The sequence below is a fragment of the Cricetulus griseus genome, chromosome 7 (assembly GCF_003668045.3).
Source record: "Cricetulus griseus strain 17A/GY chromosome 7, alternate assembly CriGri-PICRH-1.0, whole genome shotgun sequence".
In the NCBI taxonomy this organism is placed as follows: Eukaryota; Metazoa; Chordata; class Mammalia; order Rodentia; family Cricetidae; genus Cricetulus; species Cricetulus griseus.
Genome location: NC_048600.1, coordinates 47706315 through 47828604, shown reverse-complemented (window position 1 = coordinate 47828604; position 122290 = coordinate 47706315). Strand labels below are relative to the sequence as shown.

Genomic DNA, 122290 nt, shown 5'->3' with positions numbered 1-122290 from the left:
TTAACCAAGCGTATCTGAACCAATGTGATATAAGCTGAGGTTACACATAGGGCTGTAATCATCTGGGAACACATTCAAAATGATTTCTCATCCTCTGGGGCCTCTCTTTTCCACTGGCTCCTTACCATTCAAGCCTCTGGAAGGTGTCTCAAAAAAAGGACAAGACTAATCAGCAAATGCTTATCAAGCTCTAATTGTCCCATTCACCAAATCAACTCATATATCCAGAGTGAATGTGGGAAGTTCTAGTAACAGCCAGCCAAAGACCTTGAAGGATCCAGCACCTATCTTACAGTGTAGCATGTAGGGGGTCATGTGAGTATGAACCTCCCACGTATATGTTTAGCCTACACCACCATCTTCGTTTTTTCTAAAATTGGCATGCTAGATCTGGGCCTGATGGTGCACAACCTTAATTCTAGCACTCAGGAGGCAGAGGCAGGAGGATCTGGTCTACAAAGTTGAGTTTCAAGACAACCAGGGATGTTACACAGTGAAACCCTGTCACAAAACAAAGCAAAACAAAAACAACTGAGTGGTGATGGCACACACCTTTAATCCTAGCACTTGTGAGGCAGAGGCAGGCAGATGACTGTGAGTTCAAGGCCAGCCTGGTTTACAGAACAAGTTCCAGGACAGCCTCCAAAGCTGCACAGAGAGACCCTGTCCGTTCCTCCCCCCACCCCCCTGCAAAAAAAAGGGGGCGGCATATCCCTAGCCTGAAGGACCCAAGTTCAACCCATGGCACTGCCAAAATCAGTTAAAAGTTTCACATTTTAGGGGGACTAGAGAGATGGACTTAATGACTAAGAGTGCTTTCTGCTCTTACAGAAGACCTGAGTTCAGCTCCCAGCACCCCACACTGAGTGGCTCACAACTGCCTGCAACTCCAGTTCTGGAAGAACTGACGCTCTCTTCTAGCCCCTGCAGCACCTGCACTCCTGTGCATATACCTCAACACACACCTAGTTTAAAAACAAGTCTTAAACACTTTTACATTTAAAATCTGTGTTTTAATTTTTCTTGAAAAATTAGAGTATCAAGCTTTTGGATCTATGACAACAGTATACAGTTGTTGTTTTTAAACTAAACTCAGTCTTAAGATTTTACCAATAAAGACTGGGGAATCAGCTAGGTTGTGGCACTCACCTTTTATCCCAGTACTGGGCAGGCAGAGGCAGGTGAATCTCTGTGAGTTTGAAGCCAGCCTGGTCTACAAAGCTACAGAGTTCCAGGACAGCCTCCAAAGCTATAGATAAACCCTATCTCGAATGCCCCCCCCAAAAAAGGCCAGGGGAATGAGGTGCTGGAATAAAAACCTGCTAGCTCAGAGAGGCCAAGGAGCAACCAGCTGACTTTCCTCTTTAGCCATAGTCTCAGATAGAGAGCTTATTTTCTGCTGTCCCAAATAAAAACAAAGTCCCTCCTCATTACTTCCTGTATGTTTCTCTATCCATCTTTCAGACTCCCTCTTACTCTATATGGCTACTTCCTGGCAACTAGTTGCTGACTCCACATCTTAACCCAAGGTTAATTTTATTTAATAACAAAATCTCGGGCCAGGCAGTGGTGCGCACGCCTTTAGTCCCAGCACTAGGGAGGCAGAGACAGGTGGGTCTCTGTGAGTTCGAGGCCAGCCTGGTCTACAGAGCGAGTTCCAGGACAGCCTCCAAAGCTAAAGAGAAACACTGTCTCGGGAAAAAAAAAAAAAAAACCTGGTCTGGGGGAGCCTCGGGGTTCATGGTATGATCAAATATCCCACAACATGCAGTGGTTCAGTATCCCCTACCTTTTAGAAAGTCTGCCTTTGTATAAATAATGTTCCACAGTCGCCATTATTCTTTGTGGCCTGTTATCTGTGTCACAGTCCATTTTTTGCTGCTGTATTAGAATGATTTATAAAGAAAAGAAATTGAAGTTGGGCAATGGTAGTTACACACCTTGTAGTCCCAGCACTTAGGAAGCAGAGGCAGTCGAATCTCTTGAGTTCAAGGCCAGCCTGTTCTACATAGTGAGTTCCAGGACAGACAAGACTACACAGAGAAACCCTGTCTTGAAAAAAATAAAAAGGAAAAAGGAAGAAAAGAAACTGATTTAGTTCATAGCCAGAGCATGATGCCAGGATCTGCTAGGCATAAGTGAGTCATGCCTTCTATTGGGCCATAGCGGGCAGTGGTCATAACATGACAAGATAGAGCAAGCTAACCAGAGAAAGCTCATTTCCATAGCCAAGTAACTCCTTTATTAGCCGACTAATCTATGAAGGGGTTAAATAATTTATGAGAGTAAAAGCCCTCATGACACAAACACCTCTTAACCCTCACAATGGGAATTCCATTGCTCCCAGAGCTTGGGTGGGACATTCACGTGATCCTAATCTGCATGTTTCTCATTTGAATGCTAATTCCCTATAGAGACCTGAGTTAGTAACCCCTGGCAGTAAATCTCAAAGTTTCAGTCCATTAATTAAAATCAAAGCCTCCTGAAAAAAAAAAAAAAAAAGAAAACTAGCATTGTTGGCTTGAATGCCAAAAGCTCAAAGGGATCAAAAATTCATATTTATGACACAAGGTTTAGGTAAGCTGAGCCCAAGGCTTACCTCCTTGCTCTGGCCTCTTAGACAAGAACCTGGGTACTCAGGTATGATTGTTGCTTCAGGCTTGATGCCACTTGGTGATCAGATCTGATCATAGAAAATGGCAGAAAGTGTTAAGACAGTTTCTCCCCAGAGCTTCAGACAGCTCTGAGCCAAGGTTCAAAAGGCATGCTGACAGTGAAGAGGTTGATGCAGATCTATGACCCTCTATGTGACACTGAGGCCCCAGTAAAGGACATATTACCACAGCAGAAGGTGCACACAGTGTAAGGTAATAGCCAAGGGATCTGGTGTCACATTCCATAGTCAAATGTGTTCATATGTCTGCAATATCCTGTACGTGTGCCTTTGGCAGTCAGCTCCAAACCCACCCTTCCTAGCCATACTTTGAGAGGCTGAAATATGTGAGACTGTGCTTTACTTTATCAGCAGAGAGCATGAGCAGAGCAGAAATAAGGAGTCCCTGGTCCTGCCGGCAGTGTACCTTCTTTCCTTATTGCTTTGGCCCAGCAACAAATGCCTACAGACGGTCTTTTTTTATTTCTTGTGTTCTATCCACATATGTACAGACAAGTACACACATAAAGATGGAGGAAAATATCAGATGTTTTCCTTTCTCCCTTTTTTGGGGGTAGGATGTTGTTGTTTTTGTTTTTCAAGATAGGGTTTCTCTGTATAACAGCCCTGGCTGTCTTGGAACTTACTTTTGTAAACCAGACTGGCCTCAAACTCACAGAGATCAACCTGCCTCTGCCTCCTGAGTGCTGGGATTAAAGGCGTGCACTACCACCACCACCACCACCACCAGCAGCCCCAACTAACGTCTTTTAAGACCATTAGCAAAGAGAGTATTAGTAAGATATATTAAAAGCAGTACACTCTTAATTATATGATAAGATTATGTAACTTTATCCCTCTATCTATAGAATCCAGAAGGTCGGTTGTAGAATTTACTGTGACATAATTGCAAACTAACCCTGTGCCTTAGTTAGAACTCAGTCAGAAGCTGGGTAGAGTGGTTCATGTTCATTACCCCAGCACCAGGGAGACAGAAAGAAGCAAGAGGGCTAGCAATTCAGAGCCATCCTTGACATTCTCAGCTACACTGTGACTTCAAGGCCAGCCAGAGCTACATAAGACTCTGCCTTAAAAAGAAAAAAACAATAGGGGTCATTAAGATGGCATCAGTGAAGAAGATAACAACAACAAAAAGATGGCCTTAGTGTACCCACTGGCCACCAGCCCTGACAACCTGATTTCAGTCTCCAGGACCCATATGGTAAAGGAGAAAACTGACTCCTGGAAATTCTCCTCCAACCTTCATATGTGCATCCTGGCACACATACCCACACATACAAACACAAATTATTTTATGTGTATGAGTATCTGCATGTGTGCATGAACACTCCCTTTATGCCTGGTTCCCAGTGGGCCAGGAGAGACATCAGATGCCCTACAACTGGAATTACATATGATTGTAAGCCACCACACAGGTGCTGAGAACTAAACCCAGGTTCTCTGCAAGAACAGCAAGTGTTCTTGTTTTGTTTTGTTTTTTGTTTTTCGAGACAGGGTTTCTCTGTGTAGCTTTGGAGCCTATCCTGGCACTCGCTCTGTAGACCAGGCTGGCCTCGAACTCACAGAGATCCGCCTGCCTCTGCCTCCCAAGTGCCAGGATTAAAGACGTGCACCACCAAACGCCTGGCAACAGCAAGTATTCATAACAAATAAGCCACCTCTTCTGCCCCAGTAACTTTTTGTTTATTTGTTTGTTTTGTTTTGTTTTGTTTTTGAGACAGGGTTTCCCTGGCTGATCTGAAACTAACTTAGAAATCTGGCTGCCTCTGCTTCCCAGGTGTGTGCCACTACTGCCTGGCCCCAATGACGTTTTAAGTGGAAAAGAAAAATGAAAGGAAAAAAAATCAGAAACAGCCAGAGTATGGTGTTATGATAAATCTTTCTGCCAAAAGCTGCCTGAGCCCCACCGCCACGTGTGAGCTTTACGCCAGCTGCCTGCCTGAGTTAGACCCAAATAAATACACAGAAACTTGTATTAGGTTTAAAGCTGCTTGGCCAATGACTAGGATTCTCATCTGTTAGCTCAGTCTCAATTATCATAAATCTATATATGTTATAAGACTTATCTTATCAGACGCCTTATTGGCATCCCTCCTTGCCGGTGGCTCATATCCTGCCACTGGAAGAGGCGAACGGGAAAAAAGGGACCCTTCCTGTTTCTCCTTTGCTTAAATATGAGTCTCCTTGCTATGTCACTTCCTGCCTGGATCAGCACTTCTCTACTACATTTCCCAGAATCCTCTTTGATTCCTAGTCCAGTCTACTTGCTGTCTCATTGGCCAAACAGTATTTTATTTAACAATCGATAAGATAAACATACACAGTACATTCACCATCAGTATGGTGAAGGACTTTTCCAACAAGGAACTGATTTTGTGTCATTGTCTGGTTTGACAAGTACTCTTAGTAAAGCTGTTGCTTCACAATATGTGCTGGTCTCCGGATGGGGCCATCAGGAAGGGGGATGGATGTGCAGTGGCACACTGTGTCATTGTGTCTTGCCTCTCTCTTTGTGGACACATGTTCTTTTTAGAGGATGAGCCTTTGTCAAAGAGTCAGATATACACTCAGGCCTGGGAATCAGAGAAGCAGAAGGAGGCTTAAAGGAAGGCTGTGGGGTTGCAGAGCCAGCCTCAGAAGATCATTGATACTGTGGTGCGTGGGCAACATGAGACCAGGTTTCCTCAGTGCTAACAGTAAAATAAAAATAATGCAAATTCTATCAGCAGCAGCAAGTGATATTCATGCACAGAAATGTTATATGATTTTAATGTATGATTATTTGACCAATTGTGTTAATAAATTGTAATCACACTTTAATCCAGAAGGTTCTCTTAGAGCCTGTAACCATACAAGGTAAAAATTATAACAACACTAGCAAAGAAGTATAATAGGGTGTTAAGAAGTCTTTCAAACAAAAGAAATATGTAATAGTTTTGTCTCGATGTGATTGATGTAAGGAAAAAGATGAAACTCTTTCCAGAAAAATATGGAGTTGGGGGCAGGGAGAATGATTTAGCCAGGTTAGCCAGGTGGTGATGGTGCCCGCCTTTAATCATAGTACTTAGGAAGCAGAGGCAGGTAGATCTCTCTGAGCACTAGGCCAGCCCTGTCTACATAACAAGTTCAAGGACAGCTTCTGCCCTTCCAGAAGGGGTGTTGATTTGGAAGTGGAGGTATGGAAGTTTAGATGTAAAATCAGATTGGAGAAAAACTCAAGAGATGGCCGGGCATTGGTGGCACACACCTTTAATCCCAGAACAGCGCTTGGGAGGCAGAGACAGGCAGATCTCTGAGTCCAAGGACACTTGGTCTACACAGCCAGGGCTACTCAGAGAAACCCTCTCCTTTTAATGTTTAATTTTCAATCCTCTCATCTCTTTTTAAAATCTTTATCCATTTTTCTCCATTCATTTTCTAAGCTTTTTTTTAAAGATTTATTTTTATTTTATGTGTTTCCCTGCATGTGTGTTGGGTGTGTAGGGTGCCCACAGAGGCAAGAAGAGGCTGCCAGATCCTCAGGAACTGGCACTACATAGGGTTTGTGAGCAGCTATGTGAGTGCTGGAAACTAAGCCAGGTCCTTGGCAAGAGCATCCAAGGTTCCCCACAGCTTAGCTGACCTTCCAGCCCCCCTGCCCCACACCCCTATTCTTCCACTCACATGATTCAATAATCTCTAATTGGATTTTTCTCTTCCATTTTGTTCTTCCATTTTTTGTATTATTTTATGGTGTTTTTCTATGTTTTATTCTTTGTTAACTAGTTGTGTGTGTGTAACACACCTTCCACTCTTTGTATCATTTTCTGACCTATGACCATTTGTTAGCTTTTTTTTTTTTTTTTTTTTGGTTTTGGTTTTCCGAGACAGGGTTTCTCTGTGGCTTTGGAGGCTGTCCTGGAACTAGCTCTTGTAAACCAGGCTGGTCTCGAACTCACAGAGATGCTCCTGCCTCTGCCTCCCGAGTGCTGGGATTAAAGGCATGTGCCTCCAACACCCAGCTCATTTGTTGGCTTTAATTGACTACAATTGTGCTTTTCTATACCTGGTTGATTTGGGCGTTATTTCTGTTAGAGCAATTTGTTTTCCCTTTTCTGAGTGCTACTGGAGATTGAGCCCCCAAGAGGCTATTCACTGAGGTCACCAGATAAAACTGAGGGAGGTTCCCAAAACACAAAAGCACAGAATACAACACAGAAACACTAGGAAAGAGGCAACGTAGTGGCTCCAAGAGATGGTAACTGTTCAATCACCAACACCAGGAACACTGAAATGATCAAAGTCTCAACAAAGATTCATAAACATACCTCTAAAAATCATCAGTGGCTTAAAATCAAATTATCAATCCGGGGCTGATAAGATGACTCAGTGTGTAAAGGCACTTGTCACCAAGATGGATGACTTGAGTTCAATATCTGTAATCCATACAGTGCAAGAAGAGACCCGACTCCTGCAAATTGTCCTCTGACCTCTACATCTGCGCGCACACACAGAGTCACCCAGGGAAAGGGAACCTCCATGGAAGAATTGCCTCCATCAGATTAGACAAGTCTGTGGGGTCATTTTCTTGATTAATAATTGATGTGGGAGGGTGTAGCTCACTGTGGGCAGTGCCATCTCTGGGTAGGTGGTCCTGGACAGTTTAAGAAAGTGGGCTAAACAAACCATGGAGAGCAAGCCCGTAAGGAGTGTTCTTCCATGGTTTCTTCCTCAGTTCCTGCCTCCAGGTTCCTGCTTTGAGTTCCTGCCTTGGCTTTCTTTGATGGTGTACTGTAATCTGTAAGTGAAACAAACACTTTCCTCCACAAGTTGTTTTGGGTCCAAATGTTTTATCACAACAGAGACACACCATAACACACACACACACACACACACACACACACACACACACACACACACACACACAAATGTAATTTTGAAATTCATATACATATGGAAGACAAAAGCAAGCAGGCCTTAGGTTGTCTCTGATAACGTAGTCTCCAAGCCAAAATTAGAAGAAATACAGGAGGGAGTATCTCACAGAGGGAAAGAAGATGCAGACATGGTGTGCTAGACTTTACTGCAGGTAACCCAGAGAGAAATAGCTTTCAGAAAAGGTAAATACCGATGAGAATCTGCTCTTAAACAGCAAAATACAAAACAACAGGAACGACTCCAGTCTGCCCTGGAGAGACTAGAATTTCTGGGAGCTCCCCTTTCCCAGCGATTGGGCCCATAGCTTAAGAGAACTTCAGAAAATTGGCACTCTGTACTTGGTGACATATTTTTAAGAGAGAGAGAGGGAAAGGTGGGAGAGGGGAGAAAACTTTCCCAGCAGTGATGGAGTGGGGCTGGTTGGGGAGATGCTGGGAAACCCCTTTCTGTTCAGCTCATTTTTAAAAGACCCTTCAAGACCTAGGCAGATGCTTCAGCTGGCAAAGTGTTTGCTGAAAAAGAAAGAAGACATGAGTTTGGATCCATAACACTCATGTAAGAAGCCAGGTGCAGTGGGACACTCCTGAATCCCCCATGTTAGGTGGAGACAGGAGGAACCCTGGGAATGGTTGCCCAGCTGTTTTTTCCAGTAAGCCTCCCATTCAGCAAATGACCTATCACCAGGACATGGCTGATTGGGTAAAAATGCCTGCTGCCAAGCCTGCTTCTCCAAGTTTGATCCCCACAACCCACATGGTAGAGGGAGAGGACCAGCTCTCTAAAGTTGTCCTCTGACCTCCACACATGTGCCATGGCACGAAGACAGACAGATACACACATACACAAATACACTACAGATACAAAACAAAAGAGAAGACCAGATCCTAGAAGATATCAGGTAACTCACAGACATAGTCTGCTAGAATATCCAGGCACTATGGGGCTGGAGAGATGGCTCAGCAGTTAAAAACACTGGCTGTTCTTCCAGAGGACCTGGCTTCAATTCTCAGCACCCACATGGCAGCTCATAACTGTCTGTAACTCCAGTTCCAGGGGGTCTGACACATTCCACATCAATGCATATAAAATAAATTTAAATAAATTATTTTTAAACATTCTAAAGAATATCCAGGGACTAAATTGGAAAAGGTGGGCAGCAGCTATGAGAAGAGCTGAATGACACCCAAGCATATCTAGCTTCGATGGCAAATTGACCTCTACAAAGCAGGAGGCAATGTCCAGTTCCATTTTGGGAGATTTGACTTTGGCTAGTGGAGCTCCCACCTTGAGCACCAGACATGGGAGCCATGGTTTAGTTTAAAACAGACAGGCTCCAAAAACCTGCATTGTGTTTTCAGGCATAGTGGTGCAAGCCTTTAATCCCAGCACTCCAGAGGCTCTCTGTGTCTAGATAGTGAGTGACCATAATCCAGGAACACAGATTCAGGGTACCCCAAAGAGCTGCTAGCTGACACATGCTCCAGCCCTGGCTGGTCCTCTAGCTGTGACCCTGCTCAGCAGGTTGTGCAAAAGGACTCCAGAGAAGAGGTAAGGTTTCTTCCTCCAGAGGATTTTGTGCTCTTCAGTCATCCTGTCTGCAATTTCCTCTTCCTCCACCTCTGTAACCCCGGGTCTGCTGTAGATTCCACACGTAAGAGAATATGCAGCATTCACCTTTGGGTGCCTCTCGGCAATCCCGCCTATGTTGAGAGAACCCCTCCTCTTTCAAGGCTGAAGAGTATTCCACTATGTATCTAGACTACCTTTTCTTCCCCAACCATCTGTTGATGGACACTTATGTTGGCTCCATTTCTTCACTATCATGAAAGTATTGTGATGAGCATTAATGTGGACATCTCAGCCGGGCAGTGGTGGCTCACACCATTAATCCCAGCACTCAAGGAGGCAGAGGTGCCAGATCTCTGTGAGTTCAAGGCCAACCTGTTCTACAAATTGAGTTCCAGGGCAGCCAGGACAGTTACAGAGAAACCCTGTCTCAATTAAAACAAACAACAACAAAACCAAAACAAAGCTCTTTGTGTGTGTGTGTGTGTGTGTGTGTGTGTGTGTGTGTGTGTGTGTGTGTGTGTGTATGTCCACACCACAGTGCACATCTGAAGGTCAGAGGAAAGTATGGGCTGGGATACAACAGGATACTGTCCTAGGCATCTCTTTGACAAACTGAGGTGAACTCTTTTGGGAAAACACCAAGGTGGGATTATTAGACTGATGATAGTCTTTTTGAAGCTGCTGAGGAGACCTTCTGGCTTCCACATTTTGCCCTAAATTGGTGACTGTCTGACCTGAGCTTGTTTTTTCTCTTCCACAAAATAAAATCAATACTATCCATCAGCAACGAATTAACTCTGTAATGTCCTTTAAATCACCGCTTCCTGTCACAAGCCAGAGTGTCTCCTTCCAGCCACAGCCAGCTCTAATTTCCCATAAGACATTTCAGTATCCTTGCTACAGCACTTAGGTGTGATGACACTCACTTACCCTGGGTGACAGAGTCCTGCTGCCTCCTGTCCAGCGTGCTCCAATTCCAAAATCTCACTCACCGAGTCTGTTTCTTAGACATACCAGCCCCACTTGTCTTAAGTAGTCCTAGGAGAGCAGGCTGTGAACGGAGACGCTGTGTGCAGACGGTGTGTTAAGGAAACACTCCCAGGAGAGACTGGAAACTGAACAGGAGAAGCCAGAGAGGGAGGGGAAGGCAGAGCAAGGGGATCGAAGCTGCAGCCTGATCCCACTGGGAGCTTTGGGTTGTCAACCACACCTTGAGGTTTGTCCTGACTTGTTGCTGCAAGGGAGCTGGCCTTTCATACTCCCACTCCACTGGGTACCTGGCTAAGACTCATCTCAGGATGGGTAGGTGTTAGTTCCCAGGCACTTTTACCTCTTGGTGCCTGTGGGCAAAGGGGCCTTGGTAACCCCAAAGCAGAGCTTTGAAGGTAATCTGGTGTGGACTGCTGAGACAAAAGCCACAAAAATGGGTTGGGCAAACCACAAAAGGGGGAATCCAGGCTGCAGTGGAGGGAGTTGGGCCTCATGACAGGGCTTGTGCATAAGGTCTGGGATTCAGTCTCCTGCACCAGGAGTCGGGGAGCCTGGAGGAGCACCCACAGCATCCGCCAGCCACATGCTCCTTTCTTCCTTTCCCTCCCTAGCTGGCTCTGTCATTTCTGGTGGCAGGGAAACCAGATACAGCCTAGTGAGCAGGTGGGGGGTGGGCAAGATAGGACAAGGAGAACTAAGAGGACAGACATGGACTGTTATTCTGATCTTCTGGGTCTGCGTGGTAGCCAGCAGCCTGGAGTCCTCCACAGCTTGAAGCCCATCCCTTGATCAGGCCTTGTGTCCTGTGCTCTCAGGGGTGATGCTCTCTGAGGTCAGAAAGAACTGACCTTGTTGGAAGAGCTACTGTCTCATTCTTTGTTGTCTTGGAACACAGCCTCTTCTGAAGTTGCTTACTGGAAAAGGGGGAATCATATGTTTGCTTTGCTGTGTGATTCCACGCAGGTGGGACGGTCACATGCCATTGGGCAGACTGACAACTTGATCTTCCCAGTGATGAGAGGGGGACCCAAGTGGTATGTTCAGTTGAATGTTGACCAGCCATGCTTGCTTGCTTGCTTTTTCTCTCTCTCTTTCTCCCCCCCCTTTTTTTTTAAAGATTTATTTATTATGTGTACAGTGTTCTGCCTGCATGTTGCCTGCAGGCCAGAGGAGGGCACCAGAGATCTCATTACAGATGCTTGTGAGCCACCATGTGGTTGCTGGGAATTGAACTCAGGACCTTTAGAAGAACAAGCAGTGCTCTTAACCTCTGAGCCATCTCTCCAACCCTGTCTTTGTTTTTTTTTTTTTTTTCCGAGACAGGGTTTCTATGTGTATCCCTGGGTGTCCTGGAACTTGCTTTGTAGACCAGACTGGCCTTGAACTCACAGAGATCTGCTTGCTTCTGCCTCTCAAGTGCTGGGACTAAAGGTGTGCACCCTAGTGCTGGGTTTTAAGGCGTGCACTAGGGGTTGGTGACTACCCTAGCACTCGGGAGGCAGAGGCAGGCAAATCTCCATGAGTTCAAGGCCAGCCTGGTCTACAGAGTGAGTTCCAGGACAGGCTCCAAAGCTACACAGAGAAACCCTGTCTCGAAAAACAAAAACAAACAAACAAACAAACAAACAAAAATCAATGCAGGGATTGAACTTAGGGCCTCACACATGCTAGGACAGCATCCTATTGTTGAGCTATGTCCCTAGCCCATGCTTTCCTTTCTCACTACAAGCTTCTAAGTATAGTACAAGCTTGAACTGAGTGAGAAAAGTTTCAACTACAAAGGTAAACTCTGGCAACTGGATTTACTATCATCACCATCACAGTTCATGACACTTGGCTCTTTTAAAATCTTTTGGTTTCAGCTGTCTGCTGAAAATTTCAAATCATCTTGTGTTTCCTCGAGCTTAGTGAGTTTGTGGGAGCCAGGCTACTCCAGTATTGAGGGCCCCTATTGGTCTGTTTCTTTCCCCTCCTCTCCTATCACTTCCCTTTATTTCTCCCCATCTCCTCTCCCTTCCCCCTGTTCTCTTTTTTCCCCGGCCCTAACCAGTTTGGATTTCTCTGAGGTCTGAGTTCAAGGGAAATGGCTTCACCAGACCCCTTCCACTGTGCACTTGGCAGGCCCTGGACTCCTTGCCTTGCACTTGTAGCCCTGGAGACCTGTCAAAAGCTCAGCTCTGGTTTCTGTTGTTCCTTCTAGGCTTGGGAACCCATGTAGGGTGAACCACCCAACTCCTTCCTGCGGCTCCCATCCCCGCTTGAATCCTGGCCAGGAAGCCCTTCACTATTATGTGGGCTCACATGCCTTCAAGTAGAGTTGCTTATTTTACTCAGCTTTCCTTTCTTCTTTTTCAAGGTTAATTTTACCATTTGTGTATGCACACGGGTGAGAGTGCCCACAGAGGCCAGAAGAGGGTGTTGGATCCCTGGAGCCGGAGTTAAAGGCAGTTGTGAGCTACTTGATGTGGGTGCTGGGAACCAAACTCAGATCCTCTGAAAGAGCAGCGAGTGCTGTTAGCCACCGAGCCCCTTGCCCAGACTCTCTAATTGTCCTCAGTGCTGGTCCAGGTGACCTGATCTGTTCTGTTTCGATGGCTACTAGATATCTTGTTAACCACATCGTGGGTACCACCACAGAGCTGTAGTGTGGTCCCTCTGCAGGCAGCATTCGAGGCTCTGCTAAAAAGCTAATTGCTTCAAAACCCTGCAATCTTCCTTTTCCTTCGAAAATGTCAAAGTGCCTCAGTCCTGTTCTTTCCCAACCTTCTTGTGCTTCTTGGACAAAAGCCGTCTTAGCCTGGCATTCTTGTTTGGCCTAAACTCTCGTCATTTAACTTCATGCTTTTAAGCCATTCTGGAATATACCGGTTTATCCTCTGAGACAGTGTGGCTCTTTTAGGGGGTGTCCCCTGAATCTTCTGGGCAGTGTCAGCCTTAACCAACGTTCTGCTTTTCCAGTCCTGTCTCCATGAGGGAGAGTATGTTGAAGACAGTGGTCATTACTCATGCCTGTATCTCCAGCACTGGGTTCATTAAGAGGGGTCAATTAACATAGGACATTCTCATTTCCCCAGTCCTCCACATTCCTTAATGCACTTTGGGGTTTTGCCAGTCTCCTGGATTCTCTTTTGGTTTTTGTTTGTTTGGTTTTGGTTTTTCGAGACAGGTTTTCTCTATGGCTTTGGAGGATGTCCTGGAATTAGCGCTTGTAGACCAGGCTGGTCTTGAACTCACAGAGATCCACCTGCCTCTGCCTCCCGAGTGCTGGGATTAAAGGCGTGTTGCACCACCGCCCAGCTAGTCTCCTGAATTCTTGGAACCTCCCTTTTCTAGACTTTATGGCAACGGTACCAGGTGCCCAGCTTATTTGCATCCCCCAGACAGAAGCAATCCATGATGTGTTCACACCACCAGCAGGAGTCCAGAGGTAACAGCAGCTCAGGGCTAAGAAGTGGACTCTTCGTCCTTTTGTACTGTGTGAAGTTCACTGGTATTCTACAACAAATACGAGGTCCTTCTCAAAGTGATATTTTAAAATGTGCAACAATGAGGTATGTCGATTATAAATGAAACTGATACTGAAAGACAGGTATCAACAATTTGGGAAAACAGTAGTTACACAGTTTACAAATGACTGGAGTAACATGACATATGCATATACATAGTAAATGGGATCTAGCCATACAGGCCTTGTCAACTACAATTTAAAAATGAGAAAAATGGTGCAATGTGGAATGTCCATGGTTTTCACCTTTAATCCCGGCACTAGGGAGGCAGAGGCAGGCAGACCTCTGAGTTTGAGGCCAGCCTGGTCTACAGAGAGAATTCCAGGACATCCAGCTACCCAGTGAAACTCCATCTTGAAAATAAAACAAAGCAAAACAAACTACAACAACAACCAAAATTAATAAATAAATAAATGATATTGAGTGATCAGAGAGACTATGGCTTCTTTCCTCTCTTAAAACAGAAATCGTAAGGCCGGGCATTGGTGGTGCATGCCTTTAATCCCAAGACTCGGGAGGCAGAGGCAGGCGGATCTCTGTGAGTTCGAGGCTAGCCTGATCTCCAGAGTGAGTGCCAGGATAGGCTCCAAAGCTACACAGAGAAACTCTGTCTCAAAAAACCAAAAAAAAAAAAAAAAAAAAAAAAAAAAAAAAAAAAAAAAAAAAAACAGAAACTGTAAAGTGTGACCTGCCTGATGGAGGAGGTTCGTACATACTCAGAGGATAAACATGGGAAGCTAAGCAAACATGGGAAGCATGCCTGCTTTCCCACTCCAACCAGAAAAACAACAGTGCATGCAAATTACCTTGTTATTTTATTAGAAGCATATTTACATTTTTTGTTTGCAGAGACCAGTTTACAAAAAATTTACATGATGGTTGGAAATGACATACACATTACATCTATCCTTCATGAAGGGAAATATAAGTTAGTTATATTTACTCAGCTGAAAACATTTCTGCCTGTCCCTATACAGAAAACATTAGCACAGGGTACGAGGAATACTGCGTGGGCCTTGTCGGCAGCAGGCATTGCACATATACTAAATGATGAGGCTGGGAGACTAGGCTAGACCCCACTCAAAAAGGCACAGTAGAGCTACCAGGGCTCAGGTGGCACTAAGTGTGGAAGCAACAATTACACAAAGCACCAGGACAGTATGAATGACAAGTCAGAGAATAATCAGAGACTACCTGAATCACAAAACTGGCATTTTGTCTAACAGCCACTGTCAAATCCCCCAATGCAAAAAAGCAGATTGTAAACAATGGCAGAAGCAGACCTGCCCACTTGGCATCTCTGGGTCCTGCAAGTATGCTTTGCTAGTTTTCCTATTTCTCAGCCACCGTGCACCAGAGAGAACAAAGTCAACTGTTCCTCAGGACCCCTCAGTGAGAGACCTGAAGGCAGGCTGAAGCTCACTACCCTGAGAACTATCACCCTCCTGGGCTCTGTGAGCTTCCTTACTGCACACACGATCTGGGAGCCCTAAGACCTGTTGTTTTCCTAGCTCACTTCTCCTAAGCACCCAGTTATCATCTGGGGAAACTTCCCAGGGAATCACCTCAGCATCGGGCAGCTGATGGAGAAATTCTGCTGAGGTCTCAGTGGTTCCCAGCAGCAGCTTTGGGAAGTGGCTTTGAAAAAAGGAAGTATCTTTCGAAGGCAGCCAGCCATTTACACCTACTGTAATGGAGCACTTAGGCATCAGAGTCGAGAAAGGTTTGTTTTTATCAGTGAACACAGGCTGGGTAGCACAGCTGTTTTTCTGGGTTGTGACACATGGTTGTTGTCTGTGGGGCTCAGCACCTCAGGAGGCCACCTGAGTAACCAAAGGCCCATGGAGGTTCAGTGTCTCTGCTTCTGCATGTTCCTGAGGGCAGGAAGCATTTCTTCAGGAGGAAGGAAGTCCAAGGGACCGCCAGGCTTGAAATGTACAGTGGGACTCCAGGACAGGACTAGGGCAAAGGACAACAGCCTTCCCAGGGAACCTGTAGACAAGTGGGCAAGGGTGCGATTGGCATGTGCTAGGCAGCAGAAGTTGGCTGTGGAGGGGAGTTTACCCCTGAACACAGGATCCTGTGTGCGGCCAAATGAGTTGCAGGCTGGCAGTACAGCCTGTGCCTTCTCTGGGCCCTGGTGCCAGCGCTCAGCATGTTCCCACCTGCTGCTCCACATGACATACTCAGTGGCCCAGGATAAGGCTCAGGAGGCAGCAGGCAGGTTCCATAGGAGGCCAGAGCATAGGCAGCCAGGCAGTGTCAAGAGGCCAAGGAGTGAGTGTGTGTGTGTGTGTGTGTGTGTGTGTGTGTGTGTGTGTGTGTGTGTGTGTTGTGTGTGTGTGTGTGTGTGTGTGTGTGTGTGTGTGCAGGGAGAGAGAAATGAGATGGGATATGATGCCAGAAACCAGCAGGATGAACATTTCTGACCTTCCTTTCCCCACCGCCTAGCCCCACCATACACAGCGCCTGTCATCAAGTACAAAGTAAGCCGGGTGAATCAGGGAATGAGGACACCCCTGAGAGCTGGCTGCTGGAACTGAAATGGCTGTTAGGGATGTTTTCCGACACTGTGGGGTACTGCTGGGGAAAACACACACACACACACACACACACACACACACACACACACACACACACACACGGATTACAATAAGGATGAATTCACGGTGATGTCATTGGTAGCACTTGTGCCCACAGACAGTAGAGCTGGTGTTTTGGCAAACAGGAAGGGAACACCCATCACGCCTGCCCCCTGACCCCAACAGCTCTAATCACTTCCAGGTGATGGGAATGTCTTGACGAAGTCATCCATCAGAAGCACCAGGGTGGCATTGTGGACAACTGGGGCATTTCAGGGTGAGGGGCTGGTTCGAGCTGGCACAGAAGCAAGAGAAAGAGGTCCTGAGTCACTTGTTCTCAGAGGCTTGGAGGCGCCAGTGACCATGCTGCCACATTACCCACCACAGCCTGGGGATGGGAGTGTTAGGAAGCATCCCCAGAGCTGTAGGGGAAGAACTTGCTGGCTCTGTTGGGTGTGGTGGGTCTGGGCTCCGCCTCTTCGCTTAGTTTGAAGAACATTTCCTGTTCCCGTTTCTTCTGGTTCAAATCCTCCTCTAGGGCCTGGGGAAGAGAGGGCAGATGGTACTCAGTGAGATGCCAATCATTCCAGTCAGAACAGCATGGTCTTTCTGGACAGCTCCCACCCAGGCTCCAGGGAATGGGTGGGAGGTCTCTCCTTCCTCTCCCTGAGGTGAACACCCCAGTCCCCCCACCTCCGCCTCTTGCCAGGCACCTTGTGAACTGCTCATAGGCCCAGTGTAAATCCTGAGGAAAGAAGGGCTCCAGCACACACAAGACTCTCCTGGGCGAAGAGATAAATAAAAACCAGGGGAGAGGATCCAATGACAACAAAGTCAGAGATGGCAAAGTGACTCCACACTCTTTATCAGGACAGTGCCTTCTAGGAAGACAGAAGGAAGACCTCTGCCCCTCTGAGGGTCGGATCCCAGAGATATGTGGAGCGCTAAGCTCCTCAGGCAATGGGAGGCCCCGTTCCAGCTGGCAGGGCACACAGGAGCTTCCTTTGGGCACATGCTCATTTATCCAGATACACCAGATCCCACCAGAAAAGACTCCCAGAAAGGAAGCGAAGAGGCGGTGGAGAGCATGGACCACGAGATAACTTGTGGGAGGAGAAACTGGATTTATACAAAACCTTCACTTAAAGGCTGGCAATTAAAAAAAAAAAAAGCTGAAAAATCACTACCTTGGCCCAATGTAATATAATGCATTTGTAAACCACATAGCTCAAGGGTCCAATGTGTGACCCCCCCAGTTCTACTGCTGTGTAGGCACAGAATGGTTTAGTACATCACCCAATTTTAAAGCCAGGAATAGCTGAATATCCCTACCCCAAAAGTCCAAGATGTTCCAAAATCTGAAAACTTTGAAGTGCTAGTTTGATGCCACAGTGGAAAAAAAAAATCCACTTCTGACCTCATAGGACCGGTGGTGATCAAAAGGTAAGTACGCCAAAAATACCTGCTGGCTGTGTGCAAGGAAGGACCTGGGAGACAGGGCTGAGTTTATCTGGGCTGGGGTCTTGCTATGGTTTGAGTGTAAAATGTCAGCAGAGGCTCATGTGCCTGAACACTCAGCCCCCAAGCTGGGGGGGGGGTGGGAGGAATGACTAGTGAAGTGAGGGTCATGAAGGGGGGTGTTGAGGGGGTACAGTTCAACCCTGATTCCCACCATCTGCCTCTGATGTGACCAGCACCTCAGACTCCAGTGTGGCCAAAATAAACCTTCTGTCTGGTGCTCTACCACAAGCCAAGAGAAGAAACTAACCTGGTCTTGTCCCCAGACATCTCATTAGACATATGCAAATATCCCAAACTTGAAGAAGGATCTGAAACCCCAAACCATGCTTCTGCTGAAGGGCTGCTCAACTTGTAGTGCTGAGCACCACAGCCTGCAACTCAAGCTCTGCCTTCTACCCACCACAGCATTCCTCGGCAAAGCTGGCGGAGGCCACAGGCAGCAGCCTGTCTCCTGCTGTGTGCCAGATGGTAAACATTTAAACAATCTGAGAATGTCATACATGAGTACTGTATTTACCTCATTTCTTCCATCTCCCCCATGTGTCCCCCTCCACTTCCTCTCGAATCCACGACCCCCTCTTCTTTGGTTACTGTTGTTACATGTATGCAGATGTATGTATGAGTACAGCCTGCTGAGTCCACTTTCTGTTGCCTATCTGTATACGTGTTAGAGATGATTTGCTTAGGGTTAGCTAACTTCTCACAGGGCTCGTTACTGGAGAAGACTGATTCTTCTCTCGGTAGCCATTTAATTACCTATAACTCTTCATCTAGAGTGAGGCCATTCCAGATTTCAACCAGGCCTTGTTTAAGTGATATTGTTCAGATTTCATGGGGGCAGTTTCCCTGTCCTATATGGGAGACACTATGCTTCGCAGACCAGTGTTTCCGATGTAATGCAAAAACCAGCCATGCAGAAGGCAAATGAATGAGTTGCTTTCTAGTCAAACTCATTTACAAATGGGTAGTCAGGCAGACCTAGCCCACAGGCAGCAGTGGGTCTATAGACACATTTTAAAATGCAGATAATATGTCTGCATTTTACAGTCTAAAAAGGCAAGTTGAGGAGGGAGAGCTGACTGCTTTGAAGCCCCACCCTATCCTCTCAGTGACCCCAGCAAATCAGGAAGTCTGCACTCACTTAAAAGGAAGTCATCTGTATTCTTCTAAAAATACTCCACAGCACAGGGAATGATATAAGAGGAGGACAGTGTCCAAGGCTGCCGAACAAAGTGCAAGGGCATAAAGGACCATTACCTCCAGGCCACCATGCCAGCAGCCACTCAGCAATCTGTGACAGAATCCTGCCCTGAGGCAGTCCCACAGGCAGAGTGCAGGGCCAGTTCACCAAGTACACACCTGCAATGCTCCTAGGAGCCCACGAGACCATCTGAGGTCAGAGGCAGCTGCTGGGAGAGACGCCTGCTCGTTTTCAGGATGTGCCCCAGAAACAGAAGCCCAGAGCTGGGCAGGAAGATGCATGCTCACTCCCTGACGCATAGCCAGTGGGAACACTGGGTACCTGTGGGTTTAGTGTCACAAGTCCCAGCAGTCCACAGCCTGCCTCCTGCTTAGGTACACAGTAGCTAAAAAACCCTGAGGACATCGGGCCAATGTGGCACAAGGTCACGGGTAACAAGGGCAGCTCTCTCCTCAGAGTTTAAGAATGCCTATGCCTTTGATATATGCTGTGGGTTAATGACTGTAAATGGCCCTACAATCTCTACTGTGACCACACTGAGGCCTGTGACGAAGACTAACTGTGTTACTTACATTTATACCTGACAAAAGCAATTAAAGGAAGAAAGGGTCTGTTTTGGCAAGATAGCAGGAGCATGAGGCACCTGGTCACATTGCATGTGAGGTGAGGATTCTGTCAAAACTTCAATGACCCAGCCCAGCCTGACTCCAGTCTCGTGAGACCCTGGAGATGCTCTGGAGAGACCCCCAGCTTTTGAACCCTATTACTATAGATTTTGATAAAGAGTGTGCTTACGCTGCTAAATACATGGCTGTTTGCTTTGATGCGGGGGATGGAACGCAGAATATCACATGTGTCATGCAGGTGCTCTCCCCCCAAGCTGCATACTAGCCCAAGCACACTGATTTATACATTAGGAAACCAATTCAGAAAGTAAACTAGCTGATGCTGGCCTTTGACCTCACAGAGCGACTTCCTGGGAGAAGCTCCCCACAAACTGGGCTGCCAGCATGATTGACAGGGTCCTCTGCCTTAGATGCATATGGACCAGGGCAGGTGGAGGCTGCTATCCCAGGGTGCGTAGGGCTTCCAGTGTTCAACACATCAGGTAGATGAGTCCTGTCTCTCAGGGACAGACCTATTTTAGGGATGCCATGAAGCAAGGGTCCAGAAATAGGAAGGCTTCAGATATCTTAGGCAGGCAGGTATCTGTGGAATGGCACCCACCAGCCCAATGCAGTACCTTCTTGCGCGGCCGCAGCTTGTCCCGCCACTCCTTCAGGCTTTGGTTATGGTTCTCATCTAGTGCCTTCAGTTTCTGGGTTTCATGTTCTACCAACAAGTGACACTTTTCATTCTGGAATAGGCAGAAAAGGGGTGAAAGTGAGGAGGCAGAAGCCTGGAGAACCAGACCCCCTGCACCCTTGAGGGCACTGAACCCTGGAGGGCACTGTAGTTAGCATGGACTTATTATTATGCCTTTGCCATTATCCACAACTCTGTATATGGTAACATACTTGCACCAAGCAATGCCTAGAAAACTATTCCAGAACAATAATAGTAATAGTTCTAAATGGGTAAATTACAGCAATTTTGCAGGGCATTGGTGGCACATGCCTATAATCCCTGCACTCAGGAGGCAGAGGCAGGAGGATCTCTGTGAGTTAGAGACCAGCCTGCTCTACAAGAGCTAGTTCCAGAATAGCCTCCAAAACCACAGGGAAACCCTGTCTCTAAAAAACAAAATAAACAAAACAAAACAAAAAAAAAAACAACAAAAAACAAACAAAAAAATAACAGCAATTTTGCAGCTTTCTACTGTGTGTAGTTTTTAAGATTGTGTGTGTGTGTGTGTGTGTGTGTGTGTGTGTGTGTGTGTGTTGCATGTGTGAGCATGCATGCCATGGTGTACATGTGGAGCCAAAGGACAACTGTGTGGAGTCCTCACTTTTCTTTGCATGGCTTCTGAGGATCAAACTTGCCTGTGCAGCAAGCACTTTAGTCACTGAGCCATCCTGCCTACCCTTCTGTGGACTCCTGACCTTGTGTAAGTTGTCTGGGTTTTTTAAAAAATGTTTTGAGCTAGTGAGATGGTTCAGTGGGCAAAGTACCATAAGTACCATAAGTCTGACAACCTGGATTAGATCCTCAAAACCCACTCTAGAAGGACGACAGAACTGGCTCCCAAAAGTTGTTCTCCGAACTGCCCATGTGTGTCAGGGCATGCATTTGCCCAAACTTACATGTATATATAACATATAATAAGTAAATAAATAAACTACAACCTGCAACTCCTGGTCCGAAGTATCCTCCTGTTGACACCTTTCAAGTGGCAGGACTAGGAGTGTGTACCACTGCATCTAGCTAAGTCTAAATCTGTACAGTGTACAATTATTTACCTACAGAAATTATATGTATAATTGTGCATTGTGTCTAGCTACATATCATATGACATATGTAACTAATATGTAATACCTCTTGCCTGTGTCATTTCCTCAGGAGAGATCTCCTATCCTAGCCTGAAGGGCCCTTGTGTTGGAATAAAGGCGTTGTCCTTCCTGAGATGGTCCTGGAACAGGACTGAGTTCCTGCCTGGCAGCCTCTGATGCTGGCCATTCTCAGGAATCTCCTGCCTCTCCACATATTTCCACATGGGCCCAATAGCCTGAGCAACTTCCTGAAATTCACAAGAGGCTGGAGTGGGGGCCTCATCTGTCAAGTACAACAATGCCTCACTCTGCCACAAGGGGGCCCCAAGTACCAGCTCGTGGCCTGGGCTTTTGGTATTTTGCTGCTGAAGTCTAGACAGCGGTGCTAGCTCTGTCATGTTCTGAGGGACAAACACCTCCTGCTTGTTGATATCCCTAACGCATGGGACCAAACTGGGAGCAGGGACACCCAAAGTCAGGATCCCCCACACAAGCAAAGGAACCGTGCCGCACGGTAGCTCAGGCCCTGGAATGCAAGGCACATTCAGCTCCATCACCCACTTCACAAAGCCACACACCAATCCCGCTAAATAGGAGTCATCCCCTCCACACTACAGCTATTTTAGAGGAAGTATGTCTAAGAGGGTCGTACAATTTATCCACGTGTAACATAGCCTGAGAGAAGCACAGCAGGCTGGAGTCAGCTCACCTGGGCCTGCCTGACTAGGATGCCACCCTGCTGTGGAGCCCTTGGCCTCTGAGCACTGATTGCCTTGGGGAAGCCGAGGCAAGGGGCCAAGTACCTGCAGCTGCTGCAGCTCGCTCATGTTGCTCTCGCACTGGGCCACCATGTCTCGCATCTGATTCTCATGTTTCTGCTGCTGCTGCAGCCTCTCCGCCTTCTGCCTCTTCTCCTCCTGCTGCGAGAACTGCAGAGAGAGGATGCCATTGTGGGGGCTCGCCTGCCTCAGGCTGAGCCACTGAGGCACATCCCAGGAACGGAGGAGCAATCCTCAGAGCCCAGCCCACTTCGTCTTGAGTGGAGACCCAGCCTCTGTCCCTATACCAGTAGGGACCTGACAAGGTGAAGTGACATGAAAGGAGGGTCTTGGATGGTGAGAACGTAGAACGCCATGTACGTAAAACCGGGACCATGAAAGGGACCAGTGCATGGCAAACCGTCAAACAAGGATCTGTCCACCAGGGAGGGTTCTCCTGGGCTATCAAAGCTTCCAGGTCATGACTGACTGACTCCGCACACCACCATCACCAGGACCTTATGCCATATCTAGTATTTGACATTCTCCCACGCTATAGGAGGTCCAGGCCTTACCAAGTTCCTCTGTGACCACTCCCCACAGCCTACCAGGCGTGGTCCCCACCTGCTTGATCTTCTCGCGCTGCTCGGAGGCACTGCCTGCGCCATTGATGTGCAGGCTCTTCTTGTACATGGCCATGCGTGTCTTGCCATCACTCCTCTGGATCTTGGGTAGCCGCGCCTTCTCCTGCTGCTGTCTGATCTTCAGCTGCTCCATCATACGCTGGTTGTAGCGCTGCATCTGTTCCCGTTCCTGGAGGGACAACCGGGCAGAGGTCAGGGGAACTCTAGGCATGGGGAGGTGGGGGGGGGAAGGGGTGCTTAGGAGCCAAAGACCTCATCAACCCAGGAGGCCAGGGTGTCAATACAGCACAGTTGTCTTCTTCTTCTTCTTCTTCTTCTTCTTCTTCTTCTTCTTCTTCTTCTTCTTCTTCTTCTTCTTCTTCTTCTTCTTCTTCTTCTTCATTTTATTTATTATGTATACAGTCTTCTGCCTGCATGCCAGCAGAGGGCACCAGATCTCATTCAAGGTGGTTGTGAGCCACCATGTGGTTGCTGGGAATTGAACTCAGGACCTCTGTAAGAACAGTCAGTGCTCTTAACCACTGAGCCATCTCTCCAGCCCCAAGTTCACTTCTACAGCTCAACATTATCTGTTCTTTAAAATTCTTTCGTTTTACATTTACTTGTTTTATTGGGAGGGAGAGGGTTAAGCATGAGCATGACACTCAGAAGACAGGTTTCTTTTTTCTATTATGAGGGTTCTGGGAATTGAACTCAGGTCATCAGGCTTGGTGGCAAGCTCCCTTATCCACAGAGTCATTTCACTGGCCTTGCGTTTTCTTTGCACATTACAGTGTCTCCAACTTCTGATCGTTTGACTCACAGCTTTCTGACTTTGCAGTGGTGTGAAAACAATGTGACTCAGCTGAGCCCGTAATTCGAATTTGAAACAAAATTCCTGGGTGAACAAAATCTAGTCCAATATTCTGGATATTGGACAATGGCAGTGAGCTACAGCTCTGGTTGGCCACATGCTCCTGAGGGGAAATACCCTATACTGGGCTGCCTCAGAGCTGTGCAACTAAGTAGGAGGCCCGGAGGGCAGGCAGCTGAGGGGCATTTGTACTGTTATTTTCAATTTCAAGATGGGTGTTGGGGGATCAAAACCCCCAAAGAGTCAAGAAGCATCACCCCCTTTCTCTTTTCCTTTTCTCTTGGAGCGGCGGGGGTGGGGGGCAGTTTCAAGTAGCCCAGGACTGAACAGAAAGCCAAGCACTGAGGTGCTGGGGTGAGCAAAGGAGCTGCCGGCACCATCGGCGCCCCTCACAGGTTCCTTGATTCCTGTCCCTCAAGCAGGGTGCCCAGGAGAAGGTCTCGGGCTGCAGCAGCCCCTCCTGGGTGCTGCATCAGCATCCTGCCAGGCCTCACCTTCTCATGCTTGCGCAGCAGTTCGTGCCGCTGCAGGAAATACTGGTCCTTAAGTTGTTGCTTCACCAGCTGGTGCCGCTCCTGCAACTGATGTTCCTCCATCTCCCACAGGGCTGCCTCACGGTCTGTGGAGGACATGCCATCCGCATGGTGAGGAGTGGACAAGGCCAGAGACACAACGGTCTCCCACTCCTCCCCTCCACCAGGCCTCCTGCAGGGACTGATAACCAACCCAAGTTGGGCTCAGAGGAATGGGAACCTGGGCTTCCTCATGAGACCATGTTGGCTGATCTGAGCGGAGCCCTAGAAACTAAGAGACAACAAGCCCCAGCAACCTGGAAGCATAGGAGGCAAGGCGCTGCAGTAGGCAGGGAGTGAGCTGTAGCTGGGATGGGGCCAGAGGCCCCAGTTTCCTCCTCCAGCAAATGGCACAAGCACACCCCAAAGAGGGAATGTTCTTCGAAAACACTATTAAGAAAAATCTACACTAACACCCCTTCTTTTCTGTTGGGCAAATGAGAATGGAGAACCTGTGGACATGCTAAGGGTGAGAAATCCCAGGAGGAAGCAGGTCCTCAGCCTAGTGGATCCTTGGCCTTTGGCCTCATTGCCTTTCTGTTGCTTCTTAGCCGTTTGGACTGTAGAATCCACTTAGAGTAGTGTCAACAGACCAAGAAACAGTAACTCTCCCCAGTGCGGTTTCCTCACTATACATTAGGGTTGTAGTAGGAGCTACCTTATAGGTGAGGACAGCATGGGGCCAGGTGTGAAAACTGACTAGCACACAGCAGGGCAAGCGGTGGTCACACAAGCTGCTGTTGTGGCAACGGGTATCCTGCCTCATTCCTGACTTCCCAGGGCGGGGGGTGGGGGTGGGGGGGGGGGTGGGGGGGGGGTGGAGGGGTGGGAGGGGTTGCCTCTACTTCCACCATTCTGGGTGACTCTAGGTCCCACCTCTGAGGAGCTCCTGTTTCTTGCTGAGGCACTCTCGCTCCTTGTCACAGATCTCACGCCTGTTTTCTGTGGTGAGCTTCTTCATGGCCAGCTCCAGGTCCTCCTTCTGCTTGGCTACAAAGTCTCGGTCCTGCAGGGAGAGAAGATGAGGTTTTACACTGAGATGGCTTGGGTGACTTAGTGTTTCTCTCTCTCTCTCTCTCTCTCTCTCTCTCTCTCTCTCTCTCTCTCTCTCTCTCTCTCTACCCTCTCTCCAGATGAGGGCCTGGCCGCCTCTCTCATCAGCCTTGGTTGGTTGGTTTGTTTAGTTGTTTATTTTATATGTGTGAGTGGTGCTGGCTGGCATGTATGTGTATGTATTCGTGCCTGCCTGCAGAGTCCAGAAGAGGGCACTATATCACCTGGAATTGGAGTTACAGGGTAGCTGTGAGCTACACAGCATGTGTACTGGGAACCAAACCCAGATCTCCTGCAAGAGCAGAAAATGCTCAAAACCGCTGAGCCATCTCTCCAGCCTGTGTTTTAAAAGTTATCTACTCATAACTGCATGGGTGCATGGGTTCAGTGTGCCGTTCCAGTGCATGTGTGTGTGTGTAATGGAGACTTTGGGGGAATTCCTATGTCCTCAGATATTGGCCATTTCTTTGTGTAAAACATTTAAGACAGACCCTCTTCTTGCTGTGTTGAACATGTACATTATTATCATTGGGCCTGGCCACCCTTCTGTGCTACTGAACACAAAAACCTGTTTCTCTTACTAATAACCAACCTCACTTGGTTAAAAAGAGACAGGTACACAGAAAAGACAGGGACGTCTGGAGTCAGGCCAAGTACCAGGCCTTGCTCTACTGCTCTCAACTCTGCAATGTCACCATTCTGAGCTTTGATTTCTTCTGCAAATGGAAAACCAAAGAGCTCCTACCCCAAGGTACCATAAATGCTTGACCAAATTGTATGTCAAGCATCTGTAAATATAGGCTACAACTGCCTGCATCTAGGGCTGAGGAGGCAGACTGTGCAAAGGACTCCCCCCACACCCCCTACAGTGGAGAAAAGAGGCGCATTCCAGCAAAGGATGAGAGGCTGCGTGGAAGGGTGGGGCTGGGAGGGCCTGGCAGCAGCAGGCACAGTGAGGAGGACCTCAGCTCATGGGCAAAGGGAGAGTGCTGAAGGGTTTAAAGGCCCAGAGCTGGAGGAAGAAAGGGTCACAGGGCCAGATTTGGATTTCATATTGACAGTAACTGCTGGTCTGAGAGAAAGTGCAGGAAAGCAAGAGGAAGCAGGAAGAGTAGCTGGGAAGCTGGGAGAGCTTCCCAGCTACTGGCAGATTCATGGGTCCAAAGAGTGGTGAAATATGGATGGATGGACAGACGGATGGATGGATGGATGGAAGGAAGTGTGTGTGTGTGTGTGTATCTGCAGTGTGTTTAGTAATGTATGCATATATGCTGTATGTTATGTATTGCATGTGTGTGTTGTGTGTTTATATAGTGTGTTATATGTGGGGAGAGCATGTATTGTGTGTGTGTGTGTGTGTGTGTGTGTGTGTGTGTGTGTACACTAAGCATCAGGAAGTGATGGTGAAGAGGGGGGAAAGGATGGGTCAGGACAGATGACTGATTTTGGTTGACAGGAGATGTGACATATAAACAATTTGCAGTAAGGTAGGCAGGTCTAAGGTGCAGGCTGCAGTGGCCAAAAACAGCAGGGCTGACTCTTGGGTTTCGAGGGCAATCAGGGAAGATAACCACAGAGGTCAATGGATGGTGGGCTAGATTTAGGCATTCAAAACAATAAGCGAAGGCTGGGGACTCACAAGCAGCTGTTTCTTCTGTGAGTGTTCTTCCATCTTCTGCTTCATGCTCTCTTTCCGCTGCTGCCGGGGCAGTTTCTCAACCTCATTCTTCACCTGCAGCAGACATGGCAGAGGACACCTTACACCAGGGCCTTCCTATTCTGGATGCACTACAAGTTTTGGTCATGTCTGACCCATGAAGTATCTATCACACAGATAGACTATCCATATCTAAGGTCTGTTTCCCCTTCTGTGGGAGTCCTGTCCCTCTGCGAGACACTATAGTCCCTATAGTGCAGGTGGTGGACTCCATCCAGCCTCATGGGGGACTCCAGGCTGGCACTGTCAATCTGAACAGCACCGTCTATCTGACACAACACTGTCACTCTGATGTTTACACAACACTCCACCCAGCACACAGAATGACAACCTTTTCAAGTATGCATGGAACATTTACTAACAGTTCTAAATCATAAAAAGAATCTTAAACTTTAAAAAACTTCATAGCAAAATTGTAAGTAGTCCATGGGTCAAAGAGGAAGTTGCAGTATATTAGAAAAGAATTTGAGTCAGGCCACGGTGGCACACGCCTTTCATCCCAGCACTCAGGAGGCAAAGGCAGGTGGATTTCTGTGAGTTTGAGGCCAGCATCATCTACAGAATGAGTTCCGGGACATCCAGGGCTATATAAAGAAATCCTGTCTCAAAAAAACCAAAAAGAATTTGAACTGAATAAAAATAAAAATACAGCCCATCCAAGTTGCTGAGATAAATCAGTGCATAGAGGGGGAATTTTGAGCATTAATCCTCAGAAAGAGAAGAAAGTCTCCAATCAATTACCTGAGTTTCCACAGTAAGTAATTTTATAAGAATAAAAGCAGCTGGGTGATGGTGCTGCACACCTTTAATCCCAGCACTCAAGAGGGAGAGGCAGTTGGATCTCTGTGAGTTCTAGGCCAGCCTGGTCTACAGAGTAGTTCCAGGACAGGCTCCAAAGCTACACAAAGAAACCCTATCTCAAAAAAAAACCAAAAACCAAAACCAAACAAACAAAAAGGACAATAAAAGCAATTTTAAAGGTATCTTATGAATAAAAGTAATCCCCAAATGACATAAGTATAATTCTAACAAAACATATGATGGACTTGTATACTAAAAATGAAAAATCCCTAACAAAATTTACCAGAAGACCCCAAAAAATGCATGTGTATAAAATGCCTGTGGATAGAAGGCTCAGAGTTGTCCAGATGGACATGCCACCCAAACTGAGCCAATCAAAGTCTTGCCAGGCTTCTTCACGTGATCAGCAAGGTGATGCTGCAATGTGTATAAAAAGGCAAAGGGACGGAACTGCCAGCTACAGGACTCACACCACTTGAAGTCAGGTTTACTATGAGTCTGGGTTCCCAGACACTGGAGTACTGGTGAGTGACAGACGGATGAAACAGTATGATATGCAAACCCAATATGCACCACACCAGATCCACTTATATATTGACTCCTTTTCCACAAAGACAACTTAGCAGAGAAAGGTGGGCATTTTTTTCCCAATATACAATGCCGGGGCAGATATCCCTAGCCAAACCTATTCACACCTCATCCAGGCATCCCTAACCAAACCTGTTCACTCCTCATCCTTTACAGAAACTCAACTCAAAATGTTCTCATGTGAAAATAGAAAACTCAACATGACAAACTGCTAAAAGACTACATCCCATAGGGCTGGGGAAGTATTCCTTGGTTTCTTAGATAAGCTGCTAAAAGAATTACCCCTGAAAGAACACAAGACACTATTATGAGGACTATAAGACAAGCCATGGGTGGAGAATAAATACATGCAAAACAATATCTCACAAAGTACTGGCAGTCCAAATATAAAGAGAGCTGTCAGACTTCAGGAAAAAGGAACCAATCTCCCAGCTAAATAAAGGAGCAAAAGATTTTTTAACAGACATGTCATCAAAAGTGACATATGGTGACAAAGAAGCAAGTGAAGAGACTCATATCACTAGTCATTAGTGAAATGCAAACTCAAAGTCACAATGAGATGCCACTTCACACCCATCAGGGTGGCTAAAATAAAACAGTAAAGCTGACAAGACCAAGTGTTGGGAAAAAGGAGCAACTGGACTACTCCTGCGTTGCTGTGGAGACAGAATGGATTCAGAGCATCTGGAGGAGTGTGACATGCTTACCATCTGAATCCTGAAGCCCACCAGCTTAGCCTGTTTCACCCTCTTTTCTAATTCCTATGTTTTTATAAAATGGTCTTGGGTTTTGCAGGCTGGGTCTGGTCTCATGTTTTCTGGCCTTTGCTTTAGATGGATTTCCCATCTGCAGTGTGACTGACTCTGGGGACTTGAGAAACAGGAGGCTGTCCTATGCATTTACAGGTCATCAGCAGTGTCCCTGGCTGCTCCATTCCATCCTCAAACTGTGACACATCCCAAATGTTTGTAGACACAGTCAATGTCTCAGAGAGAAGGGGACAGAAGACTCCTGGCTGGTAAGCACAGGTTTACCTAAAATTCCTAAAGGACAGTTCATCCGTGAATCTCAGCCTCTATATCAGGTGTGGCATCCTGTCCCAGCTCAGTGACCATGAGCGCTATCACACAACTTAAGGGCTACAGACTTAGAACCGTGTTTTTATAAGATGATTGTTGTGGTCTGGGGGACAGAAGATTAAAGGCAGCCATAGAGATAGAGCCCAGGTTCTGAGTTTTCTGTTAAAGGCATGGAAGACACAGGCATCACTCTGATGATAGAGGAGGCAGAGGCAGACCCAAGGACACACGGGACCCTTTACATGCCAGCACTGCTCTCTGGCAGAGCTGTGCAATGGCAGGCATGGCAGGGCAGGACCGAGTTCCACCAGATGGCAGATAAGCTGCATTCTAGGGCAGTGACGTCTTTGAATTACTGAAGGTATTGGAGTTTCCATTTTCCCAACCAGAAAAACAATCTAGTTTTTTTTTTTAACTAAGAAGACCTCAAGGTTCTTTCCAGGGATATGGTGTACAGCGCTAGGGAACCCTGAACCATTTAACAAACTTAGCTTCACGCCAGGGACACACTTTGAGAAAGAAGTCATTACACAATTTCATCAACAGGCACACTGAGTAAAGACCTTAGGAAAACCTAATGAGCCGACTTTCCCCTCGCCATGGCTCCTAGTTCAGTACAGCAATCATTTGCATAGCAGTTACACTGCACTGGGAATTATGAATGACCTAGAGGTGTGTGCGGGTTATATGCAGACTGCACCACTGTGTGGATGCAGCAGCCTTGTACCTGTGGGTGCCCCTAGTGAGTGAGTCCCTGAGAGGGTCCTGAGGAACAACTACGAGGCTCACTGAACTCAGAGTTGGAACCCTAGTGAGCTCTGGGAAGAGAGAGTAAATATGAATCTACATCGAGCCGCTGAAAAGAGAGTCATCCACAGACCACAGCCATCAAGCTTGCTGCCTGGAAGAATAGAAGAGCCATCCTCTGACCACAGCCATCAAGCTTGCTGCCTGCAAGAATAGTACCAGGGACACAAGATACTAAATGGCAGTGTTCTCCTGAGAAGACGAAAGGGCACAGCCTCTTCTCCCCATGAAAACTTTCAAATAAAATAACAAAGAAGCCGGGCCTTGGTGGCGCACGCCTTTAATCCCAGCACTCGGGAGGCAGAGGCAGGCGGATCTCTGTGAGTTCGAGGCCAGCCTGGTCTCCAGAGTGAGTGCCAGGATAGGCTCCAAAGCTACACAGAGAAACCCTGCCTCGAAAAAACAAAAACAAAAACAAAAACAAATGTCAAACTAAACCAGGAACTTGGATGTACTCAGTGGGAGAGAACCTGTACAGCATGCACAAGGGGCCTTGTCCAGGGGAGGGAGGGAGACGACTCAACCTGGCTGTGCATAGGGCATCTGGATCTCAGAGCGGCCCATACCTCCCAATGGTGGAGAACTAAGGGCTGGGACATCCTTAGACTCCTAGGAGGGAGGAGAGGAATAAGCAGATGGCAGCACCGGGTGTCTACAGAAGAGCACGGCCTGCCAGGCTAAGAGTCTGGGAACCCCGGTCCTGTTGTCTCAGGGCCATGCATCTCCTCACCTCCCTCCCCCTTTCAACTGAGGGAAATAAGACAACCAAAAGAGGGCAGAGCACAGGGGCAGAATGTCCTGGGCCTCCCCTGCACTGCCTCCTGTGTGAGAAGAGCACCTCCAATTTTAGAGGTCACCATCTCTTCCATCTCTTTCCTCTAAGAGGATGTAAAAGACACTAACAGAAGCCACTTAGCAAGGACCCAGCTTGGGGGAGAGCCAACACAGGAAAGAGGCATCCAAAAGACAGAGAAAGGGCTAAAGTATCATGGCTTTGTGGCTGGGGCACTAAGGCCCCAGTGTGGCTGCCCCCAAAGTTCTGGGTTAACTGGCTCCATGCAGCCCCTCTATTAGAAAGGGAGGCTGTGCTGGCTATTTTTATGACTCAAGCTAGAGTCATTTGAGAAGCAGAAACTTCAGTTGAGAAAATGCCCCCACGAGATTGGCCTGTGGGCAAGCATGTGGTGCATTTTTCTGATTGATGATTTATGGGGGAGGGCCCAGCCCATTGTGGGTGGGGCCATCCATGGGCAGTGATCCTAGGTTCTATAAGAAAGCAGGCTGAGCAAGCCATGGGGAGCAAGCCAGTAATCACCACTCCTCCATGGCTTCTGTATCAACCCCTGCCTCCATGTTCCCACCCTACCTTTCCCCCAGTGATGGACTGTGCAGTGGAAGCTGAAATAAACCCTCTCCTGACCAACTCCTGCGGCCATTGTGTTTTATCACAGCAATAGAAACCCTAACTTAGAGCAGAGAGGCCCTGACCCCCCCCCCCACACACACACACACTCCACTACCTCCTTCTTCATCTGCTTGAGCTGCTCCTGGAATTTGGCATAGTCTCGATCCTGTTCCAAGCGGATCCTCTTGGCCTCCTCCCTGCGGCGCACACTGTGGTCCTGCTCCATCTTCTCCACCTGCTGCTTCTGCTGCCGCTCCAGGTTCTCTAGCTCCACATCATAGAACTTCTTCTTGGCCTGGAAGGTGCACAGACTCAGAGGCATCCAGCAGAGCCACATCATACCTCAGGGTCTGAACTAGACCCAGACTTGAGCCCCAGCCCCAACACCCTTTGCTGTGTGACCCAGGGCTAGTTATTTAACCTTTCTGAGTTGTTTCCTTGTCTGACCTGACAGGACACTGGCACTGTACTCCACCTCTAGAGGTGTTCCTGTGTGACTCAGGGTCACTGTGACCTAACTACCCTCTTCTGCAACACCTCCACCTGAAGAAAACATGGAGGCCAGAAGCTCCTGTCTCCTCTCACTCACGTTGATTTCTTGTTCAAAACGTTTGTGCATTTGCTCTAGCTGCAGCTCATGCTTGCTGCTCAGCTGGGTCTGGTTCCGATGTTCTTCTTTCTGCAGAAGCCGAAGTTCTCGGAGTTCCTGGCGCCTGAAGATTAACAGACACAAACATTTCCAAGTGAGAAGGGGGCCTCTGAGACCACAGTATTCACAGCCCAGGGCATGGAAGGATGGGCTGTAGAATAGAATCCCACTGACTTAAGCAGAGACATGATCAGGATTCAGGCTTCTTTTGATATTCTGACAGATAAAAAGACAAGTATCCTCCATATATAAAGAACATTTACAGATCAGTTAGGAGGAAGAACCACCAATCCCCAACACAAAAAGACAAGCAAACATGTGCAAAAATAAGAAGAAAAAGTAAAATCATCTATATGATATGAAATACAAATATAAAAGAAAAAATACATTTCATTAAACAGACAAGCATATAGGGGAGTTCGGACTCCATGTGTTACTGATATAAACTAGTAGAACATTTGAAAGATACCAGCAATACCTTTACACATTTGACACCCTAGTTTCACTTCTGGATTGGATGAAGATGTTTGTAACAATGTCATTTAAAATTAAACCTCACCCCACTGGTCCAAGATGGAAGAAATGCCCCTAGAACACTCTAAACTATTTCTATTCTAGAATGCAAGAAGCTCCCTTCAAAGCAATGGTGACATTTGCAAAGCCCTGGCTTTGGGTGCTCTGAGCCTCCTCAGTGCCCAGCCACCTACTCTTCACCAACGGTCCCAAGAAGCCACAGTGCACAGTGAAAACTGGAAGAATTAATTCTCAGGTGGAATTGCCACTCTGCTCCTTGTCAACTAGAGACCCAGCACTTGCAGCTTATCTGCCAAGAAACATGGTTTCCTTGCATGCACATGAGGAATAGGGTCCCCGGGGAAGGGCTGCTGGAGACAACTGGAGTGTGTCAGGCTGCTACAGTCAAGTGGCTTTGCCTTACCTTCCTTCTCTGTCCTCTCCCTCTCTCGTTCTCACTGACTCCTATGCTTTTTCCCTCCTGGCCACCGCCCCAGCCTAAGCCGGAGTCTGATGGTCCTGAACATTCTTGCCACCTCCCAAGTCAGTTTTACCCTCCATAGCCTGGCTCCAACCCCCACACAGACCACAGTCCTACCCTCCTCTGTCCCAGCATTCCATACTGAAGTTCTGTTCTCTAAGATCCTGTTACAAATCAAGAGGTCACCTGCCAGGGCCTCAGCAACTTCAGATTCCCTCAGCACTCCTCTAGCTCTGGGACTCACCTCATCTTTCAAGCTCAACTCAGGGTGGTGATGGCGAGGTCCCTACGAGCGATCTCTGCTCAGCCCAGGCACTCACTGTTGTATCACCCATTCCTTCCTTCCCAGTGTGCAGCACAATCAAGAATTAGCTTGTGTATTGTGTTTGGTATAGGTATAAATTCAACAGGGGGGATAGCTTTATGTATCTGGATTTCCATTCTGATTCACTTGGTAGATAATGCATGAGTCAATAATTGGGTGGATGTATGGATAGATAAATGTTAAGTGAATAGGTGGTGGGTGGGTGGATGGATTAAATGGGCGAAGAGACATGAGTAGGTGAGACATCTACAGACAAGGGTAGATGAACAGATGGATAACTGGGTGGACAGGTGGGTGACACAGGAGTAGATGGATTGATGGATGGATGGATGGATGGATGGATGGATGGATGGACAAATAGATAAGGAAAAACAGATGAACAGTTGGGTTGTCTGTAGATGGGTGGGTAGGCAGACAGCTGGGTGGGAAGGCAGACAGCTGGGTGGGTAGGCAGATAGCTGGATGAATGAGTGGATAGAAGAGTAGGCAGATGGGTAGGGATTAGGTAACCAAACAGAGGAGCAGAGACATGCATATGTAGAAGAGACAGATGAGTCATTGGGCATGTGGATGAATGAGTAGACAGATGGACAGAAGAGATGGGTGGCAGACAGGCAGCTGCCCCACCTAAAGGTTCAATGCCTAGCACTCTTAGGGCACCCCAACAAGTTCCCCATACTGGTGCCTCCCCGGACTTGCCTGAGAAATCTCATCTCCTCGTCTTTCTTCTCATCTTCGCTAATGATCTTGGAGGTGGTGATGCTCACCTCTACACCATCCACCACAAACCTTCGAGTCCGCTTCAGGGTCTTGTTGTGCAGTTTTGATCCCTGGCAAGGAGAACACGCCCAAGCTCAGCTAGAAATCCACAGTGGAGACAGGGTGAGGTCCACAGCCTGGGCCCAGGGAGGGTGCGGCCATCCACTGTCCTGCTCCCTCAAGCTTCCCAAACAGGGGAAGCGTCTGGCCTTCGTACCCCCTTCCTTCTGCTGGTCTCGGCTTCAGACACCTACACAAGGCTCTTACCTCACTGAAGCATTCTTGCGAAACACAGTCTCAACATCAAAAAGGACTGTGTTCATCCTCACTGGCTACTGGCGGCTTCCTGACTCTGGAAAAGACCCTTGTCTTGCCTGAATTTCAGCTTTGACCATGGAGTATCAAAACAGAACTTGCCTCCCTGGGTGGCCATGAAGGTTTGATGAGAAGCACATGGGGCACATATGGCATGGAATTTACCTCTGCCAGTCATGATCACAGAAAGCAATTCCTGTTAGATTTGGTGGCCTCAGCTAGCTAGCTAAAGCTCATAGACAACTGTTCTTGTCCGGGGTCTCGTGGGACCATTCCTCTCAATTATCTCCTTCTGTAATGAACCACACACTCCACAAAGGCCACTTACAGAGGACCTGGCCCTGGGAGGTGTCATGGTGGAAGTGCTCCATTCTGACTCAGATGACAGCTTAGGGGCCTCAAGTGGTTACCTGATGGCCTCTGTCCTGCCCACTGCCTCAGAATTTCTGCCGACCCCAAAAGCCTTTCCTCCTAGAATGTAGCCCTGCCTCTGCAACCTGGCCCATGGGCCTTCTAGCCCCTTGAAGAGGAGTGGGCATACTAGGGTGGCTAAGAGTTGGCTCCTGGCTCTGTGGACTGCTGCCCAGCACACCTCACCTGAGCTCTGGACACTCAGTGCCTGTATTTTTTAATGGTGCTGGGGATTGAACCCAGGGCCACGTGCACATGCAGCTAGCACTCTACCCTACATCTCCAGCCCCACCTGGTGCCCTATTAGGAGGAAGAAGTACATAAAAGTCACTGGCGAGCCAGGCGGTGGTGGCGCACGCCTTTAATCCCAACACTAGGGAGGCAGAGGCAGGCGGATATCTGTGAGTTCGAGACCAGCCTGGTCTACAAGAGCCAGTTCCAGGCCAGCCTCCATAGCCACAAAGAAACCCTATCTCAAAACAAACAAACAAACAAAAAAGTCACTGGCGACAGCTGGGCAACTACAGCTGATGACAATCTGTGTCTGTTCTGAGGAAATAAAAAGAAAAGCTACTGTGGACATGTCTGCTTGATGAAGCCTCTTTCTGCTCCAGAGGCTACTGCGGGGCAGTGGTGCCTTCATTTCCTTGCACTTAACAGATGTATGAATCTCTACTGTGTGTTTTATACTAAGTCTTAGAAGGCAATACATAAATACACAGCATCACCCCATCCCTCTGACCTCCCAAGTCAGTCTTGTTTGGGGGTTCAGGTGACCAACAGTAAGTTTAATAGTATCACAGAACTGCTGGGGACAGACAAGGAAGGGGGGTCACCCCTCCTAGTTACCGGAAGGAGAGGGCTAAAGGCACACAAGGCCAGGAGCCCAGCCCCAGGTCTGACCACCTCCCTGCTTCCACCCACACAGCCTTGTGCCAGCTGCCAACTTCTTTAGTCTCTACTGCCCACCTGGAAACTGTGGGAGGAAGCAGTCCTTTAGTTCTGCTTAAAGTACTTTGCACAGAATGGCTACAGTCACTTAGCGTCACTCATTGCCAGACAGGAGGCCAGAGAGGAGAATGAGCCTAGATCCCTTCACTGAATCTACCTCTTAGCCACTGGCCACACAGCTGACCCTCAAGCAAGAGAACTTCCACTTCTGGAATGGTCTTTCCCCAATTTTAGGCTCTTTTTTTGTTTGTTTGTTTTGTTTTGTTTTGTTTTTCGAGACAGGGTTTCTCTGTCTTTGGAGGCTTTGGAGCCTATCCTGGCACTCGCTCTGGAGATCAGGCTAGCGGGGAACTCACAGAGATCCACCTGCCTCTGCCTCCCGAGTGCTGGGATTAAAGGCATGTGCCACCAACACCTGGCTCAATTTTAGGCTCTTTAACCAAACTTTAAAATTTAAACATGTACCATCACCATCTTATACTGACATGTGGGTATTAAGCCATGAGGTGAGTGAAAATCTTTAAGAAAGAACCACACTCATGAGCCATCTAAAATAAGAAGTAAGAGTCTGAGGATGTGTGTGTGTGTGTGTGTGTGTGTGTGTTACTTAGCACACACCAAGCTTTGGGTTCACCCTAGCACCTTGTATGGATACACAAACCAAATACAATGTAAGTAGCTGCTGCAGGCTTTTGAGAAGGGAACTGAGCATGGCACACTGGCCAGCATGCTTGCTCTGGCTCCCAGGGTGACAGGTGAAATTACCTTGAGAGACAGTGAGCCCGTTTCTTTGTTCAGTGACAGGTCGGCAGACAGGGAGGAGCCGTAGTCCATGCTCTCCGAGGTAGACAGGCTGCTGCAGTCTGAAGCCCTCTTAGCATGGCCTGGAACTACAGAGCTTGGGAGCCCCAGGCCACCATTGGCCAGCTTCTCTCCACCCAAGGTCTCCAGGGCGACACTGTTAGGGCGGCTCTGGTTTGCCTTTTGGGACTTGCTGGCCACAGGACTGGAGTCCTCAGCCTGGCCAGTGACTTCTTTCTCTTCGGCTACCTGAATTCTGGCATCCATGGACAATGGTCGGGACTTCCGGAGGGAAACAGGTACCTTTGAGTCACTGTCATTCTTGGGGACCTCATCTGCAGGGCTGGTGGTTTGGAGGGGTCCATCCCCTGAGGGTTGGCTACAGGGTTTGTTCACAGGCTCCTGAGGCTGGCTGGGAGGCAGGGTGACACAAGAATCCTGGGGAGGGTTGTCAGAGTTGAGGCTTGTCTCAGTTGCAACAGCAGAGTCCTGAGTATGGTTGACCAGGGGCTAGAAAAGAGTCACAGGTTGAGCTGTCAGGAGTCCAAGGCAGTAATCAGGCCCACAGGTGACAGGCCAGCAGAGCAGAGCCGGGACCCTGAGCCGTCTCCATCACTTCCCACAGCCTCTCCTCAACAGGCTACTACGGGGTGAGGACTCACCTCCTCTCTCTAATTGCTACTTCACCTAATCACTGCTTTGGTCCTATGAGAAAAACAGGCTGTGGCTGTCTGTAGAGAGGCCCAGCCAATTGTCACATCATGGGGAATACCCCTGTCTCACCTGAGGCCAGGCCTTCCAATTTCTCAACACACATTGGCAATCCGAATTTTCTGGGGTTTTTGTTTGTTTGGTGATAGGGCCTCAAATAGCTCAGACTTGCTGTGTAGACAAAGAAGACTATGATCCTTCTGATCCTCCTGTCTCCATCCCCCCAGTATTAGGATTACAGATATGCACCACATGCCAGTTTTATGTGGTGCTGAGAATGATTCCAGGGTTTTAGGCATATTAGGCCAGCATTCTACCAACTGAGCCAAGTGCCAATCTCAGCCATATAAATTTTCACGTGACTATCTGTTGGTTTTAGGTGGCAACTAATTCACAATGTAAAATTATATAAAGTGTCAATCAATCCTACCCAGGGACTGGATTCAGTCCACCCACCCCTTGTATGTAGGGAGAAACCCTAATTATAGATATCGCTGACCATGCCCAGTTATGTAACAAGGGTTTAAGAAGGAGGGAGGCGAGCATGAGGCTCTCTCTCGCTTGGCTGAGCTGACTGGGAAGCATTTCTGGGTCTGTCCTGCTCAGGTGCAAACCTAGTCACTGGTTCCCTTGAGTGAGTATTTTCCCCTAATAAACTACCCGTTATTAACCTATCTATGACTCCATTTTGTAATCATCAATACTTTAGTATTTTAGTTTTTGTGGGGTGGAAAGTACTGGGAACATTGTCATGACGAAACCAGATACTCATTTCTGTGAATAGGAAATAAGTGTCTACATGTTGGCATGAAGATGGAAAGGAGGCCATGGGGGTTACAACTGGGAGTGGGCCAGCAACCTCTTCTATCTGAAGGAGAACCAAAAACAGATTTTTGTTTAAACTTTTTTTTTTTTTTTTTTTTACAGAGAAGCCTAATTCTATATAAAATTTTAAAACTTCAAAATAAAAAGAGCCAGGAACAATGGTGCATACCTTTAATCTCAGCACTCAGGAGACAGAGTCTGTGTGAGTTCAAGGCTAGCCTAGTCTACATAGTGAGTTCCAGAAAGTCAGAGCTACACAGTAAGACCCTGTCTGAAAAAAATCTAAAACTAAATAATAAAAAGACATTAAATGTGAAGGATCTGCAGGTTCAGTTCCATGATAACTCACCCTGACTTACTGTGGACCTGGTAAGATGAGCAGTTCCCCAGGAGAAGCTCCTGGATTGAACTGTGAGACCAGGGACCTAGGACAGCTCTAGGTCCTACATGCTCGAGAACCTGGATCTGGCCAACAACTGCTCAGTGTCACCCTGGCCATGGGTGTTTGGGGCTCCCAGCCAGTTGGCCTCAAGAGGCAGAAAGGAATCATTCCCCAGCCTCCTTCCCAGAGGTGCTGGGGCCCACTCTCCTCCTCCCCCAGACTTACCGAGGTGGCATCCATAGCCTCCTCCTCTTCTCCGTCATCCCTGACATCATCTCTGGCATCCTCGATTTCCTCCATCACCTCAGCCTTTGCCTCAGCCACCAGCTCCCGAAGAGCCTTGTTACTGGTGACACTGCTGACAAAGGGATGCTGAGGAGAAGACACACCTGTGTTAGAGCCATTTGGGGACTGTTGTGGGGTAGGAGTAGATGAGGGATTTGATCCTTGAGCAAAGAGGGCCAGCTGTGGTGCCAAGGCAATGCATGAACTTTGAAGTTGGTAAGAGGAACTCAAAAACCCTGCAGCAGATCAGAAAGCCATGCATGTAAAGGGACCCTAAACATGGCACTCCATCTGAACCACAGTCTCTTCATTTCCAAAGGACAGACGGCCATGCTGAAATCACAGAGAGTCATAAAGATGAAATGAGACAATTTGCTTAAAAGTGGTGCCTTACGGGCTGGAGAGATGGCTCAGAGGTTAAGAGAACTGACTGCTCTTCCAGAGGTCCTGAGTTCAATTCCCAGCAACCACATGGTTGCTCACAACCATCTATAATGAGATCCTGTGCCCTCTTCAGGCGTGCAGGGATACATGCAGACAGAATGTTGTATACATAATAAATAAATCTTTAAAAATAAAAAAGTGGTGCCTTATAAAACCGAGTTCAGTTTATCGTTTTTTGTTTTTTGTTTTGTTTTGAGCCATGCTTCCACTCTGCTGCCCTCACCCATTCAGCTGCTTCATTCCATCCTGTTCTGTTCCTTTAGAGAATCCTGACTAATACAGGCTAAATACAGTTTGCATTCTGATATGGCCATGAGCCTTTGGGGGCTAGGGAGTAGAATGTGGCAGTTTGAGAATGGCCCCCATAGGCTCAAATGTTTGAATACTTGGCCCCCAGTTGGTGGAACTGCTTGGGAAGGATTAGGAGGTGTGGTCTTGCTGGAGGAGGTATGTGACTGGGGCTTTGGAGTTTAAATAATTTGTGCCATTCCCAGTGTTATTTTTCTCTGCTTCGTGCTTGAGGATCAAGATATGAACTCTCAGCTACTGCTCCAGCATCATGCCCACCAGTCCAGTGCCATGCTCCCCCAGCTGATGGTCATGAGTTCTACCCCCTGAAACTGAATGCCCCAACAAACTCATTCTTCTGTAAGTTGCCTTGGTCATGATGTCTTATTACAGCTATAAAAAAACAACTAAGATATCCTCCCACACCCAACTATACCAAGTACCTACAAAGCCTCTTCAAGGAGAGAATTCTGTAAATAAGGAGTATGCCGGTACATCTTGGGCCTGAACTAGTTGCTAATTTAAGTTGCTTCATATTGTATGTGCCACTGTCATAAAGTCTCAGACGTGTGTCTCTCAAGTCACGTGACTCCATCTAAGCAGATATTATCTTCCTGCTTAACCAATAAAGTTTTTTTTTTTTTTTTTTTTTTGGTTTTTTTTGAGACAGGGTTTCTCTATGTAGCTTTGGAGCCTATCCTGGCACTCACTCTGGAGATCAGGCTGGCCTCGAACTCACAGAGATCTGCCTGCCTCTGCCTCCCAAGTGCTTGGATTAAAGGCGTGCGCCACCAACGCCCGGCAACCAATAAGTTTGCTAGCTTTGTTTCACTCTGATTTGACTTAATTTTTTTATTTCAAAATAGATTTTTATGTAGCCCAGGCTGGTCTCCAACTCCTTATGTACCCAAACATGACCTTGAATATCTGATCCTTCTACCTCCACCTCCCTAGTTCCAGAATCACAGGCATGCACCAATATACCCAGCTTATGCAATGCCAGGACTGAATCCAGGGTTTTGTGCACACTAGGCTAGTATCCTACCAACTGACCTATACCGCCAGTCCCCAATATTCTATTCTGTGGCAGATGTGAGGATTCATCCACTGCCCCAGGTCCGGAGGTTCAGCTCACTGCCAGGTCACACACTTCGGTGCTGGATGCTAAGCAGTGCTTTCCACCACTGAGTTCCACTCTATGCTACTTTTTGTTTCCAGTGCACTGTCCCACTGGAGGAACATGTCACTGTCTGTTAACCATCCTGCCGCTGTTGGGCACATGGAGGTGTTTCCTGCTCTGGGTGATGATGAAATAAGTAACTAGGGACAGTCTTGCATCTGTTGTCTTTGGGCAGAAATATATATATATATTTGGTTTCAGAAGGGCACTCAGAGACTCCTGACAGTGGGCTGTACGCTATTCTAGGCTTTTCCACAAATGGTACTTCTCAGGAGTGAGTGCTCTTTTATAGACCTTATAAAATCCCAAGCAAAAGATCTGGGGAGGTTTGGTCAGCCTGAAGAACCCTGGAAAAGCACCGTGGAGACACCATCTGCAGATATCTCCTCTCTGGTACAGGGAGCAACCAGGGTGGGATTCCTTAGTCCCTTCGTCACAGTGGGCAGAGGGAAAAGAATGCCAGGGGTGTAGGGCATCATTGGGTTGGAATTTCTCATCTGAGGTGTGTGGGAAGGCTCTATTGAAACCCACTGCTATTATCAGAAATCTTATTTGTGGAGGAATGGTGTCAACAAAATTGTTGGAGAAGTCTTTTATTGACTAAAAAGACTACATTTCTTACACCATAAAAATATATTCAGGGACTGGGTGGTGGTGGCGCATTCCTTTAATCCCAGCACTTGGGAGGCAGAGGCAGGCAGATCTCTGTGAGTTTGAGACCAGCCTGGTCTACAAGAGCTAGTTCCAGGACAGCCTCCAAAGCCACAGAGAAACACTGTCTTTAAAAAAAAAAACAATAATAATAATAAAATACATTCAGGGTACTGGAGAGGCTCAGCAGTTAAAAGCACTGGCTGCTCTTCCAGAGAATCCAGGTTCAATTCCCAAGAACCCACATGGTAGCTCACAACTATTTCTAACTCCGGTTCCTGGGGATCTGACGCCTTCTTCTGGCCTCCATGAGTACTGCACACATGTGAAACATACATGCAGGCAAAAGACCCATGCACATAAATAGAAATAAATAAAACGTTTGAAAAAAAACATATTTAGAACGGGCAAATCCATGATAAGCCATCCCTATCTGTTTGGACATTTAAAATGTTCCTGGGTCTGGTGAGATGGCTAGCTCAGTAGGTAAAGGCACTACAGGCAAGCCTGATGACCTGAGTTTGATCCCCACGTCCCAGACGATGGGAGGAAGAAACTGATCACACAAGCTGTCTTCTCACCTCCACACTACACCATGGGAAAGCATGCCTGGCCTCATACACACATGAAATCGGAATGGATAATAGTGTCCTTTGGGTCTAGGTATACAGCAGGAACAGAGTGCTTGTCTCACATGTGTGAGGCCCTGAGATCGAACCCCGGCACCATAAAAATCAGTCAGCAAGGCAGATCACTGGTGGACAGCCAGCAGGCCGCTCCCTACTCAACTTGTCCTGAGAGCTACAAATGTCACTGCTTTAATGAGCTGTGTCTGCCACATTTTCTTAGGCCAATCTGACCTCGGTTCATCTAATCTAGTGGAGCTGTGAATTTTCCCATTCATCCCCTGCTTCTCCGCACAGCTAGCAGCTACTGCAAGGATGTGAGCTCATGTGCCAGGGTCTGGTCGGGTTTTTCATCAAAGGAGTCAGAAGGCCCATGACAGAACAATGGTCAGGAGCCTGGTGGAATTTCCTATGTCTTTGGGGGGGGGTCTTTCTGAGAAGGGAGGTGTCACACTCAAACTGGGACCTTGGGAGACTTGTGGGAGAAAGTTAGGGAAAACTCCTAGTAAGAGTGTTGGGCAAAGGTATGGCCTTTGAAGATCCCGAGGTAGGCTTGGGCTTAGAGGGTGGAGGAAGCGCAGGAGGGCCTCCAGCTGTGCCTGGGAGACAGGCACAGGATGCTGAGAGGGAGCCTGGGCAGTGAGAGCAGCATAGACAGCCTGGGGCAGTGAGAGCCATCCTCTGTTTAACTTCTCAGAAGCTCTGCTACCCAGTAGTATGTTACTTTGGCTGCTGCATGCTTCCAGAGGTCCTGAATGGCTATTCATAGAACTAACCAACAAGTCACCAGGATGGACAGGGTTAAGTGTGCTGACTAGGTGACAGAGCCAAGCCACTTGGGTAAAATCCAGCTCCCACTGTCAACACAGGTCAGGAGATCCTCTTTGTGCCTTAGTTTTGCTCATCTGTAGAGTGGGGATAACTGTATGGCTGTTCTGTGCACTATAGTAAGTGTTCAAAACAGCATAGATCTTGTCATCTCCAGTACTACCACCACCACAACCATCACCATTATCACCATCACTACCATTGTTACCGTTACTACAACCATCACCATCACTATAACTCCATCATCATAATCACTATTACCGCCATCCCCCCCATCATCACTACCCTCATTGCCATCACCACCAACAACACCACTACCACCATCACCACCAACGCCATCATCACCACCACCATCACTGCCACAGCCATCACAACCACCATAGCCACCAGCAGCACAGCATGAGCAGGGGAGCAGTCCATTCATGAAGTCTCTCCACTCTCCTAGTCATTCCTCTACTAGAGCGCAATTCTCTGGGAATGAGGAGAACCTCCAAGGTCCCCGAAGCTTCTGAGCTCTGTAACACACCACCTGAGCAGGCACTGGACCACAGCAGCTAAAGCAGTCGTGGCAGAAACCAGCTCAGGTCCAGACTTCTGAGGGTACAAGGCTTTCAACAGGGCACCCCACATATTGACCAAATTAGCAGCTCTTGAGAAGAACCATCTGTTCTGCCTGCCCAGAGCTCCAGGTCCCTAGGAGGAGGAGGGCCAGTTAAACAGGGCAGCTCCCTGCAGGGGGCCGGGGGCAGGCGGCTGGTGTGTGGCAGCCCTGCCAAGGCTAACCAGATCTTGATGTGTGTCAAAGCTCTGAGACACAAGTAACAGGCAATATGGCCTGCGCTGCATCAGTCCACCACCTCTAGACATGGGTATAGACAGACATTTCTGTCTAACTCAAATGCTGAGGCCCTCAGAGAGCTGGACCCGAGACCTCCCCAGGGTGGGCAAAAACTCCATGTGCTGCACCAAGCAGGTTGGTCCAGGCATTCAGTCCCCCCCCCCCCCCCGCCACCAGAAGGGCAGATCAGAGCTGGCCTCATTGTCTACCCCTCCAGGAAGAGGGGTGGCTGCTCAGAGCCAGCTCTGCTGAGGGCTTCAAGCTGCCAGCATGGAGGTAGCAGCATACAGCTTGCCAACTGGCACCTCTCTTTGGCCAGGATCTCTGCTGCCACTGAAACAGATGCCCTTTCTAAGTGAGTCTATTTTCTTTCTATGCACTTAGAAACCACTAGTGTGTGTGTGTGTGTGTGTGTGTGTGTGAGAGAGAGAGAGAGAGAGAGAGAGAGAGAGAGAGAGAGAGAGAGAGAGAGAGACAGAGAGAGAGAGAGAGACAGAGACAGAGACAGACAGAGACAGAGAGAGACAGAGAGTGAGAGAGACAGAGACAGAGAAAGAGATGAAAGTATGTCCCCCAAGCCTGCATCTTTTCTCTTTGTTTCTTTCTTAGCCTTTATTTTCATGTTATGTGTACAGGTTATCATTATCTGTGCATGTCTGTATACCATGTGCATGCAGTGACTGTGGAGACCAGAAAGGGGCGACAGGTCCAATGGAACTAGAGTTATAGACAGTTGTGAACTGCCATGTGGGTGCTGGGAATTAAACCTGGGTCCTATGGACGAGTGGATCACAGTCATCTCTTCAGCCCTTCTTTGGGCCTTTCTTCGTTCCTCTATTCATTAGAAGCAGAGTGGCAGAGAGCACAGACTTCAGAGTCAAGTGGCCAGAATGAGGACACTAGCTGTCACAGCTGCATGACCTTCTACAAGCTCCTTATCTGCCCAAAAGAGAGTGCTCAGCTCCTACTACACAAAGCTGTTGTGGACATTACCTTAGTTAACATCTGCTGCTAAGTGTCTGGAATAGCAGGTAGAGTGTTTGAGAATGTTAATCAAGTAAACTTTAAGTCGGTTTCCTTAGCAAATACTTGCCGAGGGTTCTCTGCATGTGAGGCACCGCTCTAGGGATATGTCTGTGAGCCAGGCTGTTGTCCTCAGAGATTCAACACTCTTGTCAGGGTTTGAATCTAGAAGGGTCCTCACAGGCTCATGTTCTGAATACTTGGTCCCCAGCTTGTGGTGATATTGTGAAAGCTGTGGGACCTTTAGGGGTGCAGCCTGGATGGCAGAAGATCACTATACGTACCCCTTGAAAGGTCACACCCACCCGTTCATAGTGGCACTCTCTCACTCCTACTGCTGTGCAAACAGCTCACCATGTGCTACCATGGCCAAGACCAGAGTCCCCTCCAGTTTCCAGGCCTTATCCACTCTGGAGGACTGAGATCCCCCCCACACACACACACACCAACCAGGAAGCAAAGTAAATCCTTCCTCTATGCTGCCTTTACCTGGTAAGTTGTCTTTGCAATGAGAAGGGCAAGTAGGAGCCATGCTAACCGTAGGGTTCTGTTTAGCGGGAAGGGCACGAATTTGGCTTACAAGGTCCCTGTGAGCACAGACTCAGAAATGGCACAGCAACCAGTAACGAAGCCATGGATTGAGTGAAGGGCAAGGCAGCTCTGACATGGCCTCATGGAGGTGGTAGGTTCTGGGCCTGTTCTGAAGACAGAGGGAAGAGTATCCATGATGGGAGAGACGTGGAGAATGAGAGAGAGAGCCAGGCTGGAGATGGGCAGCCACTGTGGAGTGTGCCTGAGGAGGGATCAAAGTGCTCTATATGGCTGTGGCAAGGCTGAAGTGACTCTGGGCATCCAAGGAGATACAGGGACAAAGGTCAGGGGTGAATTCACTAGAGGCTCAAAGCCAGGGGCCCCCACAGGCTGGCTCTGATCACAGCAAGTCAAGGGGGCAGAAAGTACCAGTGCTTACCATGTTCATCAGTTGTGCAAGGCGGGTAAGTAAAGGAGCAGATGGAATGAGGAGTGGGAGGGGAGGGGAGGGGAGGGGAGGGGAGGGGAGGGAGGGGAGGGGAGGGGAAGGCCAGGGAAGTCAGGATCCAGACAGGGTGGGAATGACAGGAGTGACAAGGCCTGAGCTCACTGCTACTTCTGAACCCATGGAAACTGCTGCCAAATGGCTGTGGGTGAGTGTTAGAACAAATGAACGAGGGAAATGCTTTTCCATGTTAAAAATGTGGCACACAAACTCTCACTGCCTAGCCTTCTGACAAAGGGAGAAACTGAGGCACAGACTGAAACCCTCACATACCATGTTAGAGGTGCCTAATTTCAGAGTTGGGCCACCAACAGCAGCAGGACACTGGCCCAGTGACATTTGTGCACATGAAGTGACTGAACCATCAGTCCCTTGGAGCAGGAGTGGCTTAGCCATGTGGGACACAATAGGACAAAGAGTGACAGCCCCACAGAAGCAACAGACACAGGGCTGAGGTGCCCACAGCCATGAATCAGGTGACCTCAGGCAGGGACTGCTTCTGTGAGCCCAATGTCCTTGGGTCTGGGAGATCAGAGTGTTCTTCCAAGCCTATACTGAAACAGGTGCTGGGTAAACTGAGGTAGAGCTCCTCCCTCTGCACTGTGCCTTCCTCCACTGCACACTGAGAATCTCCGGGCAGACACTGCTTCAGCTAGGAAGTGGAAATTCCTGGCTCCAGCTAAGGCTCCGGGCTGCCATGTGGGGTGGGACAGCTGGCCCCTGCTGTGACAATGTCAGGCCGGCCGGATGCTCCAGCACAGGAGGTGTGTGTACAGGAAGCAACTGGCCCCAAGTGGCTTGACTCTTTGCATCTGACAGTGACAGTGGCTCCATCCCACAAATAAACACAATTCATTGAATATGGGCCTGTCACATATTCATTTTGATTTTGAATCACAAGTGTGAAAGGAAAATCGGAATCCCCTCATCCCCCTATGGCCCACTTCTTTCTTTTCTTTTTCTTTGAGATGGTCTTGCTATGTAGCCCTGGCCGGTCTGGAAATTGCTATGTAGACCAGGCTGGCCTTGAACTTGCAGTCGTCTTCCTGTCTCTGCCTCCCAAGTGCTCCACTTAGAAGTGTGAGCCACCACTTCTCATCTCCTCTCACCTTTTAATAATACACTGAACACATGGAGCACTCTTTGAGCATCGTGCCTCAGCTGAGGTACGTACTTGAATGCATGTCACTTTGTCCTCACCACCACCCTTCAAGGGCTCACTGCTCTTAACCTCCACTCACCTCTAGCAGCTGCGCGGCACTGGGCCGGGTTTCTGGGTTCTTATCCAATGCTATCTTCAGAAAGTCTCGGAACTCCACGGACCTGGGAGGACAGGAGTAGGAGTGGGCTATAACTCAGTCACCATGTGCCCAGGATTGGGTGTCTTCCCAAAACAACACTCTGAGAACAAAGGGGCCTCCATTGCTTAAAAGCGGAGACAGGGTCTACGTGACACCCTTCTTATTGTGGACAACACTGTCCAGATCAGGTCAGAAGCCAAGTGGCTGCTGGGGCTGTTTAGGTTCTCCGTGTCCTGGGACAAAATGGGATCTCATACTGGCTAAGTGGCCTTACTCTCATGTCTCCTGCACCAAGTTCAGGCAGGTAGTTCAGGTGCTCTGCCCCCCACCCCAGCTCCGACATCCCCGACTTTGAAGTCTGCTGTACCAAGAGCCAGATACCGCAGGCACACACCCCAGTGTCACGTGCCTACCTCATGTCCCCTTGGAGTGACTTCAGACCTCTGTAAGTACCCAGCTGTCCTTTCCTTACCACTTGGAGGGCGTGAGCAGTGTGGGAGGGTCCGACTTGGCAATCTTGAGCAGGACCCGCATGGGGTTGAGCTCGTGGTGTGGGGGCTCGATCTGTGCCATCTCGATCAGCGTGATGCCCAAGGACCAGATGTCAGCCTTGTAGTCATAGGGGGCGTCCTTCATGGTCTCACAGAGCACCACCTCAGGGGCCATCCTGAGCCAATCAAGGAACAATAAGGGCTAAGAATTGGGCCCCTGTAAGTGCTGCTTGTAGCCTCAGGGTCTGGAACACCACCAGTTCCACACTGGAGGTTGGCAGCATTTGAAGGCATGATTTGAATTACTGGCATCCATTTGTCTTCCTCAAGGGTCTTCATGAGCCCCTTGCCACGGCCTGCTGCAGTTCCTGGAACCTACCACACGGTGGCAGCAGCATTCCAGAACAGAGTCCTGGGGAAGGGGCAGGTGGGTGAGGGCAGAGGGGGGGAGGTTCCAGCAAAAACAAAAACAAAAACAAAAACAAAAACAAGGTGGGACATTGGGGTGGACTGAATAGTACAGCACAGAGAGAGAGGGAAAGAAGAAAAAGGAATAATGGGTGGGGTGGGAGAGAAAGAGTTAAGAGTAATAAGCAGGCCAGGAAGGGGCTGAACACCATGGTGAGTTGTAAAAACAGGACACAAAGTAATCAGGTGTGAAATTGAGAAAGAGAGCTGTGGGCTTGGGGTGAGGACCACAAGCATGCACTGAGTGTGTGAGAGAATGGGTGCTCGGAGCTACATGTCTACAGACTGCGGCCAAAGCAAGACTTCAGGTATCTTCCTCTACCAGAGAACTTTCTTTTCACACATGTTTTTAAGTTATAGTTTTGAAAAAAGAAACACAACAGGCAAGAGAGGTCCAGGGAGATTTTTCATGAGGACAGAAATTACATTGTTCTTCCGTCCCCACCCATAGCCCAGCACCCGGAACTCAGTACATGTGTTAATCAAACCAAGAACTGAAGCCATTTTTAGGGACCCAGCTTAGTTTATATTAATAGGGTGCTTTCCACTGTAATCCTGTTTTATGGAAAAGGTACAGAGAAACTAAGCAACTGGTCCTAAGCAGAGAAGTGGAGGCTGGACCCACACTGGGAGGGTTGGGGGGGACCTGAACTGGCATCCTGCCACCCACATACAATCCACCCAGAGGCAACCAAGGGTTTAGGCTTGATATTTAGCCTGTCAACCAATTCCTCAGAGGCCTCACAACTCACCAGTAAGGTGTTCCTATGAAGGAATCTCGCTTTTGCAGAGTTTTCAGGTTCTTGGCAGACACACCAAAATCAGCTGCAAGACAAAAACCTCAGATGAAATAGCTGAGGGATTCTTCTCCACCCCAGTTTGAGGTGTGGATCTGGGGATGCTCGCACCAGACTCAGGGGTGCAGCCTGCAGGACATTTCCTATCCAGCAAACAAGAGTGTTAAAATTTAAGTGAGCCTGCTGCTGCTGAGATGGGCACTTTGCCCAAAAGCATGATTTCTCTCTCCCAGTTTTGAATAAGTTAAGAACAAGGCAGCAAGGTCACAGACTGTCCCTGATAGACAGGGACACTGCCCTGACCACACATCTGGAGCAAGAAAGCCAATAGGTTTACTGAGGGAACATTTTCACAATCACAGCTAAGGGAGCACAGTCATGGGGCTGAGAGATGGCTCAGTGGTTAAGAGCACTGGCTGCTCTTCCAGATGACCTGGGTTCAATTCCCAGCACCCACATGGCAGCTCACAACTGACTGTAACTCCAGTTCCACGGGAGCTGACATCTTTACACCAATGCACATAAGATAAGAGTTAAATATTGTTTTGTTTTGTTTTTAAAAAGGGAGCATAGTCATAGCTAGAGGAGCACAGTCACAGCTAGAGGAGCACAATCACAACCAAGGGAGCACAATCACAGCTAATGGGAGTAGTCACAGCTAAGGGAGTAGTCACAGCTAGAGGAGCACAGTCACAGCTAGAGGAGCACAATCACAGCTAAGGGAGTAGTTACAGCTAAGGGAGCACAGCCACAGCCAAGGGAGCAGTCATAGCTAGAGGAGCACAGTCACAGCTAGAGGAGCACAATCACAACCAAGGGAGCACAATCACAGCTAATGGGAGTAGTCACAGCTAAGGGAGTAGTCACAGCTAGAGGAGCACAGCCACAGCCAAGGGAGCACAGTCACAGCTAAGGGAGTAGTTACAGCTAAGGGAGCACAGCCACAGCCAAGGGAGCAGTCATAGCTAGAGGAGCACAGTCACAGCTAGAGGAGCACAATCACAACCAAGGGAGCACAATCACAGCTAATGGGAGTAGTCACAGCTAAGGGAGTAGTCACAGCTAGAGGAGCACAGCCACAGCCAAGGGAGCACAGTCACAGCTAAGGGAGTAGTTACAGCTAAGGGAGCACAGCCACAGCCAAGGGAGCAGTCATAGCTAGAGGAGCAAAGTCACAGGTAAGGGAGCAGTCATAGCTAGAGGAGCATAGTCACAGCTAAGGGAACACACAAACTTTTCTGGAAAGTCTGTGCTAACACAGCCACCTGCAGCCTCCCCGCTACCCCACCCCACAGCTTGGTTTTCCATGGTTTTGGTTACCTGCTGTCAATCTCAGTCTGGAACTATTACACGGGAAACTCTAGAAGTTAAGTAATAGGTTTTAAACAACATTCATCATGATACATTATTATAGTTCTATTTTACCACTAAATACTGTTATTAATCTCTTATGTGCCTGATTTACAAACTAAATTTCACCTCCGTGTATGGCTAGGAAAAAAATACTATGCAAAGGGTCCTGAACCCCCAGCTCTGTCAGGCACCCATTGTGGATCTTGGATTGTCTCCCCTGTGGATAAGCAAGGATACTGGATGTTCCACTTTTTTATTTTATTTTTTTTTGTGTGTATGAGTTTTTGTCTGCATGTATGTATCTGCATCCCTGCATGCCTGATGTCTCTGAAATGAGAGGAGGACCCCCTGGGACTGGAGTTACAGGTGCTTATGAGTGGCCATGTGGGTGCTAGGAACTGAACCCAGGTCCTCTGCAAGAGTACTAAGTATTCTTAACCACTGAGCCATCTCTCCTGCCCTAAATTCCTTATCAGATTTTATTATTTTTATCTTTATGTGAGGGTGTGAAGGGAAGGTAAGTGTCACAGTGTGCGTGTGGAGATCAGAGGACAAACTTTCAGGAGTCAGTTCTCTCCTTCCACCATGTAGGTCACCAGGCCAGGCAGCAGCCCTGTGCCAGCAAGCCTCCTTGGAGGCCCCACTGTATGTCTTTGGCAGCAATCCTGGTTCTGGCTACAGATGTCTACAGATTTAGAATTAAGACAGATATTTCCAGAAGCATCACTCAGAAGACTGACAAATGGAAGCACCTGAACTCACTGCCAGAGTTTGGAGGCAAGTGGTTAAGCTAAGCGGCTCCTCAGCTATGAAATAGCATGTAGCCCTAAAAAAGAGCAAGGCTGAGTGAGCCTGGATGCATCAGACCAGCAGCTTGCCTGTAACATTCTGAGACACACAGCACACACAACGTGATGCCGGCTGCATTTAAAGAACGTTTGTACACTACATGTACCAGCCTCCCCAAATTCAGCTGCACTCAAGCTCACAGTGGTCACCTCCCCGGATGTGGGGATTAGATGGGGACAGAGCACAGAGGCCCTTGATCTATTTATTCTTTTTCTTTACACAATTTAAAACATCTCTGATGGAGTGTGCTGTTTTCACGGTTCAGAAAACAGAAACACATCTAGCGATGCTATTGGGGGATTTTCTCTTATGTAAAACACAGGATGTGGTGAAGGAGGACTTTACACTCTGCTGGGGGGTGTACATGATGGGAGCAGGAGGGAAGGAGCTGAGGCACTGTAAGCTAAATGAGGCCTCACAGCCCAGCCACTCCCCACAGTAGGAGGCTCCAGGAGCCAGGAGCTGGCAAGCTCCTCCTGGAATGTCTGGCTGGCTGGAAACACAAGGTGACACATTTAATATCCAGCCCAGAGCTATCACAGGTAACCTGATTTGCATGTGTATGAAATGATGCCTGTGGTCAATACTTGAGGATATGGCGAAACAGGCAGATACTGTCTGGCTTTAAAAAGCAGGCAAGAACTTCCTGTCAGGAACATAAAGAAAAAAAGTCTTCATGGTCCCACTTATATGAGGCTCTCCCAGAAGTAGGGTGGGGTGGAGAGTCCCCAGAAGGAGAAGGGGTGAGTAGGGTGGATGGGTAGAGCTGGGAGGGAGGAGGGGTTGAGTGGCATGAGATGGGGGGGAGCTAGGAGGAAGGAGGGGGAAGGGTGGGCCTGAGGTGGATCCGCCAATGCTCTGATGCAGGGATTCAGGATGACAATAACTGACTGCCACAAAATCAGACCAATTTAAAACGTTTTTCTAAGAAACACTGAACAGCTGAGGTGATGACCATGGCAATCGCTGTCTATGTCACCCTGTACTCCACAAGTGTGTGTTTCAGCTAAAAAGAAAAATATATATTTAAAAAGACAGCCTAGGGCGAGGATACACTGAAAGTGCTTCCCTCTCTCTACCCAACATACTAAGCTCAGTACGCCCTGGGCTTGAGCTCCAGCACCATACACATAGAAAACTGAACAAAAACACACAGACATTAGTTTCTTCTGGATTCACACATGCTCATTTCTGACTTCTCACTACCAATGGGGTCATGATGAATACCTTGAGGCTCTGGAGCGCTCCCCTCTCCCTGGCTCTGCCCCTATCTCTTTCTATGAAGCCCAGGCTAGCTTCTAACACTGCCTGCCTCTACCTCCTGAGTGCTGGAATTAAAGGCAAGTTCCACTATCCCCAAACACTTGAAGTACTTTTTATACATGTATAAATATTATCTTCTCTTGAGGATAAAAACATGTTAAACACACACACACAAAACAAACAAACAAACAAACAAACAAACAAAAAACAAACACCAGCTGAAATGTTTGATGATACGTGAGAAACTCTGTTGCTTTGACCCCAGGTGACCAACACAGGCAGCACAACACAGAAACAGCTTCCCACCAGAAACCAGAAAGTATAGAGAGGATTAGGTGCCCGGTGTGGGTGGCGGTCGGAGCGGCACCAGGGCTCCCACACTGCATGGTTAAAAACTGTCCCATCCAAAACACCACATGACAGCAGCCAGGCCCCTTGTGGGGCCGACAGGAAAGCAAGCCTAGAGAAGCAAGGCTGTGACCTGCTGGACCAGGGGTGAGAAAAAGAGAGGGGAGGCTCCTGCCCTGCCCAGTGCTCCCAAAGGACACCTTCCTCTGGAGCCGGATAGGGTCACAGCAGCCAGTGGCCAGCCAGGCTGGGCTCATTAGCACCAGGTGTCTCCTAAGTACAGAATGGTTTGCTCTCCCCGAGGTGTCATGGCAGCAACAGTACCAGGCACAGAGGTGACAAGATGCCAATGTGGTCACAGTGCTTCACTCCTCTGGGCCTCAATTTCTTCATCTGTTAAACCCGGTCTTTGTTATCCAGCCACCAAACCAGAAGGACTAGTCTACTGTGACAAATTTTCTACCTTATTTTCTAAAAGTTTGGGGGCAACTACATGTAGCCTCTTAACAAAGCCTGCTTGCTGACAGGCTCCTCATTATCTTCAGCGGCCTATTGCTGCTTTCTTTGCCTCTCTCCTCCCTCCATCACCCCAAACCTCAACTGCAAACGCAGTCTTCTGAGCTCGCTTCCTGCTCGGCGCCCTCACTCCTACATGATTCGCACAGACCGAGAACAATGCTTGTTTCTCTGGCCAAATCCTCTCTCCCTCTGAAAAACCCATCTTGCCCACCATAACTCTGAAAGGAAGGACTTCCATAGTGGACCCTGACCCTTCCCTCCATGCCAGAGACTGACTAGAAGCTGAACCAATCAGAGCCCTTCACTAGTATTACTGACACTGAGACTTCCAATGGTTTCTAGTTTATCTCAAAGATGATGATGGGAAATGTGGAATGAGATCTTGTCATTATCTTCCAAGATTGGGGTTCCCTAGAAAGACAAAGGCCAGGGAAGCCTAACAGTGCTATGAGTGGCTGTAACCAACCACATCTCCTAAGGGAACTCTTTTTTCCAATCTGGTCCTTAACAGAAAAGCACTGGTTGGCTGGCTGACTTCAAACACGGGAGACGGTCATATTTACCACGTGCTCCCAAAAGAGTTTACACGAGTGGAGTGGCTTGCATGTCAGCTTTGCAGCCAGATGCTTCGATTGGAACTCTCTTGCTAGCTGTGTGACACTGGGTAAGAGAATTAAACTCTGTAGACTACAGAGAATTAAACTCTGTACCCCTCATAAATTGCAGTCAGTGGCCTTTGAGGATGAAGTTTACCAGGTCTTCAACACTGGCCCACAGTGCAGCAGCTACTGTGGCCCTTAATTGCAATTCAGCTTTTTGTAGATTCAGCTTGTTACTCATGGTCAGCCCAAAACAGTATCAACCTTGCTAAGGGGGGGAGGGACACGACCGTGGACTGGCTAGTTTTATGTCATTTTTGCACAAGCTAGAGTTACCTGAAAGGAGGGATCCTCAATTGAGAAAATACCTCCATAAGACCAGGCAGTAGGGCTGGGTGGTAATGGTACACACCTTTAATCCCAGCACTTGAAAGGCAGAGGTAGGTAGATCTCTGAGTTCAAGTCCAGCCTGGTCATATTTCCTGAATTAGTAATTGGTGGGACAGGGTCCAGCCCATTGTGGGTGGTGCCATCCCTAGGCTGGTGGTCTTAGGCTCTATAAGAAAGCAGGCTGAGCAAGCCGTGAGGAACAAGCCAGTAAGCAGCACCCCTCCATGGTCTCTCCATCAGCCCCTGCCTCCAGGTTCCTGCCCTGCTTGAGTGCCTGTCCTGACATCCTTCAATGATGAAAAGTGCTTCGGAAGTGTAAACCTTTTCCTCTCCAAGTTGCTTTCGTCATGGTGTTTCATCATCCATAGTAACCCTGACTAGGACAGACTACATTCATGTAACCTTTGTTACAATAACCCTGTGATAACCCTGCTATATCATTTCTAGTTGCTGATGTCCACTGTTTGGTGCTATCTGGGGCTTTGGGCATCCCCTTACCAACTTGGGTGTTTTTTTGTTTTTTTGAGAAAGGGTTTCTCTGTGTAGCTTTGTAGACCAGGCTGGTCTCGAACTCGAACCTGCCTCTGCCTCCCAAATGCTGGGATTAAAGATATGTGCCACCACCACCCGGGTTTTGGGTGTATTCTCATAGAAAAGTGGGGAGGGATACTAGACAGTAAAGACCTAGGACCCCAATCTGCTGGAGCAGGAGTCAGGGGTGCTGGTTGAGGTAAAGGATTGGGTGAGAGGCAGGTAGGTGACTGGCTCCCGGCTGGGCTATTAGGTAGGCCTCCAGCACAGCAGGGGGCCTTTCTGGGCCAGGACCCTCTGTAACCAGACTAAAGGAGCAATGGCAAAGATGGACACCACTGTTACCAACTTCCAATTCCTCTAGTCTCAGGCTGGGCATCTGCACTGTTGGACAGTCAGCACTTCTGCCTGGCACTTGAAAGACCTTGGAAGCTGAAGGACTCGCCTCATCTTCCCCAAGGAGCACCTGGGTGAGGCATGCAGGGGCTTGGAGAGTGGAGACCCTCATCTCATAGCAGTTAGCAGGACAGAGGTCACATGTTTGCTGGTCCTCTCAGCTGTGTAGGGCTGACAGGGTGGAATGCTGCATTAAGTCACCCCCATTCCACTGGCAGCACTCTGAGTGTGGAAAACCAGGCTCAAAAGTAGGTGATCTGTGTCTTTGGGGACAATGCAGATCCTTTAGTTACAGAGGCCATACCCTGCCAATATCCCAATGTCCTAAGGCTGCAGATTTTCTCTCTACACAAACAGAATCTGTCAGTCCAGAATGGGGCAGCTGGAGCCATGCCGGACTTGACAACAGAGAGAGCTTCAGAAGACGGAAACCCGAGACAGCCGCAAATACTCGTCACAAGGCAGGAGCAGGTGCCCAGCACCTGCCCAGTATGACAGCACTGTCACTTTACCCTTACTGTCACCATAACCCTCCAAGGAGGATCCACTGTTATACCCACACTGCTAATAAAAGCTGGGCTCTTAATGGTTGATAATCATCTTCGGACCACACAACAGAAGTGGCGGAGCCAGGATTTGAACCAGGCCCATCGGAGTCTGGCTCCCCCATCTCAAAGGTGATGATGGGAAATGTGGAATGAGATCTTGTCATTATCTTCCAAGATTGGGGTTCCCTAGAAAGACAAAGGCCAGGGAAGCCACTAGGGTACATGCACAAGGGCTGACGGACACCTTGGACCAGTGGTGGACATGACCAGATAAAGAAGCTGGAGGCACTTCCGGGCTCTCTCACCTGACCCTCCTGTGCTTGGGGACTGTGTGATAAGCATGTGCTTGCCGTCCATCAAACGGCAGACTCACAAGCAGGCACAGTACTTAATGATGCTGAAGGACGCATGAGTGGCACTCAGAGCCACACCTCTGGCGAATGGCAACAGGAAACAGCGGGAGCACATGTGCTGTCTGGCTAAAAACTCACAAAGAAGCTGGACATGCACACCTTTAGTCCCAGTACCCAGGAGGCAGAGGCAGGCAAACTTCTGAGTTCAAGGCCAGCCTAGTCTACATAGAGAAACCCTGCCTGGAAAAGTCAAAACCAAACCAAACAAAACAAACTTATGAAGAATACAAAGAAAGAAGAGACCCCCCCCAAAAAAAATCAATTTTGATACTTGGTTTATATTCCATCATCACACTCAAGGGTGTATTTGTGGATTCAGCCAATAGTGTATTGAAAATATTTGGGGGGGGGAACAGCAAGATGGTTCAGTGGGTAAAAGTGCCTAGATAAAGGATCTTTCCCATTTGAGTTTGTTAAACTGGAAGCTAGGGCCAGGCTCTGGCATCCTGGCTAGTGTATATACCACAGTGCGGCCAGCATCCCCAGCTTTGGCTCTCAAGGTTCAAGCAACACCTTCAGGCCCAGTTGTCTCCATGTTGCCAAATGTTCCCTGACCCTGGTTGAAAAGCGCTAGACTAGCCTCTGGTCCAAGAACGAGGAGAACTGTTGGGGCCTTGAAAGCTGTAGGGCTGGCTGTGGGAGTGAGGACCCCATACTCATCATCAGGCCTAGGCCCTCGCCTGCTGCAAAGGCCAGGTGGCACCACCAGCCAGGACACCTGCAGTTAGACACCTCTTGCCCCTCAGGCCCTCACCCAGAAGCCCTTCTTACCCAGCCTGATGTCACCCTCAAGGGTCATAAGCACATTGCCAGCTTTCAGGTCACGGTGGATGATCCTCTTGCCATGCAGGAAGTTGAGCGCCTCCAGCATCTGGCGGCATACGACCTGAATCTGGGGCTCGGTGAGGCCTCGGTCTAGCTCTGGAAAAGAGGAATACTTGTCACTGAGTGGCACGCGCCAGGCCAGCACCAGGCCCTTCCTAGCTTGCCACAGGCCAACAGTGGGGAGCATCACCAGGGGTCTGTTGCATATAGACCAATCCTGTCACGACATGTGCATGGGGCCAACACCACTATTCTCCCTAGTGCACAGAAGTGGCCACCAAGGATCAGAGGGGCTACTTGCTGAAGGTCACTTTAGAGACCCAAGGCTTCAGAATTCAGGTTTACGAACAGCACACTGAGTTTCAGGGCATGTATGGTAGGACTCAGGTGCCTTGGTTCATTTTGCTGTGGTGACTGGTACAGAAAGGGCTCATGGTTTTGTAGGTTAGAAGTCCCAATAGCATGACATCACCTATAAAGTCCTCATACTGTGCAACATGGCAAGGTAGCAAGTGTGCCAGCATGCCCCTCATGCCACCATAACCCTAACTCCCTCCCAGAGGCCCACCTCTAAACTCCATTTGTGGGTGAATCTGAGGGTTGAGTTTGCAGCAAATGGGCTTTGGGGGACATGCTCAAGCCCACGCATAGAGTGGGTGCTTCTCAGGGACAGGGCTTCATGAGGATGCAAAATGATCCTTAGGACAGGGTGGGGATGGGCACAGACAGGTCAGGATATGCAGCAATCCCATCTGAACAAAAGGGAGGCCCAGAGGCAGGAGTATTTGATGTGGAATGCAGGCAGCCCAGGTCAAGGAGCCAGAAGGTACAAAGGCTTGGAGGCTGCTACAGCTGGTAGGAGTGTCAGGAAGTGTAGGAGGGGCCAGAGCCAGCAGGTCAGTCCTTCTGCAGGCTGGCTGGGGACTTTTCCCACCATACAGTGTTTGAAGACAGAGCCCTCCTCTGAGGTTCAAGGATTAAAAGACCTGAGCAGGTGGTGAGCAGAAAGAACATTCTAGAAAAGGGAATGGCTGTGCTGAAGACACAGTATGGTATGACTACTGAATCAGGCTATATGTCAGGGAAGGTGGCAGAGCCTGGAGAACAGCAGGGTCCTACAGAATAGGACTGTGTGTCCTTTCTGTGGCAGCTGCATGCAACTGGGAATTCAACATGAAATCCACAGGTGGGTCTGGGTAGCCAGGCATGCAATTGGGTTTGCACTTAAAATATTCCTCTAGTGGCTGGAGAGATGACACACAAATGTAATTCCAGCTTGGGAGGCAGAAGCAGGAACATCAGAATTAGTTAAGAGGCCAGCACACACCACACACACAATCCACATACATGTGCAAGTACACACACACATGCACACAAACATAAACAGAGGTACTATTTCCAGATTTATAAACAAAGATCAATGAGATACATCTTGGGTGTGCAAAGTACTCTGGTTTGGGATAAGGCTTGATGCTGTCCCCAAAAGGCTCATGTGCTGGTCTCTGGTGTAGGGTGTGCAGGTGGTAGAGCCTTTAACAGGTGGGGCCTAAGTCAAGGTAATTAGGCCATGGGAGCCCTGATATCAGAAGGAATAAGCCTGGTCTTAAATAGAACTTGCAGGAGCCAGATGTTATAAAAAGAGCAAGGGGCTGGCCATGCTGGCACACACTTTAATCCCAGCACTCCCAAGGCAGAGGCAGGAGGATCTCTGTGAGTTCAAAGCCAACCTGGTCCATATAGTGAGTTCCAGGACAACCAGGGCTACATAGCCGAGACCCTGTCTCAATAAACAAAGACAGACAGACAGAAAAAACAAGCAAGGCCTCCCCCCTTAAGCTCTCTGACTCTCTGTCTTACCATATTCTCTTGCAACTCTCCCCATTGTGACTCCAGCCATCATAAGGCTTTTAGAACCCACCCCCTCCCCACCCCCCGTGGTTAACTTTCATCTTCCAAAACAGAGCCCCACAAACCTCTCTTCTTTACAGAACCCAGCCTCAGGTGTTTTGTTGGAGCAGTAGGAAAAAAAAAAAAAAACTAAGATACAATATTTTACTAGCATTGATATCAGCCAGCCTTGCCAAGGACATCGAGACATGGTAACCCTCCTCCTGAGCACTTTCAAATAGGTGGGTGCTGTAATGAATGTGTCCCTGAAAGCCCGAGCATAGGGCTGCTGGGAGATCACTGTCTCTCCCCTAACAAATGGGCTAATGCTGTTGTGGGGTCAGCTTGTTCTCACAGAAGTAGGTTCCTGACGATGCCCTTTTCTGTTTTTCTCACTCACACTCTTCCTTCTGACTTCAACCTAGGATGTTTGCCAAGTATCAGGGCCTTGCTTTTGGACTTCCCAGCCTCAAAAGGCCAAATCAGTATCTTTTCCTCTTTGTTTTTTGAGACAGTTTCTCTGTGTAGCCATGGCTGTCCTAGAGCTCTGTAGACCAGACTGGTCTCGAACTCACAGTGATCCACTTGCCTCTGCGTCCCGAGAGCTGGGATTAAACGTGTGCCACCAGCACCTGGCTCAATATCTGTTCTTTATAACTCATCCAGCTGCAGGTGCTCTGTGATAGCAGTAGTAACAGATTAAGACATTTGGGTGTCCCACTCAGTGCCATGTGGAAGACCGTCACAAAGGCTCAAAGGAGTAAGCAGCTATGAAGACACACAGAATCTTGAACAGGAAGTGCTAATCTCCCAGTGAAAGGCCAGCATTCTCTCCATACCCCCAAAAGGGACAGGGAGCTAGAGGGGAGAGAGAGATTAGTCAAAGCTGGCCAGGAGTACATACAGGGCTTAGGGCAAGACCTGCATTCCTAGGGGCTAAAGAATGACTTACCCAGCATGATGGCATCCACAGCTCCCCCAGGGCAGAACTCAATCATGATCTGTAGGAAACACAAAGCAGAGCAATGAGCAGGGGCCCTGCCTCAGTGCCTGCTCCACCCACCCCCTACCATTCCCACCCTCACAGGAGCCTCTGATACCCAGTGAGGAGCCACGGCACTTTATCTTTCCAAAAAGGAAAAACTAAGTTACCACAAAACCCAAAGCTTCAGCAACAGCTTCAGCAGCCAGGCTTAATGTCCCCCATGTCCCTCCAGCCCTCCCAGAGTCAACGCTGCTTCCTACACCATCCCCCTTCCTATGCTCACACTATCCACTTCCTATGCTCACACTATCCCCCTTCCTATGCTCACACCATCCCCCTTCCTATGCTCACACCATCCCCCTTCCTATGCTCACACCATCCCCCTTCCTATGCTCACACCATCCCCCTTCCTATGCTCACACCATCCCCCTTCCTATGCTCACACCATCCCCCTTCCTATGCTCACACCATCCCCCTTCCTATGCTCACACCATCCCCCTTCCTATGCTCACACCATCCCCCTTCCTATGCTCACACCATCCCCCTTCCTATGCTCACACCATCCCCCTTCCTATGCTCACACCATCCCCCTTCCTATGCTCACACCATCCCCCTTCCTATGCTCACACCATCCCCCTTCCTATGCTCACACCATCCCCCTTCCTATGCTCACACCATCCCCCTTCCTATGCTCACACCATCCCCCTTCCTATGCTCACACCATCCCCCTTCCTATGCTCACACCATCCCCCTTCCTATGCTCACACCATCCCCCTTCCTATGCTCACACCATCCCCCTTCCTATGCTCACACCATCCCCCTTCCTATGCTCACACCATCCCCCTTCCTATGCTCACACCATCCCCCTTCCTATGCTCACACCATCCCCCTTCCTATGCTCACACCATCCCCCTTCCTATGCTCACACCATCCCCCTTCCTATGGTCACACCATCCCCCTTCCTATGCTCACACCATCCCCCTTCCTATGGTCACACCATCCCCCTTCCTATGCTCACACCATCCCCCTTCCTATGCTCACACCATCCCCCTTCCTATGCTCACACCATCCCCCTTCCTATGCTCACACCATCCCCCTTCCTATGCTCACACCATCCCCCTTCCTATGCTCACACCATCCCCCTTCCTATGCTCACACCATCCCCCTTCCTATGCTCACACCATCCCCCTTCCTATGCTCACACCATCCCCCTTCCTATGCTCACACCATCCCCCTTCCTATGGTCACACCATCCCCCTTCCTATGCTCACACCATCCCCCTTCCTATGCTCACACCATCCCCCTTCCTATGCTCTGAGGCCAAGAGCCTCAGAGAACCTCCTCACCAAATCCAGGGTAGCCACAGCCTCACAGAACCCTAAGCCTGCCAGAGCCCTGCCCTAGCCAACTCAGGCCATCAGAATATCATGGCTTTTGGGGGAACAGGAGTGGGGGTCAGCTCAGATGTACACCCAGAGGCCAAGAAAGAAGTGTGTCCCACCAAGGCCATAAAGACTGGTGGCAGATCTTAGACAGGAAAACAGGTTTTCTAACTCCCAGGACATTTATCCCTCCATCCATCCATCCATCCATCCATCCATCCATCCATCCATCCATCCAGCCAGCACACAGACCTAACTGCACACCTAACAGGTGGCAGCCCAGAGGAAAACCAGCAGCAGCTAGTGCACGGGACTGAAGGACAGTGCGCAGGTGATCTCTCCCTGGCTCACCCACATTCTTGCTCTTCCTGAAGCACTCTAAACATGCCTTTGTCATCTTCTTTGAGTGGTGACACCACAATTATGGATACTTTCTAGCTTCCAACTCCAGTTCCTGTGACGTGACTCAGCAGGAGCAGAGCCAGGACCATGGGGGGACAAGAAAGCTGGGTGTCCTAAACAGGAGAGCTACATTCCACCACGAGCCAGGCGGCCCCCACCAGCTCACCAACACAGAGGGAGAAGGCACCACAGGACTATGATAGGTCCTAGTCTGACCTTCCAGAGCAGTGGTTCTCAACCGTCCTAATGCTGTTATGTGACCCTTTAACACAGTTCCTCATGTTGTAGTGACCCCCAACCATAAAATTATTTTCATTGCTATTTCATAACTGTAATTTTGCTACTGTTATGATTAGTAAATATCTGTGTTTTCCCATGACCTTAGGTGACCCCTGTGAAAGGGTCATTTGACTCCCAAAGGGTTGCAACCCACAGGTTGAGAATCACTGTTTTAGAGGCTTCTGAGTGATATAAAGATGAGGATGGAATAAGAAAGGGCTTTGGAGACAGTCACAGCAGGGCCCATGTCCCCAAGCTCCCCGACCCCAGTCTCCTTAGGGTGCCTTCAACTATCTGGATTTAACTTAGCTCTAAAAGGGTTCTTCCCCCAACGGTGGCCAACCACTGGGTTGTACTGTAGGATGAGCCAGGATGAGATGCAGGAACCCACAGAAGGTCAAATAGGGCCGGATTGCATTGAAGGGTGAGCAGCCCTGAAAAGTCAAGTGTGGCTGTGAGCTAGCCAGCAACATGAGAGGTACAAGGTTTTAGGAGCAGCAGACAGTCCTGACCCTGCCAGCCCCACCACACACCATAGAGAAAGGGCGCTTGTCTGCTTGCACACTACTGCCCACAGGAAGGGAAGATGTGGCTCTGAGACAGCTAGGTCACTCTGCTTGTCCATCAACAGCAGTGACCTCAGCTTCCCCAAGACTTCTCTCTAATCTGACAACAATTCCTCAAGGAAGTGTTCATCTACAGAGCTGATATATCAGGGAAGGAAAACCACCACCACTCACCCATTCACTCACTCATCCACCCAGTCAGCCAGTCAGTCACCCACCCACCCACACACCCACACACCCACACACCCAGTCACTCACCTACCCGCCCACCTGCTCGCTCACTCTCAGCCTAGGCATCAGAAAATTGCAGGTGGACTTCTCAGCATTGCATAGCACTCTGCTTGTAATCCTTCCCAGCTCCACACAAGACCCTTATCAACCACGCTTATCAACCACTGGGAAAATCAACCATGCGCAGTGGTGGGAAAGACTCAAATCACCATGCAGGGACAGTAGGTGAGCTGGTCAGGTGGCTGGCACACCCTGCCTTCTCAGGAACACCAAATTGATGTCCCTGGTTGCAGCTCAATCAATATAAGCTGCTACCATGTCTCCTCTATGGAGCTTGAGGTTTGTTTTATTCTATTTGTGTTCTGACATGGTCTCACTATGTACCTCTGGCTGACCTGGAACTCACTCTGTAGATGAGGCTAGCTTTGAACTCATCTGCCTCTGCCTCCCAAGTGTTGAAATTAAAGGCCCAGCTGTGTTTGTTTTTGAGACTCCATGAACTTGACACAATGACACTGGAAATCTCATGGGAAGAGTCTCAGTGAGGGAATTCTGGATCAGGAGGCCTGTGGACATGTCTGTGGAGGGTTGTCTTGATTGTGTTAACTACTGTGGGCAGCACCATCCCTGGGTTTGGTCCCTGCAGTGTAGAGGAGTGGCGAAAGCAAGCTGAACACAAGTGTGCATGTGCTCATTTTCTCTCTGTGTCTGTGACCAGCTGCTTCAAGTTCCTGCTACTTTAACTTCCCCACAACGACGAAGAGTAACCTTGAATCATGAGCTGGAATAAACCCTTTCTCCTCTAAGTTACTTTCGTCAGGGTGTTTTCACAGAAGCAACAGGAAACAAAACCAGGACACCATCCTCTTCTTACCCAGAAAAATGCAAAACAGGGCAATGTCTGCCAGCAACCAGGATGACTCCCCAAGTCCCCAGAAGCTTCTGCAGAGCTTCCTCACTACTCAAGCCACTTGTGGAACAGCCTCAAGCCACATGCCATTCTGTCTGTAACACGGGTGGCTATTGGCTTCTAGATCTATTGCAAGAATTGAAGGGGTGCCGCCTGGAAACTAACAGGCCCAGCTCTGCCATGCTGTGCACAGTACCAGAGCCAGACACCCCACTCCTCTGTCAGCTATCATCAAAAAGGAAAAGGTAACAGTTCCTTCTGGTATTCCACAAAGGGACTGTGATATTGGGAACCTCCCCAAGTCTCCGTGTCCTCATCTGTCACACGGCACTGAGCTCTGCCTCCAACATCACCTGGAACACTAAGCAATCCCTCACTGGAAGGTCCAGCAGGAACACCACACTGCTGTTGGCACCTTGAGCAAATGCAATCAGCAAGTGCCCTTTGGGGACCACAGCTGCCCATAAACCAGAACCACAAGCTATTGGCACACCCTCGGGGTTATCACAAGCCACTATGAGAAGTGGCCAGGCCTAGGCAGACCCTGTGCCTTCTACTTCAACATCCCTTGCACAACACTCCTACACATGGTCCCCCACACACTTGGCCTTCTAAGGCCATCCCTGGGAAAGCTGTGCACTCTGAGAGTCTGGCTTTCTTCCTCTTCTGTATGTAGTTCAAGAGTTCAAGACTCCTATGCTTCCCTTTTATCTGTATTTGGCCTTGGCTGCTGGAAAGCTGAGTCTTGGTTAGCCTCCTTAGCTTAGTAAGGCTTGAGTTTCACACCTTGTTTTTTTAGCCTTTAGGAATTCAGGGGCTGCCCTTGGGTTTTTCAATAGCACAGGGCTGGAGGGGGCTTGGATTATCAATTCCTGGGGCTTTCACACAGCTACATGGGGTTTAACTAGGAAAAACAAAAACAAAAACCAACAAAATTTGTTCTCTAATCTACTGGCTAGCATTCATGGAATCGACCAATCTTTGGGTTGAAAATGTGACCAAACACACCTGTAATGGTCATTTTTCTTATCATGGTTCCCTAAACAAGAGAGTGCAACAACTATTTACCCAGTATTGGGGTTTATGAGCTATCTAGAGACTAGGTTATACACAAATACACTACTACAGAACAAAGTCTTTGGTGACTATTGATGCAAAACACTCAAGATTGAGCAAATCATCAATTACAAGTGGGATTAAACCTCAGCCAAGCAGGATTGACTCTATGAATGCAAGGATGGTTTACCAAACAATAATCTATTAAAGTACTATATCATATTAACAGAATGCAGGGTTGATTCAATGATGCATCAAAAGCTCTGGTCAGACCAGACATCTCTGTGAGAGACACTCAAAATGCATGGTGCAGAACATGGCTTCCTCACAGATTTAACCCAGAGTAACCCTGCGCCTCAGATGGCCCTGTGCTGGAGGACCTCAGATGACCCTAGCTGTAAGGTGGAAACATAGCGTCAGGGAACACAGCCTCGGCACAGCAAAACTCAGAGCTGAAATATCAAAGTGGCACGGTATTAAAATAACGTGAAAACTACAGAATGTTCCTGAAAGAAAGGAAACATGACACAAGAGAGATGGAAAGGCGTCCAGGTTCACTGACTGTAACCTGACCTTATTAAAATGGGACACCACCCACTGCTGTCTATAGACTCACCACCCACTTCTGTCTATAGGCTCACCACCCACTGCCGTCTATAGACTCACCACCCACTGCTGTCTATAGGCTCACCACCCACTTCTGTCTATAGACTCACCACCCACTGCTCTCTATATGCTCAGCACCCACCTCTGTCACAGGCTCACCACCCCTGCCGCTCACCACCCACTGCCGTCTATAGGCTCACCACCCACTGCCGCTATAGGCTCACCACCCACTGCCGTCTATAGGCTCACCACCCACTTCTGTCTATAGACTCACCACCCACTTCTGTCTATAGACTCACCACCCACTGCTGTCTATAGGCTCACCACCCACTACCGTCTATAGGCTCACCACCCACTGCCGTCTATAGACTCACCAACCACTGCCGTCTATAGGCTCACCACCCACTGCTGTCTATAGGCTCACCACCCACTGCTGTCTATAGGCTCACCACCCACTGCCGTCTATAGACTCACCACCCACTGCTGTCTATAGGCTCACCACCCACTGCTGTCTATAGGCTCACCACCCACTTCTGTCTATAGACTCACCACCCACTGCTCTCTATATGCTCAGCACCCACCTCTGTCACAGGCTCACCACCCCTTGTCCTCACAGGCTTGAAAATCTCCACCAAGTCCTAACAAATCTTTTATACAAATAGAAAAGCTCAGCCTCAAGTTCACAGGGGCTTTTAAGGAGCCCTCAGAAGTCAAAACCACCTTGAAAAAGAAGACTACAACTAGAAGTCTCACACTTTCTGAACTTGATCTCAGCTAAAAGGTAGAGAATCTAGAAGTCTTACACTTTTAAAACATACTACAAAGCTGCACAAATTGATACAATCTGGTAATGGCACAAAATAAACATAAAGAGGAACAAAACAATGAGCCCAGAAATAATCCCTCATATATATGGTCCAATGACTTTCAACAAGGATGTCAGAGTTGGGGTGTACAGTCTTCTCAACAAATAGGGTTTGTAAAGCTGGACACCCATAGGAAGAGAAAGAAGCCAGACTCTTACTTTACACAAACATTAATGGAAAGTGGATGAAAAGTTGGATATAACAAAAACTGTAAAGAGCCTGAGAGAAAGCAACATGAAGTTTCATGACACTGGTCTTGGCAGTGACATTGTAGACATGATACCAGACATATAGATGCTGAGACCAGAAATGAGCAGATGGGCCTGTCCAATGAAAACACTTCTATGGAGCAGAGGACACAGAGTGAAATGTGGCCTACAGCTCAGGGACACACCTGCCAACCACACCGCTTCTTAACAGACTCATCTCCAGACGATGAGTTCCTAGAAGTCAGCAGCAAAAGAAACTCCAACATCCCAATCAAGACTGGCTAGGACAGGAATGGACATGTCTCCAAAGCCAAGAGTACAAGCAAACATATCATAAACACCAGGAAAGCCTGCCTGTCAGACTGCTGTTACCAGAGACAATGCTATCTGTCGAGGGGACACAAAGGGAGCTCTGGCCCACTGCCAGAGGGGACACAAAGTAGGGGCACAAAGCAGAGCAGCTGCTACAGAACACAACATGGAGTCGCGTGGCAACAAGAATTCAAGAGGCAGAGGCAAGAAGATTGAGTTCAAGGCCATCTTGGGGTTTCTCAAGAAATCCAAAATGGAACACAGGATCCAGCTACCCAACATCTGGGCATTTATCTAAAAGGACAGGAACCAGGGTCCCAAAGAGCTGTGAATGCATCCATGATCACAGAAGCACCATTCACAAAAGGCCAGGTGTGGAAGCAAGCTGTGTGTCTGTGACAGATGGGTGACACATGGGGCATGTCAACACCAGAACTTCTGGTTTCCAAAGAAGAAAAGTCTGCAGTATGGCAGAGGACAAGCATGAGCCCTGAGGACGTTACACCAAGGGAGAGAGGCCAGCAGCAGACAGACAGACACTGTGGGCTCATTCATGCCAGGGACCCAGTACTGACAAACACAGGTCCCAGAGCAGAACCAGCTGCCCTGCTGAGGACAGGGGACTACTAATAAATGGACACAAAACTCCACTTACTCAAGCTGAGTAGCCTTGAGGTCTATTGTCCATACTGTAGCATAATCAGCAGCAATATATTCTACACTTAACAATATTTTAGAAGGGCAGTTCTCATGTCTCTTCCTCAATTAAATGAAGTTCTAAAAAAAAGCAAGGAGGTATGGAGAGAAGGCTCAGTCGGTAAGGTGCATGCTGCACAAAGACACAAGGACAGAGGTTCAGATCCCCAGTGCCCATATAAAAAACTGGGTGTAACCAGGCAGTGGTAGCGCACGCCTTTAATCCCAGCACTCAGGAGGCAGAGGCAGGCAGATCTCTGTGAGTTTGAGACCAGCCTGGTCTACAAGAGCTACAAGTTCCAGGACAGCCTCCAAAGCCACAGGGAAACCCTGTCTCAAAAACAAAACAAAAAAACCACCACCACCAACAACAACAAAAAAAAACTGGGTGTAGTGATGAATGCCTATAATCCCAGAACTGGGGAGATGGAGACAGAAGGATCTTTGGGGCTTGCTGTCTAGTCAGTCTAGAAGTATCAGTGAGCTCTAGGTTCGGGAGAGAAATTATCTCAAAAATTAAGGTCTGTGAATTGGGGGCGTGGTAGAGGAAGATAGCTGAAGTTGACCTCTGGCCTTCCTAAGCATGCACACAAAAATGCAAACACTCACTCACACATATGCCAAGAAAGTAAAACAAAACAAAAACAAGCAAAGGTAGGCCTCTCCACACAGGGATGCAGGTGGTAATTCTAGCAAGGGAGGCCCTTGCTGTCTCTGGTCCCTCCTGCTGGAGGCTTGTCCCCAGCACAGCTGGTCTCCTTCCTCAGTACCTAGGAGATCCCTGTTCCCTAGGCGACCTCTGCTTGCGGGCGGGCAGGCGCCTGATGGGAGATGTGACAGCAGCCTGGAGTCACTGGCTTCCTTGCATGGCTGAAGGCCAAGGAAACTGGAGACCACTGTGAACCACACTGCCCTTGGTTAGGCTAAGCAGCTGTCTTGGGTCCAGGCTCTGGGGCCACTGGGCTCTACTGTTTGTGAATGGAATGGAGATTCATGGGACTCAGGTCCTGCACCAGGCACCATTTAGGCGACAATGACAGAACAGGGACAGAGCAGTGAGAGGCCATCCCTGCCTCGCTGTAGGGATGCGCATTCTCAGACAATCCAATCACTGGCAGAACACCCTCTGCCCCAGGGTTCACTCTAAAAGACATCCTGCCTTCCCACACAGTACTCCTCTCTACTCCCTGAGCTGTGCAGGTGAAGCAGCAGGAACTGCACAGGGCCAAGGGACCCAGAAATGCAAGTTCTCTTATCTCCACCACACTCCCCTTCCCACCTCAACACTGGCCCCAAGCATCTGGCCAGCTAAGTCACAGTAAGTTCCAAGTGTGCAGGCCTTCTACATGCTGTGTCACTCCGTCCCAGCGTCCAGGCTGACTAACGCAGCCAACCTCAGTTTCCCCTTCTGTGATATCTAACATAGCAGGAATGCTTCTCTGAAGCCATCCCCTAAGCAAAGGCTCTGCATCAATAACCACTCTTCAGCAGGTTCCCTGTCAGAGGCTGGCAGCTGGAGGGGCGGGGGGAGTGGGTGGGGTGGGTGGGGTAGGGTGCTCACTGTAGCAGGAACCCAGCACACGTGCCTGATACATGCTAGGTAGGTGCTGATAAATGTCACCTCCTCTGATCAGAATCAGGTAATTTATTCCCAGTTTAGACACGGGGATCTGAATCTCAGAGTCAGATCATGTAAATGGTAAGTGACTGAGCCAGACCCAGGATGTGGGTGAGGCGGGCTCTATGATCCAGTGTCCCATGAATCTCCATTCCATTCACAAACAGTAGAGCCCAGAGGCCCCAGATCCAGTGAGCATCTATCCCCTCCTCTGCCTCAAGGAGGAAGCCACAGGAAGCTTGAGTCACAAGCCCTGGGTCAGTGAGAGACCGGCCCCTTGGCCTCTTGGCTCTAACCCTTGGGCCTTTCCATGCTACACACAGATGAAACAGGCTGCCCACTCCAAGATAAGGGGCCAGGATGTCCCAGCCCAGATAAGAGTGGCCTGGCCACCCCAGGGCTTAGACATTAACTTTTACAGCACACAGACAGCCCCACCAGGCACTGCCACAGCCCTAACTATCCCTGCAGAGACAACTGAGTCACACAGTCCAGAGGTGAGCCACCACCCTGCTGACCTGCCAGGCTCTGGGCCTCAATACTCCACCCCTGGCCTTTCCTGAGGCCACTACCATATACTGGCCAGGAATAGGAGCTCAGCTGACCAATACACATGAAACTCCTAAACACAATGAGGGGTTCTGGGCATGGCCACACAAAGGGCCACAGATATTCCACAAGCCATCTTAACCCTTTCTCTGCCTGAGCCTCTGTTTCCCTATCTGGAAAATGACCCTTTGCAGTATCAACAGTTTAGGTCTCAGTTTGACTGTAGTCACCTTAATGCAGAACAAGCAGTTTTATTTGTGAAAGTTGGTTGATGTTACCCACTTACAGAGCCTGGGCCTCATACAATTGTACATCAGTCTGTGGGAATCTGGCCAGGAACCAATCAATGGCTAGAAACCTACCAAGTCCAAGTCCCTTACTGAATGGTGCCATGTCTACACAGAAGCCACACATCGTCCCACACACTTGAAAGATTCCAAGTGCCAGCACCTAATTCAATGGAAATGCTGGTGAATGGTTCTTCTCTGTACCAATTAGGCAACACTGACAAGCAAAGATGTACAGACGATGTTGAATCCATAGGCACATAGGGCTAGCTGTATGATTAACAAGTGTTTGTTGGATGGCTTTAAGATGTCCAGAAATTAGGACAGAATCAGTGACCTCGGCTGTACTAAGCACTTTATAAACATTCCTAAGCCATGAGCAGCCATTCTGACCCCTGCTATAGACAAGGATACCAAGGTTTGACAGGGTAAGGGGCTGCCCCAAATCCACTCCGTACATAAGTGAAGAATCAGGTAATAAACTCAAGCTGGACACTCTAAGACATAGGGGACAGCTAAACCCTGTGGCCAGCCATGAACAAGCTACCTTTCTTCTCTGGCTCATTTCTCCCTGAGGAAGCAGGGCTAGTGACTGCAGCTAGTCCCTAGGTCAAGAGCTGGGGGCCTCCAGGCTCTCTGACACGGAGCAGAAGACAGAAGCTCCTGGTTAGTCAACCAAAGCCTGAAGGAGGAAGTCAAAAAAAAAAAAAAAAAAAAAAAAAAAAAAAAAGCAAGAGTCAACATAAACCCAGCCTAGTCCGTCAGCTGCCTGTCCCTGTAGGTGGAGTCCCAGAACCTCCTCACCCCCTAGCATTGCCAAACAATGTGGCCATTGAGTAGGGCGCCTACACCCACTAGGCTTCCCAGGACCAGCCTTGTTCCTCCATGCCAGTTCCACCCACCACCATGCAGCAAGCCTGGGTTAGGAATCCAGCTGTCCCTGGTCCTGGCAGCCTTGGAATGAGGCCTGAGTCAGAGGCAGTAACCCAGGTTCTTGAATGCATGCAGGGGTGGAGGTGGCAGTTCTGTGATGCCACTATGCCCCCAGTCACCCCCACTCCACATGCAAACCAAAAGGTGCCTGCCCAGCCTCAAGGCATTGCTCAGATGGAACTGGGGTGACTCAACTACAGGCATGCCTCACCCCTAGATTGTCTGTCCCAGAGGTTAGGGATCCCGGCTTCAGGCTCAGAGTCCCTTGAGCTGGAGTCCTGGCCACTGTGCAGGAAATGTGAAGTCAGAGCTGGGCTCAAGCTCTCTAGGGAAGGACAAGGGATTCCCTGTCCTGCAGGGAGGATTTGGTTTGCCTGGCTGGCTGGACAGCCACCATTTCATAAGGCTAGCCAGAAACAGTACTGGGCCCAGAAAGGAATAGACCAGGGCTATTCCCAGGCATGGCCACCAAGGACTCAGGACAAGGACTTGGAACCCTCCAGACAGGGCACACAGGGCAAAAGCTGTATCAATGCTGTAGCAGGCTCCTGCTCAGAGCTGGCACAACTGACTACATAATTTACTGAAGGTGTCGTAGCACTGAGTCCCTGAGAGGCAGGCAAGGTTTTCACCAGAAACCTTGGGGCAGTAGGTACAATAAGCTGGTACCACCTGCCAGCTCACAGAGCCAGGGAAGTATACAGTGGCAGGGTCCTGTGTCCCACCACTGAATAACAAGGGGCTGTGCAGTCTTTCCACACCTCCCTAGGGCGCACAGTCTTCAGGGAGTCAAAGCCATCTATGTGGCCAGGATGTGCCTGGGCTACCACCTGGAGCGTGCTGCTCTGCCCCAGCCCATCTCAGAAACTGCAACCTATCTGTCAAGTTTGGGCAACTGCAGAACTGACCTCTAGGTCACAGTCAAATGGTGATACAAGGGATCACTCTTTCCAGATGCCTAGTGTTTAGTAAGTATCCTGAATACAGCTACAGCTAGTAAAACCCGAGCCTCATCCTCCCTGAACCAGTCCAGCTCCAAACATGTGTCCCTAGCACCTAAAACTTCCTGAATCACCATGACTAATTCTGTGTATGAACCAATGACAGCTAGATGAAGAACGGCCCCGCCTGCTCCAGGGGGATGGGCATCAATCCCATGAGACTGGCCTGTGGAATGCCATACCCACACAAGTAGTTTCACAATGGGGCAGAGGTCACAAGAGCCACAGGGTAAACGTTCTCTCAGGCACAACCCTGTTGAGGCCTCCTGAGAGGGCAGCAGGGGAGCGGCCATAAAAAAGAGGACACCCCAAAATACAGGAGAACAGGGGCAGTAATACCGGCCTGGCTTCCTGCTTTGGACCGTAATTATGGGTCCTTGACAGGCCCAGCAGGGGCTCTTGTGGAGTGAGAGGAGCAGATAGGTTCAGAACTGCACAGGGACCCTTAGGGCTAGAACCACAATTCTCTGAGGCAAGTCAGATGTCTGGGTCCCACTCCTGTATTAGGTGCTAATTCAGAGGATGGGGCAGCTAGGCTCACCCTTCTGGTGGGAAGCTACCCACTCCAGGGCCAACATAATTAATCCTTCTAGAAAGCAAGGCCCATAAAGACCTATTCACCTTTTGATAGACCCTGCCTCTTACAGCTTCTCCCACCTTTCACAATGTCACCCTTGGGACCACGTTCTAGTACTTGAATCCTCAGGGGACAAACTTCATTCAAACCACAGCACCCTCCCTAAGCCTCCGGAAGCCCAAGTGTAGAATGGGGATGGCAGAAGAAAATGCACCTGCCTTAGAGGACAGAGGGGCCTGTGTGATAAGAGAGAGAGAGAGAGAGAAAGAGAGAGAGAGAGAGAGAGAGACCCAAATGCCCAAATGGTAAGCAGAAGTTTGTGCCTATCAGGCAGGCCCTCAGTCCAGGGGCCACACACCCTGAGAAAGACTGCCCTGGCCATTCAGATGACTAGGGATCCAGAATTAAGAATTACAATAACAGAAGGGGCAGGCTCTTCAACAACAGAAGGGTGGGCTCAAAGGCATAGACCCTGCTGCCTGGGGAGGGGGGATCTTCTTGCCAGGTTGAGTCAGGAGAATGAAGTAGAGACCATGAGGATGGGGTGGGGCAAAGAGGTGCTTATCAATGGGCCCAAGTCTTGGGAGTCACCCAGGCTCCTAACTCTAACTTGGCTTACATGGAGTATCTTTCTCTTTAGTTGACTTATTTACTTCATATTAGGAACTACACTATGGACTGCAATAGGTGTGTATGTTGATCACCTCAGACAGATATCACTCTTGGTATTTAGAACATTCAAAGTTGCACACACACACACACACACACACACACACACACACACACACACACACACACATCCCCAACATGCACATGCATCCCCAACACATACACACATCCCTCATAGGGACTCCCCAGGCAGGCCTCCTGGCTTCTGTGCATCCAGGCCTGAGGAGCAGGCCCTGTGGAAGGAAAAGGCTCCCAGCACTCTCTTCTGGAAATACGTCCTCTTAGTCATCTTTATTCACCTCAGCTTTGGTAAAAATGAAAAATATTTCCTCTTAGTTCCACCCTAAGAAATCAGTGCAGAGGATATAGAGGTCTGTGACTAACTGAGGGGCACATCCCAGTCTCAGGGTCATACCAAAGTGCATCTGTGGACATATGTGGCCTGGGGCTACCAGTCTTGTGTCCTTGCTCCAAAAAGGGCAGGTGTCACCCCATCACAGCGGCAAAGGCTATGGGAGGGAGGGACTGTTGGCTCTCACCCAGGGCCATCTGTCCAGGACACTTGGCAACATCAGGAGACAACCTGAGATGCTGTATCTTGGAAGGAAGGTGTCCCAGCTCTACTAGATAGGGGCAAGGGATGGGGCCAAGTCTGCCATACCCAGGACAACCCAGCAAGGCCCATCTGCTTCAAACTGCCCATAGTCCCAATGCTGAGAGCAAGAAACCCTGGTGCAGACTAAACAGCCTTAAAAACTCAGGTCCTACTCTGGGGCCACACAGGAAGGAGTGGGTGAGTGGCTTCCAGCAGCCAGTGCCCCTCTTCCCACACGATGTCCGTGGTGACTTCATCAAGAGAGGACTCCATAGCTAAAAACATGGGTTCACAATGAGCAATGAGAAGTGGGCTTCAAGGTGAGAGAGACAGCACCATGCCCAGGCTCCGCCTGTTCACCCCACAGTGACACTGACAGGTCACTCTGGTCCTTTACCATCCCACCCCAAGCAAGAAGCCCTCCTGAACTGGTGTAGCTTGGTCTGGCCAGATGTCCTTGCCACAAGACCATCCCCCAGGGGGGGCCTGGCAAGAGGGCAGAAGGCTACATGTTGTCCTTCCTCATTCTGCTTGCCTTCCCAGGGGACCTTCGCTGGGGGAGGACCCCAGACCAAGGCTTCAGAAGGGCAAAGGGCTCAGGCACAACAAAACATCTTTGTTTTATTTCTATGGCAACAGGCCCAGTTTCCACTTAAAGTGGTGATATGAAAGGTTCTTTGGGGTGGGGGTTGAGATAGTGTTTCTCTGTGCAACAGTCCTGGCTGTCCTGGAATTCGCTTGTCCTGGAACTCAACTGAGATCCACCTGCCTCTGTCTCCCAAGTGCTGGGTTTAAAGGCGTGTACCACCACCACCCGGCAAAATCTTCTTTTTAAATAAGTATATTTAATGTCTAAAAGGAGAGATATATTTTTTTTAAATTGCAAGCATTGGTGCTGGGAAGATGGTTCGACTGGTCTGCCAAGCAAGCATGAGGACATGCTAACACTCACATAAAAAGCCGGGTACCGTGGTAATAAACCAGCAATTCCAAAACAGGATGGGTGGAGACAGGTGGACCCCTGCAGCTCAGGACCAACTGAATCAATGAAACCCAGGTTTCATGAAAAAACGTTTTGTCAAAATTAAGGTGTAAAGTGATTGAGGAAGGTAAGCAACACTGATCTCTGGCCTCTACACACACATGTGCGCATTGTGGAATAAATGGAGCTACCTATTTACTAGCTGTTCTCCGTGCCATGAGGCTCCTGGCTCACTGCTGAATTCCCAGCCCCTAGGACAGGCACTGTGGACAATCCAATCCCATTTCATTTCAGTCTTGGCCAGACTCCAGGTAGCGACTGTCTGGTCTTCTATGGCACCTGCCTCAGGGCCTTTGAACCTCCTACTGTTGCTACTTCAGTTTTGCTACCAAATTTGCAGAGGTCTGCCTCCATCTAGCTTTCTGGGATCAGTTTAAATGTCCCTGCCCCTTCCCTGGAGGTATGTTTTCTCCTATTCTATTGCAGGCCCAGATCCTGACCACACCCTAGAAACCTATGTCTGGACACTTCCCCACTAGATTTGCTCTGTCTCACTTGCTCAAGTCCTCCCACACATGTCTGTGTTTTAGAATGTGTCTCCACTCACAGATTCTGAGCCCAGAGAGACCAAGGACCTGCCAGACTTTGTCAATACACTGCATGGCCCCTGGAACTGACTGTGGTAGGGACATTTACACAACAGAAATGGGCATTATCTAGAAGCCAGAGTGTTCTGAATGTTCTGAGCCTCTGTGCACACCAAGAGAGCACAACTTCTTTCCCAATGTTCTAACCAGTGCAAGCTGGGACAGAGCCCCCTCCCAGAGCATGCTGGGATAGAGGCCCAGTGCATGCTGGGAGAGCCCCTGAGGCTGCCATCTGGTTTAGGGGTAGGGTGAGTGGGGACAATCCTGTGGCCAAGGCTATATATATATGGGGTCAGCCCATGGTGGATGAACTGGGAAGCCAGGGGCCGATCAATACAGTAGCCACTCAGGGAGGAACCTGACCATCGGCCTTATACTCACATGTTAAATGTTCAGCTAAGCTAAATGTTCAAATCCACTCAGTTCAAACCCCCCCCCACACACACACCTAGTGTAAGTCCTCTACCTACCATCCAACTAAGTGGCACACTGAAGATACAAGGACACTGGGGGATGTGAATCTTAGGGGAATTTTGTAACATATGAGTAGATAAAGGGTTACTGATGGAATGTTAAAATCTTTTAATTTTTAAAAATGTGCTGTAAGGACAAAGCACATACAGAATCTGAAGACAGAATAAAAAAGCAGTATCATATGTCAAAATGGCCTTGCACTAGGTTAAATATTTTGTTTTTATTTTTGTTTTTTGAGACAGGGTTTCTGTGTAGCCCTGGCTGTCCTGGAACTCACTCTGTACATCAGGCTGGCCTCAAACTCAGAGATCTGCTTGCTTCTGCCTCCAGAGTGCTGGGATTAAAGGCCTGTGCCACCACATCCAGGTGTTAAATAAATTCTTATTTAAGAAAGACTCCCTAGCCGGGCACTGGTGGCACACGCCTTTAATCCCAGCACTCAGGAGGCAGAGGCAGGCATACCTCTGAGTTGAAGGCCAGCCTGGTCTCCAGAGGCAGTGCCAGGATAGGCTCTAAAGCTACACAGAGAAACACTGTCTCAAAAAAAAAAAAAAAGAAAGAAAAAAGAAAAAAGAAAAAAGAAAAAACAAGAAAGACTCCCCTCCTCATCCCTTCAAATACAGCTGTCAGAACAGGTGAAGCCACCAGGAATGGAACACCAGAGACACAGTGTCCACAGCTCTCATGGGTCTGCAGTCCAAGGCGTGTGGAGCCAGGTGTGTGTATGTGTGTGTGTGTGTGTGTGTGTGTGTGTGTGGTGTGTGGTGTGTGGTGTGTGGTGTATGTGGTACATGTGTGGTGTGGTGTGGTGTGTTGTATGTGGATGTATGTGTGTTCTGTTTGTGTGGAGTGGAGTGTGTGTGGTGTGGTGTGTATGTGGTTTGTGTGTGTGGAAGTGGAAATGAGGAATCTAGAGGGATCTAGAGGGATCTTGCTAATCTGTAACTCTGGACGAAAGTGACCTCACTTAGTTGGATGGTAGGTAGAGGACTTACACTAGGTGTGTGTGTGTGGGGAGACGGGGGACGGGATCCATCCCATCTGTGCAGGATGCAGGAGCTTAGCTAACAGCCAGCTCTTCCAGGCCCATCCCCAGGAGCAGCCCAGACTGGTTCTGTTATACACCTACATGGGAAAGTTGGCTCCTGAGACCATACAGGAAGCCTGGGCCTCAAGTCACCCCACAGAAGTGACACCACAGCCAGTGTGGCCTCCAACCTTCAATCTCAGAACCACACAGCTTCTCACCTTGCTCCTTTTCAGCTCCTATGCATCCTGCAACACAGTTCAAATGTCCCTTACACTGATGTAGCTCATGTTCCACGTCACATCCTTAGGCTTCTGGCCAGAACTACTCTGAACTGCTTCTGGCTAGACTCAATGCTTTGCCTCTTGCCCCCAAAAACAAAGAATGCACTTCCCTTGAGCAAAACTGCACCTGGGCTGCCAAGGTCTAAAATAGATGTTTTCAAACTTAAGGCAGCATGACTCACCTAGAAGGTTCTCAAACTACAGGCTGCTGGGCAGCACCCTGCTCATGAATGGGGAGGGTCAGGCGGGGCTCCATCATGGCATGACGGTAGTTCCAGGAGGTGCTGAGTCTGCTGGTCTGAAGGCTGACCTCGATAAGGTCAGGTATAAAATCTTCACCTTGGCATCCAGGCCTTGCACAATATGTTCTCTAATTACCGTACCAGCTACACCTCTCCCAGGGGTCGCCCCAGTCCAAGAGCAGCAATGATCCTATGAACTAAAGTCCCCAGAAGAAGTCACACCTACACTGAAAGCTCTAAAAGCTGATCAATGGGCTGGAACTCCAGTGAATGGGGAAGTTTGAATGTTGCAACTCCAGAGCCAAATTATCTTAGGTCATCTTTACCTCTTAAAAAAGCCACTCATTGCCCACCTCTGTGTTCACTATGCAAATTCTTTTGGAATGCATGAACAGGCCCCTAGCTTTCATCAACCCAAAAGCTAAGAATTGTCAGCATCTGAGGCCTGTAGGAGAGATTTCCCCAATTTGCTGTAATTGCCTACCTGATGTTTCCACCAACATGTGGACAGTGGGTAGGGAAGAGGTGGATGGAGTGATGGAGAGAGATGGATGGAGTGATGGGGATGGAGAGATGGATGGAGTGATGGAGAGAGATGGATGGAGTGATGGGGATGGAGAGATGGATGGAGTGATGGGGATGGGGAGAGATGGATGGAGTGATGGGGATGGAGAGATGGGGAGAGATGGATGGAGTGATGGGGATGGGGAGAGATGGATGGAGTGATGGGGGGTGGGGAGATGGATGGAGTGATGGAGATGGAGAGATGGATGGAGTGATGGGGATGGAGAGATGGATGGAGTGATGGGGATGGAGAGATGGATGGAGTGATGGGGATGGGGAGAGATGGATGGAGTGATGGGGAGAGAGTGGGTAGGGAGGGGATGGTGATGTGATTATGGGTAGGGTATCTCAACTAAAAGGGCAACAGGTATAGCACCAAGTTATTTTAAGATTACTCTGTATGAAAACATCTAGAAAATACATATTTAATGTTACCAGTGGGTCCTCAGGCCAAAAAAAAAATTCAAGGGGTTTTCATTTTTTGCTTTTCCACATTTCCATCTTTCTTCAGTAACTACCCAAGTGACATCAGTCATTTATTCTTTCTCTAAATTGCTTAAAAGCAATTACTTCTACTACTACCACTGTTATTACTGTGGTGTGTGTGTGTGTGTGTGTGTGTGTGTGTGTGTGTGTGTGTATGAATGCACATGTCATAATGCATGTGTGGAGGTCAGAGGACAATTTGAGAGTCAGTCCTTTTCTATCTGCATGTGAGTTCTGGGGACTGAACTCGGGTCCCCAAACTTGCACAGCAAGCGCCATCCAGCCCCAGAAAAATAGTTTTCAAAGTGGCTCCAGGACACTAGCTGAAGTCTGTTGTTCATCTATTGTATTTTCTGTTGAATGAGTGAAGAACACTGAAGCCCTGAAACAAACACAAACACAACAGAAAGCAGCTCCATGAATCGAGACAGAGAAAACACGAAGTCTGGCTTCATCCACCCTGGTCCCTTGGTTCTGAGCAAGAGGCCTATCTCTCCATGCCTCTGTTGCTTCTTTTGGAAAAGCAAGATCATCTAGTGACTCTCCCTGTCCTCCACCTCCAGGGTCCCAGGTGACAGAGAACAAACAGGGCTTTATAATCTTAAGTCGGCTGTGTGGGCTTTATTTCACTACTCCTGCCCAAGTGGCTCCCCCAAGAGATGCTCCAAGCAGTAAAACAAAAGATACAACAAATGACAGGGCAGAGCCCAGGGTAGGAGTTGTGACAGGGTACAGAGCCCAGGGTGGTAAGAACAGCAAGTGAAAAGGAACAGAGACCTGGGTAGGGGAGCTATGCTGTGGCTTATGTGTGCCCCCCAAGAGTTCAGGCACTGGAAACCTGGTCCCCAATGTGGTGATATTAATGGGAGGTGACATCACCTGTAAGAGTGAAGTCACAGAGACAGGCTCTAAGGAGAGGAAGGAGGTCCCTTTCTGGGACCTTGGAAGCTCTCTGGCTCCCAATATCACCATGAGATTTTCTTCAGCAAAACCCTCTATGATTCCTACTGACCTGAGCCTGCCGTGAGAGCCCTCAGGCTCTCACAGCCCCGAACCTCCAGAGCTATATGCCAACTAAATATCTCGTGTTCAAGAAGCCCCTCCTCAAGCATCTCACAGCAGTGGGCACCAGAGCAATACAAGTTAGGAAGACCAAGTCCCTGTCCCTTAGCCACTGGCCTCCTCCCAGGCTTCCCTTCCTGCCTGTGAGGTGAGAGAGCACAGGGCCTTGTGAACTCCCCGTTTTCCTAAGCAGCTGGATCTTTCTCCAGTGATCCAGGTTTCCCCATTTAGCAGGAGTAAGTCAGGCATTCTATCAATATAAAGCTAAGACTCTACTTCCCACTGGGATAAAAAATGACAAAGCATCCCTGGCCAATAGCAAGTCCCCAGTGTTCGGAGACCTGACTAGACATGGAAAACCCAAAAAACACACCAACCACCACGGTGATGTGCACCACACCTACAGCATCCCTTTCTCATCAATGCACATTTCTGGACCAGCCCTCCCAGCCACAGTGGCAAGACCCGAGTTCTTACAGCCCCAGTGATGGCGGAGTTACCTGGACCCTCAGCCTGAGGACCTTCAGCCATGTCTCCAAATGTCTGCAAGATTCTGACACTGCCAGCCACACCTGGAATTTACTTGAGATGTTTCTTGCACACACATCACTTCACTTCCTTGGTGTCCAGAGTATGGGACACACATACATACATACATACATACACATATACATACACACACACACACACACACACACACACACACACACACACACACACACACACACACACGACAGACTTGGCAGGAAACAAGTTTAGCAGGATGCACATTCTAGGGCATGTGGGTTTTGCCAGCTGAGAGGTGTCAACATGAGACAGGCTGATGACAGGGTTATATGCAGGGCTTCCTCAACCTATGGAGTCAGTGAGGTCCCAGAACCCTTGCAGGAGCCAAGGGTGATACTGGGGGTGGTTAGAACATAGAACTGGGAAAGCTATGAGTCCTACAAATGACACCATAATCAGCACTCAGATGCCCTGTCCACACCAGGCCTCTGGGCATTCATCCAGAATTCAACCACTTCACCCTGGAATGTTCCACGTCAAAGGCACCACAAGGCAAGAATTTCTTATGGGGTGCCATGTTCAGGCTCGAGAGGCCCTCAGACCTAACACAAAAGGCAGGGGACCTGCCCCAAGCCTCCCCAGCTGACAGTATGGGATAGAAAATGCCCTGAGCAGCAGCAGCCTTTAGACTGTGTCTGATTTCTAAATGAAGGATGTTCATCTCTCCATTCACAGCGGGTTAGTAACGGTCCAGCCTTCTCTAGGTCATATGCTACGGCACAGAACTTAAGGGCAGAACAGACTTTTGGGACACTCATTTCTGTGGCCTTGGCCTGAGTGTGGGAAGTGGGGTGAGTATGAGAAAGGGAGGCCAAGCACTCAGCAGCCGACTTCACCCTCTCCCTGCTGCGGCCCTGACCCACACAGCAGACGCTGAGAAAGCATGGCGGGCACTCTTACCCAGAGCTTCCCATCATAGTAATAGGCCCCCAGGAGCTTCACGATGTATGGGTGATCACAGGTGGCCAGGATCTCAATCTCCACAATGTAGTCTTCCAGCTCCTCCTCGCTCTTGGTCTCGATGACTTTGGCTGCTGCCAAGGCTCCAGTCTCCTTGTTTTTGGCCTGCAATGTGGAGACATGGAAGGTTACAAGACAGACTGGGCAGGATACATCCCTAGAAGGCTTCTTAGCCCCCATACAAGTGTGAAAACAAAGGTGGATATCCAAGGATCTGTGACACTGACTGACCTGGCACAGACATTTTCTGACTGGCCAGGGCATACAAGGTGTCAACACAGGGGAGCTCAGACCAGAAAGACCATTCTATGTGTTTAGTAAGATACAACCATACTATGGAAAAAATACAAGAATATCCTAGTGCGCGCGCACACACACACACACACACACACACACACACACACACACACTTTATAGTACAAAAATGAAAAGAAAGAAAAAGAACAAAAACTCTGAGGAAAACCTCCTGACATCCGGCCAGGAAAAACCTGAAATGGAGACTCACAAGCATGCATTGTCACTGTGTGCTGTTTAAGGTTCATGTGCATGCATCTACACGCATCACAGTACAACTGCCTCCTGGCTACGTGTCACCTGGGCAGAACACTGCCTTCTCTTCTAATGAGAAGGAGACTGAAAGCTTTCTCCAGCTAGGATGACAGTCAGGAAACGGACACTTAACAGGAGCTTCTGAGGATGTGGAAACGGAGAACTACAGTGGTGCAGGACAGCAGCGAGCGACTGGTACAGAGTTCCCTACCCCCCCAGACCAATGCAGATGCTGCACTCCCACTACAGGTTCAGAGCCAAAGGAGCCTAGAGTAGGGATTCCAGCTTTCCAGCACACCGCACTGCATCCACCACAGCCAAGGGTGGGACCCACCGAAGGGCCACCAAAGAAACTAACACATACATGCAATAGGTTGGTGTTCCACCATGAAATGTCACAACAGTAACAAATGAGCCTTGAAAATGCTGTTCTCTGGGGCTGGAGAGATGGCTCAGAGAATAAGAACACTGGCTGTTCTTGCAAAGAACCTGGGTTCAGTTCCCAGCACCCACATGGTGGCTCGCAGCCATCCATAATCCATGGGAGGGAGATTCAACGCCCTCTTCTGGCCTCCTCGGGCACTGCATACGTATAGTGCACAGACATACATGAAGGCAGGCAGGAAGGAAAATAATGGTCTCTAGTCTAAGTGAAACAAGCCAGGCACAAAAGCTAAATACTTTATAATTCCATCCAACTCACCTACAGAGGTCATCAACAGAGACAGAAACTCAAATAGAGGTTACCAGAAACTGTGTGGGGGGTGGGGTGGCCACTTATGGGATCCAGAATTTGTTGGAGATGATTTAAAAACAAAAAACCTTGGGCCAGACATAGTGACACAGGCCATGAATCCAGGACGCAGAGGCAGGAGGATCTCTGCAAGTTTGAGGATAGCCTGGCCTACATTGTGAGTTCCAGGATATATTAGACAATGTCTCAAAAATAAAATAATAAAACAAAACCTTGGAACATAGACAGCGGTGAAAGCTCATGGACTTATTTAGGAGCTGTAGGCCTTGGAAAAGCAAATGTGATAAACAGGATATTAACTCTATTTTGCCAAAATTCCAAGAAGAAAGTGGGAAATAAACAGAATGGTGGAGGCAGTGCCACACTCCACCTCACAAGGGGGCCCCAAATCAGGACACAAGACTCACACACAACTCCCTTTGTGTCCTTCAAGCTGCAAAGGATGCTACTACAACCTTTACCCTCTCTACCCCGTGCTCACAAGGGCCCATTCCCAGTGTTGATAGAGGACACAATATGATGACAAGGCCCTACATGCCAGCAGCTGCTTTTTACCAAGCACAGCGGCAGTGGATACTCCAGGGCCATGAACACCGGTGCTCCACCCATGCCTTCTTGGGGGTGCCGTGCCTCACACCTACCCTGACCTCTGACCTTAGTTGACACTTCTGCACACTCAGGACAGTTCTTCCTGTGCATCTTCAGCCCCTGGGTGACAATACACATTCACCCACAGGGTCAGGGCACAATGACCTGCAGCTCTAAGTGACAATACACATTCACCCACAGGGTGAGGGCACAGCAGCCTGCAGCTCAGACTCCTGCTGCAAGGTTTTGAGAAGCAAGGCCAAGTTCAGAGAGGGGACACACATGCCTGGAATTTGCACCTGAGTCATTTATCATCACGGATTCTCTACATTCTCTAGGGCAGTGGTTCTCAGCTTTTCTAATGCTGTAACCCTTTAATACAGTTTCTCATGGTGTGGTGACCCCCAACCATAAAATTATTTTGTTGCTACTTTCTAACTGTAATTTTGCTACTGCTATGAATCATAATGAATCTTTGTTTTCTGATGGTCTTAGGTGACCCCTGTGAAAGGGTCACCAGCTTCCTCTCAAAGAGGTCACAAACCACAGGCTGAGAACCGATGCTCTAGACTATACAAGTCCATACAATCTCCAGCACACTGAGAAGCCTCTGTAACCTGATGACCTTTGCTACACCTTGAACAAGACCCATATAAGGTGACACTCAGACAGCCACCCTTTCCCTGGCCTCGGAATCAAGGTCTAGATGGAGAGGTACCACCAATCCTGCTGAGAGGGACCAGGTGGCTGCTTATGATGGGTGTGGCCCAGAAGGCACCAACCTGAGAGGGAGCCTTTGCAAAGGAAGTGGTAGGGAGGATGCAAAAGGCATTTTCCTGTCTTTTCTCAGCTCGGGTCCTGTCTAAGCTGCCAAGAGGCCCAGGCCCCATACAGTGATCAGGACAGTTCATTTATGGGGGGCCAGGGTTTGCTCACCCTTGGCTTTTGCTCCTGAAGTGTGCTAATTCAGTTACTATCTCAACTATCCTCCAGGGCAGTGCAGTTAGAAAGGGAGACTGAGGTAAAGCCCCAAGAGCAAAGTAGCAGGGTGGGTCTGGACCCCTGAAAGCCTGCTCCCAAGCCTGCACACTCCCACTGACCAGTCTTCCTCCACCAAAGTTTTTTGTTTTTTGTTTTTTTTTTTTTAATTCAGAACAGAGTCATGAGACCTCCAGCACCCAGCCCAGGAGCCCAGATCAGCAGGGTGTGTGTGTATTCGGGTGTGTGTGTGTGGGGGGTCCTTTTTCTCTCAACTCAATTTTGAATGCTTTTTCAGAACATCTTAAAAACCTATTAAATGAGCAGCTAGAGTCTCTCTCTCCTAGAAGAGAAGTTGGGACTTGGAGAGGCAGAGAGGAAGGGTGAGGCCTTAGGGGGTGGCAGATGGAGGGTGAGGTGACCACAGCACCTCAACCACAATGAGCTAGGCAAAATCCACTCGTTTACAACAGCCTTTTGGTGCCGAGAGTTCTGGTGAAGAAGGCTGCATGTCACCTTTTCCTGAGTTTCTTGAAAAAAATATGTTTTCCTATAAATGTCGGGGAGGGGACTGTCTTCCAGGATTGCACAGGACCTGCTTTGCCCACACTATAAAAGCAACACTGACCAAAGGGCTGGGCCTTCAGCAAGGAGCCAGTGTCAACACCAAGACTGCTCAGTCAATGCCCAGTGCCTCGCTCAGATTTCAGAAGCCAGAGCCCACCAGGGAGGGGCCTGTGCAGCCACTGTGCCAAAACCAAATTCCTTAAAAGTCTGGCTGAAGCAACAATCCATTCCCAAAAGGCAGCAGAGGATGTTGCAACAGCAATGATTTAAAAAACAAAAAACAAAAAACAAAAAACAAAAAAACAGCCGGTGCTGACCACTGCCACTCAGACCTGGAAGGCAAATACCATTCTCAGGCAATGGAGGAGGAAGCTGCGATTCACAGGCGTGTGACTTTTGAAGGCCACATCTGTCACAAGCTAAAGACCAATGACAAGCACATCCAGCACCAGGCACTCACAGCAAGGGGGGCCTTGACAGGTGCAGGCATTGAGCAGGGCAGGCACTGGCTACATGCCTACTTCCCAGATGGCAGACTGAGGGAAGGGGAGGATGGAGTCCAGGACTGTGGTCTTGACTTGGACCTTGCGTTCAAAGAGAATGCTGTGCTTTCTGGAGACTTCTCGTTTGCTTGTGTGACTGTCTGTTTTATGTAGAAGAAAATGGATGATTAGGTACTTGGTAAAATAAGCCCATCCTGGCCAACAGAATGAGACCCATAAAAGAGAAACCATATGTTCAGAGGGCTGAAGCCAAGTCCAAGGTCAGATAGCTATAACGAACAGCCTCGGGCCCCTGGTGTCTCAAAGTCCTTGAACCAAACTGCTTTCCAGAGTTGCCTATGCAGTCGGCATGATTCCTCCCTGGGCCTCCATTTTCCTTCTCTACAGCTGGAGGGTGGGGCATGATGCCCAAGCTCTCTCTGAGCTATGGGGAGAGCCTGAAGAGGGGTGAGGGTCTAACAAATGAGGTGCACTCGGAGGTGAGCGGGCACACAGCACATGGGATCAAGGCTTCCGAAGTCCAACTTCATCAGTAAGTGCTGAGGCCAGGCCAGGGGTGAGGGGGATCCCCAGCCCTGCTAGTGGCTGGCGGTCTCTAACCTTGGAGCCCACACCCTTGAAAGCACAGTGGCCACTTGTGTTTTCTGGCCTAGACACTCAGTGGGAACAATCCTTCCCGTTGTGACAGCCTGGGGCCCAGCCTAGAGGAGGTGGGGCCATCCTCCCCGTCTAGCCGGGAACCCTGCCCTACCCCAGTGGTGCAGCAAGCCATTTCAGGAGCTGGGGGATTACTGAGACCTGGTAACATGGAAGCCAGCAGAGGACAGGCCCCAGACCCTTCCCTTCTCTGGCTGCCAGATGACCACTTGGTCCCTTCCCTTCCCAGGAAATGGCTGATATCCCAGAATGCAGCCAGGCCTTCAGCCTCAGCTTTGAACTCTACATCCCTGACTCCCAAAAAAGAATGCAGAGACCCAATCCTAGCATAGTGGCTGAAGGAGAATGGGGTGCAGAAGACAAGGGCCTTGGAGCCTCTGCAGCTGCCTGGAAGAGTCCTGGGGCACCCCATTCCCACTGTTCATGCAAAACTCTACTGTCTTTGGGAACTGCCTCACTCAGTCCAAGGATCCAGAAGAGCTGTGACTCGACTCCCTGGTCCAGCTGCCCATCCAGGACCAACCAGTCAGAGTCAAGCTTTGTCACAGTTACTGGTTCAGGGTTGGGCATGTGACCTGAGGTGGGCAAACTGTCTCTGAATGGTTTCTTGTTTGTTTTTGGATTTTTTTTTTTTTTTTTGCATTTTCTTAAGGTGACCAACAAAGCAGCTTTCTCTTTCTCTAGGGTGGCTAAACTGGCAGAGTGGAAGGGTGGGGACCTGTGGACACTGCCCACACCTTCCTGGCCTTTGTGTTAGGGTTTGGACGTAAGGCTCATGCATGTTAGACAATGGCTCTACCACTGAATTATGTGTCCCTAGTTCTTCATTTTCACCAATTTAAGGTGAGTTTTGGTTTTCTGTCATGTGTATGTGTGTATGGTATGTGTGTATGTGTTTGCATGTGTGGACACATGTGTTTATACATGCATGCAAAGGCCTGCAGTTGATGTTGGGTGTTTTTCTAATCTAGCCAGTTTGCCTGATGGGGCTGCCTGGCTCCAACTCCCATAGGCTTTTAAATGGGTAGTGCAGACCAAGTGCTTACCCTGAGCCATTGGCTCTGGGTTTGTTTTTGGTATTGATCAGGGTGCTGGGGATTGAACCCAGGGCCTTAGACAGTGTAGGCAAGCATCCTACCATTGAGCTACATTCCCATACACGACAGTCCACCTTGTCACATCTTCAGAGAGTCTCCTGGGGGGGGGGTATAGACAAGACAGAAGCAGGGCCCACAGAAGGAGAAGGCAGAGTGCTGAGGACTACACAGCACCGGGGCCAGCTGTCCCCAATGGTGCTGCCTTTAGATTTCTTGGTTATGTGAGACAATAAACTCCTCTGGGGACTCATGTCATTCGCTACCAAAAAGGAAATGAGTCTCCCATGTGGGGATGTTCTCACAGAGAGCACCAACCACATGTGTAATGAGGGCCATCTCCACTGCCACTGTGACCACACAGAGGGACAGTCACAAGATGACCTGAGATCTGGGGACCACCATGGCAAGTATGACTAAGACCACAGGCAAACTGAAACCACAGGACTATCCTGACAAAAGAATCCTCTAAAAAAGTGAAACGGATTGCTGTACACTTATTAAATTAGCAAAAAACAAGCAGTAATGACCGGATGCCGGCGAGTATGTTGTATAGAAGTCCTCATTACAGATGAGGATATAAACAGCTTCAGTCTTTGAAGCAATAACCAGCCACAGCTGCTCTGTTTTGTTTGAAACAGGTTTGAAATACCCTTTAAGCCTATTATCCCTCATTTCTGGGAATTTAGAGCCAAGAAATAAAGACAACAAAAGAACCGTACAAGATCACACTCGTAGCCCATAACAACGGAAATGAGGTAGGAGCGGCCTAAATGCTCAGTGGTGAGAAAACTATTAAATTGCTTTAATGGGACATTAGCAACCCTTTAACACAGTAAGTGAACAATCTAGCAATGAGGAAAATCAGCAAGGCCATCAGAGTAACAAAACTGGATAATGAAATTGCCCTCGGGAAGCGTGCATGCCTACAGATAGAGATGAGCTGAGGACAGGCCACAGAGAACAAGTGGTTTCCATCCCATGCCGGCTGGAGTCCCGGGGAGGGTCAGGGGGTGGAAAGGAGACAAGTCCTGCACAGGTGAGCACTTGCCCACACCTGGCCATACAGGGTCTTAACAGGCTGGCAGAAGCAGACAGCTGGAGCTGAGCTGCCCAGATGGCTGCCTAGCTACCTAGGGAAGTGTAAATGAATAGGGATAAAATGAAGTGAAACTTGAGTTCATCGGTGAACTCATTTGCCGTGTGCCAAATGCTTCCTGACCAAGAAAAGGTAACTTCCATACCAAAAGGAACACAGCAGACACACAGGGCAGTCTCACGTCTGTAGAAAGTACCAGTGGATACGACACTCAGGCTTTAACTCCCAGCCCTCCCTCTGGAGAAGGAAGTGTCCCCTCAGAGGTTAGAGAATTTCTTCAATGTCCCAGGCTCCAGAAAAGGTTTCTTTTCCAGAAAGAGAAGAAGGATGGGGGTGGTAAGACACTCCCACCCCTAGACAAACTGCTACTGCTGAGCTCTCCTAGCAACCTGGCTAGGCCTCAGGGTGTAGGCAACATATTCCAACTGACCTGTCCTGTTCCTCTTTGTGTGGGTAACAGCTATAATCTGGAGCAGGCAAGGTTAACGGTTTCTACATTCCTGTCTCTGGACACTGAGGGTTGTGCTGGGCATGTGTCAAATGAGGTTCAGGCCACTGGAACCAGTGGATCTTGGTTTGTGTCACACACAAGGATGCAGGGAATGGTATTGAGCGCCGGCAAACATAGGAGGGCTATGGTTTATGAAGTGGGGAGAGGGGTCCGGCTCTGGAGGGACCAGGTCGCAGAAGAAATGGCTACATGCAAGGAAAAGACTAGTATCTATTCGAGAAGGGGACCAGGGACAGTAGCCCTAGAGGCTAGTTACAGCAGAGGGGAGCTAGGATAAAGGCTGCAAGCCCAGCAGCCAGGAATAGGCAGGGAAATAAAAGAAAAACAAACAAACACCTAAGGGGTCTGCCAGAGTGGCAGCCTGTGGGCACAAGATGAGAAAGTCCTACAGCAGGTCTTCAGACGCAGGACACTGAGCACTGGCCTTGGCCCAGCACAGGCCCAAGAGGAATGGAGACGTAAATCATTTCCTTCTGTAGGGAAGAAAAGGAAAGCTCAGAGAGCGGAAGAGACCTGTCCCAGGTCTCACAGCTAGAAAGGTGGCTGCCAGGGCTTGAACTCAGGTCTGGCTCTCTGCCCAGGTCATTACTTTAGTAGGCAACCACCTCCAGTATCTCCATCCAACAGCACTGAGCCCCAATCCCCCTTCACCATCTCTTGCTCCACTGCCTACAAGCACAACACTGAGGGTGAAATCAGTGGCTCCCTGAAGCTGACCAGACACAGCCTGAGCTCCCTGGCCAGCAATCCAGATCCTGAGCCCTTATTAGGGCTTTCACTACAGGCTGCTGGTGCTACAGTCATGTGCAACTCAGACCTGAGTTGGCAGTGAGTTATGAAAGGCCAAGCCCATGTCTGATTCCTCTCAGCCTACACCCCACAGAGCCTGGCACAGAACAGTCAAGAAATTGGGTGGGGAGAACAGGGAGGGAGCCTGGAAGATAGACGTGAGGGAGTATGGATGGATGGGGTGGATGAGTGGGTGGGAGGATGGATGCAAATGAGCAGTGCGGTGGTTTGAATGAGAATGGCCCCTACAGGCTCATAGTTTGAATGCCTGGTCCCTAGTGGGTGGAACTATTTGGGAAGGATTAGGAGGTGTAGCCTTATTGGAGGAAGTTTCAAAAGCCCATGCCATTCCCAGTTAGCTCCCTCTAGCTCTGCCTTGTGCTTGCAGATCAGATGCAAGCTCTCAGCTATTGCTCCAGCCCCATGCCTGCCTGTGGCCATGCTCTCCACCATGACGGTCACTGACTCTAACCCCCTGAAACTGTAATTCTCCGGTAGATTCTTTCTTTTATAAGTTGCTTTGGTCAATGTGTCTCTTCATAGCAATAGAAAAGTAGCCAAGACAGGGAGCAGGAGGGTAGTTAAGCAGACAGGTAGGTAAGTAGATGGGAAGGAGAGAGGAAGGGTATGTCTGCCCTCCCTACAGAGAAATGAGATAGTCCGCTTAAGAGACGACCAGAAAGTGGTCAGAGTCCATGTCCTCCTGGCTCTCCATTCGTCCTGTTCTAGTTTTGGAAGATGGCACCCACTCCACTTGCCTGAGAGGAGCCAATGCCCCTAGCTGTGCCAGGACATACACAGTTAACCAGTCCTGCCAAGTCGAGAACCACTTCCCGATCAGTATGTGCCCTGCCAAGCTTTAACTCAATGACAAATGAGCCAGCCAAGTTTCAGAAGTGACACTTGAGGATGGCAAAGATTATGCAGCATAAAAGCAGAGAAGTGACAGTCTCACAGACGCACATTCAACACTCCCTTGGAGGAGAGGCCTGGTGGGCCATCCTGGCACAGCCAGGAAATGCTAAGTCTCTGGGCCTTTTTGGCTTGGGACCAAACCCAAACAGGATCAGCCTCAAAGATACCAAGCCGTGGCCTTGGCGGAGAAGCCGGGCAACCCATCCAACTTGGCCAGGCATGTGGGAACCTTTGGATTCCAGCTTTCCAAACATGGCGAGGAGTCCAGCCCCAAGATAACATTGATAATGGAGGGAAAGGTGGCCATGGTTCTCCCTCTTCCGGGGAGACAGAGCTCCCATCTTTGCCAGGCTGCCTCCTGCCTGAAGGAAGAATGTGAGGGAGACTGTGCTGTACTTTATAATAGCATTTCATTTAATCCCAATAACTCAGGGACACTTTGACTCACTCATCTTCCTGTCCCAGACCTCTAGGCGTTATAGTTAGTGCATCACTGTTGTTTTGTAATCAACAGTACTTTCCATTTCCATTATTTTCTATTTTTCTAAAAATAACACAAGTACACAAAAAAAAATCCTAAAAATAGACTGGCATAAAAAAGAAAATCAAAATAACAGCATCTCAGAGACGCTGCTCTCTGCATCTTGTATGATCCCTCTACCCATCCCTCCATGGCACCACCGTCCCAGGCTGACACCCTCAGCTGTGTGACTGTGGTAATTAGAGTGACCCCTTCGTTCCTCACTCTCTACCTTTCTACACTGAGGACATGAAGAGCACCTGCTTGAGAGTATCCACTGAGCTAACCTAAGAATAGTGTTTAGAACAGGCCCAGCCCAAAAGGACTCAATGGTATACTCTAACTTCTCTACATCTTAACTTCTTTATGTTTTAATTAGTATACAATAATTTTATGTATTTATAGGGTTTAGTGAGACTTCTCAGTACAAGTGTAGTATGTGACAACCCAGCTGTCTGCATGTAAATCATCTCAGCCACTTACCACTGCTACTATGTGTTAGAAACATTCAAAAGCCCTCTATGGAGCCAGGTAGCAGCACACGTTTTTAAACCCAGTACCCAGGAGGCAGGGGCAGCTAGGTCTACATGGAGAGTTCCAGGACAGCCAAGGATTATAAAGTTAAACCCTGCCAAAACAAACAAAAACACTGCACAGGTGTGGTGGCACACACCTTTAGTCCCAGCACTCAGGAGGCAGAGGCAGGTGGATCTCTGTGAGTTCAAGGCCAGCCTGGTCTACAGAGAAGTTCCAGGACAGGCTCCAAAGCTACACAGAGAAACCCTGTTTTGAAAAAACAAAAAAGAAAGAGAGGAAGGAAGGGAGGAGAGGGAGGGAGGGAGGGAGGGAGGAGGGAAGGAAGGAAGGGGAAAGAAAAACAACAACAACAATAAAAATGTACAGCAAGTGTGATGCTGCCTGTACTCCTGGCACTGGGCAAGCAAAGGCAGCAAGACTGTGCTGAGTTCTGAGGCTAGCCTAGACAATATAGTGACACTCTGTCTCAAAATGCTGGGTTTTGTTATTCTAAAATAAATACTCACTCATGAAAGAGAATCTAAAAAGAAAAAAAAATAGAATGGCACTGCGCGCACACACACACAATCTCAAACACACATACACACGTGCACGCACACACGTGTGAACATACACACGCACACACATCATTACCCATCACCACCATAGCAACAGTAGAGCATTTCAAGCTGCTTCTCCTATCCAGCCTCTCTCTGTACCCATTAGACAACCTCTTTCCACCTGGGGGAGAGTTCCTGGGATCCCAGGCACAGGGAACTAGCATCCTTCTCTCTCATTCTATGAGATCAAGTCCTCCAGCATTCACATGTCACATCATCAATAATCTCAGAGCACAAAGCACTCCCAGCATCATCTTCAACAGCAGCTAGCTAGTCTACAGAACAGCTCCAGACGCTGTGGACTAGGTCAATGATGGCAGCCAGGGCTGTGAACACTTCACTGTGATACTCAGTCACAGTCCTCAGCCCCCTCAGATTTCCTGTGGTTTCAGAAGGTAAGTAGGGCCCTAGAGGAGAAATTCTTCAGAAAGAGACCAAGACTCTGTAAAGGTAAGGGGCCACCATGTCAGAAGCACACACCAGCCTGGACAGCAGCACCCACTTTAAAAGGTCAAGAGTGGGTCTGGGATCCCACAAAAGGCAATCAACAGCTTTCCATAAAGGAAAATAGAATCAAGCCAGACCCAACACTGGTTCCTCCTTCCAGGACAGTCAAGCTGCCTCTCTGATACCCAGGGTGCTCTCACCCACCCTAGACTCTCCCACCATGGGGCAGCCACAGAGCTGGGGCCTTGGTGAATCTACAGAAGCTCCCCAAGGCTCTGGTGGCCTTCTGATTTGGGTTGTTCGCTGTGCTGGGGACGGAAGCTTAGGCCTCATGCACACCCCAGCTCCAGGGTGGCCTTTATCTCCACTGAATCGTGTTTATCTTCATACCACAGAAAGCAGTAAACACACGCTGACCCCAGGAACCTTCATGGCATCTAGCCAGAGCAGTCTCAGCACAAGTGACGACAGGCCATGAGGGACCTTCAGAGAATGTGCCTGTCACTCCCCAGGAATCCACAATCATCTGAAGTCTAAGTCCAGACTCAGGAGAAAGCCTTCAGAAATAGCCCAAGACTCAGAGCAAAGGTGGGAAGACTCCTGAGGACAAACAGGGTGGCACGCAGGTGCAGAGGGGTCACCATGTCAGAAGCATACCAGCTTGGACAGCAGCACCCACGATAAAAGGCCAAGAGTGGGCAACAACAGTTGCCAACCTGGCTTTCTCTGTGCTAGAAGCAGCTGCTGGGCTAGCCCCATTGCTCCACAGAGGCAAGTCCTGCTCTGATTTGAGTTCACAGCCAAAGGGCTATGTAAATGGCTCAACAGTTAAGCACACATACTGCTCTTGCAGGACCACAAAAAAGTTCAGCTCCCAGGCTCACAACCACCTGTAAGTCCAGCTCCAGAAGATGCAATGTCTTCTTCTGGCCTCTTCTGGCACATGCACTCATGTGTACGTGAGTACACACACACACACACACACACACACACACACACACACACACACACACATAAAAATATTATTTTTTATTAATTAATTAGTTTATTAATTAATTAATTGTGACGATAGAGAGATTGTTCAGTGATTAAGAGCATTTGTTGCAGAGGACCCATGTTCAGTTCCCAGCACCCACTTGGTGGTTCACAACCACTTGTAACCCCAGTTCCAGGGGATCCAGCAGGCATGCAGGTGGTACATGCACATGCATGCAGGCAAAACATTCATACACATAAAGTAAAATAAATAAGACTACAGATGTTTTTGAATAATTTAAATCAATCTTAAACAAACAGAGCTAAGGGTGAGGTGGCTTATACAAGGTCACAAACACAGTGACAGTATAGAGAAAGCCAAGAGCTGAACCCTGAGTCTATGCTGTGTGCCATTTGCCATTTGCTCTTCCATTCATTCTAGCTGTTATCTGAGCATCGTGTGTGTGTGTGTGTGTGTGTGTGTGTGTGTGTGTGTGTGTGTGTGTGTGTGTGTGTGTGTGTGAAACATTTAAAGCCTCTCTACTAACAGCTCTGAAATACACTAGTGACATCAGTCACCATGGCCAGTCTGCTGAGCTCCATGCAGAGAAATCATTCCTTGCATCCAACTGCATCCTGTCCAGTTAACTACCCTCTCTCCAGTCAACCTGCTTTGCCCCAGGGACTTTATACCTACTGGAAAGGGCAAAAGGACATAGGAAATGTACAGGGGAGACCCACGTGGTTCTGAATTCAGAAAGGGAGAGCCCTGACTGAGGTGAGATGGGTAAACTCAGAATGGGAGAAGCTGGCTGCCAGAGCATCCATGACTGATGCAATAACAGGGGACCCTTTGCAAGGGTCCCTGGGTCACATGCCTTCCTTCAGCATTTCTTGGAGGCCAGAATCCCATCCCCCACCCCACCCCCATCTTCTCCACCAGACATCTCCTCCATCCAAAGTCCCATCTCTCCACCTCCGTATGGAGGAAGAAGAAAAAATGAAACAAGGAGAAGCAGAAGTGAAAAGGGAAGGGAGAGCAGAGCGGGAGGTGCCTGTGGAGGGAGGGCTGGAGGCCCCTTGGGGTGTATCTCCCCAAGACAGGTCCTGCCTCTCAGCCACCCCACCCACCCCCCGGGCCCAGGAGAACCTTCCTCATCTTCTGCCCTCAGAGGCCCCAGCCACTTCCTCTGCCGTCCTGCCCATCACCACTTCCTCTGCAGGGGAGGCCACCATCAAATCCACTTGAAGCAGGCTCTGAAAGAAGCTCATGTTTCTAGACACAGAACCCACAAGGCCATGAGGAGACATTACAGAGAAGCAACCTTCTCTAAGATAACCTTTGGCTTTCCTTCTAGTCTCTGCAGGAGAAAGGTACAGGCCCCTGGCCAGAAAGACAAAGGATTGAGTCCCAGTCCTGCTATGAAAAGGTTGTGGGACACTGAAAATGCCACTGGACATCTCTGAGCCTCTGTCTAGCATGTATAAAATGAGGGGACAATCCCCTGCCTTTCTGAAGGATAAGAGAAGAAAAAATGGTGGACAATAGCAACTAAGTTAGCTAATCCTCCCTAGGAAACCGGCAAGCTTGATACACACAGGCACAGGTAGTCAAGAAACTATTCTAAGATTGAACAGTGGCTTGAGCTTTCATAGTGTCCCAGACACTGATGACTGACCACAGGCTGTCACATTTCATCCTTCAAGGACTCTGTCTAGTTACATCATTCCTGCTGCCTTCGTAGTGAGTAAAAAGCAGGTAGAGGTGAGCCATTTTTCTCAGCCCACACCACCCAGGACGAGGGGAGCCTGGTACTCAGACCAACTCCTACACCATCTTCAATCCCTGGCAAAAGTTCCACCCACACCCCAAATCCCCATCTCACCCTCTCTTCCTCCCCCTCAGCACACACCTCCTTTGCAGACTGGTGGCCCTGCACTAGGTATTTACCAGTCCTAGGCTCTGACCTAAGGCTTAACCACACCTCCAGTGGGAATTCCTCCACCCCACCAGTCTCCATACAACGGCCAATCTGACCCAGCCTTCATTATTCATGGCATGGACAACCACAGTTGGGACCCAAGGAACCTGGCTGCATCCTCAGGCAAGTCATTGCCCCTCTCTGGTCATTATTGTCCCCTTTCTTCCATCTACAGAGGGGTCCTTTCTGACATTATAGAGGCTGATTCAAAGGCTGATGACAGAAAGGGAGCACCAGGGAGGCAGAGGCAGGAGGATCTCTGTGAGTTCGAGACCAGCCTGGTCTACAACAGTTAGTTCCAGGACAGCCTCCAAAGCCACAGAGAAACTCTGTCTCAAAAAATCAAAACAAACAAACAAACAAAACAAAACAAAACAACAAAAACCCTGTCATATTTAACTTCCTCAGTTCCCATTATGAATGTCTATGTTCCCCTCAAACATCCGAATGTGGAAATCCTAACTCCAAGATGACAGCATTAGAAGACAGGGCCTTTGACCTGGTGATTAGGTTATAAGGACAAGCCTTTGTGAATAGGATGAGTCTTGATAGGAGTAGACTGCAGGGCATTGGGCAGGTCCTTGCTAAACACCAAATCTATGGGAGCCTTCATCTGGGCCTTCCAGCCTCCAGTGCTGTGATCATCACTGTCTGCATTGTATACAGCCACCATATATGGCTATGCAGCCCAAGGAACTAGAAGACACAACCTTGTCCTGACAGAACCCAAGTATGCCCAGCTCAAATGATCAAACCCACTAACCACTGGAAAGAGAGGAGGAGACATGGGCAGGGTGGACCAGAGATGTAGGAGCACGGGGCCAGGCCAACAATGTGGTGTTCAACATGAAGAATACAAATGGGCACCAGAAATCAGGCTAGCCTACACAGATACACACGAGTACAGACAGGGACTCCAGAAGAAAACTAAATGTCTCTCTGATGATGTTTGTCAGATGCTAAAATGGCCACTGTACTACACTATCACATTTTCTAGGAGGTTTGTGTGGCTCTTGTGGCCTGTGGGGCATTTCTGGGGACAACAGCCAGGCTCCCCTGCTCCTACAGATGTGGTCCTGCAAGAACACAAACTAGAAGCTAATGAGATGCTCCCAGAGGAGACCCACCACTGGTCTTCTAGGAGCAATTTCCTGGTTTCAAATGCCAAGGTCAAGTGACACTGGGTTTAGCCTGGCAGGAGTCACACAAACCCACTCTTGGGCAACCAAACTGGCAGTGGGCAACCTGGGTCTCGATGCCTATCCATTTACCTGCACAGCTTCCTCCTCTCTGCCTTCTGATTACCATCTGGCTGCCTTGCCCAGAGGCAGCTTCCTGCTCACCACGGCTCTCTGTTGGTCCCCATGCAAGCTCTCTTGATGGGCAGCTCCCAGCCCACAGTGACTGCTAGAAACTACTCAGACCTCCTGCTGTCCTTTGGTGCAGGCTAACTCTCCTGACAGCTCTGAGGGTGGCTATCTTATCAGCTCTACTCACACATGGGGAAACAGGCTCAGAGGCAAGCCACTCTCGCCTTTTGTCTCTCTGTCACACAGTTGCTAAGTGGGGCGGCCAAGATTTGAATGATCATCTCTCTGATGTCAAGGTTCAATTCTTTTTCTTACGTAACACGTAACACGAGGAGGTGTCAGATGCAGCAAGCCCTCCACATCTGTGGCTTCCACATCCAACCCTGGGTTAAAAACTTTTTTGGGGGGGTAACTGCATCTGTACTGAACATGTACAGACTTCTTTCTGGTCTTGTGTCCCCAGTGATGCAGTGCAGCTACTCACACAGCAACTTCAGTGTTGTGGGATTTGAAGTAATTCAGAGATAACGGAGAGTGGATGGGAAGCTGTGTCAATACTATTCCTACTTTATATGACAATATATGACAAATTACACCCGAGCTTGATCGGGTGTAAGTGTCCCAGGGAGGTTCTGGGACCAATTCCCCAGGACAGTGGAGGTGACTTTACTGCCAGCGGAACTGTATACAGCCATGACCATCTGATTAGCTGGAGCGCTCTGCCTCCCATCTAATAATCCAGAGCATGGGCCACCCACTGTTGTGAACAGTCTTGGCGGCCACAACTTAGATGGGGGTTTCCTGGCATCCAAAGGAAAGTGGACACAAGCTGGGGATACTGAGGACATCTACAAAGCATAGGGCAAGCCCATGATTGTAAACTGAAGTTCTCAGGATTAGAGAGTAGGAGGGAGGGAGGGAGAGGAAGCTCTGCCTGTGTTAATGATTCTGCAAGGCCAAACGACTAAACTTGAAGATTAGGGAGAATTAAAATGTTGCAGACAAAAGAGGAATTATCGTGGGCTATTTTGAGTCCCTTCAAGAACTATCCACTGCCCATCCCTGTTCAAACCTAACATCCCTGCAACTACCAAAGCCAAGAATGTCCTCAGACAGCACCTGAAGCCCACAGCAGAGTCCCCCACTTTGTTGTGACCCTCATACCTGTGGCCCCACCTACACGTTGATTATAACTTACTTTGTTTTGCAACTATAAAAATCTCACGTGACCTCTTCCACAGTAGAGCATAGTATATGGGGAAATCTGGGTCTGTGTTCTGGGCACTGGCACTCATATTTGGTCCCAGGACTAACTTATTCCCTCTGACGTGACAACAGTGTTTTTGTGTTGACACAGTGAAGACTGACCCTGATACCAACGTCAACAGTGCCCAGGCAGAAAGCCCAGGTACCACAGCTGAGCTGCAGGCACCATAGTCATATTGCCTTGTTCCCAGTTAAGTGGCATGTCAAGACCTTCTCAGAAGCAGCACCCAGAGTGTCAACAATCATAAACAATCCTGGCACTGCCCCAAGGGGACCAGGAGTAAAGCTATTCCTCTCTGTGGACGCCTCCTCACAGATAGCTGAGGCACAGAGGAAGCCACTGGCTTTGGGAATAAATGGGGCCAGTATGGAACACAGATTCTACTGTCCTCCACAGCTGCTTCCCTAAGGTACCCCCAGAGGATGGCCCTGGGGCTTTCTTCCTTATCTAGGTAACCTCAAGTGATAGGGATTGTGTGAGCATTAGTGTTCCTTCCATCTAGCCATACTCACACCTACCCTGGCCTATTCTGAGGTTGCCAGAAAATGTCCAATGTGGTAGGAGCTGACCAAGGCCAGCTGCAATGCAGATGGATTAGCAGTAGCAGACCCTTGCCAAGTGCCCCCAGAGAGACAGGGTACTATGACTAGTGAGGAATGGCTCACAATAGCTTGGACTTGAGTTTAAAAATACTAGGCTGAGAGGAAATAAGGTTATTGCCTAGGGGCAGATCTCTTTCCGGAGTAGGAGTAGAACGGGACAGTAGGGGAGGAGAAGGAGGAGGAGGAAGAGGAAGAGGAGGATACAGGAGGCCGGACAGCCCCAGGGGAGCCAGGCGGAAACCCAGGCTTTCCAACTCTGAGGAGCAGCAGAGGAGGTGAAAGAAGGGAAGGCCTGGCCTGGAGGAGCAGAGGTCTCCAGCACAGCCATCCTGGCTCTGCCTAGCCAGGCACAAACAGCTCCCAAAGCCAGCAGAGCCGAGGGCACCTGAGGTCTGGGCTCAGCTGCCAAAGTCCCCTCACTCTCCGGGGATCCACAAAGACTCTGGGGTTGGCTGTTAGCAAGAGAAGGCAACAAAGGGTCTGCCATAAATTTCTATCATTGTATTTTCAAAATCACCCTCAAGCTAGACATATCCTCTAACCCAGTCATTCTTATCTGGGAGTCTAAAATGCCTACAAATGCATTTAAAACATAGAAAGAATTCTCCAAACAAGCTGCTAACCGACCTAGTCAGCTCTGATATGATGCTAACTTTGAAAGTGCCATTTTGTTGCAAGGCCATTGACATGTCAGGGAGCAATTTTATCCTAATGTTACAGTCCAGCTGGCTTAAGTGCCAGGCCAAAAAAAAAAAAAAAAAAAAAAAAAAAGGCAGATGACAGCTGATCAGAGCAAATCCAAGGAGTACAAAATGCATGAGGACACCGCCAAACATACAACAGCACCCCCAAACTATCCTCAAGCTCTGACCTTCCTTCACCCCCTGCTTATTGCCATATTATAGATTTGCTACCCACACCAGGTCAGCCTGCACAGATCTGTGATTCTGAGGAAATGTGTCTTACATGACAGAATATGTAAAGTTCCCACTGCATACCTGACAGGACAAGAACTGATCAATTTCAATTTGTACAGTTTGAAAATAAAATGAAGCCGGGTGGTGGTGGTTCATGCCTTAAATCCCAGCACTTGGGAGGAAGAAACAGGCAGATCTCTGTGAGTTCAAGGCCAGCCTGGCCTACAGAGTAAGTTCCAGGACAGCCAAGGCTATCCAAGAAACCCTGTCTCAATATAAATAAAAACAAACAAATAAATGAATGAAATGTGAAAAGACGGTCAGGCACAATGGCCCATGCCAGTACTCCCAGCCACATAAGGGACTGAGGAAGGAAGACTGCTTGAAACCATAAAGGAGTCTCAGGCCCGCCTGGGAAGCACGAAACAGACACTAAAGTCTAGTCTCAGATACAGATGAGTGGATGTTTGCCCAACGTGCACAAGACCCTGGTTCCAGCACCGAAGAATATAAACACAGTAATCTATGAGACTTAGGGTGACTTTGTTTTTCTTTTCAGTTCTTTTACTCCCCCTCCCACCATCTTGATTTTACAAGTTAACCCTTTTCCAGACAGGGTTTCTCTGTGTATCCCTGGCTATCCTGGAACTCTCTGTGTAGACTAGGCTGATCAGAAATCAGAGATCTGCCTGCCTCTGCCTCCCAAGTATTGGGATTAAAGTCATGGGCAGTAATGCCCAGCTACAAATTAGTCTTTTAGAAGCTTAAAGACAAACACTCGAAGCCAAGCAATCTCCAGAAAGCAAAGAAGTTACCTCAACCACTAGCCTGGCCCTTTCAGGCCTATACTCTGTGGCCCCTCAAAGCATGGGGCACAGGATTAGCCAGCGCTTGCTCACTTGCTCCTCATCAGACTCTGCTGAGAGCAGCACTTTCCACTTCAGAGACTAAACACTTCCTCTCCTCCCTACCCCACCTTAGAGAAGATAAGAACTCAAAACATGTCACCAGCAGCCTTATTTTGAATTCGAGTAATGAACTAGAAACTATTTTCTTTCAGATCCAACTTTCTATCACACAGGAACATGGTGAGAATGACCTTGATGTTGGACTCAATCAATCCTCTCCCTGTCTCCTGAGGCTGATCAGAAAGCTGAGGGGAAAGGGACTCCCAGTCTTGGAGACTGCGAATGCTCCCACTCCCATGGGTCCATGGGAATCCTCTCCTCACCATGCTGAAGAAAAGAGCCTCCCAAGACTTCACAGGATAGGGAAGCCCCAAGAAGGCCCCTACCATGGAGGCTGTGGGGAGAAGCTCAGCTCTTTAGAGGATGGGGGTGGGAATAGATATCTCTCCCCACCCATGGCCAAGTACTTTTCTGGTGCCATGCCAACTGGCAATAGCTGGTCCCAGCCATTTAACCAAGATGGAATTTCTGTCTCATATTGCCTAAGTGACTGGACCAAAGAACCAGGAAGTAGATAGAGGTCATGGTCCTTGATTAGATGGTCTTAGTTAAAAAAAAAAAAAAAAAAAAAAAAGACCTATGTAAGTGTTGTGGGCGGGGCCAAGGAAGCAGCAGCTCTGCAGGACAGGCAGGCTGGTGACAGGGCACTCTGAACAGGGAATAGCTTCCTGAGTTGGACACTAAGGAAAAAGTATTCAAGTAAAGCCTAGCTTTGTGTGCTCTAGTCCCTTCCACCCTCTGGAATCTAGTAATCACACATACACAAACTTTAGTTAGAATGGCATGTCATACACTAAGGTCATGGAGGCAACACAGACATGTGTCACTCAGTAATGGGGACACGTTCTGACAAATGCCTCATCAGGAGATTTCATCTTTGCAGGAGGTACAGCATGCACCTACACAATCCTCGCACACATACACAGTGGCATGGCTTCCTTCCCCTGGGCTCCACAGTGCATCTCTGTCTATATCACACACACATGGCGCTAGGATAGCCTATTGTATCCAGGGCCATGTTGAACAAAACAGCATGAAATTAAGGACTCCATCAATAAGGACTTGCTGCACAAGAAAGAGCGTTGAGTTCATATCCCAACACCCACATGAAAAAGTCAGGTGTAGGAGGTCAAAGCCTGTAGTCCCAAAGCTGGGGAGGCATGAAGATCCCTGGGGCTTGCTGGCCTATCTCGATAACAGGGAGCTCCAGGTCCAGTAAAGACCCTGTCTAAAAAAAGACCCGGTGGAGGGTGATTCAGGAAGAAACCCAGTGTCGATCTTTAACCTCCACACACATGCAGACATGTGTGTGGGCACCTGCACATATGTGAGCGCGCGTGCACACACACACACACACACACACACACCTTTAAACACAACATGAAATAATACTTAGTGAAGAGACAGGGCAAACTAGAGACAGATGAGGTGATGCCAGCCTAGCAGGACACTTTAGAGGAAACTTTTAAAAGTCTGAGTGTGCTCTGAAGTAACAGAGTTCATCGCATAGCAGGCACACCACAGTGACAGTCACTTGTTATCCTCATCAAGTATCTGTGCTGTAAGCCACCCTACATGCCACATCTCTATATGCATGAGGCACAGGTTTGCTTATGTCAGCATCACCACAAGTTCGTAAGGAATGTGTCGCATGCAAGGTATGGCCCTGGGCTTCAGTTCCTTCAGTCTCAGGGGACCATCTTTGTCTATGCAACCCATCACTGACCCTGACAAACCATCCAGATATACTAGCTCTTGGTCTCCCTTTCCCTTATCTTGCCATGGAGCCATCTCCCAGCCTTGGGATCTAGGGGAACTCTTCAAATGGGTTTACATGCCTTGCAGAACAAACAGCCAACAAAAACCGAGTGCCCAGAGAGCTCCCTTAGTTGGAACTGCCTGAGAACAGTGGAGTTTTTCACCCAGCAAGCAGAAATGACAAGGGAGACTCTTAGTCTCTGGAAAGCAAAGTTCTGCATTTGAGTTTAAATAAAAATGAACCATATAAAGCCATAACAGGACACTTGGGGGCAAAAGGCCAACTAGAGACAGATGAAATACCGCCAGCCTAGCAGGATGCTTTATAGGAAACTTAAAAAAGTTCAAGTATGCTTTAAAGTAACGATAGAGACAATCACAAGGTGACTGAAAGTCTTTAACAGAGAAAAAAAATACTGAGAACCCAGGGCATGCACTGGAAACCAGCTGGACATTAGAGACAGTAAGTCAGGTGGGGGGCTGACCTAAGCCAGCAGCCTGACAACGCTCAGGACACCTCTGCAGGAGCAGACAGCAGAGAGACCAGAGAAGCTGGGGACCACTTCCTAATGTCACTAGGAGCATGCAGCAGAAGAGAGGACATGAGGACAGAGAAAAGGATGGGCTACCCTATAGCCCTCAAACACAAGCAAATTTGCTGCCAAGGGGCAGCAAATCCACTCAGCTGGAATGTCAGATGACCTCTGCCTGACTCTCCCACCAGGGAACTTTGCTTTAGTGGGGGTTCATCAGCTCTGACAGGAAGTGCAGCTCAGCAAGATCTCCATGGGTCTGACTGGCCTCCAAACTGCCACAGCTCCAAGACTCTGGGGCACTCTGAAGTGCTGAGTGGGGCCTGAGAGTCTTAAGTGTCTTTCTTTTTCTTTTCTCAAGACAGGATTTCCATGTAGCCCTGGCTGTCCTGGAACTCACTCTGTAGACTAGGCTGGCCTCAAACTCAGTCAGGGATCTGCCTGTCTCTGCTGGGATCAAAGGTATGCGCCACCACACCCAGCTGAGAGTCTTAGTTTCTGACAAGCTTCCCAACAATGCTAATGCACACACACTTCTGCACACACACTTCTAGCAGACCAATTTCCAGTCAAAGTGAGCAAGCCCCGACTTGGGAGCTGGTAAAACCCTTTCTGGGGTCCAGCATCCTGACACGGCCATCCTAGGTTGAGTGAGCCCTTTATCTACAGAAGCCTCAAAGACAGTGAGTTATGGCTTAGGTGGGAGCTAACAGCAGTTGAACTATGGGAATCTCCCAATAAAAGTAGGGGATACCAGATGGCAGTTGCCAAGCCTACAGTCCAAGCTACTCCGGAGATTGAGGTAAGGTGATCTCAAGTTGGAAGACCAGCCTGAACAACATAACAAGACTCCATCATGGGGGGTTGGGGGAGGCACTTTTTCCTGGAGGAAATGAGAAAGGGTGGAGTCGAGATGTACTGTACGAGTTAGGTGCTTAAACAACAACCCAGGCACTCAGAACTTGCTCAGAGAACCAAACCCCAAGAGCTGTCCCTCTGCACACGTGTCTAAATGGAATCATGTCTGCCCCACCCACTCCTCCGCACAGCCTCTGCCCTGTCTTCCTCCAGGGGAGAGGTAACTCCAGACCGGGAGCCTCTGGTGACTCAGGAGTCCAGAAGCTAAATCTGTGCCCTGCAGCTACAGTCACAAGACCCTGTCCTCGCCTTCCGTTGAGCCCTCCAGCCCCAGCCTGTCCTCCCTCCAGGGTCCCTCTGCCCTCCCTGAGTCCCTCCCTGTCTTAGACTCCTCTTCAGGAGTGTCCCAACCTTCCCAGGTACAGCCCTGAGCCTTGACATTCCCGAAACATCGGTGTAGCCCCTCTTTAAAAGATGTGCCACTATCACCGTGTTCCCGAGGGTGCCTCGGGTAGCCCCCCTGGGATGTTGAGGTTCTACAAACATCCCTTTGTGTCCAGTGTGGGCACACAGGAAGTGCTCAGAAGCAGCTGCGCCGGTGTCAGGGGGCTCGGAGGGTCAGGCGCGCGCAACCATCGGGACGCTCACCTTGTAGACTTTGCCGAAGGCGCCATCGCCCAGCTCGCCCACAATCTCCCACACCTCGTTGGGGTCCAGGTCCCGGCGGACGTGCTCATATTCACGGGACTTTCTCTTCTCGAAGTTGGATAAGCGCAAGATGCGGCGGAAATTGGCGAAAGCCATGCTGGGTCCGGAGCGCGGCGGGAGGACTTGCGGCTTCGCAGAGCCGCCCTCCCCGCAGCGCAACGCCGGTCGAGTGCGTCCGCCGCTGCCGGGAGCTGCCGGAACCGTGGCCCGCCCCGCTCCGCCCCGCCCCCTCCTGGACCCGCCCGCAGGACGCCAGGCACCGGCGCGCGCGCGCCGGTCCCTGACGGCTCCACCTGCTCCGCGGCGCCCCGAGACCCCTCAATTGGCTGCGGGAGCTCCCGGCTCCGCCCGCGCCGCGGGGAACTCTGGAGACTGTAGTCCACCGGATGGCCTGCCCGCGGGCCCGCTGCGCCTCCCGGAATCCCAAACCTTCGGGGTTCGGCTGGCGCCCTGCGATCGTCGTCGGTGCGTAGAATGTGCCTACAGCGGCCTGGCTCGCTCTTTTCCCGCGCGGGACGCCTGCGCCCCTCGCCCGGTGATTCACGCAGGTCCTCGGAGTTCCTGGCCCCAGGGTTCACGCGAGTCCCAGGCTGCCTTCACGCCGCTTCCTACCCGGGTCCCAAGCTCGGTGCTGCCTCCAAGCGCACAGAAGGCAGAGCCCTGCGGCGGCGCGCCCCCCAATCCGGGCCTTTCCGGGCCCCCGCCAGCCACAGAGGACCAGAACTCAGAACAAGAAACAGAGTCCCTTTAGGACCTATTAGGCTTCGGGGTAGGGTAGCAGATATATTCCTTAATAAGTAAAACTTTATAGTTCTGTCAATAATAATGATAATAATAAAAAGCCCCTCTAGAGATAAAATCGGAAACCGTACTTCTCCATCCTGGCTGCGGGACCCCCTGGTCTCTCTACCTTAGCTGTGGCACCTTTCCTTGGTATCAGGACACGGGTTCTAGCGCACTGTGCTGCGGGCTAAGCAGCTGCAGGGCCTGTGATGGTGATCCTCCAGCTGAACAAATGAGTCTCACACTAGGACACCCTGCCCTCGAGAAAGCATTTAGACTGCTGCTCCCCTTCCCTGGGACTCTGTTCGAAAATATCTCTGGAGCCGCGCGCAAGCGCCAAGTGCGGTTTCCCACTAGGAAAGCCGGCTGGAGAGTGAATGCGATGCCCCGGGGATCGTGCAAAGGGCGCCCCGAATAAAGGCTGCCCCAGTTTCGATTGTTCCAGCCACTGAATGAATGTGGAGAAATTTTATCATTGAAAGAAAGAAATGTCACGCAAAACTGCTCTCGTTGAGTCAGCCTGTGAAAGAGCCAAAGGATAGGTCTGTCACTGGGTTCCGAGGAACCCGCTGAAGTCTGTGCAGCTATACCGGGTAGGTAGAGGGTCAGAATGCGCTGACCAGTCCAGGGAGCTCCAGAAGAAAACAAAGTGAGAATAAAAATAGAAAGATCCCCTCAAAAATGTCATGCTACGTGAAGGAAACCAGACTCAAAGACTGCATGAGGTATGACTGCTTTTGTGTGACCGGTCCAGAAAAGGCAAAGCTGTGGATAGCAGCTGGTTAGGGGTTGGCTTCCAGACAAGGGGACTGGCTGGAAAGAGCGATGCGGAATCTCACTGGAGTGTTGAAAATGCCAGGAAACGACTACAGTGACAGTTCCACAACTCGGGAAACCTTTCCCACATCACTAGTGTGACTTTTGTTTTTGTAAGGTTTGGGAGGAGTATGTAAATTACGTATAAAAATGCAGCAATAAAAGGAGGTTCAACAGAGCCAAAGCTACTTTGAAATTTACCTTAAATCATCTGTCTCTGGTTACAGGGCCTCACAGCGACCTGGTGACGAATGAAGAAGGTCGGAGTGTTGAGGCCTTCCCCCACCCTACTTTCTGGAACCACTTAAAATAGAAATTATCGATTCCTGTTAAGCTCGATAAATAGTGCGTTTGATGTATAGATCTCAATTACTGAGTCTGAGTTTGCATAGTTTTGTTGTTTTAGTTTGTTTGTTTCGAGACATGGTTTTCCTGTGTAACAACCCTGGCTTTCCTGGAATTCACTTTGTAGACCAGGCTGGCCTCCTCAGAGATCTGCTTGCCTCTGCCTCACAAGTACTTGGGTTAAAGGTGTGTGCCCAGTGAGTTTGCATAGTTTTATTAGAAGCTTTCTTTGAATTGAGGGTCTGTGTCCTTTGCCATTTTTGTTGGGTTTGTTTATTTTGTTTTTCCAGACAGGGTTTCTCTGTTTAGCCCTTGGCTGTCCTGGAACTCTTTGTAGCCCAGGCTGGCCTCGAACTCACTGAGATACACCTACCTCTCCCAAGTGCTGGGATTATAGGTGTACACCACCAAGCCCCACTCTTTGCACATTAAAAAAAAAATCAGATTTCCTGTCTTTTTTGATTCTAGGAATTATACTGTTTATTTGTGTGTGCATTCATGGTGTTATGAATGTGTGTGTGTGTGTGTGTGTGTGTGTGTGAGAGAGAGAGAGAGAGAGAGAGAGAGAGAGAGAGAGAGAGAGAGAGATGTGTGCATTTGTGTATGTGTGTGAGAGTTACAAGGGCATGCATACATATGTGGAGGTCAGAGGATACTTTTAAGAGTTAGTTCTTGTTCATGGACAGCCTGGTCTACAGAGTGAGTTCCAGGACAGGCTCCAAAGCTCTCAGAGAAACCCTGTCTCAAAAAAAAAAAAAAACAAAAACCAAACAAACAAACAAAAAGTTCTCTCCTCTTACTCTGTAGGTCCTGAGGATTAACTCAGGTCCTCAGGCCCCCCAGGCACTACTGCACCATCTCACTGGACCTGAATTTTAAAAAATACTATCCTGTTGGGTTTCAATATTGAAAATGTTTCCTCTCAACCCTTCATCCATGTGTTAATTTTGCTCATGGTGTCTTCTATGAACAACTATGAACTATTGATATATTCAAATCTGCTTTTATCTTCATGTGAGTATGGGTATTCCCCTGTTACTGAGGATTGAACTGGACCTTGAACACAGGGACCATATGACAGAACTACACACCCAGGTGGAGAGATGGCTCAGTGGTTAAGAGCAATGACTACCCTTCCGGAGGAAGAGTACATACCTAGCACCTATGCATCTGTTACACCCGCTCCATGTGGTCTCACATGCTCCCTCTTCTGGCCTTTTCAGGAACTGCATGCATGTGGTGCACAGACATATATGTAGGAAAACACCCATAAACATTAAAAAAAAAAAAAAAAATCAATGTAGGCCATTCGTGGTGCATGCCCTTAATCCCAGCAATACAGAAGCAGAAGCAGGTGGATCTCTGAGTTCAAGGCCAACCTGGTCTACAGAGCAAGTTCCAGACCACCCAGGGCTACACAGAGAAACGCCGTCTTAAAAGAACAACAATCAAGTTCATTGACGTTTCATCTACATTAAATAGAAATGCACCCCTTAAGGCTCACTGTTCAGTGAGTTTTGCCAAGATGAGGCTGCCACCACAGTCAGGGTAGAGAACATCTCCATTGCCTCTTCAGGCAATTCTCATTCCACTCCTTGCAAACTTTACCCCCTCCCCCAAGTGCTGGAGATTAAACCCAGGCCCTTGTGCATGCCAGGTAAGTGCTCTGTCAGGAGCCATACACCAGCCTGTGTTTAGCGTCTTTCAACCCAGCATGTTTCAGAGATTAATTGTGTCGAATGTATTCATGATTAATTCATCTTTATTGTCAGGTAGAATTCTACTGTGTGGATATACCATCACTATTAAAACATTCAACTGCTGAGGGGCAGTTGGTGTTGGGTTCTATCCATCTGGTTATTATGAATAAAGCTGATGCAAACACATGGTGTCAGAGTCATTGCATGGAAATGATGGAGCTCAGGACATAGGACCTCAAAATATGTCCCTCTGTTGACCTTCATCCAATGAGTCCCTTCCCTGTCCTTGAAGGAAAGGATAAAGGTTTTAGCAGCATATTTAAAAGGATAAAGGCTGAGAATAGGATATTTACAACCATTAGATAGTCCTTTCTGGCCTCTAGCCACACATCCTACAAGTGAGTTTCCATTCTTCACCAAGCCTAAAGATCACACAGATACGCTGTTTCTTTGGATCTACATTTCCTTATGAACACTCCCATCCACATACAATTTAACAAGCAGTCATGATGGTGCTCTCCTGTAATCCCAGCCTCCAGGAAGCAATGCCTGAGCCACACAGTGAGCTCCAGGCAGACTGAGGGGCAGCAAGACCCTGTCTCAAAAAACAAAAAATATCCAGGAGGTAGTGGAGCAGGCCTTTAATCCCAGCAATTGGGAGGCAGAGGCAGGCAGATCTCTGAGTTCAAGGCCAACCTACAGAGTTCCAGGACAGCCAGGGCTATACTTTGTCTCAAAAGACAAACAGCCTGGTGGTGGTGGCACATACCTTTAATCCCAGCACTCAGGAGGCAGAGACAGCGGATCTCTGTGAGTTCGAGGCCTTCCTGGTCTACAGAATGAGTTCCAGGACAGGCTCCAAAGTTACAGAGAAACCCTGTCTCAAAAAACCAAACAAACAAAAAAATACAGTAAACAAATAAATAAATGTGCTATTCTCCTATTACTCTGCCTTTAATTTTACTAAATGTGTAGGAGGTTTTGCTACATCAGCCAATTCTCTGCAGACACCCCTGGGGTGTCCTACAAAGTCAGTTTAATTCTGACACTGGGAGTTAGCATAGACCCCACAGCTTAAGGGAGCCATCCCACAAGATTGCTTCACCCTTGGCACACTCTAGTCATAAGTTCAGGGTGTCTTCTGGGATTTTTACCAATCAGTTATAACATCAGAGGTTCCCATGATTTATAAGGTCAGAGAGAACTAAGTGCATGCACACATATGTCCATCACATGTACACATATATCAATGCACATATTATGCACACAGACAGAAAACCAAATGTGAATGGAGTGTTGTGATCTGGAGGGGAAGACCAGTGCCATGCACACCTACACATTCACACAATAACCAATCCAATTTTAAAAACACAAATTGTAAGAAAAAGAAACATACATGTTTTAAAACTGAAATGACTCATGAAACATGGTAAATGATGCATAGATCATGGTAAATGATGCATAGATCTGACTGAAGTAGCTCTTCAGACTTCTAAGAGACAATTAGGGAAACTGAATGCTGACTTGGTATTTGAGGGTGTTAGATGACTCTCTATGGGTGTGATAACATTGAAGACTCATGCTCTTTAGAATATATACCCAAATATTTGCACATTAGCGGTTTTGTCTGAGACTTGCTTCCAAATAACGCAGGAACTATGATGGGGCTGAATGGATGTGGATGAGCTGGAACTGGTCTGAACTGTTGACCTGAATGACGGGAGCATGAAGCTTGAGCCTATTAATCTGTTTCCCTTTGGATAGGCCTGAAACAGTCCATCATGGAAGAGAGAAGAAAAACAGTGGTTACTGTGTTAGTCAGACATCCTGTATGGCTTCTGGCTCTCTACACCAGCACTCAAGAGGCAGAGGCACAGTCGATCTCTGTGAGACTGAGAAACCCTGTCTCGAAAAACAAAAAACCAAAGTATTCCTTTTTAGTAGGGCAGTGGTGGTACTCACCTCTAATCCCAGCATTTGGGTGGCAGAGGCAGGCAGATCTCTGAGTTCAAGGTCTATGTAGTGAACACCAGGAGGGCTAGGATGTTGATAGTGAGACAATCCCTCTCTTCATAGGAATGTGCGTATGTTATATATGTATAATAAGTATACTACTATATATATTATGTAACCTAAACATTTATGTGGACATAAATGCCTTCCCTTTGACTTTATATTAGTATACCTGTTCGAGGCTCTCTCAGTTCTTTTTCTTTTTTCTTTTTTTTTTTTCATTTTTTTTTTTTGAGACAGGATTTCTCTGGAACTCATTCCAGGTTGTCATGGAACTCACTCTGTAGACCAGGTTGGCCTCAAACTCACAGAGATCCTCTTGCCTCTGCCTCCCCAGTACTGGATGAAAGGTATGCACCACCTCCACCGCCCGGCTCCTCTCTTAGTACTCTTGTGTGTGTTTCCATTTCCCTTCCTAATAGGCACATATTGTCTAGGTGGCCCAGAGAGCTGCTTTGGCACTGGGCTCAAGTGGCCCCTCCTGGTCTAGAAGTCAGATAGAAAACACCCACATCAAAGCCAGAGAACTGTGAGAAGCCATTCATTCATTCTTATTGTCCTCTCTAGGTCTGTCGGGTCATCTCAGGGACCTGTCCAACATTCTAGTTCTGGGGCGGAATTGTCATTCCGTTGTCAGGTTGCCAGGACCTACAGCCAAAAGCTGTTGAGATGATACTGAAGCAAGGGTCTTTTCTGTGGTACCTTTACCTGGACAAAATTTACTGCTTGTTGTCTTTGAGAAATGTGAAGGCCTTGATAGAGTATTTTCACCTTCTGGACGCACACCGAAAGAACACCTTGAATGGTCAGTTCTTTTCCCGCACAGAGCCCCAGTCTATCTCCTTAACATTTATTTCATCTTGTCACAGAAGCCCTGAGACTGCTGGCAGTTCAGAGCAGAGGATGAAATCACAGGCTCTGGGGTCAGGCTGGGCTCTACCCACAATTCCTTGGTGATTTGATGAGCATGTCATTTCCTCCTTGAGGCTCAATTTCTTCTTCTACCCTCTCACATCTCTCCCACTGTGTCATCTCCCCCAACCCAGGGTCCTTTCCCACATTCATGTCATTTTGTTTTGCTTTGGGACTCACTGATTTTAACCAGGGTTGTCTGTGTCTAATGGTGTTTGTGAGTTACCAAAAATGTCTATCAGCTGTGTCACTGAGACCACATGCTAACAGAAAGCCAGGTGAAAGGTGAAACAACCTGGATTCTTTGGTTGGTTGGTTGGTTGGTTGGTTGGTTGGTTGGTTGGTTGGTTGGGTTTTTGTTTGTTTGTTTTTATCGAGACAGGGTTTCTCTGTAGCTTTGGAGGCTGTCCTGGAACTAGCTCTGTAGATCACGCTGGTCTGGAACTCACAGAGATCTGCCTGCCTCTGCCTCCCGAGTGCTGGGATTATAGATGTGTGTCACTACCGCATGGCTCAGCCTGAATTCTTTTTAAGCCTCAGTATAATTAAGATTTTGGACCAATCTAACCATCACTTTCACCTCACAGAGGAAAATGTCACTGTGAAGAAAGAACACTCATAAAGATTTTTTTTTTTGAGAGAGGTCTTACTGTGTCATTGCCTAGCTTGGCTCTCACAGAGATCCTTCTACCTCTGCCTCCTAAATGCTGAGGTTAGATGTGTGCACTTGGATTGTTGTCTTAAAAGACAAATGAACAGTAACGAGGGAGGGGCTGTAGCTCAGTAGTAGACATATTTAGCATGATCTCAGGGGCCAGCACCAAACAATGAAACAAACACAGTGAACTGGAGATATCTCCTTCTCACATTGTCATGCCATGCTTTCCTCTGTACATATAGATTGGCATGAAATGCAATACCAATCCTCCCTGGTCCAGATAAGACAGCTGCAGGGCACCAAGCTGTGTCTCAGAAAGCTAAGCCACACTGTCTCCCCGGGACATTTGTGGAACAGAGTCTCATCTCCCTAGTAACTAAATAATTCTCCAATGACACAATACCCAGGAGGTCCAAGCCTGCTATCTGATCATCAAGGGTAGGGACAGTGGCCTAAAAGAGGGACAGCACAGCTTCATGGTTTGATTCCTGAGAGAACAACTTCAGGCCTTGGGGACTTGGGTGACTGACCAGAGTCAACTTGCTACAAACCAGCATTGATTTTATAGCTACAAGTTCCCACAGGATGCACCTCCAGGATCACCCTGCCATCCCTGTGTGGATACAATATGTTGCTCTGAGTGTTCACACCTGATGGAGCACACAGAAGGATCTGCCAAGTGGCCACCAGACCAAAGCTGACATTGTGACCATAGGCTCATTGTGCTCCTGGCTGCTTCCAGTTGGGATTCCAAATGACACTGACCAAGTGTTTTACATACTCAGTGGAGCCCAGAGATAGGGTTTTGTTTTGTTTTGTTTTTCTTTTAACCATTTTCAAGCTAGGTGGTAGTGGTGCAAGCCTTTAATCTCTGTACTTGGGAGGCAGAGACACGGGGATCTCTGTGAGTTCAAGGCCAGGCTGGTCTACCAATCAAGTTCCAGGACAGCCAAGACTACACAGAGAAACCCTGTCTTGAAAAACCAAAAACCAAAAAACAACTTTTTTTTTTTCAAAAAACGTTATATGTATGTTTGACTGCATGTATATCTGTATACTAACCACTTTTGTGCCCTGTACCTGTGAAGGCCAGAAAAAGGACATCAGATCCCCTGGAACTGGAGTTAGAAACAATTGTGAGCCACTATATGGGTGTTGGGACTTGAACTTGGAGCCTCTGAAAGATCAGCCAGTGCTCTTAGCTGCTAAGTCATCTCTCAAGCCTGTTTGTGTTTTTAGACAGAGTCTGACTTTGTAGACCAAGTGGGCTTGCACTGGTAGCAATCCTACCTCAGCCTCCTGAGTGCTGAGATTATTGGCATGGGCTGCCACACCCAGGTCTGGAGATAGTTTTGGGAATCCAAAGGCAAAGGGGAAACTGGGCAGGATGTCGATAATCTGAGTCCAGTGTGGTCTTCTACATACAGTTCCAGACCAGCCCTTAGTGAGATCCCATATGAACAGCAAAACAAAATAAAGCCAATCAAACAAACCAACAAAAATAACAGAGGGGAAACTACACTTATAAAATCACACTTGAAAATCCCATAGCTAGATTCTTTTTGGTGTTTTTAAAAGATAATTATTTTATGTATATAAGTGATGTGTTTTCATGCACACTGGAAGACAGAATCAGATCCTATTACAGATGGTTGTGAGCCAACATGTGGGTGCTGGAAATTGAGACCTCTGAAAAAGGAGCCAGTGCTCATAATCACTGAGACATTTCTCCACCCCCATTTTTTTGTTTTTGTTTGTTTTGTTTTTGAGACAGGGTTTCTCTGTGTACCCTGGCTAGCCTGGAACTCAATTGGTAGACCAAGCTGACCTTGAACTCACTGAAATCTGCCTCCCAAGTGTGGGGATTAAAGGTGTGCACCACTACTATCCTGCTCAATTTTTATTTAAAATTTCAATTTTGCTTCTGGAACAACCAACCAATATGTGTTTTTCCAGAACACAAATAACAGATATGTGTAATGATAACTCTTTCCACCAAGCCACCTGAGCACCCCCATCACATGGGCGCCGGAAATAACACACAGAGTTTTATATTAATTACAGTGCTGCTGACCAATAACTAGAATTTCTTATCTGCTATCTCTGTCTTAAGTATCAACCATAATTATTAATCTATATATTTATAAAGACTTATCTAATCAAGGACTCGGGTGACATGCATCCTCTCTTGTCGGGTTCACATGGTAGCTCCACAGAGAAGAGAGGAGGAGGAAGAGAACAATTTCCTGCTTGTCCCTGCTTATATTCGGAGTCTGCCTGCTATGTCACTTCCTTCCTGGATCACAAGACTTCTCTTTAATACATTTCCCAGAATCCTCCTCGATTCCTAGTCCCACCTAACTTGCTTCTCTATGGCCAACAGTACTTTATTTATCAACCAATAAGACAAACGTATACATAGAAAGACCTCCCCCATCAGATATGCAACCACAGACACATTATAAAAGAGGAAACAGGCCGGGCGTTGGTGGTGCATGCCTTTAATCCCAGAACTTGGGAGGCAGAGGCAGGTGGATCTCTGTGAGTTCGAGACCAGCCTGGTCTACAAAGAGCTAGTTCCAGGACAGCCTCCAAAGCCACAGAGAAACCCTGACTCGAAAAACCAAAAAAAAAAAAAAAAAAAAAAAAAGAGGAAACAGAAATAAATGTGGATACAGGTATATGCTCCTGTGTCTGCCATTCATGGTACCAATAGACTATTTTTTCAACTGGAAAGAGAAAAGGGCTTATTTGATTTACACTTCCAGGCCACAATCCATCACTGTGCTGCTCCTGTCTTATTCTGGCTGTAATGGTTGGTAAGTGGAATGACAAGGACCTTCCTGTTCTTTAAATTACAGTGCTTTCCCTGGATGTTTCTGGTTGAATATGTGCAAACTAATGCACAAACGATGTGGCTTCATAGTAGCAAGTGCACAGTTGCCACCAGGCTGACCCACATGTGAGCCCCAACTCTGCCACTCAAAAGTGAGACCCACCAGGAGTGCACTTGGGAGGCAGAGGCAGAGGCAGATGGATTTCAGTGAGTTCAAGGCTAGCCTGCTCTACAACGCAAGTTCCAGGACCCACAGACCACCAGCAGCCATATCACATTGGAGCTGGGGAACAATGTGGAGTCTCTCCCATGCCATATTCCCTGAAGCAGGAACTGCACTTGACAAGATCCCTAAGCAGCTGATCTGCTGGCAATGGGGTGTGCCACCACTTCCCTGTTGGGTTCTCAGAGTTTGCAGAGACTTGGCATTCAAAGGTGCTTAGCATAGGGAAGGCTCCCTCCCTCCACAGCCAGAAACCTTTGCTCTGAGTAAGCATGGAAAACTCTAGGAACTCTCTCATAGGGAGGAATGATTTTTAAACTTCCCATTCTGATGTAAGGACTCATGGGAAAGTCTGAGGAAAACATCAGGATCTTTGAAAAGAATATTTTATGTGAGTATCTGTATGTGCAAGATGTTTGTGTGCATGGGAAGGTCAAAAGGCAACTCTGGGGAGTTCAGTCTCTCCTTATACTTTTACATAGCTTCTGGGGGATAAAACACAGGTCTCCAGGCTTGCACGACAAGTGTTTTTACTGGCAGAGCCATCTCTCCCACCCAAATGTTAACATCTTTGACAAAGTAAGAGGAAGCTCTCTTTCCTTGAAAAGAGCACCCCACTCATCAGCAGCTTGTCTGTCTGTCATTGGTGATATGTGGAAAATCATCTTTAACTGGGGTCAGGAGGCAAGCACCGCCCACCACCATGTTATCTGGGCAAGTATGTCAACTGGTCACTCAGCTTCAATAACTTTGCACACTGCTTCTCCACAGCAAAGGCAACTAAAGGCTTGAGGAATTGTGGAAGGTTCAGTGAGAAGCCAGAAATCAAATCTTGTCATTCTTCTTCTTAGCACAGTAAGCTTCCAACGCTTCTACATTTTCATGTGGCTGCTGTTCTAAAACAATCCATTTGGTTCCCCTCTCCCCTAGATGTGCTGTTTATCCATTTCCTCCACCATGTGACTAACTTGAAAACCACACAGATCCAGAAGGTATTTGACATGATGGACTGGACAGCTGTTGGAGAGATTGGTTTTGACCAGTTCTATGTGTTGGTTTGCATAGTGCTGTCACATCAGGTGAGTACCAAAGTTGGTGGGGCTGGAGGGGGGCAGGGGACAGGGCTGTCCCCAGTCTTGATAAAGCTGACGCTGAAGTGAGAGCACTTCACTTGGAATGCTTTTCCATCACTACAAATGGGTGGATGGAAAATAGAATGGGAAATTCATTGTTGGTTCCTGAATCAACCTGGACATTCTAGCACCTTCCCAGCTTCTCTCTGCAGCTGCCACTCATCTCCAGTTGTCCCACACTGCCTCTCCGTGTCAGAAAAATGTGGCCCCTGCCCAACTGCCCAACTTTCTTGAACTGCTTGTCCTCCTGGCTGATGAGTTTTTGTTTGTTTGTTTGTTTGTTTGTTTTTTGAGACAGGATTTCTCTTTGTCACAGTTCTGACTGTCCTGGAACTCACTCTGTAGACCAGGCTGGCATTAAACTCACAGAATCTGCCTGCCTCTGCCTCCCGAGTACTGGGATTAAAGGTGTGTATAACCACTGTCCAGTTGGGCTGATGAGTTTCAAAGAGCCACTATCCATCCCAAGTACCTCTCTCTCCTGCCCTGGCTGATCCTTGGGTTCAGAGGATTTTCTGCTGAGGCCAACACAAAGGGAAGGGGGATGCTGCTCCTTGGATCCCACCCTCATCGTGAGACACTAGTTGTGCATTTGCTAGCTTCTGTTCCTTGAGGAAAGGGATCTGTGCGAGTACCAAGGTCAGAGCTTCCCGAGATGATCAGTGCATGGTGGTAGCTAGAGCCGTTCTTTAAGCAGAATTGACCACCACAGAAGGGCCCCTTGAACTCGGGGACTCATGTGGGCCTTGCCCCTTCTTCACACAGTCCTTCCCCAAGTTTGGGAGCTTGCTTTTTGCTCTGATCTCTCTAGGGAATAGCTGGTAACTATATAATTTTTAAAGAAGATTATTGTGTATACAGTGTTTCTGTCTACATGTATGCCTGCAGGCCAAAAGAGGGCACCAGGTCTCATTATGGATGGCTGTGAGCCACCATGTGGATGCTAGGATTTGAACTCAAGTCCCCTGGAAGAACAGCCAGTGCTCTTAACCTCTGAGCCATCTCTCCAGCCCCCAACTATATAAATCTTGGTGTAACACCCTTACAGGTTAGCACCAATATTCCCACACATTTCTCTCCAAATAGAATCATCTGGAAGATCAGTTCATGTACCGCCATTCCCGGCCAGTTTTTGACCTGCTTGACTTGGATGGGGAGTTGAAAATAGGTGCATCCAATTTTCAAATGTACAGATTTCTCTTCAACATTAAAAAGCAGGAACTCCGAGAGCTTTTCCATGACTTTGACATCACAGGTGACCGAGTAAGTGCAGATTTGTGAATTGTGGGGCAGAGGGCCATGCCCTGCACCAGTGGTGGGATGATGTGGAGGAGGCTGGCAATAGCCTGGGACTGGGAAAAAGACTGAGACAAATAGGTCCTGGCAAAGGAAGGATTGGCTATTCAGACACACAATTATAGAGGTTTAGAGGAGGCAGACTAAGGTGGTGATATAGCATGATGATCAGGGGAGCGTTTATAGATTTGAAAAAGCAGAAAGGAAAAAACTCTATGACAGAACCAAGTGAGAAAATCCTGAAAAAGCTCCAGGGAGGATGGCAACTTCTGCCTGTGTAAGGGAAGCAGGTGACCATAGTGGGAGGATGATATGGTGACAGGACAAGGTGAAGCTGTTCCCATGACTTCACTGGTCCTGGGTACCAGGCCCCCAGTCAGCTGGTAACTGACCTAACCCCTACGCCTCTAAGTTCCTGAGTCCAGAGTAACACACCATTACAATCTTACTAAACTTTGCTATGTTTCTTCTCCCCCTCCCCCAATAAAAGCTGCTTAATTACAAGGAATTTAAGCTGTACACAATCTTCTGCACTGACAAAGCCGTAGACAGGAAAAAAAGGAGGAAAGAAAGACAGGAAGAGAGAGAGAGAGAGAAAAGGAAAGAGAAAGAGAAGGAGAAAGAGAAAGAGAGAGAGAAGTATCATCATCTAAGGAAGATGTTTTCGACTGGGCTAACCCAGAGGAGTCGGAGTCTGAGTCTCCTTTGATACGGACGTGAGCATGACTAATTAAAATTAACATGGCCATATGAAGTAGAGCACCAAAGTACATCTTTATTTTATGTATGTATGTATGTATGTATGTATGTATGTATGTATGTATGTATGTATGTGTGTATGCATGCATGCATGCATGCATGCATGCATTGTTCATTTATTTACTTATTCATTGAGACAGGGTCTCACAGTATAGTTTTGGCTGGTCTGGAACTGGCTATGTAAACCAGGCTGGCCTCAAACTCACAGAGATCTGTCCCCGAGTGCCAGGATTAAAGGTTTGTGCCATTCATACCCAGTGTCTTTTTAATTTTTTTTGAGACAGGGTCTCATGTAGCCCAGACTGGCCTCAAACTTACTATATAGTTGAAGATGACCTCGAGTTCCTGATTCTCCTACCTCCATCTCCCAAATGCTGGGATTACAAGGTGTGTACTTCTATGCCCAGCTATCAAAACAGGTTTCTATATCTGAGCTACACTTCTTCCATGTGGTCCAGTTTTGCTTCTGCTTGTTAGCAGGCCATGTTCACAGATACCTGATGACTTACGGAGCCCAGCAGTTGAAGGAAGTGATCCATTTCCACTCTTTGCCAGTGGTCCAATGCTCTTGGAATTCTTTCTAGACTAAGCCCCCCTGGATGCCAGACTCCAGTGGGCCAATGGTGACAAGGCAGGTTGACTTTAAAGGACATGGAAGCTGTCTTTTCTCCTTTGAGACTATGTTTCATTGAGACTCACTGTTGCCCAGGCTGACCTCCAACTTTGTAGTATGAAATGATCCTCCTGCCTTAGCCTTGGGTTAAGGAGTATGCCACTGTCCTAGCTTAGGCTGTGTTCCTTAGAGCCTGAATTACTCCAACATGTGAAGGGCTTAGAAAACAGAATAAAACTTACTAGGGTAAAATATTAATATGTGCCCCTCTTCCATTTTAACTTTTCATGAATCCACAAAGTGGTATACACCTTTAATCCCAGCACTTGGATCTCTGTGAATTTGAAGGCAGTCTCATGTACATAGCGAGTTCCAGGACAGCCAGGGCTATGTAGAGACCATGCAGAGCTACCTTGAATGACTTAAAAATTCTTTGGCATGAGATTTTTGTGACCTTCCCCCCACCAAGGGACTATATCATCATTGTAACAACTGTGACAGGGACCCAGACATTAGCACGGCTGACCACATGATGAAAGTACAATTTGGGCTGTAAGAATCCGAACGCAGACAGCATCAACCAGCCAAAAAAACAAAAACAAAGACCTAATCCATCAAAGCCCATAGTTCTGGTAAAGTCTCTAAATGTATTAACCCTTGTTGGCTTTTGTAATTCTGTTTCTGGCTGTTCTTGTTAACTGAAGTATGTCAACCCAGAACATGTTGTTTTTGGTTTTGTTTGTTTTTTGGTTTTGTTTTGTTTTGCTTTGCTTAAAAGCTCTCCCTGAGAAAGGCTCAGGACTACCCTGAGCTCCCGAATGCCCAGTATAGTCGCTGGCTGGCTAATAGAGGCTTTCTATTGGCTTAAATCGTGTTCTGACAGTCTTCATCACAATCTTGTGCTTGGTGCAGGTGGGGCAGTGATTTAAGACACACAACTTATGCTTTTAACACTGTCATCTAGGTGGGGCTATTTTGTTTACAAAAGAGGAAACTGAGCCCCAGAGAAATTAAGAAACTCAAACATGTCTCACAGGTAGTAGAACCAGGATGCTAGCACTCACAGCCTGGGGTCTAAGAACTTTGGCAAATTATATTTATTTTTATTTTATTAGTGTTTCACCTGTATGTATGTCTGTGTGAGGGTGTTGAATCTGGAGTTACAGTTATGAGCTGCTATGTGGGTGCTGGGAATTGAACCTGGGTCCCCTGGAAGAGCTGTCAGTTCTCTTATCTGCTGAGCCATCTCTCCAGCCCAGCAGATTGTGTGTATTTGGAGAGGTTTTGTTGAAACAGGGTCCCTCTATGTAGGCCAGGCTGGCCTCCAACCTGTGATGCTCCTGCCTCTGCACCTATGTGCTGGATGCTGAGATTATGCATGCTCCACCAAGCCAGACTTCTTTTTAAAAATTTAAGCTAACAAATTAACTGGTTCAGAAATCCCTCCTATTTAATGTTTATTACTACACCTCTCACTGTAAGTCTCTGAGGAACATGGCTGAAGAATGAAAAAACACAGATCATTTATGACATACACCCATGATTTAAGAGTTCTAACTGACCTCAAGGCAACCGGTGAGTTTGAGGGTCCCCAAAACAACTGATATGATACTCAATACCATAACCAAACCTGATTGTGCCACCAATGGACTGGTATCTGTTTAAGATGCTCCAAGACAAAGTTCTCAGCACAAAGATTTATTTGCCCCAGAGGGACAGAAGGCAAAAGAAACAAAGACAGGAGACAGAGGATGAGGGAGAAGGGGAAAGGAACAAGGGAGAGGGGTAAGGGGTATTTGTCCAAGGGGACATGGCTACCTCTGGAATAGAGAGGAGACAGACAAGGCACATAAGCAAATGGCTGGTATATTAAGGTACAAGGGGGAAATCCCGTGTTTCATTTTGATTGGGCATGTTAATTAGGACAACAAAGGGGGCTTTTGATTGCTGGACTTTATTATTTAATACTTTGATAGCTGGACCTTGGTAGTCAGCCTCAGGAAGAAGTGACCAACTAAGGGAACAGACCTTGGTCGCTAGTTTTAGGAATGTAATATAAGGGTTTTTTGCAAGGCAGAGGGAATGGGGGAAGGGCAAGGCCTGCCAGAGTCATGATCAGGCTGGTGAGAATTCCTTCTACCAATGTACAAGAGTACTGCTTACCTAAGATCCTTATCTACAAGTCAGACTGGGAATTATGAAACCAGTTATTGTGAAACATCATGAACAAATGGGAGATTTGGCTAACAAGCTTTTGAGCACGATTAATGAAACTGGCCGTAAACACTTCTCCCCATGGGGTCATACCACAGTAAGAATGAGACCAGCAAAACCAAACCAAACCCCAGATAGAACTGGTCACTTTTTAAAAATGTGCATTGGTGTTTTACTATGGGTGTCAGGTCCCTTGGAACTGGAGTTACAGACAGTTGTGAGCTGCCATGTGGGCGCTGGGAATTGAACCTGGGAACTCTGGAAAAGCAGCTAGTGCTTTTATCCACTGAGATGTCCCTCCAGCCCTTCAATCCTTTCTATAGAAACAAAGGCACCACTTTGAGGGAACTGCAAGCATCTCCCATCACTCCCTATGCCCTTCCAACGTTAGGAGTGTGCGATTACTAGTGTTTGCAACAGGGAGACAGGGAAACTATGCAGAGTATGCAGAGAGGCACTACAAAGAGAAAAAATGGCATCTAGAGAAAGGCCAACGCAAAGCACTTCACCACTGAACTCATCTTCATAGGGTCTGGTCTCTTTTGAAGCAGCCTAGGTGGCTTTTGTCAGGCAGCAACTTCAGGGAATAGGTGTGATTCTCTGGGAAGACACTACAGAGGTCTCTGTTTGCAGAGATGGTCTTAAGGGTAATAGATCTGGGAACAAATGTTCTTTACTCAAACAGGGATTGGGGAGGAAAGGTGAAGAGATTAGGTAATTAACCTGTCCTTTCCCCCATGGGGGTCCCAGGGCACTACTGTAAAGGTATAATGAACAGAACATGGAATTTATTTAGTTTTGAGACAGGGTTTCTCTGTGTAGCCCTGGCTGTCTTGGAACTCGATCAGTAGACCAGGCTGGCCTTGAACCCACAGAGATCCTCCTGCCTCTGCCTCCTAAGTGTTGGAGTTAAAGATGTGTACCACCACCACCCGACATCCCATCAGACTTTAAAATTCCTTTTCAAAGCATCTTCATCAACTGGAGGCCCCTGTGGGTCAGTGGCACATGTTTTTGCAGCACCCACGGGCTGCGGCAGGAGGACTGCAAGGGCATCCTAGACTTCATAGTGAAACTCTTGGCCGTTCTAGAATATCTGGGGTTATTTGATAAACTAGACCCTGTGCCAAAATCTAAATTCAAACAAATCAGTTAACTGATATTGTGTTGGGACTAGGCATACAAGAAACCAATCCAAGACTATTTTGCTTTAGGACGTTTTTAATTTACTTCATTTCGCATACTTATTTTGCTTATGTATATGTCTATCCACCATGTGGGTGCCTGCTGCCCTCAGAGGTCAGAAAAGGGCTTGAAACTGGAGATATGGAGAGTTGTGAGCTGCCATGCTAGTGCTGGGGATCGAACGAGGGTCCATCTCAACAGCCCCTGCTCCCTCTCCCCACCAGTGACAGATTAAAAATGAGTACATAGGGCCTGGTATGTGATTCAGCAATAAGGGTGTGATGACATACGTGAGGTCCTGGGTTCCATTCTTTCTCTCTCTCTCTCTCTCTCTCTCTCTCTCTCTCTCTGTGTGTGTGTGTGTGTGTGTGCAATGCTTTCCAGGCTGAAGTTTTCTTCATACCGCACTGTGTGTTCCTAGTTATACAAGTGTTCTAGGGCACAGGCAATGGGGAGGGACAGTGGCCTGGTGAAGGTTCCAGACCAGGGCCACAGGCAGATTCTTCAACACCACTATCAGCAGGAAGGAACTTTGAAGAGGCAATAAGTAAGCAAAGTGGTCATCTCTTCCTCCAGTGCTTGGATCTCATGTCTCCTAGGCCTCAAAAGCCTAGGCAAGGCCAAGTCAACTGTCCAACCTCTGATGAAGTCACCCAGGCTCTTGTCACAGAACTAGAAATGACAGGCTAACAGGCCAACATCACAAGAGATCCCAAGAATAGTCACAGGACATAAGCTGTCTGGGAAGACGCTATCAGCTTAATTCTTTTTCTATGTAAAATGCATCACAGGATCCAACAAGCTGAGTGATGCCCATTTGCTAAGCGGG

General features: G+C 48.4%; 2 protein-coding genes across 2 annotated transcripts; one reads left to right on the top strand and one right to left on the bottom strand.

The window, feature by feature from the left end:
• Positions 1-14452: 14452 nt before the first annotated feature.
• Stk10 (serine/threonine kinase 10) lies at positions 14453-104187 on the bottom strand. Its single transcript, XM_027425195.2, has 19 exons — positions 103916-104187; positions 80931-81095; positions 59919-59967; positions 57026-57175; positions 49001-49073; positions 47762-47956; positions 47230-47311; positions 39015-39161; positions 36836-37381; positions 34334-34464; positions 32256-32379; positions 31782-31961; positions 26909-27001; positions 25093-25222; positions 24139-24263; positions 22772-22960; positions 22193-22318; positions 20204-20317; positions 14453-16779 (listed from the first exon to the last, which is right to left on the bottom strand). The coding sequence occupies exons 1-19, from the start codon at positions 104069-104071 to the stop codon at positions 16642-16644; spliced, it is 2913 nt and encodes a 970-aa protein (XP_027280996.1). The 5' UTR covers positions 104072-104187; the 3' UTR covers positions 14453-16641.
• A 6114-nt stretch (positions 104188-110301) lies between these two features.
• Efcab9 (EF-hand calcium binding domain 9) lies at positions 110302-117399 on the top strand. The gene is made up of 4 exons (XM_027424837.2): positions 110302-110437; positions 115192-115340; positions 116481-116657; positions 117181-117399. Exons 1-4 carry the CDS (start codon positions 110302-110304, stop codon positions 117397-117399), a joined length of 681 nt encoding a protein of 226 aa, XP_027280638.1.
• Positions 117400-122290: the final 4891 nt, after the last annotated feature.

Coding starts and splice junctions, on each gene's coding strand:
- Stk10 (XM_027425195.2), bottom strand. CDS start 104,071: ATGGCTTTCGCCAATTTCCGCCGCATCTTGCGCTTATCCAACTTCGAG. Junction 27,002..31,781: donor TCAAGCAGATGAAGAAGGAG/GTAGTGGAGTGT, acceptor TGTCTGCTGCAG/GTGAAGAATGAGGTTGAGAA. Junction 22,319..22,771: donor AGCGCGAGAAGATCAAGCAG/GTGGGGACCACG, acceptor CTCTCTCTGCAG/TTCTCGCAGCAGGAGGAGAA.
- Efcab9 (XM_027424837.2), top strand. CDS start 110,302: ATGATACTGAAGCAAGGGTCTTTTCTGTGGTACCTTTACCTGGACAAA. Junction 110,438..115,191: donor CCGAAAGAACACCTTGAATG/GTCAGTTCTTTT, acceptor CCTCTCCCCTAG/ATGTGCTGTTTATCCATTTC. Junction 115,341..116,480: donor GCATAGTGCTGTCACATCAG/GTGAGTACCAAA, acceptor CTCTCCAAATAG/AATCATCTGGAAGATCAGTT.